General features: G+C 51.6%; 2 protein-coding genes across 5 annotated transcripts; one reads left to right on the plus strand and one right to left on the minus strand.

The window, feature by feature from the left end:
* Window positions 1-15,018: 15,018 nt before the first annotated feature.
* On the plus strand, window positions 15,019-90,653 carry UXS1 (UDP-glucuronate decarboxylase 1). 4 transcript variants are annotated; one of them, XM_065891758.1, is made up of 15 exons: window positions 15,019-15,221; window positions 31,631-31,658; window positions 32,915-32,963; window positions 33,983-34,026; window positions 44,585-44,645; window positions 56,810-56,990; window positions 68,241-68,345; window positions 71,057-71,116; window positions 73,865-73,986; window positions 80,072-80,191; window positions 80,574-80,617; window positions 84,032-84,092; window positions 86,032-86,089; window positions 88,894-88,997; window positions 89,830-90,653. In XM_065891758.1, exons 1-15 carry the CDS (start codon window positions 15,128-15,130, stop codon window positions 89,959-89,961), a joined length of 1,263 nt encoding a protein of 420 aa, XP_065747830.1. In that variant the 5' UTR covers window positions 15,019-15,127; the 3' UTR covers window positions 89,962-90,653. The 4 variants fall into 4 exon arrangements, with proteins under 4 accessions (XP_065747830.1, XP_065747829.1, XP_065747831.1 ...); XM_065891757.1 differs by having other exon boundaries at window positions 15,122-15,221; window positions 32,900-32,963; XM_065891759.1 differs by lacking the exons at window positions 86,032-86,089; window positions 88,894-88,997 and having other exon boundaries at window positions 15,128-15,221; window positions 32,900-32,963; window positions 89,830-89,961.
* A 41,045-nt stretch (window positions 90,654-131,698) lies between these two features.
* ECRG4 (ECRG4 augurin precursor) lies at window positions 131,699-138,111 on the minus strand. The gene is made up of 4 exons (XM_065891650.1): window positions 138,033-138,111; window positions 136,142-136,189; window positions 133,943-134,100; window positions 131,699-131,857 (listed from the first exon to the last, which is right to left on the minus strand). The coding sequence occupies exons 1-4, from the start codon at window positions 138,109-138,111 to the stop codon at window positions 131,699-131,701; spliced, it is 444 nt and encodes a 147-aa protein (XP_065747722.1).
* Between the last annotated feature and the right edge of the window lie 3,060 nt (window positions 138,112-141,171).

Raw genomic sequence — 141,171 nt, forward strand, 5'->3', positions numbered from 1 at the left:
GCGAGACAAAAGAAGCATGAATACATCCCAATTATATGCTGAAATAAGATGAAATGTTGCAGAAGAAGGCATGAAGTATATTATTCATGCCAAGGCCTGAAAACATGCAGGAGAACACTCTACATTGTATATGGACACGTAGAAAAGTACTGAGGAGTGAGGACGCGCAGTTATAAACACTGGATTCCAGAGAGCGGCCAGTGGAGCTCAGAGGGGCCGGGGAAGGAGTGAAACGCAGCTCAGAGGAGCGCAACGCAGTGGGATCCAGAGCCCACTGTCTTTGTGCCATTTTGTTTCATAATCTCAGGATGGATGTTTATTCTATCGGTCCTCCAAGTCTGTATGTCTTGTGGAATCGAGATATTTACTATTAACTAGAGAAAGCTACGTTGTTGAGTAAAACATAACGTCTGATGATTGAAGTAGACCTCAGTGTTTTTACTAAATCCCATGGCACCTCAGCAGTTCACAGGACCTGCTTCACACCCAGTCGTTTTCCCACCTCCTCCTCATGCTTCTCTAATGTCTTCCACTCCCTTCCTTTCTCCTCCCCAGCCCATGGTGATCTGAAGGTTTACACGTACAGCCCGTCCTGTCTGTCTGTCTATCGATCTATCATCTCTCCATCCATCCATCCATCCATCCTTTCTACCTGTCTACACGTCTGTCTATATTGAGTATTAAAAATTCAACTAAGTGTTAATGATCTTATTGGCTTTATTCAACGGTTCATGAATTGGGCAGCGTCCCATCTGCAGATAGAGAGGAGCCTCGAGGAGATGGACGGATGAAGGACTTTTATTGTCAGAAGGGAGCAGGGACAAGGAAGTGACACTGGACAGAGAGGGTTGGTTATTACAGGGTCACTTTCCTGTAGGGGAAGGACGGCAGGAGTCTACCAGGCAGCTGACCAGTGCTGGTCAGGCGGTTCCTGATCCACAGGGTTAAGATTCCATTTCTGGGAGAGTGGAAACTGTAATGAGGTCTCAGTTTGGTGACGTGGGGCTTAGCTAAGCGACTCCATTTATGAGGAATGCTGATTTACTCTGCTGATTTCAGGTTGTCTTAAATCCCTCTAGTTGTTGGAACCAGTTCTGAAATGCCGCACACACTGAACTTGGGAAGATCTCCCCAGACCAGGGTGGGAGGCAAGCATGACCCCAGGAGACCCCCGAGGGGCTCGGCGCCAGTCGCCCCAGCTGCGCAGCAATTTCTGAGCAGGACAAGCTGTCAGACGCTCCTGTGATCTTCTCTGGTTGCCGAGCAACTCACTGCCTTATATTTTATGCTGATTTTCTTGGAAGAGCTCAACCACTGTGCCCAGCTCCAGCCTCGCTCATCGCTGCCGCCCCCATAACTGCCTGGAACTATTCATCCATCTGACGTCACCCACCTGATGCTTGCAGTGGGATAGAGTCAGACGTGGGGAAATGGGAGGAAATGAAGTCCCGCACAGTGTGTGTGTTTTTGTTTTAAGAGTTGGCCAGAGAGTCGCAGCTAAATGTTTAATCCTGTAGTCTCTTTAAGGCATTATTAAAGGCACTTATCTGGGGGAGTGGGCTTATTCTGCTGCTATTTTGAGAAGAGTGAACAAAATATTGTATTTAGCTTTTCCCTGTATTTGAACACGTGACGTGATCGGGGTGATTCAGTGACTGGGCAGTTTGGGACACTTTGCAGACTTTGGAGATGGAATTAGCAGGTTCGGGTGTTACTGTTGCCAGATCCAGAGCAAGAAATGGAGCTTCCCTGGTGGCGCAGTGGTTGAGAATCCACCTGCCAATGCAGGGGACACGGGTTCGAGCCCTGGTCCGGGAAGATCACACATGCCGCGGAGCAACTAAGCCCGTGCGCCACGACTACTGAGCCTGCGCTCTACAGCCCACGAGCCACAACTACTGAGCCCGTGAACCACAACTACTGAAACCCACATGCCTAGAGCCTGTGCTCCGCGACAAGAGAAGCCACCTCAGTGAGAAGCTCGCACACTGCAACGAAGACCCAACGTGGCCCAAAATTAATTAATTAATTAATACATTAATTTTAAAAAATAAAAATTAAAAAAATTTAAATCCTTAAAAGAAAAATCTACTCTGTTAGCAACTTCCAGGTATAAAATATAGTATCGTTAACCGTAGTCACTAATGACCTCATTTTAACTTAATCGCCCCTTAGAGGCCTTATAACCAAATACAGTCACGTTCTGAGGTGCCGGGGGCTAGGGCTTCCACATCTGAGTGTGATGGGGGACACAATTCAGTCCACGACACTGTCAGTGAGCGTGTTCTCTATGCTCCTCGTACAAACAGAAGCAGCAGCTACCGTGCCCGGGGCAGAGGCTCGATGGACCAGCCGTGCTGGCACAGAGCAACTGCAGCGGCTGGAGTCCCAGCACGGGCGCACGGCTGGCTGGTCACATCGCCTTCGCGGCTGGTTTGACAGCTGTGTCCCTTCAGCACCGACCGTGGGGGTCCCCTTGTGTGCCGGGCAGTCCGAGGGTCACAGATTGTTGTCTGTGTGTCTGACACAGAGCTCAGGGGGTCTAGACGTCGGGCAGAGACTCCTGCTGCTTTTTGCTGTCCTGAGAAGCCCCTGGGCCTGCACCAGGGCGCTGGGCACTGGGCCCCGTAATCTTCTCTGCATTCCCTTGTGGAGCTGTCGCTGAAGCTCGGGGATGTGCAGTACGTTGCCCGAGGCCGGGCTGCTCCAAACAGTGGGTCAGGATTGGACCCCAGGCCTTCTGTGTCCAAGTCCACACTTTCCTCTTAGAGTCTCGTGCCATCGGGGAGAGGGCCTCCCAGGAACAGAAAGGACCAAGGGAACCCTGCTTGTGGGGTTGGATTTGGGGCACTTAGCCCTCCCCACCGAGAGGGAAGGGCCGAGAGAGCTCACCAGCCCGTCTGCCCAGCGGCTCTGATTCCTTCTTCCTTCCTCAGCCTCTGCCCTCTGCTGACCTCCTCTACTTTACCCGGTGGGCCTGGAACTCACTCTGGGGTGGGGACCAGTGGGGGGAGCGGCCTGTCCACCGTCCTTCCGGGTCCTGGGCCGCCTGGCTGTGGTGGGGAGACCACAGAGGGGACTGGTGGGGAGTCTGCAGTGCTCCGAATTCCCGCCCCTCGGTTGATGAACCCACATGTGATGTCAATTACGCCACAGAAAAGCTGGAAGAAAAGGAAAGTACGCGCCTGTCAACTGGGGATTTTCTCGCAGAATCTGTTGGGGTGTTGGGACCCTCAGATCATGATAGAAGCATCACTACAGTTTTGCCGCTCCCGTGAAAATGTTTAGAAGGGATCCACACCTCTGGGTTAAGTCTATACAGTCTCCCGTGTAATCTCGCCACGACAATGCACTCAAACCTTAGACAAAACTCGGGCCAAAGGAAGCCCAGTCAGACACAATTTAATATTTTGTCTAGACATAATTTGATTGTGTCGATGCAGGAACCAGGCATGAAGTGGAGGAAATGGAAACTTACAAACAACCTTGTAATACGCCATTCTGATTCATTCTCAAAACAAAAACAAGTCACTTATGAAAGTCCTTGACTTCAGAAGACCTGAGTAGTAATGTATGATCCAAATCTACAGAAATTGTACCAAGATGCAGCTATATTTTCTCCTGGGCTAAATCATCTTATAGGGCAACTTAGGGGGGGAAGTGTTTCTTTAATTTAAAATCATATAGGCCACCCCCCCCCCAAATAGCGTGGTGGTTTTCCTGTATATTTTGGGCAGTTAATCTGATGGAATTTCTAACAAAATGTGTGGGGTTAAAATAGATGTGGCCTCGGGTCATTGTCTTCTTTCACTCTTTTTACTCCTGAGTCCGTTGATTGATGGGTTGGTTGGTAAATTCTAAGCAAATTTCAAAAGTGAATGAAAACTCTGTGAAGCGTTCTTTCAACAGACATTTAATCACACAATACTTTTCCTTAAGCAGTTTTCAGTTAATTATGTAGTGAAACAGAAAAAAATACATATATAAGGATGAAGGTGCTCTTAGAGAGAAGAGAGAATTAACCGCTTAGATGTATGATGATATACAGAGATTAATGTTAATATTTTAAGTGTTATAATATTGTAGTGATTTTTCAAAGATCTTTATCTTTGAAAGATACAGTCTGAAATATTTGTAAATGAAACGCTACCATGTCGAGAATATGCTCTGAAATTAAGGGTGGAAAGAGTGTGTGGGATAAAAATGAAAGGAGATCAACCATGACTTGATCATTGCTGAAGCTTTTGATGAACTTTTGCACACGTTTGAAATTTGCAATAACAAAAAGCATTTTTGAAAAACTTTCAGGACAATCCAAAAATGAAATTGAAAAAAAAAAAACTTTCATTTACAATAGCATCAAAGAGAATAACAGAAAGAATACTTAAAAATAATTTTTTAAAAAGAAGTACAAACTTATATGCTAAAAACTATGAAACAAATTAAGTAACGTTATCTAAATTATTGGGGAAACATCCCCTGTTCTTGGATCCAAAGACTTGTTAAGACGGCAATATTCCTCTAACTGATTTACAGGTTAAATGCAAGTCCTGTCAGAATCTTGGCTGACTTCTTGTAGAATTGATAAACTGATTCTAAAATTCTTATGGAACGGCAATGGATCCAGTATAGCCAAAATAATCTTTTAAAAGAACAAAGTAGGACTTAACACTCCTCAATTTCAACACTTACTACAAAGCAAGGTGTTACCAACCTGGGTCCTTGACCCTTAAATCAAGAGAAATTGAGGCTAGATGAGTATAACGCAGGCAAGGCTTTACTGGGACTCGAGCCGCAGCACCAGGGAGAGAAAACAAGTGACAGGTGCCCTTACTTGCCCCCTGAGGGGGGTGGTGAGCTAGTTCCTTAAATGGGGTGAGGGTGGGAGAAGGACGGTGGTCATAGACACAGAGCAACTAGATATCAAAATGAGAAACCCATAGAAAACATTTACAGCAAAACTAGGGGACAAGGTATCCCCGTGTTCCCCCAAATACAAACAGGTAGGAACAAGCCATCAGCATCACGGAGCACGCCTGTGCTTGCAGCATCCGTGTAGGAGAACAGAGAGGGAAGCTGACAGAGCGTGCGAACGGTTCCTCCTGGGAGATGATGGATGACTCCTGACTGGAATTCTTTTAAAGGTTTTGATTTAAAGGTCTAAAATTATTTGCAATTTCTTTTAGCAGAGATCCCAGGGAAAGAAGAGCCAGTGTACATTCCAGCTCTGCATAGCTTTGTATCACATTCGAAAGTGCCTCCGGGGAATTCTCTGGCCATCCAGTTAGGACTCTATGCTTTCACTATCGAGGGCCAGGGTTTAATCCCTGGTTGGGGAACTGGGATCCCACAAGCCACGCTGCGCGGCCAAAAAAAAAAAAAAAAGATAAAGTGCCTCTTCCTTCCCCCTGTCCTTTCAGTCATACTATGTCCTGTAATTTTTTAAAAATTCCAACTCAAAACTCATCTCTTGAAGAATTACGATCAGTCCTTCCAGGTTAATCCCTTCTCTTGGATGACTCAGGATGACCCCCTCCGGTTCTCAGATGCCTGGTTTCCATGAATTCATTTCCCCTTGTTGAGGTTTTGTGCTTTTTCCAGCTCAGCCTGTCCAAGGAGCTGAGGTTTTCCTGGAGAGGAGGCTGTTTTCTCTCCATCATCCCTCGGTGACCAGGACTGATTAAGTAGGACGCAGCAGGAAGGTGATTCTGATGCCAGTTTCTGCACGATCGTGGGCAAGTGGGGACCGTTCCTCCGCCACTTTAAACAGTCCACCAACAGGTGTGCCATCTCTGCTCATCAAAGTGCTCTATCTTGCTATAAAACCCTGAGGCGATCACTAAAGAAAACGGCAGTATTGTTTCTACCTATCCTGAGGAAAGTATTGAAAGTATTGCCCTGTGCTCAGTAAATTTCCCAACAGCTTTTCTTTTTTAAAGATTGTTTTTAATTTAAAAAGCGAAATTGTGTCTAGGTGAGCCGAAGTGATGTCCTGAAGCACGTTTTCAGCAGCCCACTCCAAACATAATTGGTATTTGGCTAAAGGAAAGAAGAGAGGCAGATATTATGCAAATCCACTTGGCCAAGCATAGTTTACAAGGCTGTCCCCCCCCAGTAAAGGGTGATATATGATACTAATTTGCAACTTAGATACTGATTAAGAGGCTAGGTAATGCACCATCTTTTCCAAACAGCTACAGAAATCTTCTTTCCATTTCAAATAGGTTTCACTTCTCCTGGGAAAGGAAGAACCAAAGACGGGCTATTAACTTTCTTTTTTTTTTTTTGCAAGGCTTTTGAGGTTTCACTCTTAAAATCATCTGGTATCACTGTGTAACCGTGTAGTTAGAGTGATTAAAAATTAATTGGACTTCTAATAATGAACAGATTTATAGTAGATAAGGTGCCTGTTTAAAAGGCAAGGCGTCTGCCTCTCAGTTGCCCGATAATAACCATTGTCAAAAGCAGACGTGGTGAATCGTGATGTTGTACATCCGACAGCTACTTTTTTCTTCGCTGATGGGAAGTTAATTACTCAACACACCCCAGAGAAATCAACCTCTTTAACGGCTAATGCAAACTTCACAAAATAACAAATTGAGAACGTAATTTGCCTGTATCACCCACTTCCCCGGAGTCAGTTGGTCGATAAGTATTCACTGGGCATTCACACTCCAGCTGGCACCCACGTTAACAACTGGAATTTATCACCTGCTCATCAGAAATGTGGCCCTAGCAGAGAGACCACGTTACCGGTCAGATATACGAATCACAGTTTATGCTCCCGTGAAGCAAAAGGATGCAGAGGGAGAGCCTTAAGGAGTAACGGAAGGCAGCTTCTTTCTCTCTCCTCCACTGCTCACCAAAAATAGCTCAACGCACAGGTCCTTGTATGTTCTCCTTGCAGATCCTTCAAATTCTACAGAAACCTGGAATTAAGCACTTCAGAAATTACTAGTCGCGGCAGGGTGATCTACTTCTCGACCTGGTCTTAGCTGATTGCCAGTGAAACCCTCTGTTCAGATGCTCCCGGGCAGTCAGCCAGGTGGACCAGGGAGGTGCTGACCAGAAAAGCTGTCACATTGTAACAGGGAAGAACAAATCTGACCTCATGTTGGATCTGTTTCTTTTACTTTAACCTTTGTATTCTATGGCCTTTGCTACAAGTTAAGAACGTTGCCTGTAGCCTGAAATATACAGCATAGCCCATTCTCAAGGCTCTGACTTTAAAAAGCTACAACACTTTTCCATTCATAGAGAGATAAAAAGTTGTAGAACAGAGAATAACATTTGTCCTGCTGGAGGTTTACAGGAACATCGTGACCTGACCTACATGGACAGCTACAAGAACAAAGGATTCCAGCACCAAGAAGTCTGCAACAGCCAGCCACACCCCTCCCCTTTTGATATAAAAGAAGCCTGAATTCTAACTCAGAGAAGATGGTTCTTTGGGACATTAGTCCACCATCTTCTCAGTCCACTGGCTTTCTGAATAAAGTCATCATTCAATGCCCCAAGAGCTTGTCTCTCGATGTATCAGCCTGTTGTGTGGTGAGCAGGATGAGGTTGGACTCAGTAACAAGCTGAGATCTACCATAACCTTCAAGGTCCTTGGCCCCTTTGTCTGCCTCTGCCCACACTCTCCAGGGACCCTGCTTGCCCATGAAAGCCAACCTCGGACACCAGCAGGGAACGAGGCAAGCACCCCAGAACTCGCTCCTACATCCCCTGACACACACTCACAGTCTGGCCCTCTCTGGCCCCTCCTGGCCCTGTCACCAGCTTCCCCACTTATCCCCTGTGGCTGGGACCATCCCCTGGATCCTTGTCTGGTTTGGCGGGGTGGTCCCAGCTGTGCTCTGGGGCTCTCAGCCCTGCCCAATCCCTAGGGTGTTTGGTGCTCCCTGTTGTCTTGAGTGAACAGACCGCTTCACAGCCCACGCTGACTCCCAGGAAACCCAGGCCCAGCCCCAGCTCCGTGTTTCTTCAATAATGGACTTGTAGGCATGGGGGAGGGGGGCTGCACCCCCTGAGTATGTTCTCACCTCCTCAGCAAGTTCCAAATGTAAAACGGTGATAGTATGGTCCACTCCCTTGTGCACCAGTTAAGGCCACGGTGAGAAGAGACTGGAGGAAGGCCATGAGTGCCAGTCTGGTCCTTGTGCGGTCAGATGGAGAGGGGCACACAGGGTCAGGGCTCCCCCAGGCCCCCGGCCTTGTGCCCCTGACCTCAGATCCAGGCCAGGTCTCTGCTTGGAGGGAAGGTCCTGCAGGGAACAGGCCCTGGGAACGAGAAGGCAGAAATCAAGAGGCCAAAACCCTCTTCTTTGCTTTGTGTTCTTGTTTTTTCCTCCGGTTCTTTCCCTGGACGTCTGCGGTGCGGGGGGAGGCGCATCTCACCCCTGGCTTCACGCTGGTTTTGCAAGTCCCAACTCCCCGGCTCCTGATCTGCCAACAGTAACTAAGCATCGCTCACAGGGTCAAAGACCACGGCTCCGGGGGCAGCCACTGTAATGCCCGCCTGAAAAAGCGGGAGCTGGTGTTTCTTCTTCTCTTCTTCAAAGACCAGGTTGTACGTGGGTCTGAGGATGCAAGATTTCTATTCAAAACAAAGAAACATTTATTGCCACTGGCTAAGAACCAGGTCGTGTGCTCAACTCTTTTCATATTTACCCAGTATCTTTTGTTTATCCTGTAGGCAACTTGAGTATAGAAACTTTTAGGGATGTAAATGTAGATTTGATCAAATGTCTACTCGTAACTTATTAATTTAGCTGTAATACGTGTTATAAAACACATTCAATAATACATAACTTTAGAGATAACAATTTTTCCAGCCTTTCGTTTCTTCGGTTCTATCCAAACTCTTCATGTGGTATTCGACACACCTGCCTCTATCACCGCCAGAGTCAATTCTGATCCTCTAAAACAATTTCCCAGAGCCCATAACTTTCAGTTCTTGACTCAACTGAGATCTGGAAGTTTCTGAACAGTATATACACTGCCAGCAGAAAAATCAGCCCCCTTCACAAGTATCCGTTCTCATCATTAACTAAGATAGTTGCTTGTTTTTGCGTTCATCCTGTACATGACCTCTGTAATTTGAATAATTACGCTTTTCCTTTCTTAACTGATCTGCAAAAAACCTGTGTGCAGCGACGTTTAGTAGCTGCAAGGGCAGGTCTTGCCTTTACACTAATATCAGTCTGCTGGGGGTCTCTTCTTTTTTCTTTAAATAAATGATTCCTCAGGTGACCTCTACAAGCATCCCAAACTGGGATACTTTCAGGCCCTTCCAAGCTTAAATAGTGTTCAAAATAAACTGGGATTGCATCCCATTTTATGAATCGTTGTACTGCCTTAAACATTAGGTGACTCCTGAGGGGTGAGCTTTAGGGAGACATGATTTCTTTAAGCACTACCTCCACCCATTTCTCTCTATCCTCTCTGGAAGGTCTGATAAACAGTGCTAAAAGTGTAATTTGAGTTCAAATATATATATGAACTGCAAGTTCACGTGAGAACAGAGATATCATTTCTTATTTTAACTTTTGACAGCATGAGGAGTGTACAAAGCAGCTTGATGTTATGTGTGGTTTAAACATCATTGGTTACTGGAATGGCTTTACCGTGGTTTGTTTGTCATTAAGTGTTATTTTGCCTTCTAATTTTAGGATGAATTCATTAATAAACACAATCAAGTCTACAGCAGAAGTTAATTTTCTGCTGATATTCGATGTTCGATAATAGGGATTAAGTGTAGGTTTTTTTGGTTCAGAAATCCAAATTCGGGATATTTAGCTTCTATTTCAGACAAAAATTCATGAAACCGATCATGCTTAAACCCGGTAGAGTGAAGCCCTCTGCTGACACCATTGCTTCAATAGCACACATACGTTCCAAAATTTTCCACCAAGTACCTACTAATGAATACTGCAGTGAGTAACCATAGGCTTTAAACACTTTACATTTTCACGAGCTTTTAAAATTTGTCCAGCTAAGCTGTTTTTCTGCTCTACACGTTTACACCACCCTAAGATGTAACACATCTTAACAGATTCCCATTTGGGCTCTACTGAGTCAGTGTTTTCTCAACTTCTTTGGAAATGTTCTCACCCCTGGCTCTTCCACACAGACGATTCACAGGAGCTGATTCTTCATTTACCCCAAACTCACCATTGATTTTCCTAATAAACGACAGCTGAGCTGTACCAGTAACATTTGTTGATTCCTTAAGAGCAAAAGAAGACCACTTGAAATCATTTGTCTTTTTGACAAATTGGCTACTGATGTTACCTCCAACGTCCCCAGCTCTGTGAGGAATCATTTCTCACCAACAGGTGAATAGCTTTAAATATGTTTATTTTCTCTGGACACATTTCTTTAGCTGCTGCAATAAAATATGATTTAATTAACTCATCCTTGGTAAATAGTTGTCCTTGCTTAGCTAACCAATGAGCTATTAGGAAACTTACTTGGCAGCCTTATTGCATATTTGTGCAGAAATTCTGATTGATTAGACATTTTGTTTTACATGTTCTAATTCTTCTGCCCCTTGCTTTCCTGTGGATTGGGAGTATTGATTTTTTTAACCCTTTCAAATGTGAAACCGTTCTCCACTTGTAGGCCACACAAAAGCAGATCAGCAGGCCGCCGCTGGTTGAGCCTGTCCTTTAATCCTGGAACTGCTGGGACCACATGACCCACCTTCAGGGGGAGTTCTGTTCAGCACAAGAGAGAATTAGAACGTGTGTGTGTGTGTGTGTGTGTGTGTGTGTGTGTGTGTGCGTATCAGAGACAGTTAGCGAGGCACCAGTTTTATTGTCCTCTCTTTGATTTTGTGAACCATTCCAGCATCCTTCTCTTGGGGACAGACTGGGTTGATTTTCATCATTTGCAACACAACTTTCCTGACAATAAACTGCGTTCATCAATTGTCAGCACCCTCAGATGGTGTGAAAACCTCTGTTTCCCAAATGCTGAGAGAGGCACGTCTTCAGTGACACTGCCCTGAAGGCTTCCTAATCTGACGGGGTGACCAGAGTCTACATCACGTTTCTCTTGGCGACTGACTTTTCTGGGGCACCTACGACTCAGTCACAACCCGTACTTTTGCGATGGTCCTTATAAAGCGACATAACACATTTTAGAATCAGAGCTCCCCTTTGCTTCACTAGTGAAGGCAGCTGTCAGCAGAGGCCTTCACATGACATTTTCTGTATGACACTCCTGTCTCTGAAAATGCTAAAAATTGAGAGACGATTATCAGAAAAGTTCAAAGAGTTAACAAATCCAGATGTGAAGGAATGTATCAAAATCAACCAATAATGTTAATGGCTAGTTATGGATACTGTCAATCTAGCATCAATCTAAAAGTTTTGAAAAAGCATGCATTTTGCCAGTGCCTATTTATTGGTGTAACAGCTATTACAGGCACTGTTCTATTTTACATATATTATCCCGAATCCTGACAGCAACCCTGAAATGTGTGTGTTATTCAACCCATTGTACAGACGGAGGCTCAAGGAGGTGAAGTAATACATCCAGAGTCTCATCAGGGGTGAGGCCAGAACTGGAACCTGGGGTCATCGACCTCCAGTCCTAAATACAGTATCAGGCCCTTCCCGCCACGCCCGCGGTGTGGCTATGGCCGTCCTTGGCCTGGGGGTGCCGAGGTCTCTATTATATAAAACACGCTTACGTGCTGGGTCACATCTCCCTCCTCAGCAGAAGAGGACACAGGAGTACGCAGATCATAAAAATCCTGGGTGTTACCGCTGCCATTGTGTAGTCACGCTTCATACTTGTGACTTACTGTATTTTGGGACATAAGTCAATAATACGCCTGTCTCTTATTTTCAAAAAAAAAAAAGATGCTGTGGTAAGGATGGCAGGGGGAACCTCCGTGAAAGGGACCACAATTTAATCAGACACACACAGACCTTTACACTCTGTGAAGCTTCATAAACATCGTTAAGCCAATTAAATCAAACTTCTAAGAAGCAGCCCACACAAACTGTGTACGGGGTGCTGTAGTCTTATGGTCTGTTATACAAGGCCCTTGTTTCTTTATAGTTATAACATTGCTTTCATTTCCGCAAATCAAAAATAAATGACCACCTCCACTTGATAAAATAATTCAGAAAAATTTCCCTTGGGAGATTTTGACGGACACCTTTGAAGACACTTCGGTGGACATTTTAGTGTTACTTTATTACTTCCTCCCCAATATTCAGCGGCTTTATTGAGGTATAATTGACATACAATAAACTGCATATATTTAAAGACAATGTGAGAGATAGACACATGAAATCATCACCACGGTCCAAATAAGGAACGTATCTGTGACCCCCAAAACTTTTCTCTGATCACTCCCTTCTGCCCACCACGAAATGTCTCATACCCGCTCCTCCACAGCCAAGGACCTGCCAGGTAACCTCACGGATAAATCTCAAAAGAACTCGGCTAAATAAAGCCAGACAAAGCAGGGAATATACCATAGGATATCATTCTATACAAAATTCAAGGAAATGCGGGCGAGTGACTTTATTACTTTTTACCGCAAGCATACATTCAATGAAGCAGGAGAGAATGCCAAATCAGAAGATTAACATTTCTGTTATGTAGTTACAAGCTGAAGAAGTTCGACCACATCACTGTAGAGCGAAGATGGAAAGTAGGAGTGATCCTCTTTTTTTATGGTAAAATATAACACGAAATTTACCATTTTAAGCGTTTTTAAGTAGATCATTCATTTTTCTGGGCTGCTTGAACTAATACCTACCTACCAACAAAATCTCACCTACAACCCAACATGCTTGGAACCCACGTAGAGCTTCTGTCAGATTTTGCCTTAGGGCAAGTGTCAAAATCTTTTCTCACATCTCTGCTACTCACCTTTTATCTAAAAATCATGAAATTCCTACTATACAGCACAGGGAACTATACTCAATACCCTGTAATAACCTATATGGGAAAAGAATCTGAAAAAGAATAGATACATGAATACGTACAAGTAAAGCCCTTTACCATATGCCTGAGACTAACACAACCTTGTGAATCAACTGTACTCCAGTATAAAATTAAAAAATTTTTAAAAATTAAAGTGATCATCATAAATAAAAATAAATAAAATCAAAATCATGGGGGAATCTCCTGGCAGTCCAGTGGTTAGGACTCCTTGGTTTCACTGCCTAGGGCCCAGGTTCCATCCCTGGTTGGGCAACTAAGATCTCACAAGCCTTGTGGTGTGCCCACAAAATAAATAAATTAAATTAAAAAAGAAAAATCATGGAATCATAGGATCCGAGGAGCTCAGGACACTCCCTGCTCTAGACACTTCTTTGCAGAAATCATAGATTTAACCCAAACTCAAGATGTTAATGATGAGGAAACTAAGACTCCCAGACAAAAAGCAATTTGTCCCAGGCTGGTGTGCTCTGCCAGTCTACGCAGGGGTCTCTCTCTGCCTCCAAAGGTAGTGTCACCTGGCATTCTCCTTGGATACTGCAGGGGTGGGGCTGGAGTTTGGGGAGGGTGGAGGGCTGGGCGTCCTGCCTTGTGGCCAGTCCAGGTGTGGGCACCATCCTCGGGGAGGGGCTTAACAAGTTTCCTCCGACTCAATGACTCTCCACAGCTAATGGGCAGACCTGGGATTGGGAAGGTTGTATTAGAATCACAAAGTCACAGCATTTGTGCTGAGTGGTTCAAAAGCTGTAACCAATTACTGCCTTATTGCTAGTTGTGTTGCTCTTCTTGGAGGTTTACAACAAAGCTGAAGAAGGGTATTCGATTAAGTTTAGCAAAAGAACCTGTCATTCCCAGAGGTGAGAGGCGCTGCCGGCCGCTCTGTTTCTCCCAGGCGGCTGCTTCCCACTAGCTACCTATTTTACATTTGGCAGTGTACATATGTCCATGCCACTCTCTCACTTCGTCTCAGCTTACCCTTCCCCCTCCCCGTGTCTGCAAGTCCATGCTGTACGTCTGCATCTTTATTCCTGTCCTGTCCCTACGTTCTTCAGAACCTTTTTTTTTTAGATTCCATATATATGTGTTAGCATACGGTATTTGTTTTTCTCTTTCTGACTTACTTCACTCTGTATGACAGACTCTAGGTCCATCCACCTCACTACAAATGACTCAATTTCGTTTCTTTTTATGGCTGAGTAATATTCCACTGTTTATACGGGCCACATCTTCTTTATCCATTCATCTGTCGATGGACACTTAGGTCGCGTCCATGCCCTGGCTATTGTAAATAGCGCTGCAATGAACATTGTGGTACATGACTCTTTTTGAATTATGGTATATGATATGCCCAGGGTATATGCCCAGCAGTGGGATTGCTGGGTGGTATGGTAGCTCTACTTTTAGTTCTTTAAGGAACCCCCATACTGCTCTCCATAGTGGCTGTATCAGTTTACATTCCCACCGGCAGTGCAAGAGGGTTCCCTTTCCTCCACACCCTCTCCGGCGTTTATTGTTTGTAGATTTTTTGTTGATGGCCATTCTGACCAGTGTGAGGTGATACCTCACTGGAGTTTGGATTTGCATTTCTTTAACGATTAGTGATGCTGAGCATCCTTCCGTGTGTTTGTTGGCCATCTGCACGTCTTCTTTGGAGAAATGTCTGTTTAGGTGTTCTGCCCATTTTTGGATTGGGTTGTTTGTTTTTTGATATTGGGCTGCATGTAAACTCCTTATTTTTAAAAGAAAGATGTTCCAGCCGATCAGAAGGGAAAAGGCACGGGGTCTGGACTTCATCGGTGTTTAGGGGACTAATCGTTGTCGCTGCCACTGTTCCGGCTACAGAAGCCGAGGGAACAGTCAGCTTTCAGAGGGAAGCGGTAAAGAACTCCAAACACCTGCCCATCCCCGAGTCCGCCCCGAGCGCTCGGATAGGGGTCTGGAGCACACCGCCCACGGCGGCCCACGAGTAGCGCTTGGGACCGCGCACGCGCACTCGCCGCCCGCCGGGGCCGCCGCACTGCGCCTGCGGGGCGGGGCGTGGCGAGCGTGGCGCATGCGCGCGGGCCCCGCCGGCAGGAAGCGGGCGCGGGGCGGGGCCTTCGGGCCGCCCCCGCCTCAGCCGCTCAAGTAGCCCAGCGGCCGCAGCGCGCGGCCCGGGATGCTGAGCCAGGCGCTCCTGCGCCTCGCGTCCGCCGTCAGCCGCAGGAGGATGAAGCTGCTGCTGGGCATCGCGCTGCTCGCCTACGTGGCCTGTGAGTGCGCCGGCTGTTCCTTCCCGCCCGCGGCCTGCTCTCTCCCTCTCTCCCTTCCGCTCGGCCGGACGGGAGGCGCGGACCCTCGGCCCGGCTTCCCCGCCGCACGCGGGGCTGCGGGCGGCGGTTCCCGAGCGTGCCGCGTCGCCGGGCTGGACTAGGGGGTGCGAGTGCTGTCGCCTGGCAGAGCCCCCGCGCCGGCTGCCTGCTCTTAGGAAAATTACTCCGCGTTTGGCTGCGGGGGAGCCCAGTGTCGCCGGACCCCGCCGGCCCGCGGCCGGGCTCAGGGGTCCGACGCCCGGGGGTCCCCGCGCCCAGGGTCTTGGCGCCCAGGTTTCTGGACGCCCGGGGGTGCCCCCGCCCAGGTGTCCGCGCCCGGGGTCCTGGCGCCTAGGTGTTCGGATGCCCAGGGGTCTCTTCGCCCAGGAAAGGAGGGTGCGGGTGCCGGTCGGCCCAGCACGGAGGCGCAGCGCTGGGGATCCCGGCGCCGCTTCAGCTTGTGTGGTTCTCCCGTCATCGCTCACCGCGGCTGCCGGACCTAGGGCAGCAGGGGCGCTTTTCAGGCAGAGGGTAGACCCTGTGGTTTCTTAGAGGCAGAAGCTGTCCCTTAAAAAAGAAATATTCGATGGGAATGTAGTTTCATTGCTGTTATTAATACTTCCCCAAGTACCAAAATTGGACCAGGTGAGTTCGTTTGAATCCTAGCCATGAGAGTGATACACGCTGAAACGAAACACCTGCTCGCCGGTTGCGTTACCAAGATCTGACTCCCGAGGTGAGGGAGGCTCGGCAAAGTGATTTCAGTTGAGCTCCAGGAAGATGCGGGTGACTGAGACCCAGCCTGTCTGCTGCAGCCCGGCTGGGGCCAGTTAGTTGGGAGTAGTTTTCGAAGGAGGAAGAGCTAGTCTGAAGCGTGTGTCAGTCTTGAGTGAGACAGCCGAGAACCCAGGGGAAAGACCGCTTGAAGCTGTCTAACTGTTGTTAGGACTATAATTATATCTAAATTGGCTGCGAGCTTCCCCATAGGTGCGTGAGCCTGTTGCATTGTCTCCTGTGACTATGTCGGCGATCCTAGGGAATGGGTACTATCGTTATTCCCATTCTAGAGGTGAGTCTGTTAAGGCTAAGAGAAATCAGGCCAGATTTACTGATGACCACACAGATGATAACCTATGGAGACCAAGACCAGAGCCCGGCTTGCCGGGGAGCTGGGGCTAGAACCCAGGTGGATTTTGGGTCTTCTGAAGGTAGGGGGTTGTGGGATGTCATTCACAGTTCTGTAGACCAGGAAATCCTCCTGAGCCCTTACCTTTGTCTCTCCAGCCCTTATTGCTGCTTGTCTCTCTGCTTAGTCCTAGGGGACCCCCAAGGAGTGCGAAACACCTGGGCGGTGTTTCTCAAACTGCTCTGTGTCAGAATCACCTGGAGGGTTTTCAGAACACAGGTTGCCGCCTCCCCCCTCAAGTTTCTTATTCAGTAGGTCTGGGGTGTGGCCCAGCCATTTGCATTTCTAATAGCTTCACCTCAGATGCTGTTGGTGTGGTCTGGGGACCCCACTTTAGAACCTGTGGCCTAAGCAGGTGAGTTGAGTTGGCCACGAATTAGATGCTCACCCAAATGAGGGTTAAAGTACAAACAGGTAGGAAGGAAGGGAGGGAATGCACAGGGGCTTGTGCTGGTAAGTGAAGTGTGGGTAGGAGTGACTAGGCAGGCTGAGGGTGGGGGTGGGTTCCCAAGGAGTAGCATGTGCAGAGGTCCTGTGGCAGCCAAGAGCAGGGCGTGTCCTCAGAATGTGGAGAACTGGACACGAAGCAGCTATGAGGCTGCCCTGGCAGGCGGGTTGGAGCAGGCAGGCCTGGTGGAGGCCTCGTGCCAGCTCCCGACGCGGGTGAATTTAGCTGTGAGGTTTTAGACTAGGGTGGAGGCAGTGCTGGTAACAAGCAGGGTTGGTAAGTCCCGTGGCTCCCGACTGACAGCGTCCGAGGACATTGAAGGTGTCCGTGAGGCATGATGCCCGTGACGTCTAGTCTCTGCTCTCCTTGTTAGTAATCTTGCCCTTTTGTTTGAGAAAACGCCCTGCTCCCGGATGACACACAGCGCCTTCTGGAAATGCTCTTGTGCCCATGCGGGGCCAGCCTCCTTGCTAGCACATAATTCTTCAGTCCAGGCCCAGGGGCTGAGCGCGGGCCAGCTTGCACTGCACTGAGGTTCTTCTCCATGCGTGTGTTTTCTTCTCGGTAACGGGGATTTCATGCCTTGTAGCACTTACATCAGTGCTGTTAGCTCCTCGGAAGAGCTCAGAGGTCTGAAAGTCATGCCAACCTGCTAGGTAGATCCCTAGGCAGAGACTCAGCTGGAATTACCTTTAGTGTTTTTGACAGGCTAGAGTTTAAAAGTCAAATAGGCTTTGCCGGGTTTGTTGGTGTCCCCAGGAACTGTTTTCCTCTACCCGGAGGCAAGCACTTCATTTCTTTGAGCCGATGATTTTGGTGTTTGTCCTTGTGCCGTAGAATCTAGATACCACCTAGTGGCTTTCTCCTTTAGGAGACTGTTTATTCTCCTTTCCCCCACCAACCCACGCAGATGCGGTGTGATTTTAAGTAGCTCAGCACTTAGTGTTTACGCGTATGACTAAATGTTGTTCACCTGAGCCCCATGAACTCACCTTTTCTTTTTCCCGGAGCTAATGACTCCACTCTCCAGGCCCTATACTGTTGGACTGCAAGCTTTGTCGCTCATGTCTTTCTCCCCCAAGACGCTGGGCAGCCTCCCAAGCTCCCTGAGGAGGGGCCTTCGGACCTCGTGCCCCTGGCCTCAGCCCCGTTGGCCTGGAGATCCTGTCCCCCGATGGCCACTGCCTCATTTCAGCTGGAGGTCACGGGAGGAGCATTGGCAGGTGTTGGCCGTGTCTTCTCTGTCTTCACATTTAATTGGCAGGTGGGTGGTGAGGCTCCATCCCTTCTGGGTCCTGGTGCCGAGGCTCAAGCCAGCTCCTGTCTCTCTGTGACTTGGTTTCTCCCGGGAGATCCCAGGCCCTGCCCTCTTCCTGCCCCTGGCGCCGTCCTCCACGGCACACCTCGGCTCGGCCCCTCCGTACTCGGGTGTGCCCCGAGTGTGCATTTGTGGACGTGCGGTTGATAACTGGCCTCCTTCAGGAGCTCTGTGTTCGGCATGTGGAGCCCCCTCCCAGAGTGAGGCCTCCGTGCCGCAGCGGGGTCAGGGGCACCTGCGTGCCCGCCCGCCCAGGGATGCGCACCCGTCTGGTGACGCGTGCGCATGTGCCGGGTGCTTCCAGGCCTGGCCGCCCAGGAGCCTCGCTCTGCCGTTCTGGGAACCTTCCGAACTGTCCTTTGGAGCGGTACCCTGCGGGGGTGCGGTGGCCTGGTCTGCTCCTCTTCCTTTTGTCTCTTCTGTCACTTTAGACTTTGGTCCTACTTTTTGGAAACCTTGTCGTCTAACTCTTCTAGTGATTGAGAACATTTATGTTTGCTACTATTTTTTATTTAGAAGCGTTCTCTTTCTCCCCGAATTTAAAAAACCACAGAGTGTGGTCTTTGTGTCAGGGTCTCCTCTGCATGGTGGTCGTTTGCTCACTTTTCTTCCCCGGGAGAGTCTCTTACCCCGGTGGCTTCCTTTCTCCTTGGAGGCTTTCCCGGGACGCTGGGCCGTCTGCTCTGTTTGCACGATCGGTCCTGGGTGGGTGGGGGGCCCCCCGGCTGCCTCACTGGTTGGTGGAGCGTTCAGCATCCTCCGGACGGCGGTGCCGGCTCTCCCGGGCATCCCCCGGACCCGGGGCAGGGGTGCGGGGCTGAGTCGTACCCTGATCGTCCCCCGGCTGACGGGGCCCCGTGCCGCAGACCCTCTGCCCTCCCCTATGCAGAGACTGACCGGGCGGTTCTGGAGCCGGCAGGGTGCAGCGGGCAGGGCCCTTCTCCAGCCTCCTCCACGCGACCCGCCCCCGCTCCCCGTCTCTTGGTTCCTCTGTCCTCTTCATTCTTCTTCCCCTCCCGAAAGCGCTTGTCCCCATCCCCCTGTGCACCTTGGTTTATACCCGAAACAGCAGAACAAAGGTGAAGCTTGCTTTCTGCCATTTCAGAGGCACTCCTTCAGCTCTGGAAAACGCGAGTTGTGACAGTAACAGCGCTCACCTAGGTTTAGGTGTGTCCTGGGTTTTGTTGGGAGGACACCGTATTTGTGGTGCTTTCCTATCCTGTCCCTGTTATTCCACCAAAAAGATGCTAAATCACCCCTGAAAACCACATGCAAGCATGTTTTACATGTGTTAGCTCTGCACGTGTGATAACAGACATCGAGCTTCTCTGAGCTGGGACTTCTGTGAGAGTAGTTTTCCCCTTGGTCTGATTAGCCCTGCATAATTGGCGATCGTTAAGTCACTAAGCAGACAGGTGCTGGTGATGCCAGTGGACTCCTGGGGGGAAAGAGGGGGAAAAAGGGGAAAACAGGTGAACTTGTTTAAGTGGTGCTTCCAGATTCCCCTGAGCCCAGGGGTCACTATGCTTGTTACCGCAAGTTCCCAGGGTCCCCCCAGGCCCAGAAATAGCCTAGAATCTCCCCCCACCTTCTTGGTGGCCGGGAGGGGCATCCTGGAAATTGTTTTGACCCTCGACATCTACTGTAAGAATTTCCACACCTGATTTCTATTGTATTGAAAAAATAATTCAAGCACCTAAATAACCCTCGGCCTACATATGCCAGTTCTTTTTTCCCCCACATTTGCTCATTCTTTTCATTTTTTACATATATTTCTTTGTTGAAATATTTGAGAGTTGTAGACATAGTAATACTTCATGTTTAAATACTTCAACACGTGTCTCCTAAGATCTGCATTTTCTATGTAATCTGATCACCATTATCATAGTCTAAAAATTAACAATAAATAGTATCTGATATGCAGTCCATATTTGAATTCCCTCCGCCCGCCCCCGTGGTACCATAAATGTCCTTATAGCCTTTTCTGCTTTTTTTTTTTTTTTTAATCTAGGATCCCGTCAGGGTTTACACATTGCTGTTATGCCTCTAACTTGTTTTTTCATGACATTTACCTTTTAAAAGCACAGGCTGGTTGTCCTTTAGAACCGTCCAACCTTCTGGACTTACCTGACTGTTTCCTCAGGATTAAATTCAGGTAAATATTTTTATGATAACGCTGGTCGATTTGCATCACATCAGGCTTGTCCACTATCAGTGCTGAGTTTGATGCCGGTAGGGGCTGGCTGCCGGCCACTTGATTGCCAGGATCCGTGTTCCCAGGACCCAGCCAGGGGATCTCGGAGGCTTGCAAGCCAGCGCGCTCAGCATCCATTGCCAGTCCTCGCCTGGATCAGTTTTATATTGGGGATCACAAAAGCGGCAACTTCCTAATTCTGTAAATCCTCCTCTGTTTATTAACTGGCGTTCTTCTGGACAGAGGGACCGAGGCCTGCCCCTTCCCTCCCTCCTTCCCTCCCTCCTTCCCTCCCTCCTTCCCTCCCTCCTTCCCTCCCTCCTTCCCTCCCTCCTTCCCTCCCTCCTTCCCTCCCTCCTTCCCTCCCTCCTTCCCTCCCTCCTTCCCTCCCTCCTTCCCTCCCTCCTTCCCTCCCTCCTTCCCTCCCTCCTTCCCTCCCTCCTTCCCTCCCTCCTTCCCTCCCTCCTTCCCTCCCTCCTTCCCTCCCTCCTTCCCTCCCTCCCTCCTTCCCTGTCTGTCTTTCTCTCTCTCTGTTAGCTTTCTGGGGGCTGCTGTAATAAATTGCTAGGAACTAGGCGGCTTTAAAACAAGGGAAATTGATTCTCCCACGATTCTGGGGGCCGGAGTCAGAAGTCGAGGTGTCGGCAGGGCCGCCGTGGTCCCCTGAGGGCGCCTTCAGGCTGCAGGTGCTTCATTCCTGGTGCTGGTCCTGTGGCCCCTTCCCTGCTGTCTGTCAGGTCCCTCCGTCTCTTATAAGATCACTGGTCACGGGTTCGAGGGCTCAGCTGGATAATCTAAGGTGGTCTTTTGGTCTCAAGATCCTGGATTACACCTGCTAAGACCCTTTTTCCAAGTAAGGTCAGATTCCCAGGTTCTCGGAATTAGGATGTGAACATATTTTGAGGACCACCATCAATTTATGCCCCTCTTTTTTTTTTAAAGTCACTATGGACTAGAGGTTCTATCTTTGAGCACTTCCTTGATCTCCAGATGCTCCAGGCTCATCTTGTGTTTTCTGTGCCCCAAACCTGGAATCAGCCATTTCTACAAGGAGCCCTGCTTCCTCTCGGTGGAGAGTATGGATTAGAACTCAGGGTCTGAGCACTCACCGAGGTGTCCTTGCTTCCAGCTTTCGCAGTGGACAGAGCCAGGACAGGGGCGAATTTTTTCCAGTTGTGAGTTTATGCCGATGCCCCCAGTTTAAATCATAACGGGGTTCTTCCTCCCCCGCCCACTTCCCATATTGCTATTTCCTCCCTCCCACTATGAAAATCTTGTTTCTGACATCAGGAAAAACTCATTTGCTCTGTACTACCAGCCATACCGGTTTCAGAATCATTGCCTCGTTACCAGTACCAACGACAAGCTTAAGAAAATTCAGAATTTCTCTGTAGTTCCTTTTGTCCTTAGAATCTATCTCACTCAGGGTGTACAGTTATTGTGTTGAAAAGCTCCATGAAACATGTTTTTCTATGCCTGATACAGGTCAGGTTTATTTTTCTGTTTGTGCTCCGTTTATTTTAGGATTTCTCTTTTCTTTCTGATTGTTAAAGTGTGTAAGCCATTTCCATGGTTCAGAAGTCAAACTGAATAAAAAGCTATGTGCAGACGTGTCTTGCTGCAATCCCTGGCCTCCACCCTCTTCTCACTGTCATTAGTCCCTTTTATGCATCGTTGGTTTCTTTCTGCAAATCCAGGCATTAGGCTGTGTGTATATACACACCTGCTACTCATCGTTACCAGAAGGTAGCGAATCACATGGACGGTTCGCCCCCTTTTCCTTTCCTGCACAGTATTCCCTGGAAGGCTCTGGTATCGGCGTGTGGAGCTCACCTTTGCTCTGTGTATCTCTCCTGTGTGTGTGCCCTGCATTCTCCGTGGCCAGGCTCCTGAGCAAGGCGTTTTCCTTGTTTCAGACACTCTGCTCTTGGAAACACTGCTGCAGCGAGTAAGCTTGTGCGTGTGGTCCCCCGAGCCATGCCCCGGAACACCCCCGTCAGAGCTTGTGGACAGCTCACCAGGCAGAAGTGGTGTCTCCTGCTTCAGTGTGTATCCTCTTCCTAGGAGTGACGTCAAGCATCTTTCCAAGGGTTAAAGGATGCTAATGTATCTTTCTCCGAGGACTGTTCAGCTTTTGCCCGTTTTTCTGTTGAGTTTGTGGTCATCTTTCCCCTCATTTTTAAGAGCTCTTAACACATCGGGGGTGTTAATTGTCCTTTGTGAGGTAAGCTGCAGCTGTTTTCTTGTGCCTCGAGTGGTTCCGAGGAAGATACCTGTGGTCTTGGTCCCTGTTCCTGGCGCAGAGCTCCTAAAACCCTTGGGGTTTCCTGAGCCGTAGGGGTGTCTTCTGTTGTTCCTAAGATGCCCCTTTTGATCACCCTGAGTTTTTTTTTTTTTTTTTGCGGTACGTGGGCCTCTCCCTGTTGTGGCCTCTCCCGTTGCGGAGCACAGGCTCCGGACGCGCAGGCTCAGCCGCCATGGCTCACGGGCTTAGCCGCTCCACGGCATGTGGGATCTTCCCGGACCAGGGCACGAACCCGTGTCCCCTGCATCGGCAGGCGGACTCTCAACCACTGCACCACCAGGGAAGCCCCCACCCTGAGTTTTTGCTTGGGGGTGACTCAGGGTGGGCCCTAGATTGGCCTGGAACGGGGCAGGTCACTGTCAGCCTCACCCCGCGACCTCCGGAAGCTTTGTAAAAAGTCGTCAACAGTGAGGTGTGGCGTGCTCCTCGGTGGGTGAGGAGCTGGGAGGGTGCTGCCCAGAGAGGCCGTGGAGGCTCTGGTCCCTCCGAGAGTATCCATTCGTCTGTTCCTGAGCTGCGTCCTTCCCGATAAACTGGCTGTCATAAGGAGACTGTCTCTCTTGAGTCCTGTGAGTCTTTCTAGCAAATCATCAAACCCAAGGAGAGGGGGTCGTGGAGCCCTGACTTGCAGCCAGTTGGTTGTGAGAAGCACAGGTGGCCCCGGGCCTGGTGGTGGTGAAGTGTGCCGTCCTGTGGGCCTGAGCCCTCACCTGCGGGGTCTGCGCTCAGGGCAGCTCGTTGGCGTCCAGGGGGCCAGAGCGCTGGTTGGTGGTGTGGAAACCCCGCACCCTGGGGTCAGCTGTGTTCTGGGGGTGGAAACATCTTAGGACGATTTTTCCGTTTCCCCATGTGGTTCTTAAGACCGTGGTCCAGGTGTTTGGAGGGAGGTGAGGCCTGGGCTGTGAGGGGCGCGGTGCCCTGGAGGCCCGGGGGTCAGCGGGTGGAGAGGTGCACGGGGTTGGACCCCGGAGCCCAGGGCGGAGGTGACAGGTGCAGGGACTGGGGGCCCTCGGGGCCAGGAGGCAGGGCTGGAGATCTGCCCGGGTGGGAACCCTTCAGCGAGAGGAGCTGCTGTTGGAGGAGAGCCGTGTAGCTGAGGAGCCAGGATGTGATCCACCTGCCCCGGATGTTCAGACTCGGGGCCAAGCGCCGCCTGTGTTGCCCCCCGGGCCTGTGGCGGGTGTCGCTCGCAGCTCTGCACCCTCCCTGGGCTCCTGCCTGCCGGGCGTGGGCTGGCAGGTGTGAGCCTGGTGGGGCGGGGGGAGCCCTGCTGCGGAGACGGAGCCCTGGGGGGCGGGGGGCGGGCGGGGTGTCCCGTGGGGCTGGCTTTGAGGGGGGCACCCCGCAGAACCCCGCACGCTGGAACTTCCCTGTGTGCATACACGTCTCCCTTCATCGTCTTCCGTTTCCTGCCTTTGTCCGTGTGGGAAGAACATAATACAGTACTTGTAATACGCGTGGGGCGCGATCACCCGAGTGGGCGATGGGAGCGATGTGGAGACTTGGAATCCGGAGCAGGGGCAGGACGGGGACGAGTCACCTGGAGAGAAGGCGGGAGTGCCACGTGGGAGGGCGGACACGGAAGCGCAGCTGCGCGGGTCCTGCACTGGCCGGAGCCTGACGAGGGGGCCGGACCGGGGCCGTGGGCTCGAGGGACTCGCTGGGGCAGGAGCGCGAGGGTCTGCCGGCCACCTGGGGGGAGGGGCGCCCAGAGCTGTGCCCATCACAGAGGGAGAGGCGGCCGGGCTCTTGTGACATCGGTTTGGGTTTTAGTTTAGTTTAATTTTTATTTTATATTGGTGTACAGTTGATTTACAGTATTGTGTTTCAGGAGTACAGCAGAGTGATTCAGTTATACGTATACATGTATCCTTTAAAGATTCTTTTCCATTGTAGGTTATTACAAGGTATCGAATATAGTCCCCTGTGCTATGTGGTAGGTCCTTGTTGGTTACCGATTTCCTATACAGTAGTGTGTATATGTTCATCCCAAGCTCCTAATTTATCCCTCCCCCCTTCCCCCTTTGGTAACTAAGTTTATTCTGTATGTCTGAGAGTCTGTTGCTGTTTTGTAAAGAAGTTGTTTAATGGTTGTCTTAGAACGCGGAGCCTTCGGAGGCCTTGAGCAGGGAGGGGAACAGAGGTGGGCTCTCAGCTTGCGGGGAGATCGGCAGGAGCACTTGTTAAACCCCGGTGGCTCCCCACCCCCGAGTTTCTGATTGGGGAGCCCTGCCGGGGCCTGAGAATCTGCATTTCCGACGGGCTTTCGGGGAAACGCTGTGTAGCTCTGGTCCAAATGAGCCTCTGCCCTGTCTACGTCGAGGGGGCCGGGGGCTGTCCCCTCTCCAGGCTCCTCCAACAGCGGGAGTCCTCGAGATGACAGTTGAGTTTGGGGTCTCTACTGCCTGACCGGCTCAGGGATCTCATGGGTCATCCTGCACTTTGCAAGTGTGGTGCTGCCCTATCTGGATGGACCTGGACCTAACACTTCGGCTCCCCTGCAGACCTTAGGGCACTTATTTCAGACTTTCTCCCTGCGGGCTGTGGAAATTGCAGTGATACCAGAGCCTAGAAAGGCCTTCCTCGTGTTTCTCAGACTGTCTCATGCGTAAATACACCTGCATGAAGTTTTAAACATGTGTCTAGTGTGAACAAGCAGAAATGGATTCTACTAAGTCTCATCTCAGTTAATAAGTGACATTTTTACATGTAAAGACTTTCTAAAGGGACCGATGTTATCTACAATGCCCACAGTTTCTTGCGTTTTTAACCACTTTGGGGAAAAATTTTTCCCATGGAAATGTTGGGGCAGCTTTCTTAGGAAAGTCTCTGGGGAGGTGTGAGTCGCTTAAAGGGGTTCTGTGCCGAATTTTGGGACCCGCCACCTGGGACTCTGGAGGCTGTGGGGTGGGGAGCTGGAGGGCTTGTGCTGGGGCTCGTCCTGGAGGCCGTCCTGGAGGAGGTGTCTCGGGGGGGAAGCAGGGCTGGCGCAGGGCCTTTGCGCGTGGCCTGGGAAGGACGCCAGTCGCCAGCCTGCCAGGGCTCCCCAGACCGCCTCATCTGGGCAGCTTCCATTCTGTGTAACGCTGGCATGAACGCAGGTCCGGCCGGTGGGGCAGGGTTCCGGGCCAGCTCTCCTCGGGTCGGGGGGCCGTGGGGCAGGGTTCCAGGCCAGCTCCCCTCGGGTCGGGGGGCAGGAGGGCTCCCCATTCCGTGGCTGCTGCCCTTCGTGTGTGATGCTGCCTTAGCCACCTGATTTTAGGGAGACCTGGAGGCGGGGAAGCTCCCTCCTCTGACAGCCCCCTGCCTTATCTAGAGAATTTTAGACAGAATAGTATCTTGTGATGTGAACCCTCTGATCGGTTTAGGATGCGTGTCCTTGTCTGCTTTGAAGGCCTTCAGCTGAGCCACCGCAGGGTCTATATCTGTTCCTCGGGGGCCGGAGTTGTGAGGGTTCGTGGGAGGTGAGCAGGGCTCCTCTTTCCTGGGCGCGTTTGATGCCGTGATCACACAAGGCAGGCAGCCTGCGTGGTAGGGATGGGGGCCCCTGGGACCTCAGCCACCCTTTCTGCCCAGGCGGGAGGAACTTTGCCCGGATCCTGGGTCGATGGGAGATTAAAGCACCTGCCTGTGCTCTGGTTCTGGTTGTTTCGCTGCGTGACCGACCCCTTCAGGACTTGCTGGCACAGAGCAGCGGCTGTTTCACCACCCTCATGGGTCTGTGGGCTGGGAATTTGAAAAGCAGAGTCTGTTCTCTGGTGGCATCTAGCCTGACGGTTGGGACTCACACAGCGGGGCTGGAGGGTCCCCTTCCCGGAGACTCGGCTGGCAAGTCTGCCCCTGAGGACAGCTCAGCCGGCGTGGTTGTTGGAGCCCCCGTGGGTGACCTGTCTGCCCTCGGGTGGTCGCGGTCCTGCCGGCTGGCCCTGGGCTGCAGGATCCGGTGTTTCAGCAACTGAGGCCCACGTGCACGCTGGTTCTGACCGGCTGCCCAGACTGCGGGCAGGGCCAGGACCCCTCCTCTGATGGGATGTGTCACCTGTGGCACGAGGGAGGGTCTCGCTCTCTGAACATCTCGCTGACGCTGCGGAGTGCAGCAGATGGGCTGGGCCTGGCCTCTGCTGAGCCCTGTCTCGGGACCCGAGAGGAGCAGGGGCGGCCGGGGGAAGGCGCCCGCACTGCGGCGTCCTGGAGCTTTCTCCACAGACGGTGTGTGGTTCGGGTGAGCCCAGGAGCCTGGGCGCTCCGGGTCTCCATTGTGAATCCGCCTCTGGAGGAAGCGGTTCTTACCTGTGCAGGTGGAGCCTCCTTCTCGGTCAGTGGGCTGCGTGGCCTTGAGGATTTCACGAGGTCTCCGTGCTCAGTTTGGGTCTGATCACGTGTCCCACGGGCGTCTGGGGGGAATGAGCTCAGCAGCCGTTTGGGGAAAACAAGGCGCCTGTCTCCGTGGGAGTGGGTGGGGATGAGGCCGGGCCCTAGACGGGCTGTGCAGGCCTGGGAAGGAGGCCCCCGCGTGGCCCTGTCACACGGCTGTGGGGCGACCTGACAAGGCACAGGTGCTCCTCTTGGCTCTGGTCTTCAGCTGTGACGTGGGAGTGACCTTGGGCTTGGAAACGGTGAGCCCGGAAGGCCCCTGCAAGGGCCCTGGGGTCACTCCAGCGCCACCGAGTCCCTGCGCCTCCTTGTCCTGAGACCCAGGCCGGGTCTGTTCAGGGTCTGTTCCTGCCCGCCATTAGACACCTCTCCCCGTCACTGTGGGATGGAGAGGGAGGCGAGAGTGCGTTTGTCCCAGCCGTTATCCCTCCCACAGCCGCCCCCCAGCTCTTAGCCTGTGACAAACCTGTGTCACACCCGCCCTGACCTCCCGGCCCATCCTGACACCCTGTCCTCTGCTTTCAGCTCGCTTCCCCCCTGCCCGTCTGCCCCTCACACCCCTGCTTCCTCTGGTGCTGAAACCCTGCTGCCTTCGCCACACCAAGTGTTGCTGGTCACCTGCTAACCAGGGCCCAGCTACCTGAGGGGAAGCAGTGGTGCCCGCATTCAGCTCATGGGCAGAATCCTCGGGGGAGCTTGTCAGGAACACAGCCCCTGAGGCCCACCCTGACCTGCAGCCTCGTCTTCCCTCCCCAGGGACCTCTGTTGCCCTTCTCCTCCCAGGGCATCCATCTCCCGCTGAGCCCAGAAGGTGGCTCTGCTTCTGAAGATAAAAAGGACCAAGCAAGTGATGTTTGTGAGAAAGGAAGAACGTTCCCTGACCGCTGTTTGGCTGGTTTCGGTGCCTGGCCTGCCCGTGCTTGGTGTTTTGGGTGTGAATAAGGACACTCCTGCTCTTGCAGGGGGACCCACCCTAAGCCGCCAGTTAAAGAGAGGTGTGCCGTGGTCACCATGGCCACACGGGGGGCCGCAGCATACCCTGCAGGGGCGGGGCGCCGTCCCGAGAATGGAGTGCCCCGGCGAGGTGCCCGGAGACCCCTGTAAAGGCAGCTGAAGGGGTGAGGAGGTGCGGAGTCCTGTGGGAGCAGGGGCTGCAAGGGGGTCCGATGGTGGGGGGGTGGGTCACGAAGCCCTGGGGTGGGCGGGGAAGAGCAGCTGGGGAGGAGGGCGCGTGTCCGGGTGCCGCGAAGGGGCGTTTCCCGCCCACGGTCCGCATTATCCGTCTGTAAAGGGCGGCGAAGCTCCTGAGGTGCGCGTCTTCCCCGGCAGATCCCGGGCCGCCCGCGCTTCCCGAGGGAGACGATGAAGCAGAGCCCTGCTGGGGCCGGGGGGATGACTCGGGAGACCGTGTGTCTACTTCCCGGAAGGGAGGGCAGCCTTACCTGCTCTCAGGTGGTCTAGGTGACCGCAGGAGGACCGAGAAATGTCTCCAAAATAGACATTTTAAAGAGATTCAGGAAGAGGTTGAGAAGGAGAAAACGGAATAAACTAATAACCGTGGGATGATTTGGGAAGAGGGTCAAAAGGCTGTCACCACTCGGAAGGCACCTTAGGGCCCGGGTCATCTCAGGCGCAGTTAGTTCCCTGGCACAGAGAGAAGGGGACGCTTCCGGGCTGTTTTGATGAGGAGCTAATCCTAAAGCCAGAATGAGACAAGGTACTCATTTCAGGTCCACAGTGAGGACAAGTGTCGCAGGGTCTGCACCTCCTGGTTCACGGGCACCTGGCATCCCAGGTGAGCAGTGACCTAGATAGAGACCGGGGACAGGGGGCATGCAGCTTAGCAGGGGCTCAAGAACCTTTTCCCTCCTTTTTACAAAGCAAGGTAAGCACATAGATACAAGGAGAAAATAGTCACGTCAGCACCTGAACTCAGTATTTTGGCGTCTTCAGACAGTCTTCTTTTTTTCTGTGTAATTTTCAGTAGCAGATATATTTTCTTGTCTGGGGCCGTCACACCTGCATTATCAGGTTGCAGCATGGTTTCGTTGCCATATTTTTATTGAGATGTAATTGATATATAACGTTTTATTAGTTTCAGGTGTACATGTGATGATTCAATGTGCGTGTGTGTTGGGAAATGATCACCATAAGTTTACTTAACATCCGTCACCACACAGTTACAGATTTTTTTTTTTTTTTTTTGCGGTACGTGGGCCTCTCACTGTTGTGGCTTCTCCCGTTGCGGAGCACAGGCTCCGGATGCGCAGGCTCGGCGGCCATGGCTCACGGGCGCAGCCGCTTCGCGGCATGTGGGATCTTCCCGGACCGGGGCACGAACCCGTGTCCCCTGCATCGGCAGGTGGGCTCTCAACCACTGCGCCACCAGGGAAACCCCACAGTTACAGATTTGTGTGCGTGTGATGAGATCCTGGAAGACTCACTGTCTTAGCAGCTTCCTTCAAATACTTAGGACAGTGTTGTTAACTACAGACACATGCTGTACACAACATCCCCAGGACTTATTTTAACCCCATTTCACACCACCCATCCCTCACCTCCCATCTCCCACGTCTGGCAACCGCTGATCTGTTCTTTGTACCTGTGAGCTTGGGTTTTTGTTGTTTGTTTTTAGATTCTACATGTAAGTGAGATCCTACGGTATTTGTCTTTCTCTGACATTTCACTTGGTGTAATGCCTTGAGGATCCAGCAGTGTTGCCGCACATGGCAGGGTCTCCATCTTTTTGTGGCTGAATCATATTCCATTGTGTATATACACCATATCTTCTTTACCCATTCATCCGTCAGTGGATACTCACCTGACGTGCGTATCCTGGCTGTTGTGAATAGTGCCGCAGGGAACATAGAGGTACATGTATCCTTCGGAATTAGTGTTCTCATTGCCTTTGGATAAATAACCTGGAGTGGAATTGCTGGATCGGGTGGTGGTTCTGTTTTTAATTTTTTGAGGAACCTCTGCACCGTTTTCCGTAGCGGCTGCACCAGTTTACATTCCCACCAACAGTGAGTGAACCAGGGTTCCCTTTTCTCCGCACCCTCACCAGCACCTGTTATCGCTTATCTTTTTTGATAATTGTTAGTCATATTTAATGACTTTATGATTTCGTCACGTGAATGGCTATATCATAATTTATATAATAGTTCCCCAACTGTAATGTATTTTGGTTTACTCTTTCTTAATTATAAATAAGGCTGTGACTTGGGAAGGCCGCTTTTTTGTGTGTATACTTATTTCCTGAGGATAATCCTCAAAAGTAGGATCACATGGCCCAAAGGCATAAACATCCTTTGTTTTATGAGTGATGCATGTAGTGCAGCTTCATTTTAATTTCCCCCATTTCTTGCTTACTTTTGCCACTTTCTACTTATTTATCGCTTATCTTTTCGATCATAGTTTCTTGTATTCGAAGAGGGCTCTGCTTTTGTGGTTTCATCATGCCCCTTGTTCACAATGGGGATCTCCTGCAAGGAGCATGATTTTGGACACTGAGAACTCTGCAGTGAACGTTTATTAGCCCCCCTGCTGGGTATCGGCAGATGCAGTGAGAACATGCCTAGTGTCGCCCCTCACCTCAGGGCCTTCCCAAGCTCACAGGATTGCCAGCCCCAGACTCCAGGGTGTGTGTGTGTTTGCTCCCTGCTTTCCCCAGCATCTGGCAGCACCTGAGCGCTCCTGGCCTCGGGAGGTGCGCGTCACTGGGGGAGTGGTCACGTGGGGGCCGTGTCGGCATGTGGACAGAGCCTTAGCGACAGCGTTCTCTGTGGGCGTCTCTCTGTGAGGTACCCTCTGGTCAGTAACTTCAAGTGCGTGTCGTGGTCTAGTGTGTCTGTAAAGTCACCCCTGGTAAAATCCACTGCGGCAGCTGGACTGGTTTAGACGCGGTTATTCAGCTGTCTGCCGTCAGGGAGGTGGCCCAGCAGACGAGGCTGTGATGTAGGGGAGCTGGGTGAGGGCTGAGAGAGAGGACGGCCACAGGGTCAGGCCGTCCTCTACTTCTGAGTCTCGGTCTCGTCGACGTTGGAGGGGAGGGGCCGGACTGAGCCCTGGGATCTCTTGGATTCTTGCAGGTCTTTGATGCCCGTGACCGGCTCTTCCTCAAAGGCTGGGGACGTACTGCGTATCAAAGCACTGCACCGTGGCACTCCAGGCCCCAGGAGGTTATGCCAGAGTCAGGGGTATATAGGGTCATCTTTTCGCTTATGTTTAGTCGCACTTATTATTTTATTTATGTGGGTACGTATGTATGTATTCTCGGCCACACCGTGCAGCATGCAGGGTCTTAGTGCCCCGACCAGGGATCGAACCTGCACCCCCTGCAGTGGAAGCACGGAGTCCTAACCGCTGGACCGCCAGGGAAGTCCCAGGACTTAGTATTTTGAAAGTGTGCATTTTATTGTCTTCGTGAGCTATAGTTTTCATAGGCAACTTTAAGATATTGGTTAAAAATTAATATTGTATTAGTTGGAGTCCTTGAATGTTGTGAACTTAAATATTGACTGCTCCTTTCTCTTTCTCTTACAGCTATTTGGGGCAACTTGGTTAATATGAGGTAATTGTTTTTAATAACTCGGCTGTTATGTTTGGGTTGAAAGGATACATTTCATTGTTACATATACACCATGACGTCATGGGCTGATTGAGGACGATGTGAAAGCGGAACTGAGCTCCTTGGTGTTCACACTTCCAGCTCGTCTTCTCTCCTGGGGTGTTCTGGAGGACGCAGCTGGTTATCACGCTGACCCAAGTCCAGCTCAGATGTGACGGTGAATCTCGAGGCAGCCGTGGCGGCTCCTTGGTGGTGCCCGCCTCAGGCCTTCCTGGCCTTGTAGACAGAAGAGGGTGGACCTGAGCTTTCAGGCTCCTGAAATGTAAATGGCATTTCTGGGCGGCTTGAGCAAAGCACTCAGGGGCACCTTTCCAAAGCCTCTTAGGGAAACCGAGGCTGCCCTCACCCCCAGGAGCAGACCAGTGGATGCTTGAGCCCACTGTTCGTCCCAGGGGAGGGAGGGCCCGGGGACCTTCTGGCCTGAGCGAGCATTATTTGTGTTGCCCAGCAGAGCATGAGGGACACTTGTAAGAGTCAAATCCTTGCGTCAGTATTCTTAAAAAAAAAAAAAAAAAAATCAGCGAAAGTCATAAGCATTCATTGTAAAAACAAATTTGGTGCCGTGAGTATAGTTTTACATTTAAAGAAAAATCCCCTCCACTTTGTATTTCTTGGTGTGACCGTCAAAGAGCAGCAGTCGCACTGCGGTGGCAGCAGGTTTGGGAAGTCAGCACAGCTGCGGGCAGCTGGGGAGGGTCGCTCTGCCCCCACCGGGCTCTTCACGTCCAGTGGGGTTTGCAGGGCGGCTGGGGCCGTGTTGACCCAATTCCTCCCACCGGGGCTGGTGTGTGTCTCCTGACAGAGGCCCCTGTGTGTGGCTGGAGGGCTGCTCAGGCCCCATTAAAGGAGCTCTGTCTTTGCACTTGGAAAAACTCCATTTTGCATTAAATCCCAGGAAAGCCCAGCAGAGAAACTTGTACTCCCTATAGACACGCTTCCAGCCTCTAATTTACAGTCCCGTGTTGGGTGGAATGTGAAAGTGAGATGGTCTTAGTTTAACAGAAGCGCCCCGTAAGGTGGTGGTGAGCCTGGGGTACGGCGCTGAGGGGCTACCCCCAGCCCCCTCCTCCCCCGCCATCCTGGGGGGTTGGTGCCCGGGATGGGTTCTTGGCCTGTGTTGCAGTGATTTGTTCAGAAACACACCTGGGAGTCACAAAGTCTTTCCGTTGGTCTCAGTTTTGTAGTTTTCTACTCAACAGGTCCATCCAGGAAAATGGTGAACTCAAGATTGAAAGCAGGATTGAAGAGGTTAGTCTCTTTTCCAAACTTTGCCCCTCCTTTTCCTGCTAATTTGTCCGCTTCAGTCCCTTTGCTTGCGCTGGTATCTTTATCGTGGCCGCTTGATGCCGACCTGTGATTCTGAAACCATCTCGCAGGAAATCATTCCCTCGTTTAAGAAGGACTTTGTTAGGCTGTGGCCGCACCTCTGTGTCAGCATTTGTCCATTTGTAAAGGTGCAGTGTGTTAAATTCTGCCCTCCAGGCGAGAAGGATTTAAGCTCTTATGTGACTTTTCAGGGGAGCCTTTCCAGGCTTCCTTAGAGGAACGGCAGTGAGGACCTTCACCAGGGGTGGGGGCAGGGGCCGCCAGGAAACATGGCCCGACTCTGCGAGGACCCGGGGACACACAGAGCAGGGCGGGCACACGAGCGGAGGGGAGGCTGCGGCCTGCCTCACCGAAAGCCGGCAGCTCTAGCCCACTTCACACCTTCTGGTCAAAATAATTGCTCGTGTTTTAGTCCAGTGTCGGTGCAGACTGACTGTTGTAATATGGGCTGTGGGAGCGCTGGGAGCTGCTCGCTGTGGTTTGGAAGCATATACCGGTCGTGCTGTGCAGCCCCGGCCCTGGCCCGCGAATGCAGTGGACACACGGCCTGCGACGCAGGCACTGTGCTGATAGCAGGCGACACACTGGGGGCAGCCCCCGGGGGTCCTCTCTCTCACCTGAAGAGAAGTGGGGGTGGTGATCACCTGTTTTCACGAGGCTGAACCACCTTTGACTTTGCCCATGAGGTCGGGAAGGAAAAAGGTGAATTTCCCGAGGGCTTAGGCATCTCTGGAGCGAGAGATTCCAACACGCAGTTCAGTATCTCGATTCTAGGATTGTGAGTCACGGGGTCTTACTTAACCTCAAGTTGGAGGTGAATCGTAGAAGGAATTAAAATCTGTTTCACATCACGTTCTGTCCCTCTGGAACATCAGAGTGGGTGAACGTGGCGGAGGACTGGGTTTCTGCTTGAAAACTGATACTGGTTATTTTCGTTTTAGATTGTTGAACCACTACGAGAGAAAATCAGAGATTTGGAAAAAAGGTATGTGTACTTTTTCTTTTGTCTAAGAAAATACTTATATCTTACTGACCTTAGAAGGTCAATATCTAATGTCAGTTCATCTCAGCTGAGTAATTAACTCTGTAATTTCAAAGATACAAGGCACTTTCAAGACAGGGACTTCTCCACGAGAACGTCAATTTTTACTCTAAAATTCGGATGCAGTGTTTTTAAATCTTTTTTTCCTCTGCTCATTAAAAAGTATTTCTGATGAAAGCTATGGGCTCTCTCCAGAAAAAAAAATTATTTAAATGATTTTTTTAACATCTTTATTGGAGTATAATTGCTTTACAATGTTGTGTTTTTGCTGTATAACAGAGTGAATTAGCTACATGCATACGTATATCCCCATATCTCCTCCCTCTTGCATCTCCCTGCCACCCTCCCTATCCCACCCTTCTAGGTGGTCGCAAAGCACTGAGCTGACCTCCCTGTGCTATGCGGCTGCTTCCCACTAGCTATCTATTTCACATTTGGTAGTATATATATGTCCATGCCACTCTCTCACTTCGTCCCAGCTTACCCTTCCCCTTGCCTTTGTCCTTTATTCCTGTCCTGCCCCTAGGTTCATCAGAACCTTTTTTTTTTTTTTTAGATTCCATATATATGTGTTAGTGTACGGTATTTGTTTTTCTCTTTCTGACTTACTTCACTCTGTATGACAGACTCTAGGTCCATCCACCTCACTACAAATAACTCAATTTTGTTTCTTTTTATGGCTGAATAATATTCCATCGTATATATGTGCCACATCTTCTTTATCCATTCATCTGTTGATGGACAGTTAGGTTGCTTGCATGTCTTGGCTATTGTAAATAGTGCTGCAGTGAGCATTGTGGTATGTGACTCTTTGATGGTTTTCTCAGGGTATGTGCTCAGTATTGGGATTGCTGGGTCACATGGTAGTTCTATTTTTAGTTTTTTAAGGAACCTCCATACTGTTCTCTATAGTGGCTGTATCAATTTACATTCTTATCAACAGTGCAGGAGGGTTCCCTTTTCTCCACAGTCTCTCCCGCATTTATTGTTTGTAGATTTTTTGATGATGGCCATTCTGACAGGTGTGAGGTGATACCATACTGTACTTTTGATTTGCATTTCTCTAATGATTAGTGATGTTGGGCATCCTTTCATGTGTTTGTTGGCCATCTGTATGTCTTTGGAGAAATGTCTATTTAGGTCTTCTGCCCATTTTTGGATTGGGTTGTTTTTTGTTGTTGCTTTTTTTTTTTTTTTTTTTTTTGCAGTACACGGGCCTCTCACTGTCGTGGCCTCTCCTGTTGCAGAGCACAGGCTCCAGACACGCAGGCTCAGCAGCCATGGCTCACGGGCCTAGCCGCTCCGCGGCATGTGGGATCTTCCCAGACCGGGGCATGAACTCATGTCCCCTGCATTGGCAGGCAGACTCTCAATCACTGCTCCATCAGGGAAGCCCCTGTGCAAAAGCTTTTAAGTTTCATTAGGTCCCATTTATTTATTGTTGTTTTTATTTACATTACTCTAGGAGGTGGATCAAAAAAGATCTTGCTGTTACTTATGTCATAGAGTGTTCTGCCTATGTTTTCCTCTAAGAGTTTTATAGTGTCTGGCCTTACATTTAGGTCTTTAATCCATTTTGAGTTTATTTTTGTGTATGGTGTTAGGAAGTGTTCTAATTTCATTCTTTTGCATGTAGCTGTCCAGTTTTCCCAGCACCATTTGTTGAAGTGGCTGTCTTTTCTCTGTTATATACTCTTGCCTCCTTTATCAAAGATAAGGTGACCATATGTGCATGAGTTTATCGCTGGCCTTTCTGTCCTGTTCCATTGATCTGTATTTCTGTTTTTGTGCCAGTACCATACTGTCTTGATTACTGTAGCTTGGTAGTATAGTCTGAATTCTGGGAGACTGATTCCTCCAGCTCCATTTTTCTTTCTCAGGATTGCTTTGGCTATTCGGGGTCTTTTGTGTTTCCATACAAATTGTGAAATTTTTTGTTCTAGTTCTGTGAAAAATGCCAGTGGTAGTTTGATAGGGATTGCATTGAATCTGTAGACTGCTTTGGGTAGTAGAGTCATTTTCACAGTTGATTCTTACAATCCAAGAACATGGTATATCTCTCTATCTGTTTGTATCATCTTTCATTTCTTTCATCAGTGTCTTACAGTTTTCTGCATACAGATCTTTTTTCTCCTTAGATAGGTTTATTCCTAGATATTTTATTTTTGTTGCAGTGGTAAATGAGTGTTTCCTTCATTTCTCTTTCAGATTTTTCATCATTAGTGTATAGGAATGCAAGAGATTTCTGTGCATTAATTTTGTTTCCTGCTACTTTACCAAATTCATTGATTAGCTCTAGTACTTTTCTGGTAGCATCTTTAGGATTCTCTGTGTATAGTATGATGTCATCTGCAAACAGTGACAGTTTTACTTCTTTTCCGATTTGTATTCCTTTTATTTCCTTTTCTTCTGATTGCTGTGGCTAAAACTTCCAAAACTATGTTGAATAAGCGTGGTGAGAGTGGACAGCCTTGCATTGTTCCTGATCTTAGAGGAAATGGTTTCAGTTTTTCACCATTGAGGATGATGTTGGCTGTGGGTTTGTCATATATGGCCTTTATTATGTTGAGGTAAGTTCCCTCCATGCGCACGTTCTGGAGAGTTTTTATCATAAATGAGTGTTGAATTTTGTCAAGCTTTTTCTGCATCTGTTGAGATGATCATATGGTTTTTATCCTTCAATTTGTTAATATGGTGTAACACATTGATTTGCGTATATTAAAGAATCCTTGCATTCCTGGGATAAACCCCACTTGATCATGGTGTATGATCCTTTTAATGTGCTGTTAGATTCTGTTTGCTAGTGTTTTGTTGAGGATTTTTGCATCTATGTTCATCAGTGATATTGGCCTGTAGTTTTCCTTCTTTGTCACATCCTTGTCTGGTTTTGGTATCAGGGTGATGGTGGCCTCGTAGAATGAGTTTGGAAGTGTTCCTCCCTCTGCTATATTTTGGAAGAGTTTGAGAAGGATAGGCGTTAGCTCTTCTCTAAATGTTTGATAGAATTCGCCTGTGAAGCCATCTGGTCCTGGACTTTTGTTTGTTGGCAGATTTTTAATCACAGTTTCTGTTTCAGTGCTGTGATTGGTCTGTTTATATTTTGTATTTCTTCCTGGTTCTGTCTCAGGAGGTTGTGCTTTTCTAAGAATTTGTCCATTTCTTCCAGGTTGTCCATTTTATTGGCATATAGTTGCTTGTAGTAATCTTTCATGATCCTTTGTATTTCTGCAGTGTCGGTTGTTACTTCTCCTTTTTCATTCCTAATTCTATTGATTTGAGTCTTCTCCCTTTTTTTTCTTGATGAGTCTGGCTAATGGTTTATCAATTTTGTTTATCTTCTCAGAGAACCAGCTTTTAGTTTTTATTGATCTTTGCTATTGTTTCCCTCATTTCTTTTTCATTTATTTCTGATCTGATCTTTATGATTTCTTTCCTTCTGCTAATTTTTTGGGGTTTTTTTGTTTTTCTTTCTCTTAACTGCTTTAGGTGTAAGGTTAGGTTGTTTATTTGAGATTTTTCTTATTTCTTGCGGTAGGATCGTTTGCTATAAACTTCCCTCTTAGAACTGCTTTTGCTGCATCCCGTAGGTTTTGCATCGTCATGTTTTCATTGTCATTTGTCTCTAGGTATTTTTTTGATTTCCTCCTCAGTGATTGCTTGGTTATTTAGTAGCGTAATGTTTAGCCTCCATGTGTTTGTATTGTTTACAGTTCTTTTTCCTGTAATTGACATCTAGTCTCATAGCATTGTGGTCAGAAAAGATACTTGATAGGATTTCAGTTTTCTTAAATTTACCAAGGCTTGATTTGTGACCCAAGATATGGTTTGTCCTGGGGAATGTTTCATGAGCACTTGAGAAGAAAGTGTATTCTGTTGTTTTTGGATGGAATGTCCTATAAATATCAATTAATTGAAGCTTGTGTTTCCTTATTTATTGTCATTTTGGATGATCTGTCCATTGGTGAAAGTGGGGTGTTAAAGTCCCCTACTATGATTGTGTTAGTGTTGATTTCCCCTTTTATGGCTGTTAACATTTGCCTTATGTATTGAGGTACTCCTGTGTTGGGTGCATAAATATTTACAATTGTTATATCTTCTTGGATTGATTCCTTGAACATTATGTAGTGTCCTTCTTTGTCTCTTGTAATAGTCTTTATTTTAAAGTCTATTTTGTCTGATATGAGTATTGCTACTCCAGCTTTCTTTTGATTTCCATTTGCATGGAATATCTTTTTCCATCCCCTCACTTCCGTCTGTATGTGTCCCTAGGTCTGCAGTGGGTCTCTTGTAAACAGCATATATAGGGGTCTTATTTTTGTATCCATTTAGCCAGTCTGTGTCTTTTGGTTGGAGCATTTAATCCATTTACATTAAAGGTAATTATTGATATGTATGTTCCTATTCCCATTTTCTTGTTTTTGTTTTGTTTTTGTAGGTCTTTTACTTTTTTGTTTCCTGTGTAGAGAAGTTCCTTTAGCATTTGTTGTAAAGCTGGTTTGGTGGTGCTGAAGTCTCTTAACTTTTCCTTGTCTGTAAAGGTTTTAGTTTCTCCTGCAAATCTGAATGGCATCCTTGCTGGGTAGAGTAATCTTGGTTGTAGGTTTTTCCCTTTCATCACTTTGTGTCCTGCCACTCCCTTCTGGCTTGCAGAGTTTGTTGAAAGATCAGCTGTTAACCTTATGGAGATTCCCTTGTATGTTATTTGTTGCTTTTCCCTTGCTGCTTTTAATAACTTTTCTTTGTGTTTAACTGTTGATAGTTTGATTACTATGTGTCTTGGCGTGTTTCTCTTTGGGTTTATCCTGTATGGACTCTCTGCGCTTCCTGGACTTGATTGGCTATTTCCTTTCCCATGTTAGGGAAGTTTTCAACTATAATCTCTTCAGATATTTTCTCAGACCCTTTCCTTTTCTCTTCTTCTGGGACCCCTGTAATTTGGATGTTGGTGCGTTTAATATTGTCCTAGAGGTCTCTGAGACTGTCCTCAATTCTTTTCATTCTTTTGTCTTTATTCTGCTCTATGGTAGTTATTTCCACTATTTTATCTTCCAGCTCACTTATCCGTTCTTCTGCCTCAGTTATTCTGCTATTGATTTCTTCTAGAGTATTTTTTTTTTTTCCGGTACGTGGGCCTCTCGCTGTTGCGGCCCCTCCCGCTATGGAGCACAGGCTCCGGACGCGTGGGCTCAGTGGCCATGGCTCACGGGCCCAGCTGCTCCGTGGCGTGTGGGATCCTCCCAGATCTGGGTGTGAACCCCCATCCCCTGCATCGGCAGGCAGACTCTCGACCACTGCGCCAACAGGGAAGCCCTAGAGTATTTTTAATTTCAGTGATTGTGCTGTTCATCACTGTTAGTTTGCTCTTTAGTTCTTCTAGGTCCTTGTTAATTGTTTCTTGTATTTTGTGCATTGTTTCTGAGATTTTGGGTCGTCTTTCCTGTCATTGCTCTGAATTCTTTTTCAGGTCGGTTGCCTATTGTGTCTTCATTTATTGGTCTGGTAGGTTTTTACCTTGCTCCTTCGTCTGTGACGTATTTTTTGATGGGTGGGGCTGTGTTCCTGTCTTAGTGGTTGTTCAGCCTGAGGCGTCCAGCACTGGAGTTTGCAGGCAGTTGGATAGAGCTGGGTCTTGGTGCTGAGATGAGATCCTCCGGCAGGCCTCACTCCGATTGATGTTCCCTGGGGTCTGAGGTTCTGTGTTAGTCCAATGGTTTGGACTCGGAGCTCCCACCACAGGAGCTTGGGCCCAGCCTCTGGCCTGGGAACTGAGATCCCGCAAGCCAGTCACTGGTGGTTCCTCCCGCCCCCTTAGGTGTCCATGGTCCCCCACCGGTGCCCGGTAGGTGCCCTAGTTGTGTGGAGACACAAAGTTAATTGATTTTTTTCAGGAGTCTTCCCGAAGCCCGACCCCGGATCCTGTGGGAAAGCCTTTCCTCTAAGGCCCTCTGTCAGTTTGATTTCTGCAACCTGGGACGATGCAGACACATGTCCACATCGGTGTCATTGGTCCCCCTGCCAATAAAATTCCCAGACGGTCTGAATGTTGGTAGAAGGAAGGATCTAGGGGTGTTGAAACCTTCCTTTCCCAAGCCCTGCGGATTTCTCAGTTCCTGCAGACTCGTGGCACACAGTCTGAGGCCACGCCTGCCCTCTTTTGGCTCCAGCAGGCGGTCAGACGGTTTCTAGCACCTGCTGACCATCTCAGAGGATTCCAAAGTAGGAATGCCATTTGTTGGGCCTGGAACCTAGGACCACATGGAAGCACCATGGGACGTTAGGGATGGGGAGCCTGTGATTCGTCCCATTCAGTCGTTTGTTTGCTTTTGTCCCCATACTGCCAATACATCGGGAAGCTTCCAGAACTGAGTCCAGGCGAAGTGGCTGGGAGGGAAGAATGGTATTAGGTCGTGGACACTCTCGCTTGAATCGGTTTCCAGAGGAAGGTCCTGGGTCCTGCTCATGCTGTGTCTGGGCTCCATCTCTGTCTTGGCCTCGGGCACGGGGACCTCTCCCTTGAGCGTGTGTAGAAAACTTCCAAGTGTCTGGAGTAGCAGTTGGGTCTTAAGAGCTTTAAAAAAGAAAAAGGAAGACATTCATTCATTAAAGTTTGTGTATATTTTTTCCCCCTGGGACGTGTTTGGACGATGTGCTTAGCCTTGTGTGAGCCTGTTATCAAGTCTAGAATAAGAAGGTAGAAACGGAGAGCAATTTTTTTTGATCTCGGTGTTTTCATTAAATGATGAAGGAGGATGGAGAAAATTCATCAGGCTAAATGTGTTCGTTCACTCTCTTCTTGCCCTCAGCCGATGGTTATTTGCAGTCACCAAGCTATCAATTTTAACTCTTACCTGGAGCAAACGTTGTTACTTGTTTTTTTAACTGATTCCATCACTAATAGAAGGCTGTTATTTGTGCTTTAATCTTTCTTGCTACTATCCGGTGCTGAAATGACACTGCCTGTAACATTTCATTGGATGGGAACCAGAAATCCTGCCTTCGATAGGACTGCTGTAATTTGAGGACTCTTAATTGAAGCTGTTTAAAAAATAAACAGTTTACAGTAAGAAGTAACTCACCGCAAGTTTTACCTTGGCTGAAAAAGAAAGAAAAAATCTGCCCACCGGTGATTATTTTCCTTAGAGAATAGCATTAACTTTCTTATGAAAAGAACGTGGATCATTTAGGTAACTCTCCGAAGGCAGTGGCTTTACACACAGGATCTCTTGAATTCTGAGAATTATACAAACTCCCTTTGATGCTTCTGTGATTTTGTTGTTCCTTTTAACTCGGGAAGAGACGCACACGTGACTGTAATCTGAAATAGTTTTCTGGTAACTCATTCCTGTGAAACTGTGAGAGTTCCCAGTAAGCTGGGCCCCGAGGGTGAGTGCCCGCCCCGCGGGGCTGCTTTGCTGTAACTCAGCCTAAAAGGGTTCTGTCCCTCCAGTGGGCGAGCCAGTCAGGTGACAGCTGGGCCCTGGTTACTGGGTGAGTCAGAAGGTCAGGTACGGACGTGACCTTGCGGAAGCTGGAGGAGCTCGGTCTAGTTTCATTGCTCCTGACTTTGTGGGATAGGAATGTTCACACAGCCATCCTGACCCCAGCAGCATAAGGATGTCACTGGGAGGAAATACATGATCGCCACTTGGGGGCAGAGGGGCGCCAAGAAGTAAGGACACAGTTGACAGGTCAGCACCAGTTTACACAGGGAGGCACAGGGGTCAGTGCCGTCCGAGCAGCCTGGCTCGTGGACGCTACCGTGTGTTGTTTTTAGAGAGTACTGACACCTGGGCCCCACTGCCTGCAATGATGCTCTCATTGGCCTAGCATGCAGACTGGGCTTTGGGAGTTTGCACATCTCCCCAAGTCATTCTAATGTACAGGCAAGTTTGATTTCTTTTCTTTCTTTCTTTCTTTTTTTTTATTGACATACAGTGGGTTGACAGTGTTGTGACTCTCTGGTCTTCCGGTCCTCCTGATCTCACGCTCCAGTTCCTAATAGTTGGATTGCATGCTGTTTCATTCCATCTCCACATCTTTAAACATTCTTTGAATAGATAGCAGGTAATAATGCTCATTAAAATTCTAAGTAAAAGTACCTAGGCTCTCCTAACAGAGAGGAAGGTTAGAGTGTGGAATGGGATAACTGGTGACTGTAGGCTCCATCTGGGGGGTAAGGAAAGGTCTGTTACTGAATTCACGCTTCGTTCTGCCTTCCTGCCGCTTCTCACTCAGAAATGCAGGCTTCAGGTGCGTGGCCTCCCGACCCTGCCCCATGGCTGCTGTGTCCCCAGCGCAGGGCGTGGCCTGGAACAGGTGCTCCAGAAAAGGTACCTAACACACGAATACGTGGGTGAGCGACACCTGGGTAGGATTTTAAAGGGGCCCCGGCCTTAGAGAAGCCCACACCTCGCCCTTGCCCTGTTCACCCAGCTTGGGGCTCGGGGCTGAGCCCCCACCCCCTCGCACGGCCAGCTCGGTCACCCGGCTGTCACCACAGCCTGGGGGTGCACACCCAGGAGGACCCTGGCTCCCGCCTAGAGCTTTGTGCCCCGAGTCCTCAAAGCAAGGAACAGGGGCCGTGAGATCGTTTTTTTAAACGTTCAGTAACATGATCACCCATGTGGAATCTGAAACTCGGTTGTTACACGTCGGAGAAAAACAGGGCACGAAAGCAGCCAACGTTGCGTTTCTTAAATCAAGGGCTTCTTAGCACACACTGTTTGAAGCGGTTTTCTTAGTCGTCCTGCACCAGTGACTGTGTCAGGTGGCTGTGTCTGCTTCAGTTTTATTTCTTTTAAGGATATTTCCTATAAGAAAACAGTTTGCTCTTCCTGCCTGGTGTAAATAGCATATCTGGTTTCATGTTAAGCTTTCATGCAGGCACTGTTCCAAGCTCACCACTTGGATGAAAATCGGTTTCAGTGGACAAATTGGCCACCTCTTCCTGGATGCACAAGTCTTGTCCTGTGTTCCCTCCGCCCACTTCATTCCCAGGGTGCAGCCCTGGCGCCCCCGCCCCCCCCCCCCGCCGTGACTCTCTCTAAAACTCTTCAGCCTGGAGGGGATGAACCCTCCGTGGGTGGGTGAGGGAAGGGAGACAGTCAGGACGGCCTGGAGGAGAAGCGGGCTGGTGGGCAGCGCGGGGAGGGTGGGATGGAGCTGAGTCAGCTGGGCCCGTGGATGCTGGGAGCTCAGACTGAGGCTGGAGCAGGGGTGTCGGGCCCTCGGAGAACGGGGTACCGGGCAGGTGGGAGGGCTGCCCCGGCCAGTGCTGGGGCTTTGTCATCCTCCCCGGCCCCGCTTCATCAAGTGCTTGCTGTGGTGGCCGGGTCCCAGGACGGCTTGCGGGCAGCCCTCTGGCTCGAGGGAGCAGGAAACCCGAGGTGCCCAGAGCACCTGGGGGTCTTGCCCCAGGGGTGTGGACGGGGTCACAGAACTGACACAGGAAGGCTGGCATTCTCACCATCCCCTGGGCGTCTCCCAGCTGCCTGCCTGTGTTTGGCGTCTGCATGGCGAACTTGACCTTTTGAGAGTCTGGAAGCTCCTACAGGGGGTCACATGCACTGCCAACCCGCCCAGCTCTGTTGTCAGCGAGCTTCACTCCTTCAGGAGACGAGAAGCACCTGCTTCAAGGTCTTCTGTCTGAGGACCTGTCCTGCGCCGTTCAGTTCAGCCACTGAGGAGATGCGTTCCACGTCCTGGCTGCGGGTGTGGGGCGGATGGAGACAGGGCCCCCGCCCAGCACATCTGCAGTTAAAATAATAACTCTAGAGCTGCTTTCTCCACATTTTTTAAAAAGCCCTTTTGTTTCTGACCGAATCACTTTAAGAGTGGATATTTCAAGTCTATATTTATCAACTCTCTTTTGAAACTTTATATGTCTTTTATGCTGCCCCAGCCCTGGAACATCCGTGTGGGTTGGGGACTGGTGGCACCTTGATGGGGGCAAGAGGCATTGAAAGATAAGGTGAGACCCCAGACAGGTTCAGATGGACCATGGTGGGCAGAAAGGGCTGATGCCCAGTCGCTTTGTCCAGGGCCCCCAGCTGGGTAGGGGGGGCTGGAATTGTGAAACTGCCCGAAGAGGGGAAGAGTCTTAACACCTTCTCTTCCTCCTGGGGGTACAGTCGGCAGGGCTGGGTCTGTGACCCCACACAGCCGATATCTTCCTCCCAGGCCTGGGCACGGCATCTCGAGAACGCCACCCCTCCTGTGTTTTGTGTTCAGCCCTGGCTGCCGGTGGCTGGTACTTCCTGACGTTTTCCCTGTCCAGGGATAGCATCACATGTCACACCTGTGTGATTGTAAACAAGGAGCAGGTTGATCTTGAGCTCAGCGTTAACCAGTGCTTGCTTGGTTGCCGCAGCCCTCTTTTGCAGAAGAGAGGGGAGCAGATAGTAACAGTTCTCAAATCCGGCATTTGTTTTGGTGGCAAGTAGAGAAAATACTCACATGAGATGTTTGACTCTTTCTTTTATAATCTCTTTATGTTATACAGCTTCACCCAGAAATACCCGCCTGTAAAATTTTTATCAGAAAAGGACCGTAAAAGAATTTTGGTAAGTTTACACACCTGCTTCATATTTGTAATCGAGGAATTTGCTTTTTAAATGGAAGTGTAATTCACAGCCCGTGAAAGTCACCGGTCCAGTATATACAGTTCAGCCTGCACAGTGGTTTATGGTTTGTTCACAAAGTCCTGCACCAGCTCCACATCCTAATGCCAGAACATTTTATCACCCAAGGAAACCCCATAGCCATCAGCAGTCATTTCCCATCCCAGCCCCCTGCCCCCCCCAGCTCCTGGCAACCACGAGAACGACTTTCCGTCTCTATGGATTTGCCTGTTTGGGGCATTTCAAATGATACAATGTGTGGTCTTTCTCTAAAACTTCAATGTTTCCAAGGTTCGTCTGTGCTGTAGACAAATCTGGACTTCATTCCTTTTTAGAGCTGAATAATATTCCATTGTGTGGTGGTACCACACTTTGGTTATCCAGTTATCAGTTGCTGGGCCTTTGGGGTTGGTTGTTTCTCCTTTGAGGTTATTGTGAATAATGCTGTTGTGAACATAACGGGTGGGTACAAGGTTCTGTGGACATAGGTTTCCTCTCCTTTTGGGTATATGTACACCTAGGAGAGGAATTACCAGGTCGTATGGTGACCCTGTGTGTAACTTTCTGAGGAAATGTGAAACTTTCCGGAGCAGTGGTTTTTAAACCCTTTGCTGGTTCACACACCACCTTGATAAATACACTGGGGGCTTCCTCGGCTAGTGGTCTGCTTGTTAAACGCGAATACAAATTCACCTGTGAAAGAACCCCACGTGCGTGCCGTGCAGCAGTGTGTCCAAGGAGATCGGCACCTTTGCATTTTTAAGAGTGCCAGCTTTGTTGAGATATAGTTCACGTACTGTGCAACTCGCCCCCTAAAGTGTACAGTTCAGTCGTTTTTAGTACATTCACAGGGTTGTGCAGCCATCATCGATTTCAGAACGTTTTGTCCCCAAAGAAGCCCTGAGCCTGTGAGCAGTCACTCCCCGTTTCCGCAGCCCCTCCACCCCTAGGCAACCAGGAATTGACTTTCTGTCTGTGGACATGAGCCAGTTCTGGTGTTCATACAGGTGCAATAATGCACTGTTTGGCCTTTCGTGACCAGCTAGCACGTTTGTAACATTTATTCACGTTGCAGCATTTATCTGTCCTTCACATCTTTTCATTACCAAGTAATATTCCATGGTATGGATAGGACACATTTTATTTATCCATTTATTCTATGAGTCATGTGGCAGCCCTTTAAACTTTGGAGGAACTGCCAGACTGTTTGCCACATCGGCTGCGCCGTTTCACATCCCATGACACGCAGCAGTGTATGAGGAGTCCGATTTCTCTACGTCCTTGTCAACGCTTGTCATGATAGGTCTTTGTGAGTAGCCCTGCTCGTAGGTGTGAAGTGCGCTCTCATTGTGGTTTTGATTTGAGTTTCCTGATGGCTGACGATGTTGAGCATCTTTTCATGGGCTTATTGGCCATTTCTGTATCTTCCATGGAGAAATGTCTACTCAGACACTTAGGCCATTTTAAAATTGGGTTCTTTTTCTTTTCATTATTGAGTTCTTTATCCTAGATCTAAGTTTCTTATCAGATACTTGATTTGCAAGTATTTTTTCCCCGTTCTGTGGGTTGTCTTTTTGCTTTCTTGATGGTATTCTTTGAAGATTTAAATACCAGTGAAGCTTATTTTTTCTTTTGTTCCTTGTGCTTTGGTGTCACATTTAAGAAGTCATAGCCTAGGGTCTTCCCTGGTGGTGCAGTGGTTAAGAATCCACCTGCCGATGCAGGGGACGTGGGTTTGAGCCCTGGTCTGGGAAGAACCCACATGCCACGGAGCAACTAAGCCTGTGCGCCACAGCTACTGAAGCCCGTGCCCCTAGAGCCTGTGCTCCGCAACAAGAGAAGCCACCGCAATGAGAAGCCCGTGCACCACAACTACTGAGCCTGTGCCCTAGAGTCTATGAGCCATAACTACTGAGCCCACGTGCCACAGCTCCTGAAGCCCACACACCTAGAGCCCGTGCTCTGCAAAAAGAGAAGCCACTGCAATGAGAAGCCCGTGCACTGCAACAAAGAGTAGCCCCCACTCGCCACAACTAGAGAAAGCCCGCGGGCAGCAATGAAGACCCAAAGCAGCCAAAAATAAATAAATAAATTAAAAAAAAAAAGAAGTCATAGCCTAATCCAAGGTCACAAAGATTTGCCATGTTTTTTTCCTAAGAGTTTTACAGCTTTAGTGTCTTACATTTAGGTCTCTGATCCATTTTGTGTTCATTTTTATGCATGGATTTAGATACGGGTCTCCTGTCCTGTGGCCTGTGGCTGCCAGTGGTCCAGCACTGTTGGCTGACAGGACCAGTCATGGCCTGTTGAATTGTCTTACCACCCTTGTCAGAAGTGAGCTGACCGTAATTGTGAATGCTTATTTCTGGACTCAGTTCTGTCTGTCGATCTATATGCCTATCCTTGTGCCAGTACCACACTGCCTTAATTACTGTAGCTTTGCAGTAAGTTTTGAAACTGGGAATTGTGGGTCCTCCACCTTTGTTCTTCAAGATCATTTTGACTGTTCTGGACCCATTACAGTTCTTTGTGAATGTTAAGTCCAGCCCGTCAGTTTCTCCAAAGAAGCCAGCTGAGGTTCTTACAGAGACGCATGGAATCTGTTGGTCAGTTTGGGCCGTATTGCTATCTTAACAGTATTGTCTTCCGGTTCTTGAACATGGAGTGTCTTTCCATTTATTTAGGTCTTCAGTAGTTTCTATTAACTTTTTTTTTGTAGTTTTCAGGATACAAATTTTGTACTTTATTTGTTAAATTTATTCTAAAGTGTCTTAGCCTTTTTGATGCTAGTATAAATTGAATTGTTTTGCCAGTTTCATTTTTCTATTGCATGTTCTCTTGGTAAATAGAAATACAATTGACTTTTGTCTTAATGTCCTGCAACCTTGCTCAACTCGTTGGTGAGTTCTAATAGTTTTAAGTGGATTCCGTTGGATTTTCATGCAGGTCATGTTATCTGTAATTATAGGTGGTTTAGCTTTTGCCTTTTCAATATGGATGCTTTGTATTTCACCTTCTTGCCTAATTGTCTTGGCTGGAACCTCTAATACAGTGTTGAACAAAAGTGGGAGGAGCAGACGTCCTTGTCTTGTTCCTGATCTCAGGGGAAAGGTTTCAGCCTTCCACCATCAAGGGCCGTGTTAGCTGTGGGTTTTCAGAGATGCCTTTCATCAGGTTGAGGAAGTTCCCTTCTCTTCCTAGTTTGTTCATTTTGCAACCACCCTTGCACACCTGTGATAAATCCCAGCTGATTACCGTGTATAATCCTTTTTTGTATATTGCTGGATTTGATTTGCTAATACTTTGTTGAGGATTTTTATGCTTATGTTTATAAGAGATATTGGTCTAGAATTTACCTCTCTTATGAGGTCTTCTTCTGGTTTTTGTATCAGAGTAATAATGGCCTCGTAGGATAAGTGGGGCAGTGTTTTTTCCTCTTCTACTCTTTAGGAAGACTTTGAAGATCTGGCATTACAGTTGACCCTTGAACAACATGGGTTTGAACGGTGCCAGTGCACTTATATGTGGATTTTTTTCAGTAAAGACACACAACAGGGACTTTCCTGGTGGTGCAGTGGTTAAGAGTCCACCTGCCAATGCAGGGGACATGGGTTTGAGCCCTGGTCTGGGAAGATCCCACATGCCGCGGAGCAGCTAAGCCCGTGCACCGCAACTACTGAGCCTGCGCTCTAGAGCCCACAAGACACAACTGCTGAGCCCGCGTGCCACAGCTGCTGAAGCCCACGCACCTGGAGCCTGTGCTCCGCAACGAGAAGCCACCACAATGAGAAGCCTGTGCACCGCAATGAAGAGTAGCCCCCGCTCGCCACAACTAGAGAAAGCCAACACGCAGCAACGAAGACCCAGTGCAACCAAGAAAAATAAATAAATACATAAATTTACTTAAAAAAAAAAAAGACACACTGCAGTCCGTACTACACGATCTGTGGTTGGTTGAATCTGCAGATGTGGAACCACAGATGTGGAGGACTGACTGTAAAGTTCTTGGATTTCCCACCGTGTGGTTGTTTGGCACCCCTGACCCCTGAGTTGTTTGAAGGTCTACGGTAAGTCTTCTTTAAATGTTTGGTGAAGTTCACCAGAGAAGCCATCTGCACTTAGGCTTAATTCAATCTCTTGTTACAAACCTATGCAGTTTTCTGTTTCTTCTTGAGTTACTTCTGGTAGTTTGTATCTTTCTAGGAATTTCACTGCTTTAGCTGCATGTGGTAAGTTTTGGGAATGCTGTTTCTTCATTGTCATTCATTTCAAAGTCTTTTCTAATTTCCTTTATAATTTATTCTTTGATCCGTTAGTTACTTGGGAGTGTGTCATTTAATTTCTACATACTTGTGAATTTCTCAGATACCTTTGTTATCGATATCTAATTTCACTCCCTTGTATCAGAGAACATACCTTGTGTGATCCGGATCCTTTTAAATTTGTTGCGGCCTGTTTTATGGCCTGGGCTATAGTGTCTCCTGGAGAACTTCATGTGTTCTTAAAGGGACTGTGTACCATGCCGCTGCTGAGTGGAGTGTTCCATAGGTCTCTGTTCGGTCCAGGTGGCTTGTCACGCTTTTCAAGTGTTTTATTCCCTTGTTAATCTGCTGCATAGCTCTGTCCAGTATCGAGGATGAGGTATTGATGTTTGCCGTTTTTGTTGTTGAATTCTGTTTCCCCCTCTGATTCTTTCAACTTCACTTCATGTATTTTGGGTCTCTGCTGTAGGTGCATAAATGTTTGTAACTGTTATATCCACTTGATGGATCGACCCTTTTATCCTTATAAAATGCCCCCTTTTTATCTGTGAACATTTTTTGTTTTAAAGTTTATTTTGTCTGATAGCATTGTAGCCACTCCGTCTTTCTTATTGTTGTTTCTATGCCGTGTTTTATATTTTCACATTCAGTGCGTTATATCTTCGAGTCGACAGTGTCCTCGTTAGACAGTGTGTGGTTGGATCTCATTTTTTCTAGTGTTCTGCCTTTTGAGTAATTGTTTAATCCATTCACATTAATGTTATTTTTGACATAGTTGATTTTTATTTTTGCCACTTCATTTTGTTTTGTTTGCTTCACATCTTTGTTCCTCTGTTCTCCATTACTGTTTTTTTTTGCATTAAGTGAATCTTCTCTTGTATAACATTCGAATTCCTTTAAAGATTTTTTTTTTTTTACTGTATTTCAAAAATTTGTTTTGTTCCTGGTTGCTCTAGTGCTCACCACATACGCCCTAACTCATGACTCTGCTCCAGGTTTATACTGTGGTCCAGTGAGGTGTAGAAATGCCCCCTGCATTAGTTCTGTGTATTACTTCTATCCATGTTACAAACCCAACACACTGTTACGATTATTACTTTATACAAGTTTATATCTTTTAAATAAACTGAGTGAATAAAGCAGAGAAAGGATATATTTATGGAATTTGTTACATTAACCTTTTTATAACGTTTTTATCAACCTTCATTTGTTCCTGTGGGTTTGAGTTAACTTTGGTGTCATTTCCTTACTGCAAACAACTTAGCTCTCACCTACCTTCTTTGCACTATTGTTGTCAAATATATTTCTGTATTTTATAAGGATAAATAATATATTATTTTGTTCAAGTGGCTTTTTCTTTTTTGTTGTGGTAAAATGTATCTAACATAAAATTTATTAATCATTGTTAAGTGTATAGTTCTTTGGCTTTAAGTGTGTCCACATTGTTGTGCTAAGTAGTTTGGTCTTTAAATTTAAAACAATTAAGAGGAAAAGGGAAAAAATGCAATTATGTTGCCTTTTATAGTTACTCAATTACTTTATTCTCCCCCCACCCCCCAGTATCGTCTGCCTTGGGCCTGAAGAATTTACTATTTCTTTTTTTTTTTTTTTTTTTTTTGCGTTACGCGGGCCTCTCACTGTTGTGGTCTCTCCCGTTGCGGAGCACAGGCTCCGGACGCGCAGGCTCAGCGGCCATGGCTCACGGGCCCAGCTGCTCCACGGCATGTGGGATCTTCCCGGACCGGGGCACGAACCTGTGTCCCCCGCATCGGCAGGCGGACTCTCAACCACTGCGCCACCAGAGAAGCCCGAATTTAGTATTTCTTGTATGGCAGGTCTGATACCAATGAATTCTCTCACTTCTTACCTCTCCCTGTTTTTTATCTCTATAAGTTACCTTTGGTGTCTGTAGATTCTCGGCTGTAGTTTCTCTCTACTGCTTTCTCCGTCATTTGTTATGAAACGTCAGCTGTGAGTCACACTGGGGTTCCCTGCGCTTCAGGGGCCATTCTCTTTTCCTGTTGTTCAGTTTCCTGCGGCTGCTGTAATAATTCCACCAACCCCGTAGCTCAGAACAGCAGGAGCTCCCAGCTCTGGACGCTGGAAGTGTAAATCCAAGTTGTCGGCAGGGCTGTGCTCTGTCTGGAGTCGTTCCCAGCCTTTCTCTGCACTCTGTTGTGGCCAGTAGTCCCTGAAGCCCTGCCTTGTGGGGCATCACCCCAGCCTTTGCCTCCATCACCAAGCGCTTCTCTCCCCATGTCTCACGCTGGACTCACGGTCCACCCTGATCCACTCTGACCTCACCTGAACTAATTACACCTGCAGTAGCCCTGTTTCCAAATAAGGTCACGTTCTGAGGTTCCCAGGAGGACATACCTTTTGCAGGACAGTATTCAACCCAGTGCACCTGCTTTCAGACTTCATCTTTGTCTCTGGTTTTCATCATTTTTAGTGTGACGTGTCGGCGTGCATCTACCCGTGTTTACATTTTCCTACGTGGAGTTAGTGGAGCTTCTTGAAGTGTAGGTTACTGTGTTTCCTCAGCTTGGGGAGTTTCAGCCATTGTTTCCTTGAGCATTTCTCTGTTCCTCTTTCTTCCTTTTTCCCGTTACACGTTGGGGTAGTTATTGGCGTCTCATGCTTGCTAGAGGCTCTATTCACTCTCCCTTATTTTCTCTTTTTTTTTTTTTTTTTTAAATTATTTATTTATTTTTGGCTGCGTTGGGTCTTTGTTGCTGTGCGCGGGCTTTCTCTAGCTGTGGCGAGCGGGGGCTACTCTTCGTTGCGGTGCGTGGGCTTCTCACTGTGGTGGCTTCTCTTTGTTGTGGCGCACAGGCTCAGTAGTTGTGGTGCACGGGCTTAGTTGCTCCACAGCATGTGGGATCTTCCCGGACCAGGGCTCAAACCTGTGTCCCCTGCACTGGCAGGCGGACTCTCAACCACTGTGCCACCAGGGAAGCCCTTTCTCTCTGTTCTTCACGGTGCATAAGCCCCTTTGGTCCAGCGTCAAGTTGGCCGATTTGTGCTTCTCCAGATCCAGAAGATTGTCGGATCTCTCTGGCCCACGTTTCTTTTTGGTTTCTGTGCTTGTCAGCATAGAATTTCCATCTGCTTCTGTCTTTTAAGTTTCCTCTTTTTTGTCTCTTTACTTCCTTAATCTGCTTTCCTCCAGCTCTTTGAGTATATCTGTGGTGGCTGCTTAGGAGACTGTCACGTCCGTCACCTGGGTCCCACAGGCAGTTTTGTTGCCTGGTTGCTTTCCTGTGCCTGAGTCACATGCAACTGTTGCTTTGCACATCTCGACATTTTTGGTAGAAAACTAGACATTCTGGGTAGTTCATTGCAGCAGCTCTGGATCCTGATGGCCCCCTTCCCCGAGGCCTGTTTTATTTTGGTTTGCCTATTTATTTGTTCGGTGGCCTGGCTGGTCTACTTTGGTGACGTCTGTTTCCCCTGGAGTGTGAAGGTGTGGTGGCCGCTCCTTAGAGGCTGCAGCCTCGGGAGTGGACACGGTCACCTGGATGGCGGTGGTTCCAGCAGGGCCCTTGTCACGGTCTCCTTCCCCGATTGCTCTGTTGAGCTGTCTGCCTTGTGTGGTAGGCTCTGATAACTGGCCGGTGGGGTGATCTGTCCTTCGTCAGGGCTTTGCATTATAAATTGCTCCTCCCTTTTACCTAATTAAATTCTGGCCCCTTTGCAGAGGGAGACTTGAGCCCAGCCTTGGAGGTTTGTTCTGACCCGGGAAGGCTCTTGGGTCTCTCCCCGGTTCTGTCTTCTAAACCAGCTGTTATCATAGAGCTGCCAGCCTCCTCCTGACTGCTTGCCACCCTGATCTCCCTTATGCTTGAACTTCCCCACTGTCTCTTCCAAGTAAAGTCAGTTCCTTTAGGGAGCTCAGTAGCGCCTGACCAGTTACAGACTTCCGTGCCTGGGGCAGAGCTTCTGCTCCGAGTGGGGGGTGGGAGCTGGTTGGGGGAAGGGAGCGCTCGACCAGCAGGCTCGGGGGTCAGGAGTCCAGGCCGAAGGGGACGAGAAATGTGGAATGTGGGGGCCCTGCCCTTCCTAGGGAGATGCTACATCTTTCACTGGGAGCCCCTATTTTTGGCCCACACCTGACACTCTCACCGGCTCTGCACTGGGTGGAGGGTGGAAGGACAGAGTGAGCCGGGGCTCACGTGTCCAGACTCTCACGGTTCTTATTAAATTTTGGCAGATTTTCATGGATAAATGTTTCTGTATCTGCTGTATGCCCTTAGGACAAAATCCAGATGCTTAAATATTGGCTTTTGAATTAATTTTCTCCTGTTGTGGTTGTCCTGTTTCACCAGGTCTGTGGAGCTCCTGGTATATCTGTGACCTTGGCATGTCAGTGGTTAGGACCCGCGGGCGTCTGTCCTTGGCCGTCATCTCCAGTGTGGGATCGTGCATCCCAAACACCAGTATAACACTTGTTAAACTGTTTCCCCCCAAAAATCTCCCTTTTCTTCTAGAAGTTACAGGAAGTCTCTTGCCTTTTGGGGTGGCTACCAAATCTCACCCTGAGTAGACTCTAAAGCCAGTTGTACACCCATCTTTTGGGTGATTTCCGTCACATCAAAAATGTGTAAGTATTTAGGCATGAATTGAGAAATACATCAGTGAAGAGAAAAGCTGATTTTCCTAATCTCCCTGCGGCCACACGCCAGAGTGATCAGAAAATCTGAAGCTCTGCGCAAATGTACAAACCCTGCACGGCCTTGCTAGAGTTCTTGTCATTTCCACGTGGGATGGTTTTCCTGCGGTGCTGGGCACTGTCGAATTCTTTTCACGCATAACCACAATCCATGAGCCTAGTGTTTTTGACTCATCTGCCGCCTCATAGGTTAAGTCACATCTCCGAGTCATTTGGTGCCCAAGGCTGGCATATGGTTGCTGAAACTTAAAGCCTTTTCAGTAATTGTTGACGCCTTCGCACAAAGAAGAGTTTTGTTCTGAAAGACATCCTTTTTTCTTTTCTTTTTTTTTTTTTTTTTGCTGATGGGGCGGCATGAGATTGCGTGCCGCCCTGAGCTGGACCCGCTAGCTGCCTGTTGGCCCCGACAAGAGCAAGCAGCACACGGGGCAGAGGTCACGGACTGCAGAGCCAAGCAAAGCTGTGCACGGCCTGATCTGTTCCGCGTACGAGGCCTGTGTGTCTTCCCACTGTCCGCTCCCTGTTACTCAAAGGCCTGTGTTTAGCGGTTATTTTCCTGAGGAGGCTGCCTGAGTGCTAAGCTTCTGCCCGTTTTGTTTCTTTTTGAAATGCTTTCCTAAAGGGGTGAAATTGGTTAGGAGAAACATTTTATTTTATTTTTTTAATTTTTAAAAATTTATTTGCTTATCTTTTCATTTTTGGCTGCGTTGGGTCTTCATTGCCGTGCGCAGGCTTTGTCTGGTTGCGACGAGCGGGGGCTACTCTTCATTGCGGTGCGCGGGCTTCTCATTGCGGTGGCTTCTCTTGTTGCGGAGCTTGGGCTCTAGGCGCACAGGCTTCAGTAGTTGTAGCACGTGGGCTCAGTAGTTGTGGCTCACGGGCTCTAGAGCGCAGGCTCAGTAGTTGTGGTGCACGGGCTTAGTTGCTCTGCAGCATGTGGGATCTTCCCGGGACCAGGGCTCGAACCCGTGTCCCCTGCATAGGCAGGCAGATTCTTAACCACTGTGCCACCAGGGAAGCCCGAGAAACATTTTATAACTACCCAGCTAGGTTACATAAATCTTAAGTATTTTAGATAGAAAGGAATTATTCAAGAAAAAAAAATTTTTTTAATCTATTTTAAGAAAGGCTAAGGTGCTTCCAGCATTTGGTCACCAGAGACTAGTGCAGTGTTGGCAGCCGTCGTGTATGATTTAATGCCCTGCGTCTCTGCTGGCTCCAGGCCTCACCAGTTATTTTAGGTGCAGAGATAAAGTTAGCAAGCTACAGAACATCTTATTTTAGGAAACGTTTGCATATAGATAATAGAGTTACATTAAGAGGGGTTAAATTTCTTCTGAAAAGATGTATTTTTTTTGCAGAAATATTCATATAACGTCCACAATTTGAGACATACAAAATAAAATTTGTAAGGAAAAAAAGATGTAATTTTTCTGATTTAAAAACTGTGGGAAAACGCAATAAAACAAAGGTAAGATAAAATGAAATCTTGCCCCGTGAGGTAATCACCAGTGGTGAGCCAGATTGGAAATCCAGTTATTTTTCCAGAAAATTATTTTTTCAAATCATCATTCAGGCGTACAGGTAAAGTGTAAGAGCGCTAAGATAAAACACACACCAGACAAGTCGACAGGTGGTGGAGAGAATATGAAATTAGGACGACTGGGCTGATTGCGTCATTCCGGTGATCTGGGGATCTTGGCCCAAAACTCCACCCCGCCAGATGTCAGTTCGCATCCCTAAAGCAAAGGGGTTTAGAAAATGAGGCTTCCGATAAAGAATGGACGCAGCTGATAGGAAACTGTTGGGTATCAGGGCTTCTCAGCCATGCATGTTCTAAGTGTTTGTGTTTTCATCTGAGCACACACATCTCTCGGTGGTGGTGGACGGATGGCTCTTCTTGGGCTGGTCTTACCCACCCCCTCCCCCAATCTGCCTTTCTCCCCGAGGCTGCTCTGCTCCTGCCTGCAATAAACATGGGAATTACATGTCAGATTTTATGTGAACAGAGGACTTCATGGCAGATTAAATGTTTTAAAACCATAGACCTAGATGTTAAGGTGCTTTTTCTTTAGGTTAAAAGGAGTGGGTGTTTTCTCTACTGTTAATTCTTTCTGTTTGGAACAGGAGGGTGACGTGAATGTGAATTTTGAAGGAGCAGAAGGCAGAGGGGAGGGGAGAGCAGGAAAGGCAGAGAATATGGTTTCCCATCCCCCGTCTGTCTTCTGGGTTTCTTCTTTTCGCTCCTATCCTCCAAAATCAAAATACGCTTTATCTAGCCCCCCCCACTGACACTATTTAATTTGAATAAAGTCTTTTTATTAGTTTAAATTTTTTCCAGTCATAACTGCCTTTACACATTTGGTGGGTTTAAGTTTTAGAAGCACATGAGTGGTGATCTTCCCCTCGTGGGCCCCCCTCGAGCTGCCTTACTTCTGTTTGGCTCGGTTGCCGACACTAGGTAACCAAAGAGTGGAACTTACTCATTTAGGGCCTTGGTCTGCACACAGTGTCTGTGGCTTAATTTGTTCTTATAAACAATTTGGAAGATACTAGTTCTTCAGGAGGTTTTTTTTTCTGTTTTACTCATCATTTCCCCATTTTATTTTAGTTTTTAAAAAATTTCTTTTTAGTTTTATTTTTTAACATCTTTATTGGAGTATAATTGCTTTACAGTGGTGTGTTAGTTTCTGCTTTATAACAAAGTGAATCAGCTATACATATACATATATCCCTATATCTCCTCCCTCTCGCGTCTCCCTCCCTCCCCTCCATGAGATTTTTGAGTCCAGCTTCAGTATCACGTCCTTTGTTTTTGGTAGTTCACTGCATAGATGAATGTTGCTGATCATTTTTTTAGAAAGTGATTCTAAAAGTACTAGAACCACGTAAGTGATGCTCAGTGTCGCATGCACTGAAACAGGGGCCTTTTAATAGCGTCAGACTTTGAAACTCGTGACTGCTGTTCTGTGCTGTCTAGTGGCGGCAGTTTAGATTTGCAGGCTGCTTAGAAGTTCCGGAAGTTTCGACTCCCTGCTCTGGAGTGAGAAGAGATGCGCTTTGAAACCTTCCCGGTCCCCCTTCCCGCCCCCTCCTCTGTTCAGTGGAGGCCGCACCGGGACCCCTCGCTCGCACGGGCGCTCACCGCACCCTCCCCTGCTGTCCGCACACAGGTCACCGGAGGCGCGGGCTTCGTGGGTTCCCACCTCACAGACAAGCTCATGATGGATGGGCACGAGGTGACCGTGGTGGACAACTTCTTCACGGGCAGGAAGAGGAACGTGGAGCACTGGATTGGCCACGAGAACTTCGAGCTCATCAACCACGACGTGGTGGAGCCTCTGTACATCGAAGGTGAGCACAAGGGCCGCCCCATGCCGGTTGGTGCCAGGTGGGCAGGTGGGCAGGCTCGACGGGGCGGCGGCCCCGGGATGCCGGCTGCCTCGGCCATGCGGAGGCCCTGTCTTGTTTTGGAAACGGTCTCACCGCGTCCCAGGCGCCACCCTGGCCCCTGTGATGGAGAACAGCCAGGACGGGGGAGTCTGGATTCGCTGTCACGTGGCAGCCCCGCATTCGAGCCTCGTGGGCTGTTGAGGGGGCTTGATCAGGGCCCCTCGGTCCGGTGGCCTCACAGTCTGATGCTTGCCGGCTGTGGGGAGTCACTTCTAGCCTCCAGGGAGCTGGCTGATGGAGGATGCTGGGCTCATAACGAATCGCTCCGTGTCAGAGTTCAGAGCCCTCCGGTAACTCTGCCACCCTAAAGGAATTAGGTTTGGGGGGCGGTGGTGGGTTGCATGGTCGTCCCCAAAAGACGTGCACCTCACGTGCACCCTCACTTGCTCTGGCTGCAGCCCTGAGGGTGGGAGGCTGCACCCACCTGCACTTGGTGCGTGCCACCTGGAGCCAGGCGGCTGCCCAGCTGCGGGCCTGCTGAGGCCGCACACACACTGCGGGGGTGGCTGGCGCTGCTTTTCCCACGGCCCCGCATCGTGGGCCTCCTCCCCATGCACGGAAGGAACCTTGCAGAGCTCGCGTACTGACTGGGCAGTGCTCTGGTGCCGATAGGCCACAGTTTATGTAAATCTCCCCGTGTTTACAGGTCTCCAGTGCTCCATTATGAGTATCTTCGAGTTTTACATCCTTGGTAGAGAGCCCAGACGTGAATGTGCTAAACACTAAGAAGTCTCCTTCGTTGTTTGGTGGTGTCTGTTTCACTAATACGTTAGTAGCCTTGAGCGCTACCTTAAAAAAACTACTAACAAAAATAGTTTGTTAATTTGGTAGAAAACCCATGGTTTGGTGTACCTATTTTTGGTTACTGAAAAGGTTAGACTTTCTAACAAGCTAATTCCCAGAGGAGATCCAAGTAGTTCTTCATGAGGATGTTAACTCCTTTGTGCCTGTTTAGTAAACCGCCGGCCCCTCCTGGCTTTTGCCTTGTAGGTAGACAGCCAGACTGAGCCGCAGAGCGACTCAGCTGTGTGCTTGGAGCTCTGACACCACAGCTGTTCTAGGCCGCTTCTGCCGCTTCTGGCGCTGGACTCCACGTAGAGGGCGCGCGCGCGCGCACACACGCACGCACGCACGCACACACTCACTCTCCCTGCCCCTCACTCCCCCGCCCCCTGTAGTGCGCGGGCTTCTTCCAAGCGCCAGATTGCTCCCGCCCGTCCCGGCCTCCTCGCTCTGTCCCGCAACGCCCGCCGGACTCTGAGCCCCTCGCGTGGAAGGGCCATGGTTCGGGGACAGTTGTGCTTTTCAAAGGTGGTGATCCGTCCTACCCACTGAGGTCCCAGTCACAGCTGAACTTAGCTCGATGGCATGAATGACTCACTCCCCGCCCCCCTGCTTTGCGTGGTGAGAGTGTGTAACAAAGTACAAACACTCGGTGTTACTCTCTGTGGGTGCCTTTCTCCTAATAGAAGCAGCCTTAGTGGGTCTGATGTGTACACACAGCAGGAATGTCTTTCTGCTTTGGCAAGTGCTCTGCTTCCCGGGCTGACAGGTGTGGGTTTTAACGCGGCAGCAGAGGTGCCACCTGGCCTGGCAGCACCCCAGCAGGGCTTCACTAGGCACACGCTTCCTCCTCTGGTTGTTTTCAAAGTGCAGCCATCATGCTTTATTCTCTGTCCGTATTTCCAGTGGGAAAGTGACTGTTGTATGGGCTCAGGATGTGGTGGTCGATGTGGAAGATTAGCTGTGAGTGCGGTAACTCGCGTCCGGGCTGAGATGGCACTGTGACCCCAGGGGCCCCCTCGTGTAATTAATTATGAAACGATCAGATAGGAAGCATTGTTGTCACGGGGCTTACGATGGAGGCCTCTGTGTTGTCTGGGTTAGATGTTTGGGGGAGAACATCATTGCTTTGGAAGGAATCATAAGTAATTATTGAGATAAGTTAATCGGATTTCATGTAGCTTTAAAAAAACTCTGGATTTTACCCACCACAGCGTTTAAGTTTCAGATGTTGAACCCATCCTGCGAACTGGCTCTGGAAGGGGTAAATTTACCTATTCTTCCCACCCACCCATTCAGGACACTGGGAGGTTTCTGAGAAGCTGGGGTCGGGTAGAGGGTGTGTGTTGTCTGTGGGGTGGACGCCAGGCCATCGGGACGGTGGTGATCGCTGAGCTGCGGCCCAGGACGGCTCTGTGGACACGGGTGGGCGTCTGTCTGGGGAGGGGGCCCCGGGGAAGCACAGGACAGTGGGCAGTGACTGGGCTCTCAGAGCAGAAGGGAGCACGGAGCACCGCGTAGTGGGGAGGAGCCGTCTTCGTTTTCGCGGGTGGCTGGATGGACTTCAGGTCTCTGTTTTGACCTGTCGGGACCCCGGAACAGTCCTTCCCGTCCTCACAACGGGGAAGATGAGCAAGCTGATGACCCGCGGCCTTCTCGGCTCCAGCAGGGGGCGGAGGTCGCGGGGCAAACGGCCACCTGGGAGCTGGAGATGGTGGTGGACACAGAACCCTGACTGGGGTGGAAGCAGCTGCGGGCGGGTGGGAGCTGCCCGCGGGTAGGGACAGCGTGGATGGGCCTTGAGTCCGGGCCCTGGTTCTGAGGGTTGGGGGCCCTGTAGTGAGCTTCACCTCCAGGAGCCCCACGAGGTTCTCAGTGACGATCAGCTTTCCAGCAGGGGGAGGGGAAACGAGCCTTCCTGAAATCTGCCCAGAGCACCCTGTTTTCCCCCAAAGGCCTCTCAGGGGGACTTCCCCCAGGGCCTGACCGACAAAGAGGAGACGTGGGCCTGGGACCGGGGGGCTCCCCGGCCTTCAGTGGAGACCCCGAGGGTGACAAGAAGCAGAGGAAGCATAGGCCCAGGCCCAGGTAAGGAGGGGTCTCTAGGGAAACTCGGGGATAGCTGGGGACACCAAGCAGGGGTACGGGGTGGAGGTACAGCCTCTGACCCCGAGGGCTTCAGGGCAGCAAGCGCAGCCTGCGTCCAGCCAGTGAGCTCGAACCTCGTGCCGGAGGCCCGTTATCTCCCACCCCTGGTGCAGCATGTGTGCCTTTCAGTGAAGAACTGCAGGCGTGTTCCAGGGCACGAACACAGTCTGCAGAGGCGGAGCAAACATCAGACCCGGTCGGACGTGGCAGAGACGTGGAGTTACCACGAGGGCCGTTTCAGTAACTATGGTCAACGTGCAAAGGATGCTGGTGGGAAAAGCAGACTCTGCACGGATAGGTGGGTAATGGAAGCTGAGAGGTGGAAACCTTCAGAATCAACGGGAAATGCCCAAAATAGAAAGCATTGTGCGAGAAATGAAGAGGGCCTTCGATGGGCTTGTCTCAGCCGAGGAGAAGGATAGGGAGCTTGAAGGTGTGTCAGTGAAAACTTCCCAAAGTTGAGAACAAAGAGAAAAAAGCATAAAAATCCAGAGCCGGGGGCTTCCCTGGTGGCGCAGTGGTTGAGAGTCCGTCTGCCGATGCAGGGGACACGGGTTCATGCCCCGGTCCAGGAGGATCCCACATGCCGCGGAGCGGCTGGGCCCGTGAGCCATGGCTGCTGAGCCTGCGCGTCCGGAGCCTGTGCTCCGTGACGGGAGAAGCCACGACAGTGAGAGGCCCGTGTACCGAAAAAAAAAAAAAATCTAGAGCAGAATATCCAAGAAGTGGGGGCAGATTACAGAAGGTGTAACGCACACACAGGGAGATTCCCAAAGGAGAAGAAAGGCGGGAACGGGAGAAACGTGTGACGTAAGGATGGCTGAGAATCTTCCAAAATTAGTGACACGGGCTACACCAGAGGCCGAGGGAACTTGGAGAACACCAGGCAGGATATGCCCCCAAAATCTGTGCATTCAACTTGTAGAGAATTACTGATGAACAGAAAACCTTGAAAGAAGCTGAGATGGGTGCGGATCACACCTCACCCACAGAAGAACAAGGATGGCGATCACACAGACTTACCTTCAGGAGCCGTGCAGAGAAGAGTGGACGGAGATGTTTAAGTAATTGAAGGAAAAAACCCGCCAACCTAGAATTCACCATCCTGTGAACTTATCCTTCGAGTGTGAAGGAGAAATAGACTTTGAGGAATCTGTCCCCTGTAGACCTGCTTTGCAGGAAGTGTTCCAAGAAGTCCTTCAGAGAAGGTAAGTGATGCAGATCTGAAACTCGGATCTGCATAGAGAAAGAAGGAATTTTAGAGGAGGAATAAGTGATGGAAAAATTAAAATTTCCATTTTTCTTTATCTAACAGGTAACAGTTCAGAATAATAGCAGCTCTTGGGTGATTACTGCTCACGATAAATGAAAGAATGACAGCAGTGTCACCAGAGACGGGAGGAGTTGGGAATACTGTTATGTGAGGCACCTCATTGCCTGTAGGTCAGTCGTATATGGTAAATTATAGGACAACCACTAAAGAGATTTTTTAAAAGGTATAATTGATATGCCAAGAGATGAGAGAGAACGGGATCATCTGCAATGCTCAGATAAAATGAGAGAGGGCAGAAGAGTGGAAGATAAGAACAAGGAAATGAGTAGAAAATAGCTAGAAATATAGTAGATATTAATCCAAGTCTATTGATAATCACTTTAAATATGAATGCTCTAAATACACCAGTTGAAAAACAGATCGTCATAGAGGTTAAAAAACAACAGGACCCAACTCAGTTTTCTGCAGGAAACCTACACTGTATATAAAGATACAGATAGATGAAGGGGATGGAGAGAGGTGAAGCGTGCTGACACGAATCAGAAGAAAGCTGGGGTCGCCGTCTTCACTTCAGACCAACTAGACCGCGGAGCGAGGCAAGCCATCACGGTAAAGCCAGTGCATCCTGATGTAGGGTCAGTTCTCCAGGAGGACGTCACGGTCCTGCCTGTATGTGCGCTTCACAGAGCTCAGAACTGATGGAATGAACGGAGGAGGGGACGAACCACCGTCATAGCTGGGGACTTGGACACGCCCACCAGAATGGACGGGTCCCGCAGGCAGATCAGTGAGGACACGCTCGCAACACCGTTGATCAACGGCATGTGATGGACGTGTACTGACTAGTTCAGCCAACGGCAGAACACATTCTTCTCAAGCTACATGGAGCATCTACCAAGACTGACCCCATTCTGGCCCAGAAAGTACACCTTGACAACCTTTTAAGTTTGTTACTAGAGTAGAAAACAACTGAATAGAAATTATATAAGTGTACTTTCAGATCACAGTGGAATTAAACTAGAAATCAATAACAGAAAGATAGATGGAAAACCACAAAGTATTTGGAGATTAAACAACGTACTTCTAAATAACACAAGTCAAAGAAGAAATCTCAAATTTAAAAATATTGTGAACTAAATGAAAGAACTGGGTTTCGTGTTTATGTATTTGAAAAAGAATAACATGGAAGAGAATCTTAATTTTTTTCTCTTCTCAAAAGACGATTGTTTCCTGATGATAAAAGTAATGCATGCTACAGAAAATTTGGAAAAGGAAGAGAATTTTAGAGGAGGAATACCCAGAAATACTCTGTTCTTGTTAACATCCGATCTTTTCTTTAAATGTGATCTTTTTTAGATTAAACATGCTTAATAGGCAGTATAATTATATGGTTCAATTTTTTTTTTTAATTAAAAAGATATTCCGTAAAAGGTCTTTCTCTTGCCTCTGTCTCCAGTCTTCCCAGGTCCCAACTCACCTTCAGGAAACTGCTCTTAGCATTTCTGTTCATCTGCAGTTTCTTTTTTTTTTTTTTTTTTTTTGTGGTACGCGGGCCTCTCACTGTTGCGGCCTCTCACATTGCGGAGCGCAGGCTCCGGACGTGCAGGCTCAGCGGCCATGGCTCACGGGCCCAGTTGCTCCGCGGCATGTCGGATCTTCCCGGACCGGAGCACGAACCCGCGTCCCCTGCATCGGCAGGCGGACTCTCAACCACTGTGCCACCAGGGAAGCCCCATCTGCAGTCTCTTTATGTGACCCAGTTAACACATCTAGGTATTCATAATTCTTCCCTGTGGGTAGAGAAAGTAGCATTTTCTATATTGCTCTGAACCTTGTTGATTTTCTGCTTTTTGTATCCCGGTGATCCTTCTGTATCAGAATTCACAGCGGGGCCAGCGTGCTGCGGCCACCCCACCCCGGGCCCATCCTCTCCCCAACATAAAAATTACATGCCGAGACCTGCCAGGATGCTGCTTTGAACCTATTTAAGGAAATTATGTGAAAACGGAGAACACGTGTTTGCTTTACTGTTTAGTCTCGTTAATTTGAGCTCTTTCAGGCTCATTTCTCAAGGTTCCTCTTTCCCCAGCCGTGGCTCCTGCACTCAGCCTTGTAAATGGGACAGGGCCTCCGGAGGGTCACTTGGCGGCCGACGGCCAGCACGAACGGCCGTGCTGTTCTTCGTCCCCCAGCTGGGATGCTTGAGCGTCACGCTCATTTTTGGTGCAGTTTGTGCGATGCAGCTGGCGGGCTTTGAGGGCTCTTTTCCTGGGCTGTGAGGGCTCACCCTGCTGCTCTGTTGTTAACGTTTCTTCGTATTTTCCGAGCACCTCTTGTGGCTGATCGTTTACGCTTGTTCAGAAGTTGCCGCTCTCTCCTTGTCGTAATTCCTTCCAGAAGACTCTGTCAGGGACTGGTGCTGTGTCCTCCTGGGACGGGCACTGGAGCTGCTGTCCTTACTGTTGCAGGTGGGACAGCCTCGTAGTAAAGAGGCGCTGCTTAAATCAATGTAAGGAATGGTCTTACAGGGAGTGTCTTGGTCCTTCCAGCTGCGGTGGGTGGGGACAGCCGCTGGGCTAAGCTGTCAAATGATGGAAAACACGACACACCGGATGGAACGGCCTTCAGATGAAATAAGTCCCCAGTGTGCAGGCCACCTCGGCACTGGCCGACCCCACCGAGCACTGCTCTCACGTCAGCCTTGCCGTGCAGGCGATGTTTCCAGTTGCAGGTCTCCTGGGTCTGCCCGGGAATCTACATTTGCACGTGCTCTAGGCTGCCGTCCTGCAGAGAGCGGGGCCGTGTGCGGATAAAGCGTGAGGAAGGACGCTTGTGGAGCCCTCGCTGAGTCAGGAGGAGGGGTTGGGACCCCGAGGTCCGGGCTGCCCGCGGTGCCCGCGTGAGGTCCTGACCTGGATCGCGCTGGCGTGGGTGAGGATACACGCGAGGATGCTCGTGTTTGAACTGCGCTCTCTGAAGTTGCCCTTTTTCCTCTTTGATGCCGTTTCCTTTTTTCCCCCACTGTATGTGTTGTCGCCTCAAGTGTGAAACCAGTGCTGAATCGTTTGTGCCAGGAGGTCACAGCCCACACGCCTTGACTGACGCCGTCTGCAGCCCTGCCGGGGGTCTGTGGACCGGGAGGGGTGCTGGGCAGGCTCCACGCCGTGGCCCTCGCTCTGCAGGCCCATCTGGAGCCCAGCGCAGCCCCACTTGCTCGGGCAGCTGTGGGGAGTGACGAGGTGTCCTTGGCTGCTGGGACTCCCTGCAGCCCCTGGGCCTTTTAGCAGGTGGGCGGGAACTGATCCAGCCCCTTACCTACAGAGCTGTCAGCTGGAAAAGATAGCTGTCAACTGAGGCTGACGGGATTCTGTGAGAACTATCTTGTTAATTTACAATTTGCATAAAACTTCTGTTTGTTTGGGTTTTCTTAAACTATGTGTCAACTCCGAAAAACTTCTGGGGGGTCAGAAAGCAGTCACGGGATTTTCCTCTTAATTAGATCAACCCCTTCAATGAATTCCCATTTGGACAGACTGTAAACCATTTTAAAAGGTTCTGTGTTTTTTTAGTTTCTTGAAAAAGGATCATTCTTTGAACAGCATGGGTTCCATTTTTAAATCAACCCAGTAGTTTTAAAACGTGGTTTTACAAAATACATAAATAATACACATGTAGGTAAAGGTCCAGAGTCTCCCCACCTGGAGCGTCTGCGGCAGGATGCCAGGGGTCCGGGCACCTTTCATTCAGAAGCTTCCCTGGGGGGGCTCTGATTGCAGAGCGAGGACTGAGGAGAATCCTCTGTTGGCCGGCAGGGTCGGGGGTAGAAAGTGGGGGAACAAATGCACAGACCAGAACTACTCATTTCCAACGCCGCTTTGGTAAAGGCACTGATCCCCTTTTTGCGTTTGCTTTCACCACTCCTAAGCCTCTTTTTCTGTTTTTACCTTCGTCACCATGTTTAAGTGCACTAACCAGCAGTGTGAAGTATGTTGTTGTGAACTAGAGCCCCAGAACTTTTTCATCCTGCAAAACTGAAACCCTGTACCCACCAAACAGTAAGCCCGTCCCCCAGCCCCGGCGAATTGTCGGTACTTGCTGTCTGTGAATCTGACTGCTCTAGGGACCTCGTGTGCGTAATAGAGTCGTAGAGCATTTGTCTTGTGACCGGCTTATTTCACTTGGAGTAATGTCCTTAAAGTTCATCTGTCTTGTAGCATGTGTCAGAATTTTCTTCCACTTTAAGACGATAATGTTCCACTGTTTGGATTTACCTCATTTTGTTCATTGGTCCATCTGCCTGTGAACACTTGGGCGGCTTCCATGTCTTGGCTGTCGTGAAAGATGTCGTGAACATGGGTGTGCAGATATCTCTTTGAGACTCTGCTTTTTAATTCCTTTGGCTATATACCCAGAAGCGAAATGTCTTATCATATGTTAATTCTATTTTTAATATTTTGAGGAAATGTCATACTTTCTTCCACAGTGGTTGCAGCATTTACATTCCCACCGGCAGCGTACAAGGGTTCCAATTTCTCCACATCCTTGACAACAACGTTTGTTACTTTCTGTTCCTGTTTTGTTTTTTTGAAGTAGTCATCTGATGGGTGTGAGGTAATACCCATTGTGGTTTTGATTTGCATGTTTCTGATAAGTGACATTGAGCATTTTTTCATACGCTTGTTGGCCATTTGTATATCATCTTTGGAGAACTGTGTATTTAGTGCTTTGCTATTTTTTAATTTGGTTATTTTTTGTTCATTTGTAGGAGTTCTTTATATATTCTGGATATTAGCTTATCACATGTGTGATTTGCAAGTATTTGCTCCCATTCTGTAGGTTGCCTTTTTGCTCTGTTGATTGTGCTCTTTGATCTTGGCAGAAAAGTTAAGTTTGATGTAGTCTCATTTGTCTGTTTTTGCTTTTGGTGTCACATCCAAGAAATCTTTGCCAAATTCAGTGTCATGCAGCTTTCCCACTATGTTTTCTTCTAGGAGTTTTATTACTTTAGGTCTTATACTTAGGTACTTAATCCATTTTGAGTTGATTTTTGTGTGTGGTGTAAGATAAGGGTCCAGTCTTATTCTTTTGCATGTGGATATCTAGTTTTCCCAACATCATTTGCTAGAGACTGTCCTTTCTCCATTGAGTGGTTCAGCACCCTTGTCAGAGATTGTGTGATCATACACAGAAGGGTCTGTTTGTGGGCTGTCTATTCTGTTCCATTGGTCTTTGTCTTGATGCCAGTAACACACTGTTTTGTTACTGTAGCTTTGTAATATGTTTTGAAATCAGGAAATGGGAGTCCAACTTTTTTTTTCAAAATTGTTTTGATTATTTAGACTCTTGAGATTCCATATGAATTTTAGGATGAATTTTTTTCTGTTTCTGCAAAAAAAAGGCTGTTGAGATTTTGATGGAGATGATGTTGCAGAGTATTTTTAAAATAAGAAGACTTAAATAAAAATCCCATCAGGAGTTTGCTGGAAAGCTCTTAGCAAAGCAAGAAGCCACGTCAGTAAACACCCAGAAGATGGGACCTGCAGCCTTGCACGTGTAGTTCTTGCCTCCTGTGGTGTATGGTCCTGGTATAGGAAAAACCGTAGTTACCAGGTTATACCATGAGTCTGTCTTCACCTAGAACCCCTTCCCAAAGACGCCGTGTGCACAGAACCATCCGGGTCCTGGTGGCTCAGGTGTCCTCCGTCCCCCAGACGCCCTAGGGCTTGAAAGACCCTGATCTTTGGGGTGAGTTGAGTGGAGACCAAGCCCCCTGCCTGGAATACTAGCCTCTCCTGGTCTGAGGATGAGAAAGCATCGTCCGCTGCTCACCCTGGGGTGGATGTGTCGGGAAACAGCCCCGGGTCCCGGATGGCACTGCAGTGATGCCCACGCCACCCCGGGGGTGACAAGACTTTCAGGGGGACAAGGGTGTGTGATGTGGGGAGGTTGGGCAGTGTTTGGTCGGGGGCTGGTCTCTGAGGACGTCATACTGCAGAATTCATCATGGGAACTTTTCTTTTTCAAGTTTGCCTGTTCCACCCGTCATCTCTGAAACCTGGCTCCTGAGGTGCCCGGACCTCAAAGGACAGCAGTGGTCCTGGCTGGGAGGAGGATGTGGGGACAAGGGGTGGAGGGGCAGGGTCCCTGCAGGCGCTCATGTCGGGGCCGAGCCGTGTGGGAGGGAGGGTCCCACTGGCAGTGGTGTCTCGGACCCCGTCCCCTGGCTGGCCTCGGCGGGGGTGGTTTTCCTTGACTGTAGCGCAGTGGGTGGCATCACAGATGCTGTGTCTGCAGGGATGGCTCCCCCAGGGGACACAGCCCTGCCGGCCTCTGCTGTGGGGCCGGGGTCGCCTGACCCTGGGGAGTGAGGGTCGCAGTTGGTGACATTAGAGCGGTTACGTGTGCACCAGGGGAGTCATGCAGAATCCGAACATTTCACCATTCGTGGCCTTAAAAACCACCCTCCGACTGTCACCTCTGGGTCTGTTGCTTATAATAGCAGGATAAATAAAAACAGAGCAAAAGGCCCTCTTCTCCCAGACTTCTGTGCACTTTGCGTCAGCTTTGTTTTATAAATTTAAAGTGTTGTTTATGTTAATATTCATGCTTAACTCTGTCTGAAGAATCCGTCTGCCTTCTGATTTGAGAGCTTTATCTGGGACAGATCTTCTCAGAAAGCAATCAGCTTGGTAATCAGACTGTTTCTGATTAGAGGAGAACAGGCCACGTCAGGGGCCGGCACGTTTCTGTTCCAGATTAATGAGACTTTCTATTTTTGTTTAAAGTTCTTCCCATTGTACACATAAACTAGTTTGTAAGAAGAAGGAAACGTGACAACTAGAATTTCAGCGGAAGACACGAACACCTGTGTTACACGGTCTGATTCTTAGGAGTTCAGTCGTTCAGTGTTTTCCGTGGACGTAACAGGTGTGGTTTTGCCCCCACAGTGGACCAGATCTACCACCTGGCGTCTCCAGCCTCGCCGCCCAGCTACATGTACAACCCCATCAAGACGCTGAAGACCAACACCATCGGGACGCTCAACATGCTGGGTGAGTTGTGGCCCCCTTATCTTGCATCTGCTGTCGGGGTGTCTCGGTCCAGCATCGGTCACTGACTGTTGTGTTCCAGTTTGATCTTGGTCTTCGGCCGGCGCCCCCCACCCCCCATCTCCGTCTGTGCCCTCGGTGTGACTTGCTTTGCCATCGGAACTTGTCATGGGGGGCGGTAGTGACATCCCCTGGCCCCCGAGCGGCTGCCCTCCCCTCCTGCGCTTTCCGGGACTCGTGGCATGTGAGCCTCGGCGGCTCTGATCCAAGACGGGGCGGGTGGACTGAGCCCACGCAGTTTGGGTGCTGCCCCTGGGGGGATGGGGAGAGCGCCCCTCATGGGGTGGTGGAGACTGAACTCTTGGCTCTGGACTGACCGCAGGACTCGCCCTGGAAGTGGGAGGTGAGGGCGTGAGCACCGTCCCAGGTGGCCGCATGTGCAAGTCCACAGACAGCTGGCCTGAGGCCCAGAGTCTGGGCCGTGTACACATGGGCTTCAGTTCCCACAGGTTTAGAAAACCAGGGGTTTGGGTTAAGTGCAAAGTGGAAGAGAGGAACCACTTGTTTAAATGTCAAGTAAAAGGTGGATTTAATAAGGAACGTTTACGACAGGTTCTCCTGCGTTTTAGCTGGAGCGAAGCTGGGAGACAGGCGTGAAGGGCAGTGGGACGGGCGCTCCGTCTCTTACACTAAGTCCTCGGGGCAGCGGCTGTGCAGGAAGGGAAGGGTGCTTCCTCCCATCCAGAGGCGGCGGCGGCCTGCAGACGGACAGAGCCCGATTGTGCTCACAGGTGCGCCTGGTGGAGATGCCCCGTTCTTGGCACTGCTAACGCCTGCCCCCTCTCCAGCCGCCCAGCCCCTCCTCCACACAGAGCCAGCCGCAGTGCGGGAACAGCCTCGTGTGCACGGAGTTCTTTAGAAAGATGACTTGCCTCCCACCCGTCCCGTCCACTGGGGGTGCTCAGATGAGGATTACGCTTAGGGGCTTGGCGACCATGGGGGACGGACAGGTTCCCAGAGCAGGCGCCCTGAAGTGCCCTTAGAGCTCCAGGGCGGAGGCTCGGGCTGGGGCTGGAACCACGAGTGAAGGCGGCCTGGAGGACTGAAGGGGGTGTGGGGAAGGGTCTTCCAGGGGCGACGTGGACAAAGGCTGCAGGGGGACAATGGCCAGGCTGGAAGGAGACCCAGTGAGACTCGGTTTTCTGAGCTGGGTGCAGTGTCACTAGCTCTTCCGCACTTGGGGCGGGTGCTCTGAGCCTGCGGGGCCCTCCCTCTGCGGCGTCACCCCCTGCCGGCCCTGAGCGTGGCTGCATCTTGGTGAAACCTTGTCCAGTTTCAGTGCAAACACCAGCCTCGCCCCAGGAGAGGGCCTCGTGGTGAGGGGTGTTCTGTGACTGTATCCCTGTCAGTATCCTGGCTGTGATGATGTGCTGCTCTTACACATTGTTACCGTTGGGAAACCGGGTGAAGGGCATCTGTCTGGATTACTTGTAACAACTGCATTTGAATCTACGCTTTTCTCACATTGGAAGTTTAATTTAAAAAAAAAAAAAATCTCAGGATCCTTCGGCACTCCCACCGTCTCTGTGCAGCAGTGGGTCTGGCGGGGTCCATCTGGCCGGCGCCTGTGGGGTGGGAACACGGGAGATGGGCCTGCAGTGCCGTGAGCCTGTAGATTCCACTTCAGCTGCAGCCCTTTTGCCGTTGTCCTCGAGCTTGTCGTGGCGTCTGCACCTTCACCAGCGCTCTGCTCTGTTCTTGCTCTGCATCCTCAGGGCTCCGCCAGATGCTCCTGTACACTCACGCTGGGACCCTTCTGTCTCGCCCCCCGACACCCCCGGGATGCCCACAGCTGGCGTGCGCCCTGAGCCTCTCCCTCCGGTGCACCTGACGGCCCGAGTCGGCCCTCTGCCCTGAGCAGTGCCCGGCGAGCGGCACAGCTGGCCCTGTGGCGTCTGTGCACAGAGGCTCCGTGGGGGAGTCGTTTGGGAAGCAGGGGGTAGAGTGCAGGCAGTGGGTTTCTCTGGGGCAGGGCCTGCTGTGTTGGGACTGTGAGAGCATCTGGAGGACTTACCTGAGCACTGCAGGTGACGATGCTCTAGTCTGTTCTGCATGGAGGGGTGTGAACCCGGGAACGGATCAGAGCAGGACGAGGATGTGGCCAGTTGCTCTGGAAAAGATGCTCTGGAAGCTGGACCTCAAAGGAAGGAGGGAGGGTGCGGGGCGGAGGTGCCCGGACAGGAGATGGGCTCGGGGGCAGTTGGAGATGCCTGGGGCGTGTGGGGAGTGGGGGCAGGAGGCCGGCCATTGAGGGGGACAGTGAGGGGGGCGCTAAGGTTCGAGGGGCCTTGCCTTCTCCCTGCGGGGGTGGGGCGGAGTTACCTGACGAAATACTGGGTGGTACGTTCAGGCGAAGGAATCTTTATGAAGCTCCTCAAGTCATGACTTAGAATAAACCCACAGACTCTGCATTTGGCCCTGCTTATAGTTACAAGTGTCCAGCTAAATACTGTGCTTCTGGAGGTTCATTCGTGCTTTCCTTACTATTTTAATTTTGGTTCCAAAGTAGATGCAATAAGAGTGGGTAACTGAGGATGCACGGATGATCAGATACAGTTAACACTAAAAAAATGCTTAAATTGGCTACAGAAATGAGCGTGTGCACACGTGTTTTCCCTGTTCCCCGAAGGTGACGGTGTCCTGTCTCTCTGCAGGGCTGGCGAAGCGAGTCGGAGCCCGTCTGCTCCTGGCCTCCACCTCGGAGGTGTACGGAGGTGAGTGGGTGTCGCTCCGGCGCCCTGGACGGTTGCGTCCCATCTCGGGCGCAGCAGGGACCAGTGAGTGTGGACTCCATTTCCGGAAGGCCGGGCTGGCTCTCGCTCTCCAGCAGATGGGAGCAAGGGGCTCCCTCCTTCGGCTGGGGCGAGCCTTTCTCTCCTGCTGAAGGGCCATCCCGAGGACGGCGTCGTGTCACTTTGCCCGAGAGCACCCGCCACTTACAATCCACAAAAGTGTCTTTGCTCCACAGGTGCCCCAGAAGTCAGATCCTTGGGGACTTTGCCAGTTCAGCTGGAGCATTTGCCCGTGTGAGCAGGGTCCCCCAACCCCGCCGGGAGCTCAGGGGTCGGCTTTAGAGCCTGCTCGCCGGGGAGACGTGTGCCGGTTGCCTCACCTGTAGGAGGATGGGTTCTGGAAGAGTCTTAAGTAGGTGGAGCCAGAAAACCCAGGCACCTGCTTTGCCCTCCACAGGCCTTGAGGAAGTGAGCGTCCGGAGAGGGCTGAGGACCACGTGTCCACTCATGGGGCTTCCAGCTCAGCCCCGCCCGCTGGGCGCAGGGTTCTGGAGAAATGCTTAGTTGACGCGGCAGAAGCCAGATGCTACCGCGATGCGATTTTCTCCTGCGTTACTGTCGCGGAAAGGAAGTGAGAAGGCAACGTGGGAAGAGATGCCTTTTAAAAAATAATAATAATAATAAGGGAACCAGCTGGAAAAAAGCCATAGAGGCAGCAGTTCTACTGACGCAGTTCTGCTCTTTGCCACCCCTGTGGGAAGGCAGAGCACCCACCACCCCCTCCCACCTGCTCCCGCTCGGCTCTGGGAGCGGGGCACACAGGGGGACCTTTATTCCCCGTCCCCCTGCTCCCTGCTTCCAGCCTCTGCAGAGGCCCAGTGGGTCTCCAAGTGGCACTGGGCGGCCCATTGTGTCACACGTCCCAACAGCATTGGTGCCGACGCTGTCGGGGCTGCGTCCTTGTCACTGTCTCAGAGCGCTGGCGACACCCGTCCAGGCCCCTGACGTCTTCCCCCCACCCCCCACCCCCCGACTCAGCATTGCATCTCTGACGGCAGCTCACGGTCTTCAGGGCTTGTGAGTGACGTCGGGGTAACTCACGGAGGCCCCGCCAGCCCCGGTCTGCAGGCACCCACCTCCTGTGGGTTCCGTGCCTGGTCTGCTGGCCTCCCCGATGCTGAACAGGAGACACGGTCCAGACGAGGTGTCCCTCTGCACCCTCGCTTCTGCCGTAGCAAGATGGTTTTGTGTGTCGTGAACCTCGGGCTTGTCCGCCCGGACAGTACCAGTCGAGGGGTGGTGCCTGTGCTCAACCTTCTCTTTCTGGTCCTTTGCCACGTTCAGGGTCTCCCTCTGGGAGTCCAGCTTGCCCAGCCCTCGGCAGAAATCCCCGAAGAGGTCTCGCGTCACCAGCACATCCACGTGAAGTCCCGTCGCTGGTTTTCTTCTCTCGGGGCCTGTTTGTCTCTGAGCTGTTCTGCTTCTCAGGGAACTTTAAACACAGAGGCAGCTGCAGAGGTCTGGGTCCTGTCCTGTCCCGGCTCACGTCCCGTCATGCCCACGAGCTTCAGCTCTGACATAAGCAGAAAGGAATTGTAACGTGGGGCTGGTGAACCTTCTCCAGATTTCTTGGCAAAGATTTATGCATTTCATAGCATAGTTGTGTAAAATTCCTGCTGTACTGGATAAATCAGGTATTAATTGATTCCAAAAATGCACTTGTGTTAAAAAAAAAAAAAGAAGAATTTGTAACTAGGAACTTCCCTGGTGGTGCAGTGGTTAGGAATCTGCCTGCCAATGCAGGGGACGGGGGTTCCAGCCCTGGTCCGGGAAGATCCCACACGCTGCAGAGCATCTAAGCTCGTGAGCCACAGCTACTGAGCCTGCGCTCTAGAGCCCATGAGCCACAACTACTGAGCTCAAGTGCCACAACTACTGAAGCCCGTGTGCCTAGAGCCCGTGCTCTGCAACAAGAGAAGCCCCTGCAATGAGAAGCCCGTGCACCGCAAGGAAGGGTAGCCCCCGCTCGCTGCAACTAGAGAAAGCCCCCGCACAGCAACGAAGACCCAACGCAGCCAAAAATGAAAAAGTCAAGATAATATTTTTAAAAATAATAATTTGTGACTAGGTGTCTTTAAATAGTCCATTCCTCTGGTACATCTTAAAGTGTGATTGATTTACACACCAAAAAAACAGGCGTTGGGAAGTATACAATGCGTGCTGGGGAAAGAGCTCTTTGCATTGCATTCTTGTGCTTAGAGGACCAGGGCCAACCAGGTCCTCAGGTGTGTCACTGAGGCTGTCAGGTGGTTCTGGTGACAGCACAGGTGAAAGCCATTCTGTTCCAGAGAGAGGCTCTTAAAATGTTTTCAATAAATCCATGCTTTATAAAATTCTATATTTTATAAATGTGAAATTGGACCCTATGTCTTTTCACATAGATGTTTAATTTAGTCTGTATAGTAATCTAAAAGTTAAGAACAGTTTACGGGAGGGGGGAGACTTAAAATTGAGAGACTTTGCTCTTTTAATTAATTTTTTTTCTTGTAAAAACTGTCATCACTGATACGAGCGGTCAGAATAGAGTGTCCTGCTGGACTAGAGGTGGACCGAGGGGTGCTGAAGGTGCTTCTCTGATAGGTATCTCTCCAGGTGAGATGTTCACCTTGGACTTTCCCAAGGGAGACTCTGAAAGCACTTCCTTATTGTTCCCCCCCCCCCCCCCCGCAGACCCTGAAGTCCACCCTCAAACCGAGGATTACTGGGGCCACGTGAATCCCATAGGACCCCGAGCCTGCTACGATGAAGGCAAGCGCGTCGCCGAGACCATGTGCTATGCCTACATGAAGCAGGTATCTAACCCGGCTCTGGGGCTGGCGGTGTAGACCAGGACTGTGCTGGAATAAAGCGCCGTGACTGACCCTGCCCGGGGGTGTGCGTTTCCCCAGTTTCCCACTGTCATCAGTTAATGGTGCCATCAGCAGCTTTCCCCATGGGTCTCCTTTTTTGAAAAATGATTTGCAGGGATGAAGCCTTAGGTTTGGAATACCCTTGAGTGACTGGGATCACCCACCAGCAGTTAATAAGTTCCTCTGTTTTCCCAAAGCCTATGAATCAGGGAATTTTTTTTTTTTTTTTTTTACTTTTCTTTTTGCCTTTCTTTCTGTTTTCCAATGGGTATAATTCATTTTGGCTTTAATATAGGTCTCTTCAGGGATGGTTATTTACGTACTCTGATTCCCTGCTTCCTTAGTCATGGCTCTGCTGGGGCTTGCCTGTGGATCTTTCCAAGTTACAGATTTGCTCACCTCCACGCTGGGGCAGGTAGAGCCTACAGCCGAGAGGCGGGGGTCTGGGTTCCCACCTGGCTCCCCACTGTCTACTCCGGAGACGTGACCCCTCGGTCACAGGGCCCCGTCCTGCCTGCCTGTGGGCTGTGCAGGGGCCAATCAGACGTCCAGATGGGGCCCAGCCAGGCCATCCACTGTGCTTGACAGCTCTGGGACCCTCACAGACACGCCCTTGGAGTGACGTGTAAGTGGGTAACCGTGGATGGGGGTGGTTCCAGGACAGGCTGCGGACAGCGGCGTGGTGGCCACTCTGGGACTCAGAGACGAGCAAGCGTCCATATCCTGGAGCAGCCTTCTCAGGCCGAGGGTTCCTCCTGCCGGCCAGCTCGGAGGTCAGCTGGCCACGGGCTTTGTGTGATGGGGGACCCTGCCTGGGTACCCAGTGCTGAGAGCTCGTGGCTGGGCTGGGGGCGCTGAGCGCCTTGTTTGTTTTTCGGAGGGCAGCTGGCAGAGACTTTTATGTTTTTAATGAAATACCAATATTGACGACCCACGGAATAATCCTGTGCTGGGTAGGTATTGGTATTTAGGTTTCTCTGCCTTATCTCTTGGCCAGGAGCAGAACTGGTAGTTTCCTAAGCCACTTGGGGCAGTTGGCTTGTAGTATTCATTTATTTTAATCAGTTTTAGAAAAGACAAACGGTATCATTTTGGAGCCCAGACTATCTTGACCTAAAAGTTGAGTAAGATGGTCTCCCAGGTACACAGAACAGCCTCTGTGTATGTTGGTGCCTAAGAAAACTAGCTCGAGTGTGTGAGGGGACATAAATCGATAGGGTTCTCAGCTGTTTTGCTTTCAGTCTGTGGGTGTATTTCTTCGTGAGTTTTTGTGTAGGTAAAGCTGGCGGGCAAGCAGGACATTGTTTAAGTGATGAGTAGTATAACTTAATAATGTAAGTATTCGTATTACCTTAAGGTACGAGCTCATGGTAACTATGGTGTTTAGTAACAGCGTGGCCACCATTTATTGAGCACTGACTGGATGCCAGGACCCAGGGTGTGGGTTCCACTGCGTATGTGCTGACCCGGGACCTGTAAGCGCAGGATCACAGCTCCCTCCGTACCCGGGGACTGTCAGCGTTGGCATTTCTGCTCACACAGGTCTCGGGAGAGGCACGCATACATGGTGCTCCCCGTAATGTATCCTCTAGGCGCCCCCTGTGCGGCCGGCCGGCCGTGGCCGTCGGGAGGGTGTCGCCCGCTGCAGAACGCCTCTGTTGCGGGCGCCGTCTGCCTGGGCTTCCCACCAGGGGCCCCAGCAGATGATATCACCTGTGTGCAAAAGTCACCTGGTGGTTAGGGTGACAGTGGGCTTCTCACGGGGGACAGTGCACTGACTGCTCCCTGTCGCAGTGTCAGGTTCGAGGGTTGCTTTCGGATACAGGCTCAGCACCTTTTGTGAGGCTCGGGTCTCGGCCAGCAGCACTGTGTAACCTGTGGGTTCTGCTCAGCACACCTGCCCCAGGACTCCTGTCTGCCCAGGTGAGCAGGGCCGTCCGGGCATCTGGAAATGCACCGTGGAAGGCCTGCCCCTGTGGCCTTGGAGGCAGGTGTGGGTCCTGCTCTCCCCACAGTCCCTCACCCACTCCTGCTGGCTGGCCCTTAGGTCCAGGAGTGACCGTGCCTCTGGCCCTGTGGCTGGCGGCATCCTCTCTGGTTCTGGTGGCTGCCAAGGCCAGTGGGCTGATGCGGGACAGCAGGGCTGGGCGCCTGGGCCTGGGTGGAGGTCCCTGTGGTCTCGCCTGGTTCTGAGTGGCCTTGAAGAAGGCCCAGCGTGAGCTTCAAAGCTCGCATGCCTTGTTACTCATGTTACACGTACTGTGCTCCCTTCTAGGGAGAGCTGTGGGTCTGAGACTGTGACCGCAGCTGGGTCTACACAGTGTACCTGTGCTTGCTGTCCCTCGTTTGTCCAGTCGTGCTGAGGGGAGGGAGCCGTGGGCATCTTCTCTCTCTGTCCACAGGGCAGACGCCACACAGCTGAGGGGTGTCGGGACTCTCGTACTGCAGGTTGCTTCGCCAGGATAGAAAATAAGAAAACACAGATAAGCAAGAAGGAAAAAACATTACCACCCACGGTCCCATTCAGAGATAAACGGAAGGGAAAAATAGGGTAGTTCTTTCACTTGGGATTTTATATTAGCTGCGGCAGGGGTGAGTCAGAGCCCCTCCTGCCACGCTGGGCTGGCCCCTGTGGGCACAGCCCGGTCTGGGGCAGATCAGATCATCTTTGGAGTTCAAACAGCAAAGCAACTGATGGTCAGTATTCCAGCTCTGCTGCTTCAAAACTTTGGGTGTTAGTTTTTGCTATCTGGAAGCAAATGAAAAAATAATGGCCAGTAAAACGATGAACCAGGTGGAATAGAATGCCTTTGGCATATTTTTAGTTAATTTAATTTTTTTAATACATAAAGGCACGTCCCCTCTTAAGTATAAATCATCATTTTATTGAAAAGAATGCCTTTGGCATATTTTTAGTTAATTTTTTTTAATACATAAAGGCATGTCCCCTCTTAAGTATAAATCATCATTTTATTGAAAAGACCATATATGGTATGTAGATATATCTTTCTCTGAATAAATCTAATATATAAGGATAGAGAATATAAACAAGATAAATCCAGGGATGAAGACACATTTTATAAAAGATTTTAAAGGATTCTCTTCTGGGTTTGTTGTAGTGAATTAAATATCCTAAAATGTATTCAAAATAGAATTTGATTTCCCAGGAAAATCTATCGCAGGTACATTGCAGGGCACGTTTCTTACATAAAGAGGGGCTCCCTGGACTCTTCTTCCAGGGGGTGGATTGAGCTGGCAGTCGGGATCAAAGGGCATCGCATCTTTTAGGAACACTTTGAACTTGTCAGAGAAGAAGTTACATTGGGCTGGTCTGTGCCCTTGGACGTGGTGGTTTCGTAAACGTGCAGACTTGTCCAGAAGGCTGCGGTCGGCGCTTGTGCGCTTCGGAGCTCGTGGCCCCGCCTGTGTCTGAGCCTCCCCCGTGGGGCTGGGTCTGCAAACCAGGCCGCCGTTCCTAAAAACACAGACCGCAGAGCAGAAAGACAGGAAACTCAGAAACCCTCTAGTCCAGGGCCTTGAGGGTGTGGTTTTGTTTTATTTTCTGGCATCAGAATACTTAAAATTAAGTGCCTGGGATGTGTATTATACCTCAGTTAACAAAGTGTTCAGCAACCGGCTGAAGGACGTCAAATGTCCAGTGAGCGGGGTTCACCCCAAGGGGCTGATTAAGCCCATGGCCTGGAACCCCCAGTGCAGGCCTGTTTCTGGTGCCCCCTCCCCGCTGGCCGTGCGCTGAGCCTGGGCATGGCCTGGGCCTAGTGACCACTCCGGTCTGAGTGTTAAGGGTCTGGCGGGACCGTTGAGGGCAGTTACCAGGCAGGCATCCCCCTGTCCCCAAACCTGTGTGGCCTCCCTCTGCCGCCACCCAGCGTGAACGGACACTTCCCGCACCTTCGGGCATCTTGCTCAGCTGAGCTCTGCCTGTTGTAATGGCCTCGGTCTCATCCCCAGGCGGGGAGCGGACCCCACGAAGGTATGTTTATGAGGGGCCGGGGGAACCGTGTGCTTCAGCCTTCGGGGCTGCGTGACCCCCTTACTTTAGGGATGGCATGTCCTTCTCCCGGGGGCCTGCCATCTCTGGGGGCTTCCCGCTCTCTGTGTGTCCTGCTCCCTGCAGGCGAACGTGTCCTGGGCGCCTCCCTCAGGGCAGGCCTGGCACAGCGGAGAGGCTGTGAACGAGTTTGAGAGCCGGGGCTCCTGGGAAGCACGCGTCAGCGCACCTGATAGCCGGCAGGAGCCGCCCGTCCCCTGAGGCCCCGGACCCAGGTGGACAGGTCACACAGCCAGGTCCCTCTGTGCTGCAGGTCATGTGTGCAGAGCCCAGCGTCCCTGGGGGCGGGGGAGGGAGCAAAGCACAGCCGCCAAGCGCCCTGCCGGCACAGGGCCCGACCGCTGTGAATGTGCTGAGCTCTTCTTCTCTTGGAATAGAGCCACCTTTACCCACTTTGGATTTTCTCATCTTGACAAGTAAATGCAGGCGGACACTTGGGAGCTGTTTTCTAGTGAGAGCAGCATCTCTGCTCGTCCCTGCCCCACCCCCCGTTGCTGAAATGCTCCCTGGTCAGTTCAGTAGAGATCAGGGTTGGTTTATTCCCGGACCTGGAATTATAGCTCCCATCTTAGGCCTAGGAGTCTGAATGCCCTTGGGAAGGCTTGATGGCGTATTGCTGGGGCTTGGCAGAAATGTGGCAGCTCCAGTTTCTGAAAGCTAACTGTGCGCTGGATCCACACCTGCCAGCCACTGCACGTTGGCACACGTGGAGACGTAGATGAGGCCGCTGGGGGCGGAGGTGGCTGGCAGCTCCAGCCACTGGGAGGCCTGGTGGGACCCTAGGGATGCCGCAGCCCATGGCCGTTCACTCGCTGTACTTACGGTGGAGAAATTCTGTGCTAAATCAGCCCCATCAGCTACGGGTCCCTCAGGTTCCCAGCCTGTACCGGCTCTGATACGTAGAGTCAGGAAAGAACTGTACCGACTAGCAGGACCCCGGCAGCAGCTAAGCTGTCATCACCGGGCCTGCGCTGAGGCTGACTTGTACGCGAGCCCCGCCCTCTCCCGCTCTCCCGGTGAGGAGAGACCGGCACGGCCTGGCCACTGAGCCCTGGGGCTCACAGCCCACCCCACCAGCCCTCTGACACCCGGAAATGCGCGTCTGTTGTCTGATGGGTGATGGATTGCTGTAAGAGTCCGCTGATTCAGAGTGTGATAGAAACGTTTAACTTTTTATCACTGACAAAGCAGTCTGTGAAATTGATAATTAAGCAAGATAGTTTGCAGAAGGCTTCTGGGGTTTAAAAAAATACACTTTCCTTGACTGCATGTTTGAAAATATGCTTTCCCCAATTACAAAAGTAAGAGATGTTTATTGTAATAAAAATAGAAACATTAAGAGTACAAGAGAGAAAGTCTGGGAAGGTCTGGAGCACCCGTTTTTGTAAACAATGTACGTTGGCATCTTCCCAGGCTGTTTAGCTATATATAGCCTGTATCAGGTGCCAGATTGTCTTTGGTTTTTCACTGAACGGATGAGTTTTCCAGCAGAACAGATTGGGGAATGTAGTAGGCACAATGTAGCCCTTTCGGAACCCTCACCTGCCCCTCCTTTGCCAGGACAAAGTGCTCTCTTGTTTTTCTTCAAATCAGCTATTAAACAATCACTAACATTTAAATCTCTGTGGAGTGGCAAATTTATACAAAATACTATGTGAAAGACGCACAGCACAGTCCTAGTTAAGAAAGTAGATATTCATTTACTGGGGGAAAAATGTACACCCATCGTTAACCCCTTGCACTGCTTTAACTGTCTCTCAGGCTTCTGCAGCACGTTTCATGCCGTGGGCCTCAAGGTGGTGGGAATCGGGGCTCGTGTGAGTTTGGTGTAACTTGTAGCCTCCAGATTTGATTACACAGAACAGAGCATCTCATCAGGACGGAAAAGCACCTGTGTCTGGAAGGAAGAGCAGAGGTACCTGTGGGGCGCCGGGCTCACCCTCTTCTGTGTTGCAGGAAGGCGTGGAGGTGCGCGTGGCCAGGATCTTCAACACTTTCGGACCCCGAATGCACATGAATGACGGCCGGGTGGTCAGCAACTTCATCCTGCAGGCGCTGCAGGGGGAGCCGCTCACGGTGGGTGGCGGGCGGGCGTGTGATGCGGGGGGCTGCCCTGAAGTCAGAAGTCCCTGCTGCCCTGGGAGGGAGGGAGGGAGGGAGGGAACACATGGGAGCCGTGACCCTGGACGGGAAGCTGCAGACACCCTGGTGCCTCGGGCTCAGGGCCTGCCTGCAGAGGCCTCTCCCGCTGTGCTCTTGGCCCATGACTGTGCCCAGGGGCGTCTCTGTCCACAGGGCATCTCAGGGTGCCCCTGGGTGAGGCCCCGGGCCTGGTGGAGGGCCTGGCGCAGCCGGACCCTGGGGTTGTCAGGGCTGAGGTCAGGCTACGCCCCTGGTGGTTGAAGGCTCCCGTGCGCACGTCCGCGGTTCCGGGACCCTCCGTGTGGTCTCCCCCCAGGTGTACGGATCCGGGTCGCAGACAAGGGCCTTCCAGTACGTCAGGTAAGACCCCCAGGCGGGTGAGGGCCATCCAGTCCCATCTGCGTCACTTGTTCGTTTTGCTGTTTTCATTCCGGTGAAGCAGCTGGGTTGACGGTTAGTTCTGCTAATCCCGTGGGTGCCCCCCCATCCCGGTTCTCTGCCAATAGAGGTCGGATGTGCTGGTCTCCTGCTGCCACCTAGTGTCTTGTCGGCCAACCTGCCGGCCCCGAGGTGACCCAGGGCCTCCAGTTCAGGCCAGTGAGGTGACAGCCTCAGGCTTGCAGCACACCTGCAGATGCCGAAATCAGACCCTTTAGATGTGCCTTCTGGGGTGGACAAGGGTGTCATCATTAAGAAGGTCAGGTGGCCTAATGCTGACAAATTCTGTGCCCAAACTAAATGTAGATAAAAATATTTTAAGAACTTTGTTGAACGGTCACATTTACTGATTTCTTGGTAGCCCTCCTCAGTCTAGTTTGTCGTCGGCCAGTTCAGTTGGTGGCAAGAGTTATTATATGAGCAGTTACATCTACCAAAATATGTCCCACGTGGCACAGTGGTGAATTCTGCATAGGTTTGTGGTGTCCTAAATCATTGGAAAATCTAGTTGTATGTTTTGGGACCGTATATTTGCACTTTTCAGTACAAATACCCTGGAGTGCCTGTCCATCAGAAAATGCTGTCCCTGGGGCCTGCGGCCACCCCAGGGATGCTGTCGGGCGAAGTGGTGGCAGGTCTTGGGGGGCTCCCACCCCACCTCGGCCCGAGCAACCACACCAATTTTTGCCTGGTTTAAAAGAAAAGAAAAAAAAACACAACCACTGTAGATTTTTTTTTTCCTGCAAGTGTGTGTGGATTTTCACATTTAGTCCAAAAGAAAGCTGAGTAAGTGTCTTATAATGAACAGTGGTTTTTCTCTCCCCATCGGTTAGTATCTTGTCTAGCAGGGCAAAAGCCTGGGACCATCACGTCACTGGCCCACTTTGTTGCCCAAATAGTCTAAGAAGGGATTCAGCCAGGAGCTAGCCGGCCTGTTCTCATGTCAGAGCACTTCATTCGGGAGCCGTGCGCTGCAAGGAAGCGATTGCGGCCCGGGTCTGTTTGGGGCCTGCGCTCCTGGGATCCTGCGCGATCCTGCGCTCGGGTACCATCTTCTCATCGTGACACGTGTCCACCCCGCCTGCCCTCACCCGGCCCCCGTGTGCGCACTTTCTCGAGGTGTGGGGGGGGTCTTGACGTCTTAGTCACATTGAATCTCCTCCAACGGCCTCATCAAGGCCCCCAGACTCCTCCAGCCGTACCACCTCGTGGAGTATTCCAGAGACTGTGCGGTGAAAGGGGCATCAGTTACAACCCGTTCTTACTATTTCAAAGGCATCAGATACAAAATTCATTTAAAGTAGCCTCTCAGGTGCTTGTTTTTTGCTGGTGATTAAAATCCTTTCAGCATCGAGCGATGCATGGGCTGCATTCCATCCCCGACAGGACATGCCTCGCTGGCCGGCCTGCACGGTCCACACGCCCCGTCACCAACCCAGATGCCAGGGTGCACCCTGGAAGGGACCTCAGTGGTATCACTAGAAGTGGTGTTGGGGGCCCTGCGGGCAAACCCTCTCTTCGTGAGGCCGCGCCCTCTGCTGGTCTCACGTCTCGAGTTAGTGGGCTCTGATGTGCTGAGGCTCCCCGACTTCACCAGACTCGGGGAAGGCGCTTTCCCGGCTTTCGCTCTCCATTGTCCAAGGCTTGGCCCAGAGAGTTAACTTACCAAACGCTGGGCTGTTTTAAACAAGCTATTTTGTAGAAACTGAGGCTCTTTTACTTCACAGGTAAAAATGCACGATGTTTGGATCTGTACTTACTGAACTAAATTACCCATTTCCAAAATCCACGGTTGCCCTGCGGTAGCGTTGCACCGTTTCTTGGTGACCGTTGCGGTCTCTGGGTGGCGTGTGCGCTGACACCCTGGCATAACCGTGCTTGGTGCTCTCGTGGCCAGGTTACGTCCTCACCCCATCATGGAGGCATGCTGTGTTGTCTTAAAAAGTCACTTTGTCAAAATGACACTTTTAAAGGGTTTCAGGTTAAATGGATGTGATCTGTGCACTTTTGGCCTTAAAAGTTGCCAGTTTTTTTGCATAAAAGATGCATGCCCCTCCCCCCAGGACGATTACGTAAGTGTCCGTCACCTCCCAGCTTAATATGGACCCCCCCCCATTAAAAATGCTTGTGGATGCTACTGAATGGCACATTTTAACGTCTTTTCCAAATATGCAGAGATGTGTGCTGTCAGAGGACGTGTTGGGATGTGGTCGTTAACGGCCATAGTGATGAAGGGATTTTTGCCAGTTTCTAGAAGCGAGGAATCATCTCAAGTGAGCGGTTCCTTGCATCTGTGCTTGATCCGTGAGAGCAGAGCGGACTTCAGGCGTGTTCCTATAAAATGCCCATTGGTTGTAAGCAGAAACCCAGAAAACGATTTGTTTGCTAAATAACACCCTCCCCCCCACCCCCAGATTGTTTCTCAGTGAAAAGGAAAGCAAAACCTGAGGTTTTCTTTTGGAAGTTTAGCACAGTAACCTGCTCCTTGCTGGTTACGGTGGAGGAGGGGAGAGGGTTCCAGGCGGCCGCATTTGCATCCCTGGAGCAGAAAGAACCCTCACAGCCTCATGAAAGTGACTGACGACTTTTAGTAGAACGCTCGCGTAGCAGCCAGGTGTCATTTTTATGAAGTCACTTTTTTTTTGACAGAACCACCCTTTAACGCTTCTGAAAATAAGAACCAAACCTTGGTAAGCGGAAAATTTGCCTCTTGAGCGTCACCCTCATGGCCCACTCGCTCACCATCCGTCTGCAACACCCAGACGCCCCCGCCCATCCCATCCGGGTGCGGGGGTTCCTGGGGGGAGGTGAGGGGCCGGAGGTCCAGGGAGCTGGTTTCAACACTCAGGGCTGTCTGGCTTTCTCTGTGATTTGCCAGTAGGAGACTTACAGACTGGAGTTCTTCCGTTGCAGGAGACCTTATTTTTAAAAAAACCATCTGCTTTTCCATATGGGCCGACTACCTGGGTTCCCGTTAAACACGGACTTTCCTCAGAAACTTGCATAAACGCCATCTTTTTGGGGGTGTGTGCCTACTTTATTTTCATTTTTTAATTGCCGAAGGATTTCAGAAATATACAAAGTAGGGAACTCAGCCCTATCTCCTGCTCAGCCATCTGCCTTACACCCTCCCACAGAAGGCAGATCCCAGACGCCACATCATCCCATCTGCAAACACTGGAGCGTCCTCGGCGCCCTCTTAGGTGCCGGGTTTTGTTTTGACGTCCAGTCTCCCATGGGGGTTTTGGTTTCCCTCCGGGAGGTGGCCGGCTTGTGTCCGACGCTCGGCACCTGCGGGCCTCGGCGGGCACCTGAGCAGCCTCCCCTCTCTTCCAGCGACCTGGTGAACGGCCTCGTGGCTCTCATGAACAGCAACGTCAGCAGCCCCGTCAACCTGGTGAGTCCCTCCCTCTGCCCTCTCCCTCCCCAGCAGGCGGCTTCCTGCTTGGCTCACTGGCCGGCAGCACGCTTAGGGAACGTGCCTGTCTGTTGCTTGCCCAGTACTAGAGGAAGATCCACGGAATAGAACAAAACAGGAGTCCACAAAGAAGATCTGGGACCCACGTGATAAACTAACCCCGCTCCATCCACCGGAAGGGCCAGGTCTAGAAATTCGTGAAGCCTTCAGTGGTTGTAGGTGACATTCTGTGTGTCCTTTGTCCATCACTGAATGTGCAGTTGGGCTCGATAAGGCTTGCTTTCCGGGGCTGTAGAAGACGGAGTGGCTAAGACAGTTTCCCTCACTGTCACGTCTGCGAGCGCCCAGACCCGCTTCGTGCCGCTTCCTCCCTCACTTCCTGCAGCGCAGACGCTCCCGGGAGGGAGCAGGCACTGGCCTGGCCTGATCTCTGATCCGGCCTCGCTCACTCTTGGTGCTGGAGGATGTGTTTCTCTGCAGTTTGTCCTGTCTTTGGCCGGGTCTCCCTGGCAGAACGTTTTTCCTTCTGTTTAGAGGTAAAACCTCATCCTGTGTGTGCCCACCCACTGTCCTGCCTTCTCCGTGGGCACCGCCCCCCCTCCCCGCCCAGAGCTGGTCTATGCCCCTGTGATGTGACAGCTTCCCCAAGACTTCCCCAGTCTCCTCTCCAGCTCTTCCAGGGATCGCGTTGGGCTAGAGCCCTCGGACTCTTTCGGTCACTGTCTCCTGAATGGTTTCATTCCACCCCGTTTAAAATGCGAGGTGTCCAGTGTAGACTGCCCGTCATTCTAGACGGCCCACTTCTGCCGATGGCAGCTGACCCGAGCCCCCCCCCGCCCCGCTCATTGGGGGAGCCCCTCCCCTCTCACCACCTCGGTCTCCTCGGCCACCTCCCCTCTCTAGGAGGGGCTGAGCTCACAAGTGTGGGTGTGCCTGCTAATTTCTTGAAAGCACTTCACTTGCAAAGCGTTCCTTGTACTTTTCTTGATGACCAGCAGTCTGAAGCACGCTCTGGGTTGGGCGGGAGTTCCTACCAACAGCAAAGGACGGGCCCTGGAGAGGTCACTCCCTGTGGGACCTTTGACCAATTTATGGGTACCGGCGGCCGCAAGCACCCAGCCAGCACTGTTTTCATGCATTTTCAAAGGAACAGGTGGTTAAACAGCATAAGCCGTGTCCCGTGAATCCTCACTTCATCTCGAGCCTTCACCGCCCTTACCCAAGTGTGCGTCTTAGTCAGTGGTCGCCCCAAGCAGCCACTCCCCGCTTTAGTGCCGCGCCGTTCTCACCTCTTTGCACAGGGCCGTGCTGGAGTGTCCGACTCCTGTAGAAACCTGTCTTGTTTCAGGGGTGTGTCTGCCGGTAGCCCCGGCGTGCTCATAATTAGGCCTAGGGTCCCTTCCTGCCTCTTTTACCTTTGGTCTCAGACAAAACCAGGAGATTGGGGATGAAGAGTGTTGGGGAGGGGAGGGGCCGTGGCTGCTGGAAGGTACCATGGCAGGAAGAGGAGGAGGGGCGTTCAGAGGCCCCCCAAAGTAAGCCCGCCATAGAGCCACATCCTGTCTCTCGCATCGGCTGCCCAGGGCCCTCCTGCGAGCGCGTTTCGCGTCTCTTGGGACTCCTGTCCAGGCTCACGCGTCTTCATCACCGAGGGGGTGAGCAAGAGTGTCCTGGGAGAGCTGAGCTCACAGAACCAGGCTTTCCTGTAGAGCGACACCGAGCCTACAGTACCTTTGCGTCTGGAAACCGTCCCGTGCCTGGGCCAGGGGACGCAGCGCCCTGATGCACCGCTACACAGGCGGGCGTCTGCTGCCCCTGCCCCCGCCCCCCCGGCGTCGGGGACGGCGCACGTGTGGTGCGGGAGGGCGTGGAGTCGCCGTTGCGTTTACACCTCTAACCAGAGACCTTTCTTCCTTAGGGGAACCCGGAAGAACATACGATCCTGGAATTCGCTCAGCTAATTAAAAACCTCGTTGGTAAGTAGGACAGAGGCCTTCCTGCGTGTGACTGGCTGCGCTTACCCTGTCGGTTAATAACGCCTCGCCTGGACGGTGGGTAATTAAGACACGCTAATCGAAATGGATGAAAAGCAGAACCTGATCAGGAGGGCCTCACCGTTTTGTGATTCTAAGTGATGGAAAGATGAAGGGGTGCGGGGAGGGGCCCAGCTTTGTTCACCCTTGTGACAAGGTCTGTGGAGCAGAAATGGTACGTCTGACCTCTGTGCTCGAGACGTGATTGGGGTCGGCAGTTCTACCCAGGTGACCACTGTCTGGTTCCGGATGCCAGCTGGGCCGAGCACAGGATTTCAGGGAGCGGGAGAGCGACACTGGGGCTTGTGTGATTCTGGTGGAATCCGGTAGCGAGTTTTAGGTTCCATGTGCAGTTCTGGCCAACCTGGCCGTGGGGTGTTGCAGGCAGTGTGGACACTGGGCGTGGCCCCCGAGAGGGTGTGCTCTTAAGCCATGAGAAGTCCGTGTGTTTTCAGCCAGCCGTGGGCTGCCGGTGTCTACGGGCTGTGCCCTTGGTCACAGGGTCAGGTTCCTGGGGCTCGGGTTGGGGGGTGTCTGCTTCCCAGGTTTGATTAAGAAATCAGTGTCCAGACACAACCAGATTGGAGTGGGGGTTGGCTAGGCCAGGCGAGCGTGATGTGGGCCTGTCTAGACCCTGCGCTTAGCAGGCTGGATTCTCTGCAGTTGTCCTTCCTGGCACTGTCCAGCCCGGACAGTCAGACAGGACAGGGGATGGTCCTCCTGAGATGAAAACCACAGCATCTTCGTCCCCAGCAGGCACTTGTTAGAAATGCAGAGTCACACCCTGCCCGTGTCTCCGGGCAACTCCTCAGGGGCTCGTGCTCACGTTGAGGTTGGGAAGTTTGTCTGGAGCCTGGGTGGACGGCTGTGTAACACATCGCCCCAGAGCACTGGCTTCAGGCGGCAGCTGTTTTATTCGCTCCAGATTCTGTGACCAGGGCTGGGGGCTCCCTCTGCAGGCCTGGCCAGTGGTTACGGGGCTGGCTTCGATCTGTTGGTCCTAGGAAGCTGGAGCAGCCGGGCTTCTGTCCTTCTGCTTGAGGTCTGTCCAGCAGGGTGGCTGGACATCCTTTGTTGGCTCAGGGTGGCTGTGGCAGGGCGTAGGTGGCAGGGCCTCGTAAGGTGTCAGCCTGGGCTGGCCGACGGTCACTCCCTGGCACTCTGCCCGTTAGACGGGCTGAAGGGAGCCTGGCTGCAGGTGAGGGGCTCCTGCAGGACGTGAACACCTGAGGGGGGCTCGTCGGGGCATCAGGATCACAGCCCCTGTGGTGGCAGTGGGCATGCGGCTGGGCTGCTGAGGGGGTGGTGGGCATTGGGCTGCCCTCTCCTTCCCCTTCGGGTGGCGCAGGCTGGTGTCCTGCCCTTGTCAAGTGCTGTGTGGCCAGCAGCACATTCCCCGGGGGCGGGGGGGAGGTGACTTGGGACACGGCCCTCCATCTGCACCTGTGTACTTGCGCTGGTGGGCCAGCAGTGCATTCCCTGGGGAGGGAGGTGATTTGGGACACGGCCCTCCATCTGCACCTGTGTACCTGTGCTGGTGGGCCAGCAGTCCCCAGGCGGGGGGTGGGGGGGCAAAGTGATTTGGGACACGGCCCTCCACCTGCACCTGTGTACCTGCGCTGGTGGGCCAGCAGTCCCCATGGGGGGGGTGGGCATGGTGACTTGGCACACAGCCCTCCAGCTGCGCTGGTGGGCCAGCAGCACATTCCCTGGTGGGGGCGGGGAGGTGACTTGGGACACAGCCCTCCAGCTGCACCTGCGAGGGTGGGCCAGCAGCACATTCCCCGGGGGGGCTGGGGCGATGTGGCTTGGGACACAGCACTCCATCTACACCTGTGTACCTGCACTGGTGGGCCAGCAGCACCGTTCCCGGGGGTGGGGGGGCGCAAGGTGATTTAGGACACAGCCCTCCATCTGCACCTGTATCCCTGCGCTGTTGAACCAGCAGCACTGCCCCCGGGGGGAGGGCAACGTGACTTGGGACACAGCACTCCATCTGCACCTGTGCTGGTGGGCCAGCAGTCCCCGGGGTGGGGGGCAAGATGACTTGGGACACAGCCCTCTGTCTGCACCTGTATACTTGCGCGGGTGGGCCAGCAGCACCGTCCCCGCGGGCGAGGGGGGGGAATCCGAGGTGACTTGGCACACAGCCCTCCATCTGCACCTGTGTACCTGCAATGGTGGGCCAGGAGAACTGTCCCCGGGGGGAGGGCGACATGACTTGGGACACAGCACTCCATCTGCTCCTGTATACCTGCACTGGTGGGGCAGCAGTCCCTGGGGGGGTGGGGGGCAGGCAAGATGACTTGGGACACAGCCCTGCACCTGTACACCTGCGCTGGTGAGCCAGCAGCACCGTCCCTGGGGGTGGGGGTGGGCAGGTGACTTGGGAGACAGCACTCCATCTGCACCTGTATACGTGCACTGGTGGGCCAGCAGTGCATTCCCTGGGGAGGGAGGTGACTTGGGGCACAGCCCTCCCTCTGCACCTGTCTACCTGCACTGGGGGGCCAGTAGCACATTCCCTGGGGGTGGGGAGGTGACTTGGGACACAGCCCTCCATCTGCACCTGTATCCCTTCCTTGGTGGGGCAGCAGTACATTTGCACGGGGGGGGGGGGGGCAAGGGACTTGGGACACAGCCCTCCATCTGCACCTGTGTACCTGTGCTGGTGGGCCTTGCCTTCGACGTATGTGTAGAGTCGCATTCCAGTGGTTCCTGATTCTCACCTTTTTTCAACAACACAGGCAGCGGGAGTGAAATTCAGTTTCTCTCTGAAGCCCAGGATGACCCCCAGAAAAGGAAGCCAGACATCAAGAAAGCAAAGCTGATGCTGGGGTGGGAGCCTGTGGTAAGTGGGGGGGGGGGTGGTTCCACTCCTCCACTATGTTCCCTGGGGGTGCTGCCATGTGGGGTGGCCTGGGGGATCTGGGTGGCCCCAGCAGTGTTCTCTCCAGACCCACATGGTGCTTGTTAGCCTGTCCCCCTTGTCCTCTGTTAACAGGGAATGGCTTGGCCCCAGGTAGCCCTGCCTTGCCTCTCTTCACTCAGCCAGGGTGTCATGGACGTGCAGGGCTCATCCACCCCAGTTCCTACGCAGGTGGAACAGGGTGGGAGTGTGAAAGGCTGAAGGGGGTAACAGTGGGCCTCCCCTCCTTTCTGGTGCCCTTGAAGTCCATCAGGCTAGTTGGTGTGGCCTCGCCAGGCTCGGGGTGCCTGTCCCCCAGGCTGACGGTCCCCCCCGCCCCTGCAGCTGGTGCATTCCTTTCCTCCAGGTCTCAGTCTAGAGGTCATGTCCGCAGAGAGGACATGGGCAGCTGATTCGGTTTCTGTTTGCTGCAGGGCAGCTCTAAATTATGAGGCTTCCCAGGTCATGGGTCCCTTGTAGGTCCCTGGGGGTGAAAGTACAGAGAGTAAGTGTCACCCAGAGAATCAGGCATGTGGATTGGATACGGATGCTTCCACGCGTCTTCCTCCATGGAGACATGGCACATGTGGGCATTATTTTAAGGGTGCCTTTTGTAACTGATTCAAACTGGAACAGAGTCCCAACCTGCAGGAGGAAGTGTGGGTCTCTGGGGCTGCAGCTCCTTCAAGTGCAGTCTGTCAGGGTGCACAGCACAGGCGCAGACAGCCTTGGGGGACCCGGCTGCCCCCCTCATTCTCGCTCTCTCTTTAAATAGGTCCCGCTGGAGGAAGGGTTAAACAAGGCAATTCACTACTTCCGGAAAGAACTCGAGTACCAGGCTAATAATCAGTACATCCCCAAACCAAAGCCCGCAAGAGTAAAAAAAGGACGGACGCGCCATAGCTGAAAACCTCCTTTCAGGACGGGAGATGCCCTGTTTCACACTTGATGAGATGTATTTTTCTTTTTTTTAAAGAAAGACTTAAACAGGTATCATGAAGAACAAACTGGAATTCATTCTGAAGCTTGCTTTAAGAAATGGATGTGCCTAAAAACTTCCCTAAAAAACTGCAGATTTTGCCTTGCACTTTTTAAATCTGTCTTTTTATGTAAAATAGCATTGATGCGTCTCAGCGTATTTTCAAATTTTTTACCTTGCCGTGAGAGCCTATGTCGTGACTGTCATCGACAGTTTTATTTACTGGTTTCTTTGTGAAGCTGAAAAGGAACATTAGATGGGGTGATTAAATGCCGATTTATTTATAAAGTGGGTACTAATAAATGAGACGTTACACTATGCACAGAGGAAAAAAGCAGACCAGCAGTATTGTCAGGTAGGTGGGTGGCGTCCCGCATTAATGCGTTAATTCTCGGGCAGATAAAAAAATTCTGTTTGAGGGCTTGTGTTTCTTCTAATTCAGAATTTTTCCAAGGTCTACTCTTTAGGTGCAGACTTGACTTTGAAATGTCTGTTATCACAGTGCAGGATCTTTGAAATCAATCACTGCTGTGTTGGGCTGCATGTGGTGGGGGTGGGAAGTTAACACATTCTTGGTTAACAGTGGTTAAATATGCTATTTTAATAAAATATTGAAACTCTCAGTTTTAAAGGTTGGCTTTCTGCTTTGCATGCTGCATCATCGGAGGGCTAAGAGAATTTAATTTGAAAGAAATTTCTGTAACTATCCAGGTTGGTATAAATGTAACTTGAGGAGTGGATAGTGGAAACACGTCTGTGCTGCTGGGGCTGAATCTGTGCGAACGGTGTTCACTGCAGTGTGGAGAGATTTTCAGGTCTCACCCAGGGTTAGAATCATTGTGTGTCCTTCCCTGGAAGCACGGAGCAGATGGAGAAAAGGAAGTGTCATTAGTGACCTGTGGAGTAGGAACTGAGAGCTTTCATTTTCACTAAGAATTCTTTCAAGGTTTAGTGGTAGGGTTGTTTTTTTTTTGCAGTACATGGGCCTTTCACTGTCATGGCCTCTCCCATTACGGAGCACAGGCTCCAGACATGCAGGCTCAGCGGCCATGGCTCACGGGCCCAGCCGCTCCGCAGCATGTGGGATCTTCCCGGACCGGGGCATGAACCTGTGTCCCCTGCATCAGCAGGCGGACTCTCAAGCACTGTGCCACCAGGGAAGCCCACTGGTAGGGTTTTTAAATTCCTTTTATAACAAATGGAGGAACACATAGGAAGTTAAAGCTACACATTTTTGAGTCAGTTGGCTCATGGGGTAGTGACAAATGCTGCAAGGACACCAAGGGGATAAAAGCATCAAGCAGGGGCACTGTGCTCGTTTCCATACTAACCAGGGTAAACTAGGCTTGCCTGTCTGGGGTCAGACCAAGGAAGCTGTGGTTTTATTTGTTGTGCTAAGGTCCCCAAAAGATTCTGGAACTGAAGGTCAATGCTAGAGTGGGCGTGGTGTGAGAAGGAGAGGACTCGGGCTGCCTTCTCACATTGAGTTGTCGTTATTTGGGCCTGAACTGAGTGACACCATTTACTGAGAGGGGGTGAATGGAAACTTGTTTGGGAACCACTAACGGTGACAGCCTGAGGAAAGAGCATAGGCATGGAGGGAGTTTGGTGGAGCTCAGCTGTGCAGTGTGGGTAGGGAGAGTCCCAAAGCCCCAGGCTCCAGAATTCTCTTACCTCGTTACTTGCTATATCTAGAATATAGGAATATCTAGAGTTCCTCTGAAATTCATTCCTTTGACTTTCTTCCCCACAGTTTTCATAAAATATACTCATGGAACAAGGAAGAGAGGGGGGAGGCTGAAAAAAATATTCCTAGGAAAAGGGCTGACAGTTTCCTGAATTTGGCCAAGCAGCATAAAGGTTCCGATTCAAAATGCTGAGTGAACCCCAAATGAGATAAAACCAAAGAAATACACACCAAGTCGTCATAGTCAAAACTAAAGCCATAAGCAAAGAATCTCGAAAGTAGCCAGAGGGAAATGACACATTACCTTCAGGTTCAAAACAATCAGAATGGCAGCAAGTTCCTCAGAAACCAGGGCCCCAGAAGTACGTGGCACATTTTTCATGGGCTGTCAATCCAGAATTCTATATCCCATGAAAATACCCTTCAGAAATGGAGGGGAGGGCTTCCCTGGTGGCACAGTGGTTGAGAGTCCGCCTGCCGATGCAGGGGACACGGGTTCGTGCCCCGGTCCAGGAAGATCCCACATGCCACCAAGCGGCTGGGCCCATGAGCCACGGCCGCTGAGCCTGCGCGTCCGGAGCCTGTGCTCCGCAATGGGAGAGGCCACAACAGTGAGGCCCACATACCGCAAAAAAATAAAATAAAGGAGGGGAAATCAAGACATTCTCATATGAAGTAAAACTGAAACGTTTTCACCAGCAGACCTACCTTAGAAGTATGACTAAAGTAAAATTCTCTAAACAAAAAGGAAACACTAAAATATGGAAACTTGGGACATCGGAAAGGAAAAAAAGAACAAGAGCAAAAATATGTGTAAATATAATGGGTTTTCTTTCTCCTCTCAAAGTTTTCTAAATTACATTTGATGGTTGAAGCAAAAATTACATAAGTTTTATGGTTTTCAATGTATATAAATGAAATAAGATAACTATATTATAGATATGGGAGGTAAAAGAAAGTAATGTTTCCAAACTGGTAAAACTTGACACCAGTAGATTTTGAGAAGTTATGTGTATGCATACTGTAATACCTGGAGCATCCACTAAAAATCTGTACAAATGCCCAAATAGAACTCTTAAAAAAATTATCTTTTAAATTTAAACTACGTGAAGGGAGGAAAAAATAGAAACAAAAGACAAGCAGAAAACAAAAAGTAACAAGCAGAAAACAAAAAGTAAAATGGCATATTTAAGCCTTAACATAATACATTAAATATAAATGGAGGCACCAGGAAGCCTGCAGAAGCCTTAGACGGACTCCTCCACCATGCGGCAGACAGCAGAAGCAAGAACTACAACCCTACAGCCTGCAGAACAGAAACCACCATCACAGAAAATTAGACAAAATGAGATGGCAGAGAAATATGTCCCAGATGAAGGAACAAGATAAAACCCCAGAAGAACAACTAGATGAAGTAGGCCATCTACCTGAAAAAGAAGTCAAAGAAATGATAGTAAAGATGATCCAAGATCTCGGAAAAAGAATGGAGGCACAGATGGAGAAGATACAAGAAATGTATGACAGAGACCTAGAAGAACTAAAAAACAGAGACGAACAGTACAATAAGTGAAACGAAAAATACACTAGAAGGAATCAATAGCAAATAACTGAGGCAGAAGAATGGATAAGTGTGCTGGAAGACAGAATGGTGGAAATCAGTGCTGCAGAACAGAAAAAAGAATGAAAAAGAGGACAGTTTAAGACACCTCTGGGACAACATTAAATGTACCAACATTTGCATTTAGGGGTCCCAGGAGAAGAGAGAGAGGACCTGATAATAGCTGAAAGTGATAATAGCTGAAAAATTCTCTAACATGGGAAAGGAAACAGTCATCCAAGTCCAGGAAGCGCAGAGAGTCCCAGGCAGGATAAGCCCGAGGAGGAAAACACGTTGAGACACACAGTAATCAAATTGACAAAAACTAAAGACAAAGTAAAAATATTAAAAGCAGCAAGGTAAAAGCAACAAGTAACATACAAGGGAATTCCTATAAGGTTATCAGTTATCAGCTGATTTCTCAGCAGAAGCGCTGCATACCAGAAAGGAGTGGCATGATATATTTAAAGTGATGAAAGGGAAGAACCTAAACCAAGAATACTCTACCAGCAAGGCTCTCATTCAGATTAAACAGAGAAATCGAAAGATTTACAGACAAGCCAAAGCTAAGAGAATTCAGGACCACCAGAACAGCTTTGCAACAAACGCTAAAGGAAGTTCTCTAGGCACAAAAGAAAAGGACACAGCTAGAAACAAGAAAACTATGAATGGAAAAGTTCACTGGTAAAGGCAAATATACAGTACAGGTAAGAAATCATCCACACACAAATATATCAAAACTAGCAATCGTGACAAGAGGAGACCACAAATACAGGATATTGGAAATGCATCTGAAATTAAAAGACCAGCAACTTAAAACAATCCTGTTTATCTATAGACTGCTATATCAAAACCTCATGGTAACTGCAAACCTAAAATCTATAATAGATACATAAAAAAAAAAAGAAATCCAAAACAGAACACTAAAGTTGGTCACCAAATCACAAGAGAACAAAAGAGGAAGGGAAGAAAAAACACCTCCAAAAACAAAGCCAAAACAATTAACAAAATGGCAATAAGAACATATATATTGATAATCACCTCAAAAGTAAATAGATTAAATGCTTCAACTAAAAGAAATAGATTGGCTAAATGGATACAAAAACAAGACCGTATATATGCTGCCTACAAGAGACCCACTTCAGATCTAGGGACACATACAGACTGAGAGTGAGGGGATGGAAAAAGGCATTCCATACAAATGGAAATCAAAAGAAAGCTGGAGTAGCAATACTCATATCAGATAAAATAGACTTTAAAACAAAGAATGTTACCAGAGACAAGGAAGGACACTACATAATGATCAAGGGATCAATCTAAGAAGAAGACATAACAACTGTAAATATACGTGCACACAGCACAGGAGTACCTTACTATATAAGGCAAATGCTAACAGCCATAAAAGGAGAAATTGACAGTAACACAATAACAGTGGGGGACTTTAACACTCCACTTTCATCAATGGACAGATCATCCAGACAGAAAATTAATAAGGAAACATAGGCCTTAAATGACACATTAGACCAGATGTACTTAACTGATGTTTACAGAACTTCCATCTGAAAGCAGAATACACTTTCTTCTCAAGTGCGCACAGAACATTCTCCAGGATTGATCACATGCTGGGCCACAAAGCGAGCCTCAGTAAATTTAAGAAAATTGAAATCATGTCAAGCATCTTTTCCGACCACAACACTATGACATTAGAAATCTACTACAAGAAAAAAACTAAACACAAACACATGGAGGCTAAATAATATGTTACTAAACTACCAATGGATCACTGAAGAAATCAAAGAGGAAATCAAGAAATACCTAGAGACAAATGACAATGAAAACACAATGATCCAAAACCCGAGACACAGCAAACGCAGTTCTAAGAGGGAAGTTTATAGCAATACAACCTTACCTCAGGAAAGAAGAAAAATCTTAAACAACCTAACCTTACACCTAAAGCACCTAGAGAAAGAAGAACAAACAAAACCTAAAGTTAGTAGAAGAAAAGAAATCATAAAGATCGGACTAGAAATAAATGACACAGAGACTAAGAAAACAACAGAAAAGATGAATGAAACTAAAAAGCTGGTTCTTTGAGAAGATAAAATTGATAAACCTTTAGCCAGGCTCATCAAGAAAAAGAGGGAGAGGGCTCAAATCAATAAAATTAGAAATGAAAAGGGAGAAGTTACAATGGATACCACAGAAATACAAAGGATCATAACAGACTACTACAGGCAACTATGTGCCAATAAAATGGACAACCTAGAAGAAATGGACAAATTCTTAGGTACAATCTCTGAAGACTGAATCAGGAATAGAAAATATGAACAGACCAATCGCAAGTACTGAAATTGAAACTGATTAAAAAACTCCAAACAAAAGTCTATGACCAGATGGCTTCACAGCCAAATTCTATCAGACATTTAGAGAAGAGCTAACACGTATCCTTCAGAAACTCTTCCAAAAATTGCAGATGAAGGAACACTCTCAAACTCATTCTATGAGGCCACCATCACCCTGATACCAAAACCAGACAAAGATACCACAAAAAGAGAAAATTATAGGTGAATATCACTGGTGAACATAGATGCAGAAATACTCAACAAAATACTAGCAAATGGAATCCAACAACACATTAAAAGGATCATACACCATGATCAACTGGGATTTACCCCAAGGCTGCAGGATTTTTCAGTATCCACAACTCAGGATGATACACTACAAGAAACTGAAGAATAAAAACCATATGATCATCTCATTAGATGCAGAAAAAGCTTTTGACAAGTTTCAACACCCATTTATGATAAAAACTCTCCAGAAAGTGGGCTTAGAGGGAACCTACCTCAACATAATAAAGGCCATATACGACAAACCCACAACAAACATCATTCTCAATGGTGAAAAACTGAAAGCATTTCCTCTAAGATCAGGAACAAGACAAGGATGTCCACTCTCACCACTTTTTCTCAACATAGTTTTGGAAGTCCTAGCCACGGCAATCAGAGAAGAAAAAGAAAGGGAATCCAAATGGGAAAAGAAGTAAATCTGTCACTGTTTGCAGATGACATGATACTACACATAGAAAATCCTAACGATGCAACCAGAAAACTACTAGAGTTCATCAATGAATTCAGTAAAGTTGCAGATACAAAATTAATACACAGAAATCTGTTGCATTTCTATACACTTAAAACAGAAGATCAGGAGAAATTAAGGAAACAATCCCACTTACCGTGGCATCCAAGTGAATGAAATACCTAGGAATAAACCTACCTAAGGAGGAAATAGACCTGTACTCTGAAAACTGTGAGATGCTGATGAAAGAAATCAAAGACGACATAAACAGATGGAAAGATATACTATATTCTTGGATTGGAAGAGTCAATATTGTCAATATTGTCAAAACGACTATACTATCCAAGGAAATCTACAGATTCAGTGCAATCTCTATCAAATTACCAATGGCATTTTCCACAGAACTAGAACAAAAAATGTTTAGCTTGTATGGAGACACAAAAGACCCTGAATAGCCAAAGCAATCTTAAGAAAAACGGAGCTGGAGGAATCAGGCTCCCTGACTTCAGACTATACTACCAAGCTACAGTAATCAAGACAGTATGGTACTGGCACAAAAACAGAAATACAGATCAATGGAACAGGATAGAAATCCCAGAGATAAACCCACACATATATGGTCACCTAATCTATGACAAAGGAGGCAAGAGCATACAATGGAGAAAAGACAGCCTCTTCAATAAATGGTGCTGGGAAAACTGGACAGCTACATGTAAACGAATGAAATTACAACATTCTCTAACACCATATACAAAAATAAACTCAAAATAGATTAAAGACCTAAATGTAAGACTGACTACTTTATAGAGGACATAAAGAGCAGAGTATCTTTTTGGATCCACCTGCTAGAGTAATGAAAACAAAACCAAACAAACGGGACCTAATTAAACTTAAAAGCTTTTGCACAGCAAAGGAAACCATGAACAAAAAAAACCTATAGAATGTGAGAAATATTTGCAAATATCATCATTTGCAAATGATGTAACCAACAACGGATTAATTTCCAAAATATTGATAAATCAAGAGCACATACAGCTCAATTGCAAAAATAATAAACAACCCAATTAAAAAATGGGCAGAAGTTCTAAATAAACATTTCTCCAAAGAAGCCACAGGATGTCCAACAGCACATGAAAAAATGCTCAACATCACTAATCATTAGAGAAACGCAAATCAAAACTACAGTGAGGTATCACCTCACACCAGTCAGAATGGCCATCATGAAAAAGTCTACAGACAATAAATGCTGGAGAGGGTGTGGAGAAAAGGGAACCCTCTTGCACTGTTGGTGGGAATGTAAACTGGTGCAGCCACTATGGAGAACAGTATGGAGGTTCCTTAAGAAACTAAAAATAGAACTACCATGTGACCCAGCAACCCCACCCCTGGGCATAAATCTGGAAAAGATAAAAACTCTAATTCATAAAGATACGCGCACCTCAGTGTCCACTGCAGCTCTGTTTACAACAGCCAAGACGTGGAAACAACCTAAACGTCTATCAGATGAATGGATAAAGAGGATGTGGTACACTACACAGTGGAATATTACTCAGCCATAAAAAGAATGAAATAACGCCATTTGCAGCAACATGGATGGACCTGGAGATGATCATACTAAGTGAAGTCAGACAGAGAAAGACAAATACCATGATATCTCTTACATGTGGAATTTGAGAAAATGATACAAAGGAACTTATTTACAAAACAGAAACAGACTCACAGACATAGAAAACAAATTTATGGTTACCAAAAGTTGAAAGGATGGGGAGCGATAAATTAGTGGTAACAGGTACACACTACTGTATTAAAATAGGTAACTAACAAGGACCTACTGTATAGCCCAGGGAGCTATACTCACATTCTGCAATAAACTATAAGGGAAAAGAATCTGAAAAAGGATAGAGATATATGTGTAGAACTGAATCGCTTTGCTGTACACCTCAAAGTAACACATTATAACTCAACTAGACTTCCAATTTTTTTTTCTTTCTTTTTTTTTTTTTGCGCTACGCAGGCCTCTCACTGCTGTGGCATCTCCCACTGCAGAGCACAGGCTCCAGACGCGCAGGCTCAGCGGCCATGGCTCACGGGCAGCATGTGGGATCCTCCCGGACTGGGGCATGAACCCGTGTCACCTGCATCGGCAGGTGGACTCTCAACCACTGCGCCACCAGGGAAGCCCCTAGACTTCAATTTTTAGAAAAAGAGGAGGAGAAGGAAGGAGAGCAGTGTCTGGACCATGCCACCCACCCATGCCCAATTTAAGAGTTAAAGCTCTTGAGGGAACTCAGTGCTCTGTGGTGACCAAAATAGGAAGGAAATCCAAAAAAGAGGAGATACATGTATATGTATAGCTGACTCACTTTGCTGTACATCAGAAAACAATATTGCAAAGCAAATACACTCCAATAAAAATTAATAAAGCTCTTGGTCAGCATTTTCTTCCAATGGGAATTTCATTCCCATATTGAAGCTTTATATGAAAATGGTTGGTTTCAAATCCTGGAAGGTAATTCTGATCCATCGAGGATCAGGTGGACCAGGTGGTGTGATTTGGAAAGCACTTGGCTCAGGGCCTCTGAGCAAGCTAGGAGAATATTCCACCTAATGGGAGCACATGTATTCACCTGGCCATGGGGAGCTCCTAACAGAAGACAGCTAGCCGTCAGTGCAGTGTCAGGAGAAAACAGTAGTTTGCTATTTCCAGGCGCACTACAGGTTCATGAAACTGCAGGCCCATGAGGCAAACATTGGAGGGGGAAGTGAATCCTGACATGGGGGGTAAGGGGGAAGGGAGGAGGTGGACCCTGTCACAGAGGGGATCAGGGGGACATGGATTAGGTGGACTCTGACATAGAGGGGAGCACGGGGGAGGGAGGAGTTGGAACCTGTCATAGAGAGGTTCAGGGGGGCAGGGAGGAGGTGGGCTCTGTCATAGAGCAGGTCCAGTGGGCAGGGAGGAGGTGGACCCTGCAAGAGGGGTTGAGGGGGGCAGGGAGGAGGTGGACCCTGTCATAGAGGGAGTCAGGGGGGCAGGAAAGAGGTGGACCCTGTCATAGAGGGGTTCAGGGGGGTAGGGAGGAGGTGGATCCTGTCACAGAGAGTGTCAGGGTGGCAGAGATGAGATGGAACCTATCACACGGGGTCAGGGTGGCAGGGAGGAGGTGGACCCTGTCATAGAGGGGGTGGACCCTGTCATAGAGGGGGTCAGGGGGGCAGGAAGGAGTAGAACCCCATCATAGAGCGGATCAGGGTGGCAGGGAGGAGGTGGACCCAGTCACAGAGGGGATCAGGGTGGAAGAGATTAAGTGGACCCTGTCATAGAGAGGATCAGGTGGGAGGGAGGAGGTGGACCCTGTCATAGAGGTGGTCAAGGGGGCAGGGATCAGGTGGACCCTGTCATAGAGGGTGTCAGAGGGGTAGGGAGCAGGTGGACCACGTCATAGAGGGGACCAGGGGAGCAGGGAGGAGGTGGACCCTGTCATAGAGGGGGTCCAGGGGCAGGGATTAGGTGGATCCTGTCATAGAGGAGTTCCGGGGGGGCAGGGAGGAGGTGGACCACGTCATAGAGGGGACCAGGGGAGCAGGGAGGAGGTGGACCCTGTCATAGAGGGGGAAAGGGGGACAGGGATAATGTGAACCCTGTCAGAGGGGTTCAGGGGGGGCATGGAGGAGGTGGACTCTGTCAGAGAGGGGATCAGGGGTCAGAGAGGAGGTGGACCCTGTCATAGAGGGGATCAGGGGTCAGGGAGGAGGTGGACCCTATGATAGAGGGGATCAGGTGGGCAGGGAGGAGGTGCAACCTGTTATAGAGGGGATCAGGGGGTAAGGGAGTAGATGGACCCTGTCATAGAGGGGGTCTGAGGGGCAGAGAGGAAATGGACCCTGTCATAGAGGGGTCAGGTGGGCAGGGAGGAGGTGGACCCTGGCAAAGAGGGGGTCAGGGTACAGCTAGAAGGTGGACCCTGTCATAATGGGGTTCAGGGGGGCAGGGAGGAGGTGGACGTGTCATAGAGGGGGTCAGGGGGGCATGGAGGAGGTGGACCCTGTTACAGAGGGAGTCAGGGGGGTAGGGATGTGGTGGACCCTGTCACAGAGGGGATCAGGGAGGCAGGGAGGAAGTGGACCCTGTCATAGAGGGAGGCAGGGGGGCAGAGGGGAGGTGGACCCTGTCATAGAAGGGTTCAGCGGAGCAGGGAGGAGGTGGATCCTGTCATAGAGGGGTTCAGGGGGGTAGGGAGGAGATGGACCCTGTCACAGAGAGTGTTAGGGTGGCAGAGATGAGGTGGACCCAGTCACAGAGGGGTTCAGGGTTGCAGGGAGGAGGTGGACCCTGTCACAGAGGGGATCAGGGGGGCAGGAAGGACGTGGACTATGTCATAGAGGGTGTCAGGGGGGCATGGTGGAAGTGAATCCTGTCATAGAGGGGATCCGGGGGGTAGGGAGGAGGTGAACCCTGTCACAGAGGGGGGCAGGTAGGTATGGATTAGGCAGATCCTGTCATAGAGAGACTCAGGGGTGCAGGGATTATTTAGACCCTGTCATAGAGGGGGTCAGGGGGGCAGAGAGGAGGTGGATCCTGACATAGAAGGGGTCAGGGGGGCAGGGAGGAGATGGACCTTGTCAGAGAGGGGGTCAGGGGGGCAGGGAGGAGATGGACCTTGTCATAGAGGGGGTCAGGGGGGCAGGGAGGAGATGGACCTTGTCATAGAGGGGGTCAGCGGGGCAGGGTGGAGGTGGACCCTGTCATAGAGGGTGTCACGGGGGCAGGGATTAGGTGGACCCTGCATAGAGGGGTTCAGGGGGCGAGAGGAGGTGGACCCTATCACAGAGGGGGTCAGGGGAGCAGGGAGGAAGTGGACTGTTATACAGGGGAGCAGGGGGCAGAGATTAGATGGACCCTGTCATAGAGGGCGTCAGGGGGCCACGGAGGAGGGGAACCCTGTAATAGAGGTGTCGGGGGGTCAGGGAGGAGGTGGACCCTGTCAATAGAGGGGTTCACGAGGGCAGGGAGGAGGTGGACCATGTCATAGAGGGGTTCAGGGGGGCAGAGAGTATGTAGACCGTGTCATAGAGGGGTTCAGGTGGGCAGGGAGGAGGTGGAGCCTGTCATAGAGGGGATCGGGGGCACGGATTATGTGGACCGTATTATAGAGGGGTTCAGGGGGGAAGGGAGGAGGTGTAACTGGTCATAGATGGGGTCAGGGGGGCAGGGAGGAGGTGGACCCTGTCATAGAGGTGGTCAGGGGGGCAGGGAGCAGGGAGACTGTCAGAGGGGATCAGGAGGGCTGGGAAGAAGTTGACCCTATCATAGAGGGAGTCAGGGGGAAGGGAAGAGGTGGACCCAGTCATAGAGGGGGTCAGGGAGGCAGGGAGGAAGTGGACCGTGTCATAAACGGGGACAGGGGGACAGGGAGGAGTTGGACCCTGTCATAGAGGGGTTCGGGGGGCAGGGATTAGGTTCATGGGGGGAAGGGAGGAGGTGGACCCTGACAGAGGGGTTTTGGGGGGCAGGCAGGAGGTGGACCCTGTCATAGAAGGGGGCAGGTAGGCATGGATTAGGCGGATCCTGTCATAGAGAGGATCAGGGGTGCAGGGATTATTTAGACCCTGTCATAGAGGGGGTCAGGGGGGGAGAGAGGAGGTGGATCCTGACAAAGAAGGGGACAGGGAGGAGATGGACCTTGTCAGAGAGGGTGTCAGGGGGGCAGGGAGCAGGTGGACCTGGTCATAGAGGGTGTCAGAGGGGCAGGGAGTAGGTAGACCCTGTCATAGAGGGTGTCAGGGGGGCAGGGAGCAGGTGGACCTTGTCATAGAGGTGGTCAGGTGGCAGAGACTAGGTGGACCCCGCATAGAGGGGTTCAGGGGGACAGAGAGGAGGTGGACCCTATCACGAAGGGGGTCAGGGGAGCAGGGAGGAAGTGGACTCTGTCATAGAGGGGAGCAGGGGGGAAGAGATTAGGTGGACATAGAGGTGATGAGAGGGGCAAGGAGGAGGTGCACCCTGTTATAGAGGGGGTCAGCAGGGCACGGTGGAGGTGGACCATGTCAGAGTGGGTATCAAGTGGGCAGGGAGGAGGTGGACCGTGTCATAGAGTCAGGTTGGCAGGGATTAGGTGGGCCCAGTCATAGAGGGGTTCAGGGGGGCAGGGAGATGGACCCTGTCACAGAGGGGGTCACAGGGGCATGGGTTAAATGGACCCTATCATAGAGAGAATGAGGGGGGCAGGGAGGAGGTGGACCCTGTCTTAGAGGGGGTCAGGTGGGAGGTGGACCCTGTCATAGAGGGGTCAGGGTGGCAGGGAGGAGGTGGACACTGACATAGTGGGGGTCGAGGGGCAGGGAGGAGTTTGATCCTGTCATAGAGGGGGTCAGTGTGGCAGGGTGGAGGTCGACCTTGTCAGAGTGGGTCAGGGGGGAAGAGAGGAGGTGGAACCTGTCACAGAGGGGATCAGGGAGGCAGGAAGGAGGTGGACCCTGTCATAGAGGGAGTCAGGGGAGCAGAGAGAAGGTGGACACTGTCATAAAGAGGGTCAGGGGGGTAGGGAGGAAGTGGACCGTGTCATAGAGGGGGTCAGGGTTGCAGGTAGGAGGCGTATCCTGTCACGGGGGGTGGTAGGGGGGCAGGGAGGAGGTGGACCCTGTCATAGAGGGGATCAGGTTGTTAGGGAGGAGGTGGACCCTGTCATAAGGTGGTTCAGGGGGTAGGGAGGAGGTGGACCCTGTCATAGAGGGGGTCAGGAGGGCAGATATTAGGTGGACCCTGTCATAGAGGGGAGCAGGGTGGCAGGAAGGAGGTGGACCCAGTCACAGAGGGGATCAGGGTGGAACAGATTAGGTGGACCCTGTCTTAGAGGGGATCAGGGGGGCAGGGAGGAGGTGGACACTGTCACAGAGGAAGTCAGGGGAGCAGGGATTACGTGGACCCTGTCACAGAGGGGTTCAGGGGGGAAGGGAGGAGGTGGACCCTGTCATAGAGGGGGTCACGGGGGCAAGGAGGTGGAGTACCCTGTCGTAGAGGGATTCAGGGGGGCAGGGAGGAGGTGGACCCTGTCATAGAGGGGTTCAGGGGGGGCAGGGATTATGTGGATCGTGTCATAGAGGGGTTCAGGGGTCAGGGAGGAGGTGGACCATGTCAAAGAGGGGTTCGGGGAGCAGGGAGCAGGTGGACCCTCTCATAGAGGGAGTCAGGGGGACATGGATTAGGTGGACCCTCTAATAGAGGGAATAGGGTGGCAGAGAGGAGGTGGACGCTGTCATAGAGGGGATCAAGGGGGCAGGGATTAGGTGGACCCTGTTATAGAGGGGGTCAGGTGGGGAAGGGAGGAGGTTGACCCTGTCATAGAAGGAGCCAGGGGGGCAGGGAAGAGGTGGACCCTTTCATAGAGGGGGACAGGTTGGCAAGGAGGAAGTGGACCATGTCACAGAGGGGGTCAGGGTGGCAGGGTGGAGGTGGACCCTGTCATAGAGGGGGCCAGGGAGGCAGAGATGAGGTGGACCCTGTCATAGAGGGGGTCAGGGTCCAAGGAGGAGGTGGACCCTGTCACAGAGAGGTTCAGGGGGGCAGGGAGGCATGGATTAGGTGGATCCTGTCATAGAGGGGATCGGGGGGGAGGAATTACGTGCGTCCTGTCATAGAGCGGGTCCTGCTGGCAGAGAGGAGGTGGGCCCTGTTATAGACGGGTTCAAGGTGGCAGGGAGGTGGACCCTGTCACAGAGGGGATCAGCAGGGCAGGGATTATTTGGACCCGGTCATAGAGGGGTCAGGGATTCAGGGAGGATGTATACCCTGTCATAATGGGGTTCAGGTGGGCAGGGAGGAGGTGAACCGTGTCATAGAGGGGGGTCATTGGGGCAGGGAGGTGGTGGACCCTGTCTTAGAGGGGGTCAGGGGGGGCAGAGATTATGTGCACCCTATCATAGAGGGGTTCAAGTGGGCACGGAGGAGGTGGACCTTTTCACAGATTGGGTCAGGGGGGCAGGGAGGAGGTGGACCCTGTCACAGAGGGGGTCATGTGGGTAGGGAGGAGATGGACCCTGTCATAGAGGGGTTCAGGGGGGCAGGGATTATGTGGACCATGTCATATAGGGGTTCAGGGGGGCAGGGAGGAGGTGGACCCTGTCGTAGAGGAGTTCAGAGGGGCAGGGAGTATGTAGATCGTGTCATAGAGGGGGTCAAGGGGCAGGGAGCAGGTGAACCCTGTCTTAGAGGGGGGCAGGGGGGCAGGGAGGAGATGGACCCTATCATAGAGGGGGTCGGGGGGCAGGGAGGAGGTGCACCCTGTCATAGAAGGATTCGGGGGGCAGGGAGGTAGTGGATCCTGTCATAGAGGGGTTCAGGGGTGCAATGATTATGTGGACCGTGTCATTGAGGGGTGCAGGGGGGAGGGGAAGAGGTGGACCCTGTCATAGACGCGTTCTTGGGAGCAGGAAGGAGGTGGACCCTGTCATAGAGGGGGGCAGGGAGGCATGGATTAGGTGGATCCTGTCATAGAGGGGATCAGCGGGGGAGGGATTACTTGCGTCCTGTCATAGAGTGGGTCAGGGTGGCAGGGAGGAGGTGGACTCTGTCATAGAAGGGGTCAGGAGGGCAGGGAGGAGGTGGGCCCTGTCATAGAGGCGTTTTGGGGAGCAGGGAGGAGGTGGACCCTGTCATACAGGGGGACAGGGAGGCATGGATTAGGTGGATCCTGTCATAGAGGGGATCGGGGGGGAGGGATTACTTGCGTCCTGTCATAGAGCAGGTCAGGGTGGCAGGGAAGAGGTGGAATCTGTCATAGAAGGGGTCAGGGGGGCAGGGAGGAGGTGGGCCCTGTCACAGACGGGTTCAGGGTGGCAGGGAGGTGGACCCTGTCACAGAGGGGATCAGCGGGGCAGGGATTACTTGGACCCTGTCATAGAGGGATCAGGGATTCAGGGAGGATGTATACCCTGTCATAATGGGGTTCAGGGGGGCAGGGAGGAGGTGGACCCTGTCATAGAGGGGGGTCATTGGGGCAGGGAGGAGGTGGACCCTGTCATAGAAGGGTCAGGCGGGCATGGATTTGGTGGACCCTGTCATAGAGGGGATAAGGGGGGCAGGGATTATGTGGAGCGTTTCATAGAGGGGTTCAGGGGGGCAGGGAGGAGGTGTACCCTGTCATAGAGGGGGTCATGTGGGTAGGGAGGAGATAGACCCTGTCATAGAGGGAGTTAGGGGGGCAGGGAGGAGGTTGACCCTGTCATAGAGAGTGTTAGGGGGACAGGGAGGAGGTGGACCATATCATATAGGGGTTCAGAGGGGCAGGGAGGAGGTGGACCCTGTCATAGAGGGGTTCAGAGGGGCAGGGCGTAGGTGGATCTTGTCATAGAGGGGGTCAGGGGGCACGGAGGAGGTGAACCCTGTCATAGATGGGGTCAGGGGGGAGGTGAACCCTGTCATACAGGGGGTCAGGGGAGCAGGGAGGAGGTGGACCCTTTCATAGAGGGGTTCAGGGGGACAGGGAGGTACAGGGGGACAGGGAGGAGGTGGACCCTGACTTAGAGGGGATCAGCGGGGCAGGAATTATTTGGACCCTGTCATAGCGGGGGCCAGGGGGGCAGGGAGGTTGTGGACCCTGTTATAGAGGGTTTCAGCGGGGCAGGGATTATTTGGACCCTGTTATAAAGGGCCTCAGAAGGGCAGGGAGAAGGTGGACCCTGTCATAGACGCGTTCTTGGAGGCAGGGAGGAGGTGGACCCTGTCATTGAGGGGGGCAGGGAGGCAGAGATAAGATGGACCCTGTCACGGAGGGGTTCACGGGGGCAGCAAGGAGGTGGACACTGTCATATGAGGGTTCAGGGGGGCAGGGACGAGTTGGACCCTGTCATAGAGGCGTTTTGGGGAGCAGGGAGGAGGTGGACCCTGTCACAGAGGGGGACAGGGAGGCATGGATTAGGTGGATCCTGTCATAGAGGGGATCGGGGGGGGAGGGATTACTTGCGTCCTGTCATAGAGCGGGTCAGGGTGGCAGGGAGGAGGTGGAATCTGTCACAGACGGGTTCAGGGTGGCAGGGAGGTGGACCCTGTCACAGAGGGGATCAGCGGGGCAGGGATTATTTGGACCCTGTCATAGAGGGATCAGGGATTCAGGGAGGATGTATACCCTGTCATAATGGGGTTCAGGGGGGCAGGGAGGAGGTGGACCCTGTCATAGAGGGGGTCAGGGGGCAGAGATTATGTGCACCCTATCATAGAGGGGTTGAAGTGGGCAGGGAGGAGGTGGACCCTTTCACCTATTGGGTCAGGGAGGCAGGGAGCAGGTGGATCCTGCCATAGAAGGATCAGGGGGGCATGGATTTTGTGGACCGTGTCATAGAGGGGATAAGGGGCGCAGGGATTATGTGGAGCGTTTCATAGAGGGCTTTAGGGGGGCAGGGAGGAGGTGTACCCTATCATAGAGCAGGTCATGCGGGTAGGGAGGAGATGGACCCTGTCATAGAGGGGTTCAGGAGGGCAGGGATTATGTGGACCATGTCATATAAGGGTTCAGGAGGTCAGGGAGGAGGTGAACCCTGTCATAGAGGGGGTCAGGGGGGCAGGGAGGAGGTGGACCTTGTCACAGACGGGTCAGGCGGGCATGGATTTGGTGGACCCTGTCATAGAGGGGTTCAGAGTGGCAGGGAGTATGTGGATCGTGTCATAGAGGGGGTCAGGGGACAGGGAGGAGGTGAACCCTGTCATAGAGGGGGTCAGGGGGGCAGGGAGGAGGTGGACCTTGTCACAGACGGGTCAGGCGGGCATGGATTTGGTGGACCCTGTCATAGAGAGGTTCAGAGTGGCAGGGAGTATGTGGATCGTGTCATAGAGGGGGTCAGGGGACAGGGAGGAGGTGAACCCTGTCATAGAGGGGTTCAGGGGGGCAGGGAGGAGGTGTACCCTGTCATAGAGGGGGTCATGTGGGTAGGGAGGAGATAGACCCTGTCATAGAGGGAGTTAGGGGGGCAGGGAGGAGGTTGACCCTGTCATAGAGAGTGTTAGGGGGACAGGGAGGAGGTGGACCATATCATATAGGGGTTCAGAGGGGCAGGGAGGAGGTGGACCCTGTCATAGAGGGGTTCAGAGGGGCAGGGCGTAGGTGGATCTTGTCATAGAGGGGGTCAGGGGGCACGGAGGAGGTGAACCCTGTCATAGATGGGGTCGGGGGGAGGTGAACCCTGTCATACAGGGGGTCAGGGGAGCAGGGAGGAGGTGGACCCTTTCATAGAGGGGTTCAGGGGGACAGGGAGGTACAGGGGGACAGGGAGGAGGTGGACCCTGACTTAGAGGGGATCAGCGGGGCAGGAATTATTTGGACCCTGTCATAGCGGGGGCCAGGGGGGCAGGGAGGTTGTGGACCCTGTTATAGAGGGTTTCAGCGGGGCAGGGATTATTTGGACCCTGTTATAAAGGACCTCAGAAGGGCAGGGAGAAGGTGGACCCTGTCATAGACGCGTTCTTGGAGGCAGGGAGGAGGTGGACCCTGTCATTGAGGGGGGCAGGGAGGCAGAGATAAGATGGACCCTGTCACGGAGGGGTTCACGGGGGCAGCAAGGAGGTGGACACTGTCATATGAGGGTTCAGGGGGGCAGGGACGAGTTGGACCCTGTCATAGAGGCGTTTTGGGGAGCAGGGAGGAGGTGGACCCTGTCACAGAGGGGGACAGGGAGGCATGGATTAGGTGGATCCTGTCATAGAGGGGATCGGGGGGGAGGGATTACTTGCGTCCTGTCATAGAGCGGGTCAGGGTGGCAGGGAGGAGGTGGAATCTGTCACAGACGGGTTCAGGGTGGCAGGGAGGTGGACCCTGTCACAGAGGGGATCAGCGGGGCAGGGATTATTTGGACCCTGTCATAGAGGGATCAGGGATTCAGGGAGGATGTATACCCTGTCATAATGGGGTTCAGGGGGGCAGGGAGGAGGTGGACCCTGTCATAGAGGGGGTCAGGGGGCAGAGATTATGTGCACCCTATCATAGAGGGGTTGAAGTGGGCAGGGAGGAGGTGGACCCTTTCACCTATTGGGTCAGGGAGGCAGGGAGCAGGTGGATCCTGCCATAGAAGGATCAGGGGGGCATGGATTTTGTGGACCGTGTCATAGAGGGGATAAGGGGCGCAGGGATTATGTGGAGCGTTTCATAGAGGGCTTTAGGGGGGCAGGGAGGAGGTGTACCCTATCATAGAGCAGGTCATGCGGGTAGGGAGGAGATGGACCCTGTCATAGAGGGGTTCAGGAGGGCAGGGATTATGTGGACCATGTCATATAAGGGTTCAGGAGGTCAGGGAGGAGGTGAACCCTGTCATAGAGGGGGTCAGGGGGGCAGGGAGGAGGTGGACCTTGTCACAGACGGGTCAGGCGGGCATGGATTTGGTGGACCCTGTCATAGAGGGGTTCAGAGTGGCAGGGAGTATGTGGATCGTGTCATAGAGGGGGTCAGGGGACAGGGAGGAGGTGAACCCTGTCATAGAGGGGGTCAGGGGGGCAGGGAGGAGGTGGACCTTGTCACAGACGGGTCAGGCGGGCATGGATTTGGTGGACCCTGTCATAGAGAGGTTCAGAGTGGCAGGGAGTATGTGGATCGTGTCATAGAGGGGGTCAGGGGACAGGGAGGAGGTGAACCCTGTCATAGAGGGGGTCAGGGGGGCAGGGAGGAGGTGTACCCCGTCATAGAGGGGGTCAGGCGGCCAGGGAGGATGTGGACCCTGACATACAGGGGGCCAGGGTGGCAGGGAGGTAGTGGACCCTGTCATAGAGGGGGTCACGGAGGTAGATATAAGGGGGACCCTGTCATAGAGGGGGTTATGGGGGAAGGGAGATGGTGGACTCTGTCATAGAGGGCATCAGGGGGGCAGGGAAGAGGTGGACCCTGTCATAGAGGGGTTCAGGGGGGCAGGGATTATGTGGACTGTGTCATAGAGGGGTTCAGGTGGGCAGGGAGGAAGTGGACCATGTCATAGTGGGGGTCAGGGCGGCAGGGATTAGGTGGACCCTGTCAAATATGCGATCAGGGGGCCAGTGAGGAGGTGGACCCTGTCATAGACGGGTTCAAGGTGGCAGGGAGGAGGTGGAGCCTGTCATACAGGGGACCAGGGTGGCAGGGAAGTAGTGGACCCTGTCATAGAGGGGGTCAAGGGGGTAGGAATTAGGTGGACCCTCTAATAGAGGGAATCAGGGAAAAAGGGAGGAGGTGGACCCTGTCATACAGGGGTTCAGGGGGGCAGAGGTTATGTGGACCGTGTCATAGAGTGGTTCAGGTGGTCACGGAGGAGGTGGACCGTGTCATAGAGGGGGTCAGGTGGGCAGGGAGGAAGTGGACCATGACATAGTGGGGGTCAGGGCAGCAGGGATTAGGTGGACCCTGTCAAATAGGCGAATAGGGGGGCAGTGAGGAGGTGGACCCTGTCATAGACGGGTTCAAGGTGGCAGGGAGGAGGTGGACCCTGTCACAGAGGGGATCAGCGTGGCAGGGATTATTTGGACCCTGTCATAGAGGGGTCAGGGGTTCAGGGAGGAGGTATACCCTTTTATTATGGGGTTCAGGGGGGCAGGGAGGAGGTGGACCCTGTCATAGGGGAAATCAGGTGGGCAGGGAGGAGGTGAACCCTGTTATAGAGAGGATCAGTGGGGCAGGTAGGTGGCAGACCCTGTCTTAGAGGGGGTCAGGGGGGCAGAGATTATGTGCACCCTATCATAGAGAGGTTCACGTGGGCAGGAAGGAGGTGGACCCTTTCACCGATTGGGTCAGGGGGGCAGGGAGGATGTGGACCGTATCATAGAAGTGTCAGGGGGACATGGATTTGGTGGACCATGTCATAGAGGGGATAAGGGGGGCAGGGACTATGTGGACCATTTTATAGATGGGTTCAGGGGGCAGGGAGGAGGTGGAGCCTGTCATAGAGGGGGTCATGGGGGTAGGGAGGAGCTGGACCCTGTCATAGAGGGGTTCAGGGGGCAGGGATTATGTTGACCATGTCATAGAGGGATTCGGGGGGCAGGGAGGATGTGGACCATGTCATATAGGGGTTCAGGGTGGCAGGGAGGAGGTAGACCCTGTCATAGAGGATCAGGGGGCCATGGATTTTGTGGACCGTGTCATAGAGGGGATAAGGGGGGCAGGGATTATGTGGAGCGTTTCATAGAGGGGTTTAGGGGGGCAGGGAGGAGGTGTATCCTGTTATAGATGGGGTCATGTGGGTAGGGCGGAGATGGACCTTGTCATAGAGGGGTTCAAGGGGGCAGGGAGGAGGTGGACCATGTCATAGAGGGATTCAGGGGGGCAGAGATTATGCAGACCGTGTCATAGAGGGGTTCAGGTGGGAAGGGAGGAGGTGGAGCCTGTCATAGAGGGGTTCAGGGGGGCATGGATTATGTGGACCATGTTGTAGAGTGGTTCAGGGAGGCAGGGAGGAGGTGTAATCTGTCATAGAGGGGGTCAGGGAGGAGGTGGACCCTGTCATAGAGGGTGTCAGGTGGTCAGGGAGGAAGGGGACACTGTCATAGAGGGGGACGGGGGGCAGGGAGAGGTGGACCCTGTAATAGAGGGGATTGGGGTGCAGGGATTGGTTGGACTCTGTCATAGAGAGGGTCTGGGGTGCAGGGAGGAAGCAGACCGTGTCATAGAGGGGGTCAGGGAGACAGGGAGAAGTTGTACCCTGTCATAGAGGGGATCAAGGGGGCAGGAATTAGGTGGACCCTGTCTTAGAGGGGGTGAGGGGAGAAGGGAGGAGGCTGACCTTGTCAAAGGGGGGTCAGGGTTACAGGGAGGAGGTGGACCCTGTCACAGAGAGAGTCAGGGTGGCAGTGAGGTGGTCATAGAAGGGGTCAGGGGAGCAGGGAGGAAGTAAACCCTGTCAATAGAGGGGGTCACGGGTGCAGGGAGGAAGTGGAACCTGTCACAGTGGGGTTGGGGGGGCAGGGAGGAGATGGAACCTGTCACAGAAGGTTCAGGGTGGCAGGGAGGAGGTGGACCCTGTCATAGATGGGGTCACAGGGGCATGGTTTAGTAGGACCCTGTCATAGAGGGGGTCAGGGGGGCAGGGAGGAGGTGGACCCTGTCATAGAGGGGGTCATGTGGGTAGGGAGGAGATGGACCTTGTCATAGAGGGGTTCAAGGGAGCAGGGATTATGTGGACCATGTCATAGAAGGGTTCAGGGGGTCAGGGAGGAGATGGACCCTGTCATAAAGGGAGTATGGGGGACAGGGAGGAGGTAGACCATGTCATATAGGGGTTCGGGGGGAAGGGAGGAGGTGAACCCTGTCATAGAGGGGGTCAGTGGGGCAGGGAGGTGGTGGACCCTGTCTTAGAGGGGGTCAGGGGGGCATGGATTTGGTGGACCCTGTCATAGAGGGGTTCAGGGGGGCAGGGATTATGTGGACCATGTTATAGAGAGGTTCAGGTGGTCACGGAGGAGGTGGACCCTGTCATAGAGGGGGTCAGGTGGGCAGGGAGGAAGTGGACCATGTCATAGTGGGGGTCAGGGGGGCAGTGAGGAGGTGGACCCTGTCATAGACGGGTTCAAGGTGGCAGGGAGGAGGTGGACCCTGTCATACAGGGAACCAGGGTGGCAGGGAGGTAGTGGACCCTGTCATAGAGGGGGTCAAGGGGGTATGAATTAGGTGGACCCTCTAATAGAGGGAATCAGGGGGGAAGGGAGGAGGTGGACCCTGTCATAGAGGGGTTCAGGGGGATAGGGAGGAGGTGGATCCTGTCACAGAGAGTGTCAGGGTGGCAGAGATGAGATGGAACCTATCACACAGGGGGTCAGGGTGGCAGGGAGGAGGTGGACCTTGTCATAGAGGGGGCCAGGGGGGCAGGAAGGAGTAGGACCCCGTCATAGAGCGGATCAGGGGGGCAGGGATTAGGTGGACCCTGTCATAAAGGGTGTCAGGGGGGCAGGAAAGAGTAGGACTCCGTCATAGAGCAGATCAGGGTGGCAGGGAGGAGGTGGACCCAGTCACAGAGGGGATCAGGGTGGAAGAGAGTAAATGGACCCTGCCATAGAGAGGATCAGGTGGGAGGGAGGAGGTGGACCCTGTCATAGAGGTGGTCAAGGGGGCAGGGATCAGGTGTACCCTGTCATAGAGGGTGTCAGAGGGGTAGGGAGCAGGTGGACCACGTCATAGAGGGGACCAGGGGAGCAGGGAGGAGGTGGACCCTGCAATAGTTGGGTTGAGGGGGGCAGGGAGGAGGTGGACCCTGTCATAGAGGGGGTCAGGGGGGCAGGGAGGAGGTGGGCTCTGTCATAGAGCAGGTCCAGTGGGCAGGGAGGAGGTGGACCCTGCAATAGAGGGGTTGAGGGGGGCAGGGAGGAGGTGGACCCTGTCATAGAGGGAGTCAGGGGGCAGGAAAGAGGTAGACCCTGTCATAGAGGGGTTCAGCGGGGTAGGGAGGAGGTGGACCCTGTCACAGAGAGTGTCACGGTGGCAGAGATAAGGTGGACCCTGTCATAGAGGGGGTCAGGGTCGCATGGAGGAGGTGGACCCTGTCACAGTGGGGGTCGGGGGGCAGGGAGGAGTTTGATCCTGTCATAGTGGGGGTCAGAGGGGCAGGGAGGAGGTGCACCCAGTCATAGAGGGGGAAAGGGGGGCAGGGATAATGTGGACCCTGTCAGAGGGGTTCAGGGGGGCATGGAGGAGGTCAACTCTGTCACAGAGGGGATCAGGGGTCAGGGAGGTGGACCCTGTCATAGAGGGGATCAGGGGTCAGGGAGGAGGTGGACCCTGTCATAGAGGGGATCAGGGAGGAGGTGGACCCTATGATAGAGGGGATCAGGTGGGCAGGGAGGAGGTGCAACCTGTTATAGAGGGGATCAGGGGGTAAGAGAGTAGGTGGACCCTGTCATAGAGGGGGTCTGAGGGGCAGAGAGGAAATGGACCCTGTCATAGAGGGGTCAGGTGGGCAGGGAGGAGGTGGACCCTGTCAAAGAGGGGGTCAGGGTACAGCTAGAAAGTGGACCCTGTCATAATGGGGTTCAGGTGGGCAGGGAGGAGGTGGACCCTGTCAAAGAGGGGGTCAGGGTACAGCTAGAAAGTGGACCCTGTCATAATGGGGTTCAGGGGGGCAGGGAGGAGGTGGACCGTGTCATAGAGGGGGTCAGGGGTGCAGGTAGGAGGTGGATCCTGTCATAGAGGTGGTCAGGAAGGCTGGGATTAGGTGGACCCTGTCATAGAGGGGGTCAGCGTGGCAGGGTGGAGGTCGACCTTGTCATAGAGTGGGTCAGGGGGGAAGAGAGGAAGTGGAACCTGTCACAGAGGGGATCAGGGAGGCAGGGAGGAGGTGGACCCTGTCATAGAGGGAGTCGGGGGGCAGAGAGGAGGTGGATCCTGTCATAGAGGGGGTCAGCGGTGCAGGGAGCAGACGGACCCTGTCACGGGGGGTCTTAGGGGGACTGCGAGGAGGTGCACCCTGAAATACAAGGGGTCAGGGGGGAAGGAAGGAGGTGGACCTGTAGGGCGCGGCCGGATAGCCATTACGCATGCACTAAGTATGCCGCTAGGGCGTATGCACCTAATACGCTAATCAGGTTTTGAAGCAGTGGCCTATCCAAAGTCCGGCTTGCGAAATGCGATAACCATACGGACGAATCAGGGACTTACACGAGTCCTTAAGCCCTTATATAAGCAGACAGGCTCGAGCGTACGGGGTCTTCCTTCCATCCGCCCGAAACCAAGCTGTACTCCAATAAAGTGTGATGCGAGAAGAATCTAGCGTGTGGTGATTCGTCATTCTGCTGGTCAGAAGCGGCTCGCCGCATGGACCCAGTCATAGAAGGCGTCAGGGGGGCAGAGATTAGGTAGACTCTGTGATAGAGGGATTCAGGGGGGCAGGGAGGAGATGGACCCTGTCACAGAGGTGGTCAGGGGGGAAGGAGAAAGTGGACTCTGTCTTAGAGGGGGTCAGGGGAGCAGGGAGGAGGTGGACCATGTCATAGAGGGGGTCAGAGGGCAGGGGGGCAGGAAGGAGTAGGACCCTGTCATAGAGCGGATCAGGGGGGCAGGGATTAGGTGGACCCTGTCATAAAGGGTGTCAGGGGGGCAGGGAGGAGGTGGACCCTGTCATAGAGGGAGTCAGGGTGGCAGGGAGGAGGTGGACCAAGTCACAGAGGGGATCGAGGTGGAAGAGATTAGGTGGACCCTGTCACAGAGGGAGCCATGGTGGCAGGGAGGAGGTGGACCCTGTCATAGAGGTGGTCAAGGGGGCAGGGATCAGGTCGACCCTGACAAAGAAGGGCTCAGGAGGGCAGAGAGTAGGTGGACCGGGTCATTGAGGGGTTCAGGGTGGCAGGGAGAAGGTGGACCCTGTCATAGAGGGGGACAGAGGGGCAGGGAGGAGGTGGACCGTGTCATAGAGGGTGTCAGGGGGGCAGAGAGGAGGTGGACCCTGTCATAGAGGGGGGCAGGTAGGTATGGATTAGGCAGATCCTGTCATAGAGAGACTCAGGGGTGCAGGGATTATTTAGACCCTGTCATAGAGGGGGTCAGGGGGGCAGAGAAGAGGTGGATCCTGACATAGAAGGGGTCAGGGGGGCAGGGAGGAGATGGACCTTGTCATAGAGGGGGTCAGTGGGGCAGGGTGGAGGTGGACCCTGTCATAGAGGGTGTCACGGGGGCAGGGATTAGGTGGACCCTGCATAGAGGGGTTCAGGGGGCGAGAGGAAGTGGACCCTATCACAGAGGGGGTCAGGGGAGCAGGGAGGAAGTGGACTGTTATACAGGGGAGCAGGGAGCAGAGATTAGATGGACCCTGTCATAGAGGGCGTCAGGGGGCCACGGAGGAGGGGAACCCTGTCATAGAGGTGTCAGGGGGGCAGGGAGGAGGTGGACCCTGTCAATAGAGGGGTTCACGGGGGCAGGGAGGAGGTGGACCATGTCATAGAGGGGTTCAGGTGGGCAGGGAGGAGGTGGAGCCTGTCATAGAGGGGATCGGGGGCACGGATTATGTGGACCGTATTATAGAGGGGTTCAGGGGGGCAGGGAGGAGGTGGACCCTGTCATAGAGGGGATCAGGTGGGCAGGGAGGAGGTGCAACCTGTTATAGAGGGGATTGGGGGGAAGGGAGTAGGTGGTCCCTGTCATAGAGGGGGTCAGAGGGGCAGGGAGGAAGTGGACCCTGTCATAGAGGGGTCAGGGGGACAGGGAGGAGGTGGACCCTGTAAAAGAGGGGGTCAGGGGACAGAGCGAAGGTGGACCCTGTCATAATGGGGTTCAGGGGGGCACGGAGGAGGTGGACCGTGTCACGAGGGGTCTTAGGGGTGCTCGGAGGAGGTGGACCCTGTCATAGAGGGAGTCAGGTATGCATGGATTAGATGGACCCTCTAATAGAGGGAATAGGGGGGCAGAGGGGAGGTGGACCCTGTCATAGAGGTGGTCAGGAAGGCTGGGATTAGGTGGACCCTGTCATAGAGGGGGTCAGTGTGGCAGGGTTGAGGTCGAACTTGTCATAGAGTGGGTCAGGGGGGAAGAGAGGAAGTGGAACCTGTCACAGAGGGGATCAGGGAGGCAGGGAGGAGGTGGACCCTGTCATAGAGGGAGTCAGAGGGGCAGAGAGGAGGTGGATCCTGTCAGAGGGGATCGGGTGCAGGGATTAGGTGGACCCTGTCATAAAGAGGGTCAGGGGGGCAGGGAGGAAGTGGACCGTGTCATAGAGGGGTTCATGGGGGGAAGGGAGGAGGTGGACCCTGACATAGAGGGGGGCAGGTAGGCATGGATTAGGCGGATCCTGTCATAGAGAATCAGGGGTGCAGGGATTATTTAGACCCTGTCATAGAGGGGGCCAGGGGGGCAGAGAGGAGGTGGATCCTGACATAGAAGGGGTCAGGGGGACAGGGAGGAGATGGACCTTGTCAGAGAGGGGGTCAGCGGGGCAGGGTGGAGGTGGACCCTGTCATAGAGGGTGTCACGGGGGCAGGGAGTAGGTGGACCCTGACATAGAGCGGATCGAGGGGGAGTGAGGAGGTCGACCCTGTCATAGAGGGGGTCAGGGGGGCAGAGAGCAGAAGGACCTTGTCATAGAGGGGGGCAGGGAGCAGGTGGACCCTGTCATAGAGGGGTCAGGGCGGCAGGGAGGAGGTGGACCCTGACATAGTGGGGGTCGGGGGGCAGGGAGGAGGTGGGCCCTTTCATACAGGGGACCGGGGTGGCAGGGAGGTAGTGGACCCTGTCATAGAGGGGTTCAGGGAGGCAGAGATTATGTGCACCCTATCATAGAGGGGTTCAAGTGGGCAGGGAGGAGGGGGACCCTTTCACAGATTGGGTCAGGGAGGCAGGGAGGAGGTGGACCCTGTCATATAGGATCAGGGGGCCATGGATTTTGTGGACCGTGTCATAGAGGGGATAAGGGGAGCAGGGATTATGTGGAGCGTTTCATAGAGGGGTTTGGGGGGCAAGGAGGAGGTGTATCCTGTTATAGACGCGGTCATGTGGGTAGGGAGGAGATGGACCTTGTCATAGAGGGGTTCAAGGGAGCAGGGAGGAGGTGGACCATGTCATAGAGGGGTTCAGGGGGGCATGGATTATATGGACCATGTTATAGAGTGGTTCACGGGGGCAGGGAGGAGGTGTAATCTGTCATAGAGGGTGTCAGGGGGGCAGAGAGGAGGTGAACCGTGTCATAGAGGGGGGTCATTGGGGCAGGGAGGTGGTGGACCCTGTCTTAGGGGGGGTCAGTGGGCAGAGATTATGTGCACCCTATCATAGAGGGGTTCAAGTGGGCAGGGAGGAGGTGGACCCTTTCACAGATTGGGTCAGGGGGGCAGGGAGGAGATGGACCCTGTCATAAAGGGAGTCTGGGGGACAGGGAGGAGGTAGACCTTGTCATATAGGGGTTCAGGGGGGCAGGGAGGAGGTGGACCCTGTCATAGAGGGGTTCAGAGGGGCAGGGAATATGTGGATCATGTGATAGAGGGGGCAGGGAGGAGGTGAACCCTGTCATAGAGGGGTTCAGGGAAGAGGTGGACCCTGTCATAGAGAGCGTCAGGGAGGGAGAGATAAGGTGTACCCTGTCATAAAGGGGTTCAGGTGGGCAGGGAGGAGGTGGACCCTGTCATAGAGGGTGTCAGGGATTATGTGGACCGTGTCATAGAAGGGTTCAGGAGTCACGGAGGAGGTGAACCCTGTCATAGAGGGGGGCAGGGAGGCATGGATAAGGTGGATCCTGTCACAGAGGTTATTGGGGGGGGGAGGGATTACTTGCGTCCTGTCATAGAGCGGGTCTGGGTGGCAGGGAGGAGGTGGACTGTGTCACAGAAGGGGTCAGGGGGGCAGGGAGGAGGTGGGCCCTGTCATAGACGGGTTCAAGGTGGCAGGGAGGTGGACCCTGTCACAGAGAGGATCAGCGGGGCAGGGATTATTTGGACCCTGTCATAGAGGGATCAGGGATTCAGGGAGGATGTATACCCTGTCATAATGGGGTTCAGGGGGGCAGGGAGGTGGTAGACCCTGACTTAGAGGGTGTCAGGGGGCAGAGATTATGTGCACCCTATCATAGAGGGGTTCAAGTGGGCAGGGAGGAGGTGGACCCTGTCATAGAGGGGTTCAGGGGGGCAGGGATTATGTGGACCGTGTCATTGAAGGGTCCAGAGGGGCAGGGAGGACGTGGACCCTTTCATAGAGGGGGACATGTGGCCAGGCAGGAGGTGGGGCCTTTCATACAGGGGACCAGGGTGGCAGGGAGGTAGTGGATCCTGTCATAGAGGGGGTCAGGGAGGCAGAGATTATGTGCACCCTATCATAGAGGGGTTCAAGTGGGCAGGGAGGAGGGGGACCCTTTGACAGATTAGGTCAGGGGGGCAGGGAGGAGGTGGACCCTGTCATAGAAGGATCAGGGGGCCATGGATTTTGTGGACTGTGTCATAGAGGGGATAAGGGGGGCAGGGATTATGTGGAGCGTTTCATAGAGGGGTTTAGGGGGGCAGGGAGGAGGTGTATCCTGTCATAGAGAGGGTCATGTGGGTAGGGAGGAGATGGACCTTGTCATAGAGCGGTTCAAGGGGGCAGGGATTATGTGGACCATGTCATAGAAGGGTTCAGGGGGTCAGGGAGGAGATGGACCCTGTCATAAAGGGAGTATGGGGGACAGGGAGGAGGTAGACCATGTCATATAGGGGTTCAGGGGGGCAGGGAGGAGGTGAACCCTGTCATAGACAGGGTCAGGGGGGAGGTGGACCCTGTCATAGAGGGGGTCAGGGGGGCAGGGTGGAGGTGGACCCTGACTTAGAGCGGATCAGCTGGGCAGGAATTATTTGGACCCTGTCATAGCGGGCCTCAGAAGGGCAGGGAAGAGGTGGACCCTGTCATTGAGGGGGGCAGGGAGGCAGAGATAAGGTGGACCCTGTCATGGAGGGGTTCACGGGGGCAGCAAGGAGGTGGACACTGTCATATGAGGGTTCAGGGGGGCAGGGACTAGTTGGACCCTGTCATAGAGACGTTCTTGGGAGCAGGGAGGAGGCGGACCCTGTCATAGAGGGGGACAGGGAGGCATGGATTAGGTGGATCCTGTCATACAGGGGATTGGGGGGGAGGGATTACTTGCGTCCTGTCATAGAGCGGGTCAGGGTGGCAGGGAGGAGGTGGACTCTGTCATAGAAGGGGTGAGGGGGGCAGGGAGGAGGTGGGCCCTGTCATAGACGGGTTCAAGGTGGCAGGGAGGTAGATCCTGTCACAGAGGGGATCAGCGGGGCAGGAATTATTTGGACCCTGTCATAGAGGGATCAGGGATTCAGGGAGGATGTATACCCTGTCATAATGGGGTTCAGGGGGGCAGGGAGGAGGTGGACCCTGTCCTAGAGGGGGGTCATTGGGAAAGGGAGGTGGTGGAGCCTGTCTTAGAGGGGGTCAGGGGGCAGAGATTATGTGCACCCTATCATAGAGGGGTTCAAGTGGGCAGGGAGGGGGTGGACCCTGCCATAGAAGGATCAGGGGGGCATGGATTTTGTGGACCGTGTCATAGAGGGGATAAGGGGGGCAGGGATTATGTGGAGCGTTTCATAGAGGGCTTTAGGGGGGCAGGGAGGAGGTGTACCCTGTCATAAGGGGGTCATGTGGGTAGGGAGGAGATGGACCCTGTCATACAGGGGTTCAGCGGGGCAGGGATTATGTGGACCATGTCATAGAAGTGTTCAGGGGGTCAGGGAGGAGATGGACCCTGTCATAAAGGGAGTCTGGGGGACAGGGAGGAGGTAGACCATGTCATATAGGGGTTCAGGGGGGCAGGGAGGAGGTGGACCCTGTCATAGAGGGGTTCAGGGGGGCAGGGAGGAGCTGGACCCTGTCATAGAGGGCGTCCGCGGGGCACGGAGGAGGTTTTCCCTGCCATAGAGGTTATCAGGGTGGCAGGGAGGAGGTGGACCCTGTCATAGAAGGACCAGGGGGGCAGGAAGGAGGTGAACCCTATCATAGAGGGGGTCAGTGGGGCAGGGAGGTTGTGGACCCTGTCTTAGAGGGGTTCAGGGCGGGCAGGGAGGTAGTGGATCCTGTCAGAGGGGTTCAGGGGGGCAGGGATTATGTGGACCGTGCCATTGAAGGGTCCAGGGGGGCAGGGAGGAGGTGGACCCTGTCATAGTGGGGGACATGTGGCCAGGGAGGAGGTGGGCCCTTTCATACAGGGGACCAGGGTGGCAGGGAGGTAGTGGACCCTGTCATAGAGGGGGTCAGGGAGGCAGAGATTATGTGCACCCTATCATAGGCAGGGAGGAGTGGGACCCTTTCACAGATTGGGTCAGGGGGGCAGGGAAGAGGTGGACCATGTCATAGAGGGATTCAGGGGGGCAGGGATTATGCAGACCGCATCATAGAGGGGTTCAGGTGGGAAGTGAGGAGGTGGAGCCTGTCATAGAGGGGTTCAGGGGGGCATGGATTATGTGGACCATGTTATAGAGTGGTTCAGGGGGGCAGGGAGGAGGTGTAATCTGTCATAGAGGGGGTCAGGGGGGCAGGGAGGAGGTGGACCCTGTCATAGAGGATGTCAGGTGGTCAGGGAGGAAGGGGACACTGTCATAGAGGGGGACGGGGGGCAGGGAGAGGTGGACCCTGTAATAGAGGGGATCGGGGTGCAGGGATTGGGTGGACTCTGTCATAGAGAGGGTCTGGGGTGCAGGGAGGAAGCGGACCGTGTCATAGAGGGGGTCAGGGAGACAGGGAGAAGTTGTACCCTGTCATAGAGGGGATCAAGGGGGCAGGGATTAGGTGGACCCTGTCTTAGAGGGGGTCGGGGGGAAGGGAGGAGGCTGACCTTGTCAAAGGGGGGTCAGGGCTGCAGGGAGGAGGTGGACCCTGTCACAGAGAGAGTCAGGGTGGCAGTGAGGTGGTCATAGAAGGGGTCAGGGGGGCAGGGATGAAGTAAACCCTGTCAATAGAGGGGGTCACGGGTGCAGGGAGGAAGTGGAACCTGTCACAGTGGGGTTAGCGGGGGCAGGGAGGAGATGGAACCTGTCACAGAAGGTTCAGGGTGGCAGGGAGGAGGTGGACCCTGTCATAGATGGGGTCACAGGGGCATGGTTTAGGTGGACCCTGTCATAGAGGGGGTCAGGGGGGCAGGGAGGAGGTGGACCCTGTCATAGAGGGGGGTCATGTGGGTAGGGAGGAGATGGACCTTGTCATAGAGGGGTTCAAGGGAGCAGGGATTATGTGGACCATGTCATAGAAGGGTTCAGGGGGTCAGGGAGGAGATGGACCCTGTCATAAAGGGAGTATGGGGGACAGGGAGGAGGTAGACCATGTCATATAGGGGTTTAGGGGGGCAGGGAGGAGGTGAACCCTGTCATAGAGGGGGTCAGTGGGGCAGGGAGGTGGTGGACCCTGTCTTAGAGGGGGTCAGAGGGGCATGGATTTGGTGGACCCTGTCATAGAGGGGATAAGGGGGGCACGGATTATGTGGAGCGTTTCATAGAGGGGTTCATGTGGGTAGGGAGGAGATAGACCCTGTCATAGAGGGAGTTAGGGGGGCAGGGAGGAGGTTGACCCTATCATAGAGGGGTTCAGAGGGGCAGGGTGTAGGTGGATCTTGTCATAGAGGGGGTCAGGGGGCATGGAGGCGGTGAACCCTGTCATAGACAGGGCCAGGGGGGAGGTGGACCCTGTCATAGAGGGGGTCAGGGGGGCAGGGAGGAGGTGGACCCTGTCATAGAGAGTGTTAGGAGGACAGGGAGGAGGTGGACCATGTCATATAGGGGTTCAAAGGGGCAGGTGGACCCTGTCATAGAGGGGTTCAGAGGGGCAGGGTGTAGGTGGATCTTGTCATAGAGGGTGTCAGGGGGCACGGAGGTGAACCCCGTCATAGACGGGGTCGGGGGGGTGTGGACCCTGTGATAGAGGGGGTCAGGGGAGCAGGGAGGAGGTGGACCCTTTCATAGAGGGGTTCAGGGGGAGAGGGAGGAGTTGGACCCTGATTTAGAGGGGATCAGCGGGGCAGGAATTATTTGGACCCTGTCATAGAGGCGGCAAGGGGGGCAGGGAGGTTGTGGACCCTGTTATAGAGGATTTCAGCGGGGCAGGGATTATTTGGACCCTGTCATAGAGGGCCTCAGAAGGGCAGGGAGGAGGTGGACCCTGTCATAGACGCGTTCTTGGGGGCAGGGAAGAGGTGGATCCTGTTATTGAGGGGGGCAGGGAGGCAGAGATAAGGTGGACCCTGTCATGGAGGGGTTCACGGGGGCACAAGGAGGTGGACACTGTCATATGAGGGTTCAGGGGGGCAGGGACTAGTTGGACCCTGTCATAGAGGCGTTCTTGGGAGCAGGGAGAAGGTGGACCCTGTCATAGAGGGGGACAGGGAGGCATGGATTAGGTCCATCCTGTCATAGAGGGGATCGGGGGGGAGGGATTACTTGCGTCCTGTCATAGAGTGGGTCAGAGTGTCAGGGAGGAGGTGGACTCTGTCATAGAAGGGTTCAGGGGGCAGGGGGGAGGTGGGCCCTGTCATAGACGGGTTCAAGGTGGCAGGGCGGTGGACCTTGTCACAGAGGGGATCAGCGGGGCAGGGATTATTTGGACCCTGTCATAGAGGGATCAGGGATTCAGGGAGGATGTATACCCTGTCATAATGGGGTTCAGGGGGGCAGTGAGGAGGTGGACCCTGTCCTAGAGGGAGTCAGGGGGGCAGGGATTATGTGCACCCTATCATAGAGGGGTTCAAGTGGGCAGGGAGGAGGTGGACCCTGTCATAGAAGGATCAGGGGGGCATGGATTTTGTGGACTGTGTCATAGAGGGGATAAGGGGGGCAGGGATTATGTGGAGCGTTTCATAGAGGGTTTCAGGGGGGCAGGGAGGAGGTGTACCCTGTCATATACGGGGTCATGGGGGTAGGGAGGAGGTGGACCCTGTCAGAGTTGGTTAGGGGGGCAGGGAGGAGGTGGACCCTGTCATAGAGGGAATAAGGGGGGCTGGGATTAGCTGGACCCTGTCAGAGGAGGTCAGCGTGGCAGGTAGGAGTTGGACCCTGTCATAGAGTGGATCAGGGGCCAGGTAGGAGGTGGTCCCTGTCATAGAGGGGATCAGCGGGGCAGGGATTAGTTGGACCCTGTCATAGAGGGGGTCAGGGTGGGAAGGGAGGAGGTTGATCCTATCACCGAGGGTGTCAGGGGAGCAGGGAAGTGGTGGACCCTTTCATAGAGGGATTCAGGGGAGCAGGGAGGAGGTGGACCCTGTCATAGAGGGGATCGGGGTGCAGGGATTAGGTGGACCCTGTCATAGTCAGGGACGGGGGGGCAGGGAAGAGGTGGACCCTGTCATAGGGGGAATCAGGTGGGCAGGGAGGAGCTGGACCCTCTCATAGAGGGGGTCAAGGGGGCAGGGAAGAGATGGACACTGTCCTAGAGGGGTTCAAGGGGGCAAGGAGGATGTGTACCCTGTCATGGAGGGGGTCAGGGGCGCAGCGCCGAGGTGGACCCTGTCCTAGAGTGGGTCAGGGTGGCAGGGAAGAAGTGGACCCTGTCTTAGAGGGGTTCAGGGGGGCAGGGAGGAGGTGGACCTTATCATAGAGGGGTTCAGGGGGGCAGGGAGGAGGTGGACCCCGTCTTAGAGGGGTTCAGGGGGTATCTACTAGATGGACCCTCTAATAGAGGGAATCAGGGGGGCAAGGAGGAGGTGGACTCTGTCATAGAGGGGTTCAGGGGAGCAGGGAGGAGGTGGACCCTGTCATAGGGGGGATCGGGGTGCAGGGATTAGGTGGACCCTGTCATAGTCAGGGATGGGGCAGCAGGGAATAGGTGGACCCTGTCATAGAGGGGTTCAGGAGGCAGGGAGGAGCTTGACTCTCTCATAGAGGGGGTCGGGGGCAAGGAAGAGGTGGACACTGTCCTAGAGGGGTTCAAGGGGGCAGGAAAGATGTGTACCCTGTCATGGAGGGGGTCAGGAGTGCAGGGCTGAGGTGGACCCTGTCCTAGAGTGGGTCAGGGTGGCAGGGAGGAAGTGGACCCTGTCTTAGAGGGTGTCATGGGGGCAGGGAGGAAGTGGACCCTGTCATAGAGGCGTTCAGGGGGCCAGGGTGGAGGTGGACCCTGTCATAGAGGGTGTTAGGGTTGCATCGAGGAGGTGGACCCTGCCCTAGAGCGGGTCATGTGGGCAGAGATTAGGTGGACCCTGTCATAGAGGGGGTCAGGGGGGCAGGGAGGAGGTGGACCCTGTCATAGAGGGGTTCAGGGGGGCAGGGAGGCGGTGGACCCTGTCATAGAGGGGGTCAGGGGGGCAGGGAGGAGGTGGACCCTGTCATAGAGGGGGTCAGGGTGGCAGGGAGGAGGTGGACCTGTCATAGAGGTGGTCAGGGGCGACGGGAGGAAGTGGACCCTGCCATGGACGGGGGGACAGATAAAGGGGTGTGGGGTGCACCACCTAATCTCAGCTGTGGTTCGTGTTCTGTTCGTAACTCACGTTGTGTCTTGGAGGTGACATTGTAACCCTCTGTCCATTGTCGTCACGTGTAAACCTGAGAGTAGGTCACCTGTTTCTTTCCGGGTGCAGTCAGGCTCCCCCAGCACACTTTCTAGAGCGACTGCCCGGCCAGGCTCTGTGTGAGGCTCTGTAGACTTTCTGGCACAGACAGTGGCGATCATCGTCCTGGGTTCACTGTCCACCTGGAGAAACATCTGTCCCACAATCCCCTGTGTGATTGATAATTTTCCCAAAGGAGGAGCCTTGGAAGAGGCACCCTGACAGGGAGGTGCCCTGGAAGAGCTGGGGCAGAAAAGTGACAATGACAACACTAAGCTGTGAAGGAGGTCTGGGAATTAAGAGACAGAACTTTCCAGAAGGAGGGAGGGCAACGGCAGCCTGAAGGGGTTGGGAGGCTGGGGCATGTGGAGTCTGAGCCAGGGGAGTGGGGGAGGGAGGAAGCTGGCCAGGGAGGCAGAGGCCAGACATCCTAGGACTCATGCATTTTCACCTTAACCTCAGAATAACTGGAAGTTTTCACCCTGGATATATTACAGGAATTGCACTGGGAAGCCCTTCACATAGGGAGTTTCATGAATGGGGGAACATATTGCATTGTTTGTTTCTAATAACCCTTAACTCAAATTTACCCTTTTCTTCAATTATAAATGTCGACAAGAAACCGCAGTAGTGTCAGGTCTTACCTGGGACTTTGTCACCAAGTATACCTGTCACAGATCTCGTTATTTGTACCATGACGAAGCACATTTATTACCATGTCACAAATTTGTCTTTTAAAGTGTTGATATCTTTTTCAATATAGCTGCTTTCATTTGTAATCTTGTGGATTTTATGTATTAAAAAGCATTATTCTTAGGAGAGATTTCCTAAACACACTAAAATGGTGAAGACCGTATGATTTTAAATCAATGATCAAATGGGAGCCTCTAGTAGTGGCGGCAGATTAGATAGATAACCTGAGTCATCAATGCTCCGGTGGGAGCAGATGAGCTGCTGAGTATGAGTTTTAAAAATCTTTTTAAAATGCATCCCCTTAGATGATACAAAAGCAAGGAATCTGCAGAATCCCAGAATGAAGCAAAAATTGCCTGGAGGATTCTGCAGAATTCTGTAGAGCCTGTGCTTCTCTGAAGGCTGCCCGGCACTCAGAAAAGGAGACAAACCGGGTCAGATGCCCCCTATCAGACTGAGCCCCCAAAAGGCTCCAGCTTGATGAGGGTAAGTGACAAATTAACCCATCACAGTGAAAAGGGCAGTTAGGATGCTTTGGGTGGGAGTGGATGGGTGGGTGGGGGCACCAGGAGAACAGGGACCACGAGGGGTCCCTGTTTGGTAGACGCCCACCCCCCAGCCCTGGCCCCTGAACCTTAGGCCACTAGCAACAAGAGATCCAAGTGCTGGCTGGAAGAATCCAACTCAGGCTTAACGTTGTGTGGAGCAACGAAGACCCAACACAGCCAAAAATAAATAAATTTAAAAAACCCAAAAAACAGCTCCAAAGAAAATGAGTACATCATGGTTAGAAATTACATGACATCAAGCAGGTGAGACACCATGAGTGAGAAGCAAAGGGTGGCAGCTAGAAATAGAGCCGCGAAGACTTCAGATGGTGGAAATAAAGTTTAACACCTTTAAGGAAATGAAAGGGAAACTTTAGAATCTGAACAGGTAACAAGACATAACTAAGCACATTTGAAAAAGGGAAAATAGTGAAATGTATACACCTGCATAAAGTTCAAGAAATAATAGGATGGGGAAGAGGTAACACTCAGAAATACAATTTTCCAAATTTGTTGAAAGACACCAACCCTCAGATTACAAAGCCCAGCAAGCCCCAAGCAGTATAAATATATAGACACAGATGTAAGTACCAAAGGTGGGTCTGTTATAAAAGTCAGCTGGACAGGACGGTGTCCCCTCCCCACAAGAAAGACAGGTTATAGCGAAAGCCTTCACATCAACAGTGGAAACCACAAGGCTATATGACAGCATCTTCAAAGTGCTAACTCAACCAAGAATTCTGTACCGAGTAAAACAAGGCAAAGTGAAACTTGGGAGTTTACCATCAAGGGACCCTCACTAAACGGATTCTGGAGGATGGAATTAAGGCCAAAGGAAAATGAGCTCAGAGTGTGGTCTGAGTCTGAAGGAGAAATAGTGAACCAAGTGGATGTGTGACATCTAATCAAACCAGTAACTATAAATGAAACAACGGTAACTTATGGGGAAATAAAGCAGACTAGATTTTAAATGCCAAGTTATTGGAGGTTATAAATTGGGAGGGGAGGTTGCAGAATCAAGTATTTTGGGGTCCTTGTACCGTCCAGAAGACTATGGCTACTGATGACTGGTAACTTGTTAAATATGGATTAAATGGGCAAACTCTAATAGAACAGACCCAGTGTAACCTTCAAAGGAGGTGAAAGGAAAAGAATAAGTGAAGGAAAACGGTCCACATGAAGGCAGGAGAAGAGGAAAAGGGGGAGAGGAACACGTAAAACGGGCCACACGTAAAACGGGCCAAGTCAAAATTCAAAATGCGATGTTAGAGATAAAACTAAATCACAAGGGACTTCCCTAGAGGTCCAGTGGTTGAGACTTTGCCTTCCAATGCAGGGGGTGCAGGTTCAATCCCTGGCCAGCAAACTAAGATTCCCGCATGCCGCATGGCCAAAAAACCAGAACATAAAAACATAAGCAATATTGTAGAAAATTCAAAAAAACACTTTAAAAATGGTCCACAACAACAACAAAATCTTAAAAAAAAAACCAAATCATAAATCACAATACGTGTAAGTAGACTAAATTCTCCTGTTCAGACCTTAAGAATTATACCCTATTTGCAAAACAAAACAAATGTCAGCTATGTACTCTTTGCAAAAAAAAACACACCTAAAGCACGCAGAAAGATAAAAGGCCCAACTACGGAAAAGACAGACCAGGCAATTAGTAACCAACAGGAGGGAAAATATAGTCATATTAACAGCAAAGGAGAATCAGGCAAAAGCATCATTAGAAATAAGGAAATTTGCTGCCTAACAGTAAGTGATTCCATTCACTGGGAAAATGTATCGATTCTAGGCGTGTGTCCCATGTGAATTTGTGTATAGCCTCGTGTGAAGCCAGACTGACAGCATTAAAGGAAAAACTTGTCAAATCCATTGTCACAGTGGATTTTAACACACTTATCAGTAATCGGTAGATCAAATGAACCAAGAAAATTAGTAAGAAAATAGAATATGTGAACAGTGTCACAATCGGGCTTGAGCTAATGCATCTGACTGCGTCTGATGTCTGGAAAAGACACATCTCTTTCAGGGACACATGGACACGTACTGGTTTGGCACACGCTTAGATGTAAAGCTGGCCTCAGTATGCTTCAACGAATTATGATCGGACTACACTGTTTAAAAACCGCAATGCAATTAAGTTAGAAAACAAAGCCAGTAAGATAATTAGAAAAATTCATTCACTTGGAAATTTAATAACACTTGTAATCGACTCATGGGTCAAAGGAGAAATTATCATTGAAATTAGACAAATTCATCATCTAACTTTTCACATCAAACCCATGGGATACAATTCTTGAAAGGAAACTTAGAATAGTAAGAATTTGCCTTTGAAAAAAATAAGGCTCAAAACTGAGCAAAGATCTAACATAAGTCAAAGACCCACAGATGCAGAAGGAAGGAAATTAAGAGAACAGAAATTTATGAAATACAGAAGCACATCAACAAGGCTACATGTTTGAAAAGACAAGATTCATTTTTTTTAAAGGCACAAATGAAATGGAGTGAAAAAAATAACTACAGATGTTACAGAGAAAAAAAGATAAGATACTAAGATCAACTCTCAACACACTTCAAGTTTTCATATAATCGATGGCTATTGAGAAAGACAGAATTTAGCAAAACAGATTCAAGGAGAGAAACGAAGCCAGAATAATCATTTACCAGTAAAAGAAATGCATTCAATGGTCAAAAATTTTACCATGAAGAAAACACCACATGCAAATGGCTTTATCAGAATGCTCCCAAACATTCAGGAAACAGATAATTCCACTTTTACATGAATAGTAAACAATTCATTTGAAGAAGACATTATAAACTGGACACCCAAACTGCCCAAAACGGAATGGGAAAGAAAACTACAGGCCAATCTTCCTCACGAAAACAGATGCAAAAATTCTGAACAAATATTATCCAACCAGATCTAACAATGAAAAACAAAATCATGATCAAGTTAGTTTTTATTCCAGGAATGAGACTGATTAATATTAAAATGTATTACTAGAAACTGTTGTTAATTACCAGATTTAAAAGGATATGTTATCTCAAAGATAAAGAAACTAGAATTCAGTATCCATATATGACATTTAAAATTTTTCTTAGCATATTTTTAAAAGAATAGTAATTTCCTTAACTTGACAAAAGACATTGACCAAGAACATCTAGCAAACATACTTTATGGAGAAGCAGGGCAACATTTAAGATGAAGACGTCCTTCCCAGCACGCCCGCCCCGAAAAGAAACAAAAGAGTTTTGTTTTGTTTTTTTTGTTTTTGTTTTTTTTTTTTTTGCGGTTTGCGGGCCTCCCACTGCTGTGGCCTCTCCCGTTGCGGAGCACAGGCTCCGGACGCGCAGGCGCAGCGGCCATGGCTCACGGGCCCAGCCGCTCCGCGGCATGTGGGAGCTTCCCGGACGGGGACACGAACCCGCGTCCCCTGCATCGGCAGGCGGACTCTCAAGCACTGCGCCACCAGGGAAGCCCAAAACAAAAGTTTTAATGTAACTCTGGTACTCAAGCTCATACTGCTCGCCACAGGACAGGCCAATAATCGAGAGACGAGTTGTTGGGCAAAGAATAACGACTTCCTTCAGAGAGCCCCCAAACCCAGTAGACGACAGGCTCGTGCCCCAAAGAACCCTCTTGCTGAGTCAGCATTCAGGCTCCTTTTATACTAAAAGGGGCGGGACTAAAGCCAAGCACTTCCTGGTTCCCGTCAGCCTCCGGAGGGGAGGTGTTAATTTCTCCCTCCCGCAGTCATTCACAGGTGGGCCTGTTCAGGAGGTTTCCTGGGAGCTCAACCCAGGTATTTTAGCTGAATGCTCATTACCTGGGAGGCAGGGGTCCCAGAGATGGGCCGTTATGGAGAATTTAAGCTTATAGGCAGCGTCCCTCCAGAGATTAACTGGTAACAGGATACAGAGGTTCTTCCCGATTACCGTTACCCACTGTCAACGTCCAGTCCACAGTCTTGTGGGAAGAGGCACAAAGGCTGCCCGGGCTATTTCCTACTGAAGGGGGGCGATGGCTATTCTTTAGAATCTTTAGTTGGTAGTAAACATTCCCCATTTTTGGAGACAGAAGTTCAAGATAAAACACAAACAGCACATACAAGTGCTAGCCTTCAGAGAAGCAAACGAACCAGTTCACAAATCGGGTCAAAGTCCAACAACTCGTTCCTCTCTCCAACAGGGTACACCCCACTCCAATACGAAACAAACTGGCTTATTCCAGAGAAAAAGCCCCAAACGGAGAGGAATAAAGTTCCCAGCTGTACACACCGGAGCCACTTACCCTACCGTACGGAGACCGTCGGCTCCCAGACGATTCCTTCCTTCCACTGCCAAGCGCTGGGGCGGCCGGTGCTGCTTCAGAGAACCTTGAAGGCAGATCCCCAGGACAAGGGGTCCCGGCAGCTGCTAGGGTCTTAACCCAGAATTCCCCAGCCAGGGCTGGCAGGCCACGAGCAGCAAGGCTCCTGGGTGGCCTCATCAAAATTTGTTCCCAAGTCCAAGCTTGTACTGCTCGCCACACGACAGGCTGATAAATTGAGAGCCGAGCTGCTGGGGCAAAGAGTGACTTTACCTGGGAAGCCAGCAGAGCAAGATGGCAGGCCGGACGCCCAAAGGACCGCCTTGCTGAGTCAGCATTCAGGCTCCTTTTATACTAAAAGGGGCGGGACTAAAGCCAAGCACTTCCTGGTTCCCGTCAGCCTCCGGAGGGGAGGTGTTAATTTCTCCCTCAAGCAGTTATTCACAGGTGGGCCTGTTCAGGAGGTTTCCTGCGAGCTCAACACAGGTATTTTAGCTGAATGCTCATTACCTGGGAGGCAGGGGTCCGAGATGGGCCATTGTGTGCAATTTTAGCTTATAGGCAGCGTCCCTTTAGTGATTAACTTGTAAGAGAATGCAAAATGTTCTTCCCTATTACAGCTCTATGTTATATTAAAATGTAAAGTAGTACAACTGATGTGGAAAACATGTGTGGTGATTTCTCAAATTAAACAGAGTTACCATATGATCTAATAATTCCACTTCTGGGTATATCCCCAAAAGAATTGAACGTGGGGACATGAAGAGATGTTTACAGACCCACTGAACTATACATCTGAAAATGCTTAAAATGATGGATTTTATGTTGTGTATATTTTACCACAAAGTTTTAAAAGTTGTAAGGATTCCAAAGGATTGTCCACAAACACTGCTCTCCCGATGCTGGTAGGTACTTCTCACCAAACCCAGGGGTTTATCACCTGCAGCTTGTGAATGAGGTTGTGTTTCAGAGACTATATGCAAAATCATGTATCATTTTTCTGAGAAAGCTTCCATCAGGCCGTCAGAGGGTCTGTGACCCACACGAGTTCAAGAGCCATTCTGCGGGCCCCTCCCCTCTGCAGGTGTCACCTCTCCACTTTCGCCCCCTCCCTCTACCCACCCCCAGGGCACTTTTCTCTTTCATTCACTCAGATTGTTTAAACATGATGCAATGTATATTCTTAAATCTTTCTTGAGCTCATTAGACGAGGTTTAATTTTTTTAAGACAAGTGAGGCTCTGAAATCAACCAAACTTCAGTGTTTTTTCTATTACCCTTTTTTTCCTGCCTGACAATATTAAACAGGTCCACCTCTGGCTCGGGATGTGGCACAGCAAATTTGCAAACCCATGTGGATCCTCAATCCTCCAAACCGTGTTCTGTGACCTTAAATAATTTCCAGCTAAATTTTCTTGCTGTTTTTTTTATTTTTAATTTGGCATTTAGTGTGGACTGAATTCTAATACATTGAAGACACCTGCTGGGTCCCATGGCCTGGGGTGGTGGGAATTCTTAGCAGAGGGGAGGTGCCTCTGAGAAGCTGCTTCAACCTCAGACACAGGCAGGGAAGGAAAACTCTCGCCAGCTCAAGTTTCATCCAAATGAACTCTGAGACCTTTTAACAAAATGCTTTTATTTCTATTTTTTAATGAAATGCATTGTTAGGTACTTGCATGAAATCTCGAAAGGCATTTACGTTCTTTGCTTTAGCTCTTCCTTTGTGGCCACAGAAAGCGGGTAGGAAAGATGAGCTGAGACCAGGCGCAGCAGACACAGGCCGGGCATTGTGCGGAGCCCGCGGCCCCGAGCCCGCCTGAGTGACGGTCAGTAGTCGTCGTAGTTGACGCTGGCTCCGTGCCTGAAGCCATGGGGGCTCCGGGGACCGATCGCAGCGTCCTCATCGTAGTGGCGCTGGTGGTAATCGTAGTAGTCGTGCCCATTCCGTCCTCTGTTTAGCCAGTAGGTGATGTCATCCTCAAATTTCTGGAGGAAAAGAGGATGAGAGGGGATGAACTCAAGGACACCGTTTCCCAGAGCACATCTTACAGACGCTGTTTCTCTGGGATTTTTCTTCAACGATGAACAACCCCTCCTAAGAATAACTCCTGCCACAAGGACCTACTGTACTTGTGGGAGGAATTATATTCCGTATCTTGTAATAACTTATAATGGAAAAGAATCTGAAAAAGAATATATGTATAACTGAATCACTTTGCTGTACACCTGAAACTAACACAACATTGTAAATCAACTCTACTTCAATAGAAAACAATAAATAATCATTTAAAAAAAAAAAAACTTCTGGCTACAGCATCCCTGGGCCAGAGGTCAATACCAACCAGATGGAGAACACTGCTGAAAACTTTTTCCCCCAAAGGAGTACAACCCCTACCCTTGAACACGTCTGTCTGTGAGTTCTAAATATACCCCAGACTTCAACATTTTTCTCTTTTTCAGTAAAGAAAATGGACATCTGCCCAACACAGTAACAGCCGGGCCTGTCCCCAGGCGCCGGGTATCTGATGTGGCAGACGCCGACCCCCTCCCCGTCCCACCTGGGCTGCTGTGCAGGCTGCGGGCTTCGTAAACGTGGTGCATGAAACCACACTGCAGCCTTGGGGCAGGGAATTTGGACACGTCTGGTGGTGACACTCTCACCCCTGTTGTGTTGCTCAGACAGGCCTGGATGCAGTGATTCAGGCCACAAACGCTTACCACGTGGCCACGATTCAACCCTCATCCCCGTCTACTCGCTGGGCCTGGGGCTGCAGCCTCCTCTGACCCTCCCCCAGGCCCTGCCTTGAAAAGGAAACAGCTGGTTTGTCTCACAATACTGCAGATTTTCCCATAGTGAAGCAGCCTCATTCCTTGGTTTTTCTCATTTTATAATCTTGTTTGAGGTTTTGGCTTAACATATTTTTTTTCCAAAAAATTTTTAAAATATTTTATGAATACAGAAATAATGCAGGGCTTCCCTGGTGGCGCAGCGGTTGGGAGTCCGCCTGCCGATGCAGGGGACACGGGTTCGTGCCCCGGTCCGGGAGGATCCCACGTGCCGCGGAGCGGCTGGGCCCCTGAGCCGTGGCCGCTGAGCCTGCGCGTCCGGAGCCTGTGCTCCGCAACGGGAGAGGCCGCAACAGTGAGAGGCCCGCTTACCGCAAAAAAAAAAAAAAAAAAGATGTTTCTGAAGAGTTTAATTTTGTTCGCCTCTTGCAGTATTTTGTATACACCCTCCATTCACAATGTGAGCCATGAGCCCGTTTGGAAAAACCCTTCCAGCTGCCCCCGTGGGAGATGCCACCCTCCATCCACTCCCTGGCTGGGGCGGTGAGCTGTGGTCTCCACATCAGGACTCACTCAGCACAGCCCCGTCCATCACCCTGCAGACTCGCTCTGGGGCAGCAGAATCTCACACCTTAACTCCGCCGCTGGCTGACCTGTACCTGGTCCCCGGCTGGGAGTCGGTGATGAAAAGCAGTCTTTTTCCTTAATCTGGTGAATATGTCCACCCGTGCTACCTGGACACATGAACTGAACCGTACTTCCTGCAAATGCATTGACAAATTTTCCCAAAAACATCTGCAAAGGCCCGTCTGTCTTTAAAAGTCGCTTTGCATCTCTTTCCATTATCCTCATAGGTCTTTGCATCGATCTTGCTGTTTCTGACGTGTTTCTGAGGCAAAGTTGAAAATGTTTCAGGAGGTGCTGAGTTATTATTAAGGACACCCAGGCAAAACTGACCAGATACATTAAAAGAGTCCCTAAGAAAACCAGATTCTCGATGAATTTAAGTCCCAGCTGCTTTGGGCGGGGACGTCTCTGGAACTCTGCTTCCAAAACCTGATGGGAGAGATTCCCATTTGGGCATACTGGGATGGAGAATTCCAGCTAATGCCCTTAACGCCTGACGATCATGTGGTCCAATACCTGGCAGCTCTTGACACAGAATGGGGGCTCTGACTTCAGGGCAGATAACAGAACTTAATTCCCTGTGCCCGTTTCCCCAAAGCAGGCCTCCCCACCCCCATCCTGCCCGGCGGGAAGCCAGGCTCCAGCCAGGACACCCACCGCTTCGTCGAAGCCCAAGTACAGGAAGTGCTGGTACCACTGCTGCACCTCGGGCCGCGTGCGGTCCCACAGCTGCCGCTTGAGCCGCCCCGGGCTGCTCAGGAACTCCTTGGCTCTGCTCTCCTGGACGGCCACCGGGGTCGTAGCGGGGGCAGGGGCTGAAACGAGGGGTTCCCCACCCGCAAGTACAGAGAATGAGCTCTTTCCTCCTTGGGGTGAATTGCTCTTCTCCATCGCCCTCCCCATCCCCACCTGGCAGGAGGTGGCCTTAACTGGCATATCCTCCCTGCAGGGCGCGGGTACTGTGCGGGCTCCCGCCGTCTGTCCCGGCCTCCGGGGTAGCGAGCCCTCCTGTCCAGGCACAGCCACGTAACAGGCCCAGGGCAGGAACCGAACTCAGCTCCGCCTCTGCAGCCCCTTACCAAGCCCAGACCCCGGGCCCCAGGCCCTGGTGCTCCCCCTGGGCTCTGCCGCGGGGAAACCGTCCAGTGTCCAGTGCCGCTGGCTGCGTGTGCCTTGTCTACACAAACACGAGCATGCTGGGATTGCTTAGGGGGCCAGGGGAGAAGGAGCTGGAGCAAGGGTCTGAGCAGGCCGGCCAGCGAGCCCAGGGGAGCAGCGAGTCCTCAAGTCAGGCTGCAGGGTGACCATGAACGCTTCGACTGCCTCTTGATGGGGGTGACCCTCGCTTTCCCACGGCTTCCCCGTACGCCTTTCCATGGCGGGCTCAGCTTCAGAAAAGGCCCCGCTTCGGCAGACGTGTTAGGGGAAGTGCTGTGTCGCTGGGCCGGCCCTGCTGCCCAGCTCTGAGCCTCTGTGCCCTCATCTGCAACACGGGACTGATGGGCCCGCTTCCCGTCATGGAGGCTGCGCAGGAAAAGGCAGTCAAATGCCCTGTGTCCCTTGGTCACGTGGATAAAGATCAGGCAGCGCGTTTGTGTTTTCACCTCCTGTTCACCTGTGCATCTCCCTCAGGGCCTGTTACACTGTTCTGTACACAGTAGGTGCTCAATGTGTGTTTCTTGGCTTGAGCTGAACAAAAGCTGAGGATGTACACGGAGGAGTGATGATCATCTCGGCCGTTTGCTCGCCAGTCCCCCTTAGACAGGTGGCCCAGCCAGGGCCCCCATCACCCCTGGTGTCCCCGGGAGATGGCTGTCCAGCACAGGGAGGGGAGGGGCCATCTGAGGGGCCTGGGAGGTCGAGGGTGGACCGGGGCCTTGGGAGCAGCTGGAAGAGCCAGGGAAGATGCTGGCAGCTCCCCCAGGAGCCCCTCCCCCGAGAGGGGCCGTGTGTGTTCAACAGGTGTGTGTGTGTGGGGGGGTGTCCCCGTGGGGCCACCTGGGGAGCAGGTGCATAAGCGCTGGCACCCCCCATTGGGGAGCGGACTTCAGCCTCCTGGAGCCCCCGTTAATCCAGGGGAAAGAATAAGTAGTTAAAAATTCACCTCAGAAATGTAGTCTTGGGGGGAGATATGGGGATGTATGTATATGCAGAGCTGATTCACTTTGTTATACAGCAAAAACTAACACATCATTGTAAAGAAATTATATTCCAATAAAGATGTGAAAAAAAAATGTAGTCTTCATTCTAAGAGATAGATAACTTGCTGATTTCCAGGTGAAGACGAAAGTTCTGCGGGAGAATGGCTTTCACAAGCCCACACAATGATCGAACTGATTACAGCGGGCCCGAACTCACCTGCGTGGCTCCCAGACCGTTCTGTTTCTACGACAGTTTGCTGCGTTACCATATCTATCGGAGGCCGGTTCTTCACAACAGGTGTCAGTAACAAAACGGTCTTTCTGTCTAACCCTCCCCCAAGAGCTAGTTGGATGCGGAGGACGCCCACAATACCGCTCTGTGCTGCCCCAGAGGCTGTGTGTGCTCTTAATTCAGGTATGTGCTCTAAGGGGTGTCACGATTCTAAAATAAACAGCCTTCAATTACACTACAGCTCTGTTCCTCTTATTTCTGAGTCCACACTGACAGCTGTCAGAAAAGCATTAACTGGCAATAATATTTACCTGATGAAATACCTCACCCCATCCCCACAGGACGAGCCCTTAAGATCTGTTAACCTTCTACGGAGTAAACACTTGATTTTCCAAACACAAGCCTCAGGTGAGCACATCAACATCGCTGTTTCATTGCAGCCTGGTTAAGAATGCATCCCTTATCTGTGTGGGCTATATTTACCTTCCCCTTTCTGAAGCATCAGCTTGAGTTTGTTTCCACTTATGCCACCTAAAGGAATGAAAATGGAAATCATTTCAGGGTTGCACCGCGCCCTTAAATTTCTCACATGCAAAAATCCACGTTGGAAAAAAATCACTTCATACCCCTATGTTACATTATTTAATGCTTGTTGCATTTCCTGTTGTGTAGAAAAGGCAGTTCAGGCTGCCTGTGGCTCAAACTAGTGACAAGGGCCATGGCCGAGCAGGGCACTTTGAGCTACTTGAGACCATCGGAGCTGTTCTCTAGGAAAAGTGACGTTGTCCTTTGAGCCCTTCTGTCATAATATTCGGGCAGCCACCTGTCATATGCACCTGCCTGCAGACTTAACTTTTCATGGTACAGTCGATCAACTAGTGCCCCCCCAAATTCATACCCACCCAGAACTTCCAAATGTGAACTTATCTGGAAACAGCATCTAATGAGTTAAGGACCTCGAGGTGATATGATGCCGGGTTTAGGGTGGGCTCTAAATCCAGTGACCGGTGGTGTCCTTATAAGAGGAGGTGAGGCCACAGGGAAGGCAGCCGTGGGAAGACGGAGGCAGAGGTGGAGGTTCTCCACCACAAGTCAAGGCATGGGGCTTAGTGCTCTAAAAGCTCAGCCCCGTTTTGTAACTTGCCCTGATTGTCTTAAAATCAGGCATTATTTGTTCCATTTATTGTTGTTTTTATTCAGATCTAAAAGCGTTTCTACACTCTACAAAACGATGTTCATTTGGTGTCCTAAGAACTTTTACATTCCAGCTCAATGATGATAATATTTTAACTGATTCCTATCGCTGCATTCTCGGTATAAACGAAATAAAATACAAGCTCTGAAAAGGACTAGCTTATAGCCGATGCCCACTTGCCGTATTCAGATGTGCTTCTTAAAATGGGAGGAACAAAGAGGGAGGTGATAAAGCACGCGATGAGGAGTGATGGACTGGCCCCCCAGTGGTCCTAGATTAGAACAGCCGTCACCCTCCCCCCACCCCCTCCCAGGGCTTCTGCTGCAGCCCCCCCCGCCCCCCCGCCCGCGCTGAACATCCAAAACGCCGAAGCTGAGCACCAGGGGGGTCCTGCCTTTCCACCCCACCGTGCGGCTGCTTTGCGGTGGAAGATGCACCAGCCTCAGGGTGTTGGGCAAGTCACCTCCCGCCCTCCAGCCTCAGCAACTTCGCCGCAGGCCCGGGGTTATGACCCCTGCCTCTCAGAGCCCCGAGCCTCAGCGGCGCCCCTTGCAGGCATGAGCCGGGAAGGACGGTAGGAGGGGAGGTGCACTGTCAGGGCAAAAACCTCTGATTTCAGGTCGCCCTTCTGCGGTGGGGATGTGGGCTCCCCAGGGTTCAAAAGTCCACACCCCGAACCCGCCGCGTTTACGGCGTGTGTGTGAGAATGCGCGCATTCTGTAGGGAACCGGGATTTTCAACCCATTCACGGAGGGCTCCAAGAAGCCGAGAAAGTTAAGCCTTTCTCGCTTGAGAACTTTTCCCCAGCTGGGAGGTGAGGCCCGCTCGCAGCTCTGCAGACCTGGAACTTGACCGAGCCAAAGCGCCGGGAAGGGAACGCCTGGTAGGCACTCTGGGGATGGCCCTTCGGCTCCGCTCAGCCCCGGGCGCACCACCCGCCTACAGCGCCCACCGCGCCTGGCGCTTCGCGTTCAGCCCGAGGCTTCTCCGCCTCCTTTTCCAAGCTTGCCGCGCACATCCGAGCCCCTGCCGTTGACCCAAGCACGCCACTTCCCACCGCGCAAGGGCAGAACCCAGGACCCCCTGTCAAACCTTGGCCCTTGCCCGGGCTCAGGATGGGCGCCTAGCCCCCACGCCCTCACCGAGCCTCTCCCCGGCGCCCTGACATCGCCCCCTTACCTGGGCCCACGCACAGCATCAGGAGCAGAGCCAACGCTGGCGTGACCAGGGCGGCGGGCCGCGCGGAGGAGGCGGCCATGGCTGCAGAGTGCGCCGGAGGGAGATGCGGGCGCCTCGGCTGCCGCTGCGCGGGGAGGGTCAGTCAGGAGCGGAGGCACCAGGCGTGGGGGGCTGCGCACGGGAGGACCGCGCATAGGGGTACTGGGCGGGCGGTCCCTGCGTCCCTGCCGGGGCGGGACCCGCCGGGCGGGCGCTGTGCCTTGAGGTCCCGGGCCAAGCGTCCGTGCCAAGCCACCGCGCCCCTCTCTCCGGCCGCGGCTCCTCCAAGCCCACGGGGGGTCCGGGTGCGGGGGCCGCCAAGGACCGCAGGCGAGGGGCAAGCGAGGTCCAGCCGCTCCGGGAGGGGCCGCGCCATCCAGAGAGGGGAGGCCTCCGCCCGGGAAGGGCTGAGGATGCTGTGCCGGATCCCCGCTCAGGCCGCCGGGTCTCGCGCCTACCTGCCCCCCTCCGGTTCGCAGTCCCACTCCCCTCCGCGCCGTGCGCCCCGGCCTCCCCAGCCCGCTCCCTCCCGCGCAGGCCTTTGGAATGTCCTGGATTACAGATGCCTTTGGCAGTTCCGTGCTTCGTGCTGTTTTGAACGTCTCCACACTCTGGGTTCAGAGCTGCGTTCCAGGAAAATATCTCACTCCAGACGACCCCGATAGACGAGGCTTTTATTTTTATTTTTTTGCGGTACGCGGGCCTCTCACTGCTGCGGCCTCTCCCGTTGCGGAGCACAGGCTCCGGACGCGCAGGCTCAGCAGCCATGGCTCACGGGCCCAGCCGCTCCGCGGCATGTGGGATCTTCCCGGACCGGGTCACGAACCCGTGTCCCCTGCATCGGTAGGCGGACTCTCAACCACTGCGCCACCAGGGAAGCCCAGAGGAGGCTTTTAATAACCAGGAGCCGGTGAGCCCATTTGGTATTCTCAGGACGTATTTCCCCCTCTTGCGCCCCGGATCCACGCACACTGAAGCGGTCGCCGTGAGGCCCCGCGAGAACCGAGCGTGCCTTCCCAGGCCCCGGGCCTGTTCGCACACGAGGACTCCTCGCAGGCAGGGCGACTGCTGAGAACTAACCTCTCTAGGCCTGTCTGCACGGCGGCCGCGTCCCTTTTTAAACTTTTGCACCCTGACCCAGCTCTCCGCGTGATGCGGCTGGCGCTCTGCAGAAAAAAGCGCGTTTACCCTGAGCCAGCAAAGACCAAAGGGCCAAAGGGAAGGCGAGAAGGGGCTCTGAGAGAACCCCAAGCCTTGGGCTCACAGGCTTCAAGAGGCGCCAGAGAGAATCCGGAAGGTAACCTCATACTTGCAATGCTGGCAGGGAAGTGCTTATAAACCCCGGGGAGCTGAGATAGGATGAGAAAAAGCAAAGCAGTACCTGTCCCTCTGCCCAAGGACAAGAACGTTTATCGCGAGGAGGAAGACTCAAGCAAAGGACTGGCTTCGAACAGGCGTGGAAGATATTAACCGTAATCTCTCCCTTATCTTGCGGGGGTCTCCCGGCGCAATCCAATCTCCGACAGCATTTGCTTCTCCTGTAAGACTGAAATTCTCCTCTTAACCAGGGTCTGATCTGAACCCAGTCGTGTTGCCTGTAAGGACAGCAGCCATCTCCTTGAGTTTTCTTTTTCCCTCTGGTGGAAACAGGCCTTCATTTCACACCCTCCCAGTGACAGTTAAAAGGCACGTGGCGATTTTATTTTTTGTTAATTCCAAGATTCCAAGAGGGGAAAAAAAGTCTGCTTTTAATCAGCTCATGCAGTTGTAGGATTTGAAGGTAAAGTAAATATTGAATCCTAATTTTTTATTAGCCTATATTAAAAAAAACCCTCAATTGCTGTTTTAATGTAGAATTGGTTAGAAAAATCAAGGATCCCACAGAAAATTATTTTACAAGAATTGTCAGTAAGGTGAGAAGAACACATCCTGAGAACTAGGCCCTGCTTCCTCTGCACAGGGAGAGGTGGAGGTGACGTCATTCAGCAGCAACCCCGGAACTGCTCGAATGACGTCCTTGGGGCCGGGCAGAAGCAGCCTGGGCCCCAGCAGGGCAGTGGTGACGTTGCCAGAAGTGGAGACCGACGCTGACTCTTCTTCCTGAGCTAAGCTTATACCTCCAACCAGGAAGACAAAACTGGTGACCATTTGAGGTAAAGGACCTATCTGGTAATCACATAAGGCTTTGATGTCCGCTTGTCTGTTTACACTCTTTACAAAACGAGAATGGTTTGCAGGAGATTTCACAGTTCCCGGGGAAGGGGAACATTACACACCCTAAATAATGGCTGAATTCTCCATCTCTGCCATAAATAGAGACAGTCCCCTTCGTGTCAACTTTTTATTGAAATGTAACATAACATAGAAAAGTGCGGAGATCAAATATACAACATAATGATGGAGAGACCATGTTACCAGCCCTCGGGGAGCCCCTGTGTCCCTCCCAGTCGCCCCCCACCCCACATATAAGTTTAGTTTGAGGCAATCCTCTTTTAAAAACACTTCACTGGTATTTCATTTTCATTTCTTTAAAACGAAAAAAACTCAAAATACGAAGACTTTTGATTACCAGTAGGAAGATACTAATGATAAAAAGAAGGATTGAAGGGGTCAGATTCATGACTACCAATTGAATCCAGTTTAATTCAGTATCAATATCTGTTTCTCAAATGCTCAGTGGACATCCCTGCAGACAATCTTCCAGAGTGAAATGTCTTTGGCTCCCGTGTTCGTGTGCCTTACGCATGGTCAGTAATATTTATTGCCGCGGAAAAGGCACACAGAGCATCGCGTCCGCCTGTCCCAGTCTTTTGTCCGCTTCCATCCATGCCAGGTCTCTGGGTGCTTGGGTCCTACTCACTGGGGTTTCTCTCTGTCTCTCTCCTGCACAAACATGGGCGGGCTCACTTGTAGGGAGGGCGTGGGAGGGAAAGTGACGGGGCCCAGGGCCATTACTGCCGCTTCAGTGAGAGGTTCGAGGTGTGATGAAACCCCCCATGTTTATTCACAGGAAAACAGGGGTCAGTAGCAGGAACAGCCCCCTGCCTTCCTGGGGGCTGCCAAGCTCAGGTGCGTGGCTGGAGATGCCGTGCCGGTTCCC

Source organism: Phocoena phocoena, chromosome 14, assembly GCF_963924675.1.
Source record: "Phocoena phocoena chromosome 14, mPhoPho1.1, whole genome shotgun sequence".
Classification (NCBI taxonomy): Eukaryota; Metazoa; Chordata; class Mammalia; order Artiodactyla; family Phocoenidae; genus Phocoena; species Phocoena phocoena.

Excerpts from the sequence above, each read along its gene's own strand:
- ECRG4 (XM_065891650.1), bottom strand. The coding sequence starts at position 138,111 with ATGGCCGCCTCCTCCGCGCGGCCCGCCGCCCTGGTCACGCCAGCGTTG. Across the intron at positions 136,190-138,032 it reads GATGCTGTGCGTGGGCCCAG|GTGGCATAAGTGGAAACAAA; the intron begins GTAAGGGGGCGA and ends TCATTCCTTTAG. Across the intron at positions 131,858-133,942 it reads ACTTGGGCTTCGACGAAGCG|AAATTTGAGGATGACATCAC; the intron begins GTGGGTGTCCTG and ends CTTTTCCTCCAG.
- UXS1 (XM_065891757.1), top strand. The coding sequence starts at position 15,128 with ATGCTGAGCCAGGCGCTCCTGCGCCTCGCGTCCGCCGTCAGCCGCAGG. Across the intron at positions 15,222-31,630 it reads GCTGCTCGCCTACGTGGCCT|CTATTTGGGGCAACTTGGTT; the intron begins GTGAGTGCGCCG and ends TTTCTCTTACAG. Across the intron at positions 73,987-80,071 it reads GCTATGCCTACATGAAGCAG|GAAGGCGTGGAGGTGCGCGT; the intron begins GTATCTAACCCG and ends TCTGTGTTGCAG.